At 38.6% G+C, this 144,179-nt stretch overlaps 2 protein-coding genes across 9 annotated transcripts; both read right to left on the bottom strand.

Moving 5' to 3' along the window:
- Nucleotides 1–2,042: 2,042 nt before the first annotated feature.
- On the bottom strand, nucleotides 2,043–100,847 carry BAZ1A (bromodomain adjacent to zinc finger domain 1A). 8 transcript variants are annotated; one of them, XM_059710334.1, is made up of 27 exons: nucleotides 100,628–100,847; nucleotides 99,998–100,176; nucleotides 83,485–83,763; nucleotides 65,865–66,008; nucleotides 62,112–62,213; nucleotides 60,622–60,709; nucleotides 53,763–53,897; nucleotides 51,997–52,096; nucleotides 51,134–51,300; nucleotides 49,115–49,210; nucleotides 47,712–47,850; nucleotides 46,300–46,446; nucleotides 41,338–41,433; nucleotides 40,993–41,217; nucleotides 39,395–39,584; nucleotides 39,031–39,144; nucleotides 32,962–33,086; nucleotides 29,634–30,227; nucleotides 27,564–27,727; nucleotides 26,694–26,848; nucleotides 22,073–22,221; nucleotides 13,527–13,774; nucleotides 13,209–13,435; nucleotides 10,771–11,237; nucleotides 9,220–9,362; nucleotides 3,456–3,543; nucleotides 2,043–3,028 (listed from the first exon to the last, which is right to left on the bottom strand). In XM_059710334.1, the coding sequence occupies exons 2-27, from the start codon at nucleotides 100,108–100,110 to the stop codon at nucleotides 2,832–2,834; spliced, it is 4,692 nt and encodes a 1,563-aa protein (XP_059566317.1). In that variant the 5' UTR covers nucleotides 100,111–100,176; nucleotides 100,628–100,847; the 3' UTR covers nucleotides 2,043–2,831. The 8 variants fall into 8 exon arrangements, with proteins under 8 accessions (XP_059566317.1, XP_059566338.1, XP_059566358.1 ...); XM_059710355.1 differs by having other exon boundaries at nucleotides 39,395–39,560; nucleotides 100,628–100,846; XM_059710375.1 differs by lacking the exon at nucleotides 83,485–83,763.
- On the bottom strand, nucleotides 63,319–63,728 carry LOC132241595 (small EDRK-rich factor 1-like). Its single transcript, XM_059710537.1, has one exon. It carries the CDS (start codon nucleotides 63,632–63,634, stop codon nucleotides 63,446–63,448), a length of 189 nt encoding a protein of 62 aa, XP_059566520.1. The 5' UTR covers nucleotides 63,635–63,728; the 3' UTR covers nucleotides 63,319–63,445.
- Nucleotides 100,848–144,179: the final 43,332 nt, after the last annotated feature.

The raw sequence follows: 144,179 nt of genomic DNA on the forward strand, positions 1-144,179 counted from the left end.
TTGGCCATGAGGACCAGCTGTGTCTACAATGGAAGAGCTGCTGTGCAGGCCACACCCTTATGGGGCAGGACTTGCTTCAGTGGGGCTTTGGTGCTCACTGAGTCTGCCCCTGGAGTGTGTCACTTATGGATATGAAGAGTTGTAGCCCGGTATGGTCTCACTCTGACCACTGGGTACACTGGCTCTTGGTCTCCAGGGAGGTGCAGTCAGCCACTGCCTGGGGCCACCCAGCAGGAGCTACAGAGAGATCTGCAGATTTCTCCTCTTTGTATTGGGTTTGGAAGTGTCCAGTTGAGGCCCAGCTCTGAAGCAAGGCAGGCTGGTTCTGGTGCTGGCTCTTGGGCCTTTTATTGATAGGTTTGAGGCTTCCTGATCCAGCTGCAGCTTGTTTGATAGATTTTAGCCTGAGAAAGGACATACCATTCATATGCAAAAGCTGCTGCACACAGCTTTGGTGGGGTTGTAAATTGGTTGGGGTGGGGGCTCAGGGAATCACCAGGGCGAAGCAATCAGAAATGGCTGCCAGTCAGTCTTGCACCAGGGAGGTCTCAGCACAGGAACAATGCTAGCACCTCCATCTGGAAGAAAGCCACCCTGGAGTTCCTACCCCAATGCCAGACAGTTCAGTTTCTGCCCTTATGTGTCTGTGTCCCCGAGAGCCTTGCCCAGCACTGGAACTCAGAGGGAGCAGGAGCTTGTAAATTCAGTTCATGGTGCCGGCCTTTTAAGAGGAGCAGCTAGGTCTCCAGCAGCCTCTGTGTCACTCAGCCCCAATCTGCAATGGTTTTTATAGTCTGTAGTTCTTACTGCCTGTAGGGACTTCTTTTCCCAGCTTTGGGACCCTGGGCTGGGTGTCTGATGTGGGGCTGGGACCCCTTGCTCCTCCTGGCAGCCTCCGCAGAGGTGATCTCCCTCCCGGTTAAAAAAGTGGCACATTCGGGTGCCGGACCAGCCTGTTCCGCGTCTCCACACCTCCTACCAGTCTCAGTGTGCTTTTTTCTTTACCTCCCTAGTTGTAGGACTTCCATTCAGCCAGCTTTCCGGAGGTTCTGGGTGATGGTTGTTCTATATTTTACTTGTAATTCTGATGTGGTTGTGGGAGGCAGTAAGTACAGCTGTTTACCTATGCTGCCATCTTGGTTCTCTAACTTTGTTTCATTTTAAAACAATTTCCACAGTGGTGTTTCTTTTCCTTAAAAAAATATGTTTTTATTGATTTCAGAGAGGAGAGATAGAAACATCAACCTGGGCATGTACCCTGAACAAGAATTGAACCATGACCTTTTGGTTCATAGGACAATGCTCAACCACTGAGCCACACCAGCCCAGCCAGAGTGGTATTTTTTTTTTTAAATATATTTTATTGATTTTTTACAGAGAGGAAGGGAGAGAAATAGAGAGTTAGAAACATCGATGAGAGAGAAACATCGATCAGCTGCCTCCTGCACATCTCCCACTGGGGATGTGTACGCAACCCAGGTACATGCCCTTGACCGGAATCGAACCCGGGACCTTTCAGTCTGCAGGCCGATGCTCTATCCACTGAGCCAAACCGGTTTCGGCCAGAGTGGTATTTTTTAACGAAGTGGGCACATTTGAAACTTACTTTCCTCCTTTTTTTTTTTTTTTTAAATATATTTTATTGATTTTTTTATAGAGAGGAAGGGAGAGGGATAGAGAGCTAGAAACATTGATGAGAGAGAAACATCGATCAGCTGCCTCCTGCACATCTCCCACTGGGGATATGCCCGCAACCCAGGTACATGCCCTTGACCGGAATCGAACCTGGGACCTTTCAGTCCACAGGCCGACGCTCTATCCACTGAGCCAAACCGGTTTCGGCTTACTTTCCTCCTTTTAATGACAACCCCTGCCATAGAATGTTCACTGTTACTGACTGGAGGTATCTTACTCCTAAAGGGCTTGGGTAGAAAACCACTGTTCTAAGATTCAGGTACAATAAAACATTGGCTCCTATGGTCTGTATGTATCATGTATAGAAGTCCAACTCTGATTTGTAAAAATTCCAGAAATTCAGAATATTTGAAAAAATGTATCACTTTATTTGTACACTTAAAAAGTTGTACACAGAAACTTATTCTGTAAAACTGGAAGAACTGTCAGGGAAAAGGAAGGGTGTTACCTTTTATTGAATGCTCATTAATGAAGTTAAGAGAAATAAAACAAAAACAATAAAACGTTTAAAAAATTAAAGAACATTTTCCAGGTACAAATTTTATAAATACAAAACAAATTCACAAATTAACTCTGAATGCTAAATAAATATCTAGTTAATAAACTCAGACTTAATACCTCTAGCCAGCACTGGTCCAGCACTTCAAGGATATAAAATTAGATTCATTCATGTGTAGTGTTGAAAGAATGTGCTCATTAAAGATTTTTAGACATTTACACTTTTTTTTTTCTGTGCTATAAACAGAAGATTTTATCTGTGTAGATAAATCTCTCTTAATAACACATGTCTAAGAAAAGTCATCCATGACAAAATAAATCACAGGTGAAAAAATATTTTCCAAGATATTGGGACACATGAATGATCTCAAAATGTACAAAAACCTCTGTAAACCAGTACTGTATCCAATACATCTGTCAAACTTATCAGGTACTGAACAAAACTGTAGCAAAGGAAATCTTTCCTACATTCTCCTGAGTGCTTAATATTAAAATTGAGAATATAGTGCAGGCCACACTTCAAAGTGGTCAATCAGTTGTTATTGCTTTATATATATATGTCTGCTTTGTAGCATGATTTAATGTTCCATTTCACGAATAATTTGTTTTCCTCAAATATATCCTTTAGAAGGACAAAATTAGATTCGTGACTTTTTTGTAGCTGGTGGAGTGCTAACTTGATCCACATTCCCAGGTGTGACGTGAAGTCCAAGTTTTTGAGCCTGAATATGGAAAAATGCTTGAAGCCTTGTTCCAGCTTTTGCTTCACTTGTGTTACGAGGGTTGTACTCAAAGCAGTTCGAAAACATTAATTCAATATCATCAATAAACTCAGCTGGAAAGAAAAACACAAATGAGATTAGAATGAAAGTTTATAACTTCTAACTAAAAGTTGTTTTTGTATCATATCTGGAAATGTCATCAAGGAACAGAAGCCCACCTTTTTCTTTAGAAATTGGAAACAAGGTAGTCGAACCGAAGCTTAAAACTCTAACTATAAATACTTTAAAACTGTTTTATTGAAACTATGCAATTAGGCATAACTGCATAGTTTCAGTAAGTAACTTCTGTTAAGATCAGAGTCTTTAAAATATCTTTAACTCACTTAATCCTCATCCGTCTTTCATTTCCATATACATGGACAAGCATTTGAGAGACCTCTTAGGATGGCATCTACACAATTACATTAATTTATCATAAAGGTAAAAAGAAAAATAGCCTCTACCTCTTTAAACAAAAAGATAAACATATAAATTACTTACATGCTAATTTATATTCACATTTGTTCACCTTTTCACGAATTATATTTAAGGCAATGGGTTTTTTGATGATGTCATAATAGTCTGGAACCTGTAAGATAATTCAAATATTATCTCTCCTATAAAAAGTTTATCAGAGATAAGTGGTCAAATAAATGAAGGTTTTGCACTGAAAAGCAACTGTGTTAACCACTGAATTCTATTATTTCATTAAAACCATATAATACATTTCAGTCATTTAATGCTGTAGAAGCCTATTTGATACTATAAAAAGTTTGTGTGAGAAAAACTGCTTTCACTGTCTCTCTTTATATATACTTACATATATGTATCTATAAAAATTTCTTTAGCCTGGCCAGTGTGGCTCAGTGGTTGAGCACTGACCCATGAACCAGGAGGTCCCCCGTTCCATTTCCAGTCAGAACACACGCCCAAGTTTGGGCTTTATTCCCAGTGAGGGGGGATGCAGGAGGCAGGTGATGGATGTTTCTCTCTCATTGATGTTTCTATCTCTCTATCCTTCTCTATTTCTCTCTAAACTATCAATAAAAACATATTAAAATATTTCTTTAATTATATGACTGCATTTGTAATAAAGAAAAACATGTATGCAACAAAACTTAAGTCAGCACAAGAACTACTCAGGAAAAATGAGTTAAGAGTCAAAATGAGCGCTGGCTGATATGGCCAGTTGGTTGGGTGTTGTCCCATGTGCCAAGAGGTTGCCAGTTGAATTCCCAGTCAGGGCACATGCCTGAGTTGCAGGCTTGATCACCAGCAGGGGGCATGCAAGAGGCAGCCAATCAATGTTTCCCTCTCAAATTGACGTTTCTCTCTCTCTCCCTTCTTCTCTCTCTAAAAATCAATTTAAAAAAATCTTAAAAAATAGTCAAACTGAGATTAAATTTTATAAGATGCTATTCATTGTTAATGAATACTTTATATTCTTTTTAAAAAATCTATGTAAATATTTATTACTGAGCCAAGTGGTGTTCTTGATGTCAGATATGTTATTGTTCACTTCTGTCTGGTTCTGGTTAATGGTTTCTATTTCCTTTTATACACTGCTATAATTCTCACTGAGTTCCTTGTAATTCGCATTAAGCTCCTTAAGCACCTTTATAACTATTACTTTGAACTCTATGTCTGATAGGTTGCTTTTGCGTCACTTGTGTTACGAGGGTTGTACTTAAAGCAGTTCTTTAGAAAAAATTCCCTCTTTTCTTTCATTTGGGGGTTGTTTCTTTGTCTCCCCATTTTAGCTGTCTCTGTGTATTTGCTTCTATGTATTAGATAGAACTGTTATGCCTCCCAGTCTTTGTGGGATGGCCTTCTGTATAAAGTGTCGAGGGGCCCAGTGGTGCAGTCTCTTTGTACACCCGAACTGGATACTCTAGGAATGCCCTTGTGTACGTTATCTGGGCTCTCCTGTTATAATTGGGACTTGATGGTTGATGTCCCATTTGTGGGAGGGGTCCCCTCTGACTTGCTGCCCATGAAGTTCAACCCCTACACCGTTGTGCCAGCTATTATATAGGTGCTAACAGAACAGAATAAGACACAAAAGGACCAAACCAAAAACACCACAAAAATTAAGCTACTCAATGCAATAACAGAAAGACTAAGAAGAAAAAAGAAGAGGAAGCAAAGCTAAGAAAAAATAAAAAGAATACTAAAAGACAGGTGACCAAAGACTTAGAGGGGATATTAAAAAAAAAGGGAGAAAGAAGACGATGAAAAAATGGCTATATGGAAGCAAGAAGGAAGCTAAAAGAACTAGTATAGGAGGAAAAAAGGAAACGGAAAATAAATGAAATGATAATGGTGATTTTAAAACCAAGTAATAATGGGTATGTTAAGATATAGATAAGTAAAAGTAAAATGGGAAAAAAATGAGAAAAAATAAAAACAAAATAAGAAAAATTAATGATAACAGTAAAAATAGACTGAAGTAGAACAGAATCAAAGGAAAGAGAGAAATTAGAGATATGCAAGAAAAATGAGAAGAAAATAAAAGGGGAAAAAACAAACACAAAAAAATCCACTCACCAAAAAACAAAACCACACACACTCACACACTCAAAAACCTTTGGGTCCGCTATTTGTGGATTTTCCTCTGATGTTGAATCTGGTCCCTTGCTGTGTTTATCCTGGGCCGTCTGGAAGCTGCTCTGGTGCAGGCCAATATGAGTCACTGTCTCTTTCTGGCCCTGGGCAACCTGATTGAGGTCTAAGAGGTTGAGGCTCCTAATAGTCCAGTGGGCGTGGACTCCTTAGCCCAGAGGCTGGGTCTGCCTTGAGTCTCATACCTGGATTGTACCTGTTCTGAGCTGTACTCCCTTCCCCCACAGAGCTGGTCCCGCAGGTATCAACTGCAGGCCTGCGAGGTCCCACTGGCTTCCCCTTAGCTGAGCAGTCTGGGTGGTATCTGTGGCAGGTGCACGGGGTCTGGGATGTGTCCTTGGCGGTGCCCGTGGGTTCAGGCATGGGGCATGGCTACTCTGGGTGGAGGCATGGCTAGGGCCCTAGCTGCAGCTGCTCCCTGCAGCCTCCTCCCAAGAAGGACCTTGCAAACCTTTAAGATGGTGTGGTTTCCAAGCACGAGCCCTGCCTGGGGAGTGTCTGTGTCAGTAGCAGGGGCTCTTTGGCCAGAAAAACCTGAACCACTGCCACTAAGACTCCTGTGTGATCGGTCTCTCTCTCCCCAATTCAGTCCTGCCGTCCACCATGTTGGAATCAATCCTTTACATTCTTGCTCTAGAAATCTCAAAGTAGAATTCTGATGATGTCACTTTTTCATTCAGAAACCATTACCTAACACTGACAAATGAGACGCTTTGTACTCTAATTGTGTCTAGCTAATCTGCTCCATTCAAACTACCCATCACCCCCCATTTCTGGGTCTTTAATTTATCATCCCTCTTCCTTTCTGAAATTCCCTTATTCCAGTTCTCACTGTTGAAATTCCATCTTATTTCAATGACCAGACTAAATATTTCTTCAAGTAGTTCTGCCATTCCCTCCCTCTGAAGTGCTCAAATCAATCTCCTTTTCTTCTGTATTTCTGAAAGACCATTATATAACCTTTATATGAGTCACTGTCTCTTTCTGGCCTAATATGCAAATTGACCAAATGGCAGAACGACTGGTGGAATGACAGGTTGCTATGCCGTGCACTGACCACCAGGGGGCAGACGCTCAATGCAGGAGCTGCCCCCAGCCCGCAGGTCTCAGGCCAGCCAAGTTGGGTGCAAGCATGCCCCCCCCCCCCCCCATCGCCCTGCTGGTCGCCACACAGAGGGAGGTGACCGGTGGCAGTGGGGCGTGGGGCTGGCGAACGGGTGGTGCCAGGCTGGCCAAGGCAGGTGCCAGTGGGGCCCCCCCCGATTGCCCTGCCAGTTGCCCCACAGATCAGCCCTGATCGCTGGCCAGGCCTAGGGACCCTACCCATGCACAAATTTCGAGCATCAGGCCTATAGTAATACTATAACACTGTCCTATCTCTACTACAGCATATCACATCACTAGCATATCACATCGTGTGCGCGCGTGCGCACACACACATACACAGTTGACCCTTAAACAATGTGAGGGTCAGGGGTGTCAAAAATCTGTATAACTTTTGACTTCCCCAAAACATAACAACTAATGACCTACTGCTGATCAGAAACCTTATCAATAACATAAACAGTCAATTAACACATATTTTACATGTTATAGGTATTATATATTGTATTTTTACAGTAAGGTAAGCTAGAGAAAAGAAAATGTTATAAAAATGTTATAAAAAATCATAAGGCTAATACATTTAGAGTACCATATATATTTATCAATACCATAATTTTACATTATCTATTTATGAAATGAGTCACCTGTCAGTATCTACATCAATATTGTTTTATATGATACAAAACACTGTAGATGTTACACATATTATGAACAAGAAATTCATCCGTTTACAAATATAATGATTCATTTATTGATAATGAAGAAGCAGCAATATGATTGCTTTATGATAGCCTAGTGCTGCGGTCGGCAAACTGAGGCTCGTGAGCCACATGCGGCTTTTTGGCCCCTTGAGTGTGGCTCTTCCACAAAATACCATGTGCGGGCGCACGTACAGTGTGATTGAAACTTCGTGGCCCATGCGCAGAAGTCGGTTTTCGGCCTGGGCAAGTCTATTTTGAAGAAGTACTGTTGGCATTTGGTTCTGTTGACTAATGAGTGCCGACCACTGGCCTAGTGCAGTGGTCGGCAAACTCATTAGTCAACAGAGCCAAATATCAACAGTACAATGACTGAAATTTCTTTTGAGAGCCCAATTTTTTAAACTTAAACTATATAGGTAGATACATTGTTATTAACTTAATTAGGGTATACTCTTAAGCTGGCCTTTGCTAAAAACGTCCTCAATCTGATTGAGGTACGATGGCTGAGGTCGACCCCTTCCAACTCTCCCACCCACACTCGTCTTGTATACTTGTTTCAGATAGACGAGTGTGGATGGGAGAGTTGGAAGGGGTCGACCTCAGCGAACATACCTCAAAACAATGTACCTCCCCCGCGCTGCGCTGCGTATCCCGCAGCCTGCCTGCCCGCCTGCGCAGTGTCTCCCGTCATTCGACCCAACCGACACCCCTCACTTCTTCCAACGCCACTTCTTCAAAATAGACTCGCCCAGGCCGAAAACCGACTTCTGCGCATGGGCCACGAAGTTTCAATTGCACTGTATGTGTGCACGTGGTATTTTGTGGAAGAGCCACACTTAAGGGGCCAAAGAGCCGCATGTGGCTCGCGAGCCGCAGTTTGCCGACCACTGACCTAGTGTAATCAATTATGATTGCTTCATGGCAGTAAGAAAGCCTCCAAAGAATTTTCTAATATATATATATATGAAAACCTCCAAAGAATTTTCTAATATATATATATATATATATATATATATATATATAGAAAACAATCCACATGTATGTGGACTCAGTTCAAACCTGTTACTGTTCAAGGGTCAATTGTATGAACAACTACAGCACCAACTCTAATCCCTTAGGTTAGGCAATCTCTGTTATTTAAGAGTACTTATTTTTAAAATCAGTGATTCTCAAACTGTGGTCTCTGGACCAGCACGATCAGCATCATCTGGGGATTTGTCAGTAATGCAAACGGTTTGGCATCAACCCAGAACTAGTGAATCAAGGACTTTGGGTAGGGCCCAGTAATCTGTGTTTTAACAAGTCCTCCAGGTGATTCTGGTGTGTGTTGAATTTTGAGAACCACAGTTTTACATAATAGAAATACCAACAATGGTACTCAGTTGAGTTAACTCTATTCATATTCAGTCATATTCATTATCTTGAATAAAAAACATTGAGGTTATTTCAACACAGTCATCATTTATTAGCATCAGTCACAGGGCCCTGGCCGAGTTGCTCAGTTGGTTAGAGCATTGTTCCGATACACCAAGGTTGTGGGTTTGATCCTGGTAAGGGCATATACAAGAATCAACCAACGAATACATAAATATATGCAACAAAAAATGATGTTTCTCTCTCTCTCTAAAAATCAATAAATAAAAATAAGGAAAAAAATCAGTCAGAGTTAGAAAGGACTGAGGAGACTATGCTAATTCCTTTTTTTTTTTAAATATAGAGACCAACTTTTCAAGTGTTTAAAAAAATGCAGTGACTAAAAGATGTTTGGACTATCTCAAAACTGTCATGCAGACTAAATAATGTACAGGAATACATTTTATAAAGTCTAAAAATACTACCTGGATTTTAGAAACGAGTTTCAAAAAAGGCCAGCTGTCATCATGCCGTACCAATTCTACAACAAGTTGTTCAAAAGCAGACAATTCATGAACTCCTCCCTGTCGGCCTGAACTTCTTCGATTCAGTGTCACAGGAGATGATTCTAAATAAATAATTAAATTAACTTTAGGTGATGACAAAGCAAAATATTTGATCACTACAAGCTAAACAGGGCCTATAAATACAAACTAAATTCAAACAAAATTGACATTATATACTGAGATGTTAAACTAACTTACATTTGGGATAAATTTCCAATTGCATTGAAAATTCATTGGGAACAGATTGAAAAATGAGTGTAATACAAAAGAAAATTCTAGAACACAAAGTTTGTGGATTTTTTACCATTTTATTAAAAATATATTTTCAACTACAGTAAAATAGCAGTAAGCAATTCTACAGTATTTCCTAAAACATATCAATTGGAAAGTTACCTCTTCAGATCTAGAAACTAGACCTCTTTAAATCTTAATTTTATATGGAGAATCTTCTTAAAGCAAGATGCTTTCTCATAAAATCTAAGTATATACCTAAATTGAAATCTAAAGTATATGAATTAGTAGAAAAGGGTATGAATTCAGGTGTTTAAATTCTCTACTTAAATGTAAATCCACATATTCCCCCTTTATTTGTCCTTAGAAACAGGATAGTGATTTCACAAATCAATAACAACACAAATTTTTTCAGCGGTGTTTTTGAATAAAAACAGTTCAGGTTTACTAGTTTGAAGTTCAGATTCAGGGAAAGGCAAAACAGATAAAGGGATAAGAAAAGCTAAATTACCTGATACTTCCTCCCTCCCCCCAAAACCTGACAACATGTAGACTAATTTTAACCAATTTTTTACCAATAAATTCTTTACTCCTGTCATTGTTCAAATAATGCAATACAACCTATCTACATAATTCTTCAAAGGATAATGGCATTTTTTGTTTCAATTCATTTTTTGGAAATAAAGTTTTATTACCACTGACATTAAAGAAAAAAGATAAGATTAAATAGATAAATGGATAGAGATTATATGGATAAAGATTACTATAAACAATTATTAGAATTAGATAGATTGTGATCACTCTAACAATAGTACTGCCCCCAATTCTCTACTGCCCCAAATTCAGTATTATCAGATAGGAACCTTAACAAATAACCTAATACAGCTTGTTTAGATGATGAGTATGAGTGTTTTAAGGAGAAAAAGGTGTAAGAGAATGAAATGTGTCATAATGTGATATACTGAGACTGTTCAAGTATTGGCCAAGTCTCTCCATTAGCAAATTTCTCACAACTACCCTGCTATACTAGTAGAAATACTAGTGATATAGTTTACCTTTTTTTCTCCAAATAGCTGCCCCTTCAATGAATATTATGCGTCAGGGAAGGTTGCTCCCTAAAAACTTTGCATATCTTAGTGACAGCCTTTAAAAAAATGACCCAAAATATCCCAACATTTAATCTTTCCAAATTATTCAATTTTCTTAGGTAAGAATAGTTTAAATCAGACTTCTTCATACCTGCAGATTGTCTTTTCCTGCCTCTTCTCTTGGATTCACTATCTTGGAGAGAAAGTTTTGAAGCAACATTTAGAGATCTTGACTGTCCACTTGACTTTGTGGCAATGACTCTGAAGTTAGGCAAGTTGGGACTATTTTCTGGTGTACTATTAGCACTTGTCCTGCCTCTGCGTTTTCTACGAGGACTAAGTAGTTCCACAAATACATCTGCTTGCAATGGACCATGACTCTGGCGAGTAGAACGACTGGCAATTCTTAAAGATTTAGTTTCTGTAGGAGGAGCAGACTTTATCTTCCTTAGGCTTCTACTAGTAGTTTTAGAAGAAACAGATGTTTTGGGTGTACTCTGCTGACTTCTTGAAGTATACCTTCTAGGATCTTGTTGGCCACGACTTGTAAAAGAAGAGTTAAGTCTCCCTCTTGTTTTAATTGGCAATCTAACTTGTGGTCTTCCTCGTTTTGGTGGGCTATAAATATTGTTAGAAAATACAATTATTATATAGAGCAATGATGAATGTACAATTACTTCTATTCCCCTGGTTCTAGTATTCAGCCAATAAGTTCTACATATTACTTTTCTATATTAATGAGACTTATCCTATGCTCAATTCTTTAAACTTGGAGTTAACAAATTTTTATGGAAATCTAAAATGTGCTTTCATATATTTCTTTGTAATGCAGAGAATATTTATTATTTTCTTAGTGATTTCAGGATATCATCATGAAAATCAAATTCTAAATTGTGATAAACTATAATAAAATCTACAGGAGGACCAATAAGCAGACTTAATCATGTTGATTATAGAGTGATAAACTAATCTTAAAATGCAAATCTTTTGTCTCTGTATTATCACTTTTCATTATCACAGTTTCGGCCAATAGCTGCCATTAAAGTAAGCCTTAAATCTGTTGTTCCTGAATACCAATCAAGAATTTCTTTGCCATCCTGATTCTACTGGAAAATATAAAACTAGATTCAATCTTTTAATTGCCTTTAAGTTGTAGACAAGGATAAAATAACTCCATTAATCCATCTTTCCATATACCCAGACTTCCAGTTTACCTAAAATATTTCCAAGAAGTTTCCAAATTCTTTATCATCTTTATGCTTAACACAATACTATCCTTGTAAGCTACAGGGAATATGGCTCCTGCTAGTTGGAACTATTTAAAAAACCATTTGTGCCTGGCTGGTGTGGCTTAGTTGAGAGCATCGACCTATGAATCAGGAGGTAACAGTTCAATTCTCGGTCAGGGCACATGCCTGGGTTGCCAGCTTGAGCCTCAGTGGGGGGCATGCAGGAGGATCGATAATTGTCTCTCATCATTGATGTTTCTGTCTCTCTCTCCCTCTCCCTTCCTCTCTGAAATCAATAAAAATATATTAAAAAACAACAACAACCCCCCTCCCCCCAAAAAAAACCCCAAACCAAAACAAAACAAAAAACTACTTGTTCCCTGGCTGGTGTGGCTCCCTTGGTTGGAGCATCATCCTGTACACCAATCAGTGGCGGATTCGATTCCCGGTCAGGGCATATACCCAGGTTGCAGATTTGATCCCCTGTGGGAGGGCATGCAGGAAGCAACCAATCAATGTGTTTCTCTCACATGGATGTTTCTCTCTCTCTCTCTCTTTTCCTTTTGCTCTAAAAAAATCAATAAAATCTTAAACAACAACTTGTCTGAAACTGATAGGGTAGTTCTCTCAACTTAATCTCCTTGGATGGTGGCCTTTTTGTACTTTGTTACTTCTAGGTTGCCCTTGTTTCACATTCACTTTCCTGATTCCACATGAATGGGATTCAAATATTAAAAAGAGGGCAAGGTTTTAGGGACAAATAAGGAGAGACTGCCCCATAGCTGGCATAGTAGGAATAACCCGGCCCTAAACCCACTGATTAGGTGTGGGTGGCATAATTTGCAAGTTGCAGAACACTTGGTTATGTGGTAGTATAGACTGTTTCTGTGTGCTGATGTGGTAGGAGTATAAACAAATACAATGTGCTTCTGGCATCTCTCTCTCTCAGTCTCACTCTCTCTGTAGACTGCTAAGATCAACCAAAATTTGTGTATAGAGGCATTGGGAAGCTGCATCTATCTTCATCTTACGAATATCCTCTGGATTGTTTGTTTGCTACTTTAAACATAAAATTAAGTAAAATCACCCTTGAGGTGGGTCTGATTGAAATCCTGTCCAACCTTGAACTCATACTTGATTTTATGACCTGGCAAAGTTCACAAAGCTACTATACTTCCTTGGGAAAAATTTGAATGTTTATAATACATAAAGCAAGGGTAACTTCACGCTACTATATTACTTTACATACTAGTTTTTTAAAAAAATGAACCCCAACCACTCCATTTATACTTGATTCAGTAAAGAGATTGTCCAGTTAAGACTCATGAATCCTCCATTTTTATTGCATGTTAGGACTTACCTGATTTCTTCCTCTCCTTGGGAGTCATCTTCATCTTGTTCTATCTCATACTCTTCCTCCTCACTTTGACCCTCTTCATAGTCACCATCAACTTCATCATCTTCACCTTCCATACTGTCTTCCATCTCTTCATCACTTTCCAAGGATGGTCTCTGTCTAGAGGAAAGTCTTCTAGAACGTTGCTTTGGCCGACACTCTGGACAAAACCAATCTCCTTCAGGCACAGTCTGAAAAGTCACATAATGTTCATTAATCATCGGTCATTCAAAATCTCAATGTTTCAATTACAATCTGAGAATTAGAAAAAGAAAAAAATACCTTGAGCTTTGGTCGAACACAGTAAGTATGATGACCCCGATCACAGCCATCACAAAGTACCATGTTTTCAGCATCACCTTTCTTTCGGCAGATCTTACAACGAGCATTCAGTATAGACTTAGACCATATCACACTTCGATCCAAGGTGGAGAGGTGAAGAAAGACTTGGGATAGACTAGCAGAAGAAAGAAGGGACTCTCTCCAACGGTCCAGGACTGTTTTATAAGAACGCCCACTGTCACTGGCATCTTAAATAAAAATGGAAAGTGATTAAAGTTTCTAGGCAAATTTTAGACATCTCATAGAACTATTTTCTTGGTAGTTTAAACAGGATAAATTTTACAATTCTTATAATACCTAATAAAAATACCATGGTAATATTAAAAACAAAAATATCAGTTAAAGAAAATATTTGTTGAATCACATCTTGTTTATGTTAAATCTGTACATCAAATGGTTGGGGATTTCAACAGTTAAAAAATAACTTAGGCAATGTGTTCTCAATCTAATCTTTGTAGTAAATCTTGATCTAATTTAGAAAATTAGCTAGCCTGGCCGATGTGGCTTAGCAGTTGAGTGTCGACCTATGAGCCAGGAGGTCAGTTTGGTTCTGGTCACGGCACATGCCCGGGTTGTGGGCTCAATCCCCAGGTGGAAGGCATGCAGGAGGAAGCTGATCAGTGATTCTCTTTCATCATTGATGTTTCTCTCTCTCTCACTCTCCCTTCCTCTCTGGAAAAAAAATAAACAGAATATAAAATAGCTGTATGTGTTTTAAGAAATAAACATTTGAAAACGTGAGTAAATAAGCAGTCTGAAAAAGAACCAGAACTTCTACAAGTAAGAGATTAATCACTCAATGGGAGAGGAAAAAAGTAGATGGTTCTAATGGCTCCTCAGACAAAGCTAAAGAGAAATATTAGTAAGGTGGGAAAAAATGCAGTATAGTTCATTTGACTTATTTCCACCCTCTCACTTTGTGCTTTCTTTTAAAAAAAGGTTTTAAATTTAATTTTTAGAGAGAGAAAAAGAGAGATAGAAACATCAATGATGAGAATCATCCATCCTATGCCTCATGAATGTCCCCCTGCTGGGGATTGAGCCTACAACCTGGGCATGTGCCCTAATGGGGAATTGAACCGGGACCTCCTGGTGCATGGGTCGAAACACAACAACTGAGCCACACAGGCCAGACTCATATTGTGCTTTCTATTTATCTTGGTTTTTTATAGAAGGCTTCATGAAAAGGCTAGCCTGAGTGGGACTTCCAAGGAAGGCAACAATAAGAACTGCTAATTCAAAGATCTTGAAGAAATCTTTCTGGATAAATCAGAGTGCATTGTTATTGGTAATGGCAAGAAATAAGCTTGCAGAGGACAATGTGGAAGAGTTGAAGAAAAAGACAAATTATGAAGATATTTTGAATCCTTGAAAATTAATTTGAATGGTTTTTATTATTAATTAATTAAAGGGTATTTTTAAAAAAGTAATCTTTATCGTTGAGATTAATACAGATGTCCCTTGTTTCCCCCCTCATTGCTCCACCCCATCTGGTTCCCACCGCATCCCAGGCCCTCGGCACCCTATTGTCTGTGTCCATGGGTAATGCATACATGCATATAGGATCTTTGTCTAATCTCTTCTCCCACGCCCCCCACACCCCTTTCCCTCTGAGAATCGTCAGCCTGTTCCATTTCCATGCCCCTGATTCTATTTCATTCACCATTTTATTCTGTTCATCAGATATTTTTATTCATTTGATTTTTAGATTCAATTGTTGATAGATATGTATTTGTTGTTACTTTGTTGTCATATTTTTTATCTTTACCGTTTTCTTCGTTTTCCTCTTCTTAAAGAATACACTCAGCATTTCATATAATACTGGTTTGGTGGTGAAGAACTCCTTTGGCTTTTCTCTGTCTGTAAAGCTCTTTATCTGACCTTCAATTCTAAATGATAGCTTTGCTGGATAGAGTAATCTTGGTTGTAGGTTCTTCTTATTCATCACTTTGAATATTTCTTGCCACTCCCTTCTGGCCTGCATAGTTTCTGTTGAGAAATCAGCTGACAGTTGTATGGGCATTCCCTTGTAGGCAACTAACTGTTTTTCTCTTGCTGCTTTTAAGATTCTCTCTTTGTCTTTTGTCCTTGGCATTTTAATTAGGATGTGTCTTGGAGGGGTCCACTTTGGATTCCTCTTGTTTGGGGTTCTCTGTGCTTCCTTGTAAGTCTATTTCTTTCATCAGGTAGGGGAAGTTTTCTGTCATTATTTTTTCAAATAGGTTTTCAATATCTTTTAAAAAAAATATATATTTTATTGATTTTTACAGAGAGGAAGGGAGAAGGATAGAGAGTTAGAAACATCAATGAGAGAGAAACACCAATCAGCTGCCTCCTGCACACAACCCACAATGGGGATGTGCCCGCACCCAAGGTACATGCCCTTGACTGGAATCGAACCTGGGAACTTTCAGTCCGCAGGCCAACACTCTATCCACTGAGCCAAACCAGTCAGGGTGGTTTTCAATATCTTGCTCTCTCTCTTCTTCTGGCACCCCCATAAAGTGGATGTTGGTATGCTTGAAGTTGTCTCAGAGGCTCCTTACACTATCTTCATATTTTTGGAAACATTTTTCTTTTTGCTCTTCTGGTTGGGTGTTTTTTGCTTCCTTATATTTCAAATCATTGATTTGATTCTTGGGATCCTCTAGTCTACTGCTGAATCCCTGTATATTATTCTTTATTTTAGTCAGTGTATGCTTAATTTCTGACTGGTTCTTTTCCATTTTTTTTTGAATTATCATTAAGATCCTTGAAGGTCTCACTAAGTCCCTTGGAGGTTTCTAGAAGATTCTTGAGTAACCTTATAACTGTGGTTTTGAGCTCTATATCCAGTAGTTTGCTTTCTTCTATTTCTTTCATTTGTGACACGTTTCTTTGTCTCCGCATTTTGGCTGCTTCCCTGTGTTTGTTTCAATGTATTGGGTAGCTGCTTAAGTCTCCTTGAGTTGACAGAGTGGCCTTGTGTCGTAGGTGTCCTATAGGGCCCAGTGGCTCAGCTTCCCCAATCACCTGAGGTGGTAGACACTCTTGGTGCACCCCTTTGTGGGCTGTGTGCACAGTCTTGCTGTAGTTAAACCTTGATTGTTGTTGGTATCACTGGGAGGAATTGACCTCCAGGCCAATTGGCCATGAGGACCAGCTGTGCCTACAATGGAAGAGCTGTTGTGCAGGCCACACCCTTATGGGGGAGGACTTGCTTCAGTAGGGCTTTGGTGCTCACTGAGTCTGCCCCTGGAGTGTGTCACTTATGGATGTGAAGAGTTGTAGCCCGGTATGGTCTCACTCTGACCACTGGGTACACTGGCTCTTGGTCTCCAGGGAGGTGCAAAGTCAGCCACTGCCTGGGGCCACCCAGCAGGAGCTACAGAGAGATCTGCAGATTTCTCCTCTTTGTATTGGGTTTGGAAGTGTCCAGTTGAGGCCCAGCTCTGAAGCAAGGCAGGCTGGTTCTGGTGCTGGCTCTTGGGCCTTTTATTGATAGGTTTGGGGCTTCCTGACCCAGCTGCAGCTTGTTTGACAGAGTTTTAGCCTGAGAAAGGACAGACCATTCATATGTAAAAGCTGCTGCGCTCAGCTTGGGTGGGGTTGTAAATTGGGTAGGGGGGGATCTGAGGGAATCACCAGGGGGAAGCAAACAGAAATGGCTGCCAGTCAGCCTTACACCTGGGAGGTCCCAGCACAGGAACGATGACCACTGTGAGCACCTCTATCTGGAAGAAAGCCCCCGAGTTCCTGCCCCAATGCCAGACCGTCCAGTTTCTCCCTGTACGTGTCTGGGTCCCCCAGAGCCTCGCCTGGCACGAGAGCACAGAGGAAGCGGGAGCTTGTAAGTTCAGTTCGGGGTACCAGCCTTTTAAGAGGAGCAGCTGGGTCTCTAGTAGCCTGTGTGTTACTCAGATCCAATCCACACTGATTTTTACAGTCCGTAGTTCTTACTGCCTATAGGGACTTCTTTCCCCAGCTCTGGAACCCTGGCTTGGTGGTCTGGGACCCCTCACTCTTCCGGGAGCCTCCACAGAGGCGAACTCCTTCCCGATTAAAAAAGTGGCACACCCAGGTGCCGGACCAGCCTCCGAGTTTCCGTCCCTTCTACCAGTCTCAGTGTGTTTTCTTCTTTACCTCTCTAGTTGTAGGACTTCCATTCAGCCAGCTTTTCGGCTGTTTTGGATGACAGTTGTTCTGTATTTTAGTTGTAAGTTTGATGTGGCTGTGGGATGCAGTAATAATAGGCATTTACCTATGCTGCCATCTTGGTTCTATCGAATGGCTTTGATTTTTAACTCAAATGTTGGTGAAACACTGGGTTTTGATCAAAGAGGTGCTTTAAGAAAATAAAACAAGCTCAAGGTCCAATTTTTATCCCACCGATTCCTACCTACTTTCAACTATTCTAAATATAAAATAAATATAAATGGTTGTCTATATTTTTCTATTTTTATATAGCATTCAAACAAGGGTAAACACAGTAATATACAATTGATTCAATTTTCCTCTTAATTGTTTATCTTCAGCCTTGCTTCTTCTTCAGATTATACAATGCTCACAGGCAGAAATGTCTTATTTTTCTTTTATCTTCCATTATGCTAGCACAGGTACATTCACATTCCTCAAGAAATTACTAAATGAAAGTATTTAACTAACATAAAATATTGTTAGAGTCATATGATCTACTATTACACTGAGAGATTTTATACTGTTAACTGCCACTCTAGGAAATCCAAACAACAAAAACTCCTAACCTGTAAATCTTGCAATCCATACCTCTTCAATCTTTTCACTAATATCTAAGTATGCTAAGATTCACCATTGTTAACTTTTTATAAACAAACTTAGAAGAGTTTGATTAGCCAAGGTGTGAAATGTAGAAAGGAAAATGTTAGGAAGATATTCCCTTCCAAAATATCAGAACCAAGGTTTTCCTTCAAAAGCTAAATAAGCAAACCAGTATTCAGCAATACAGGAAGTGAAGTCATAATTACTTAAAAAAGACAAAATTCTTTAAAAAGTTAAAGAACTAGATTGATCCTCTCTCTTTTTTTGGTTCTTTATTTTTCGATCACCCTTTTGATCCTTATCAATTTGTGTTACCTAATTTCAAATTGATAGTTTGAAGATTTTTCATAGCTTAAGGGTTTAACCATAAGCATAATTTTATAAATAATACAATTATTAACCTAAATGATTTTCACAAATCTTACATAAAATAATTGAAATATGATGATATTCCCAAGCATAGTTTTATCCATGTGATTAATCCCTAGAGTAAAAAGGACATATTAAGGAAGGTAGAACATAAGTAGAATTTTTATTTCTTATTTGCTTCCTTAAGAAACTGAACTAGCCAGGCTGGCATGGCTCAGTGGTTGAGCGTTGGTGGACCCATGAATCAGGAGGTCACGGTTCGATTCCTGGTCAGGGCACATGCCCGGGGCGCGGGGTCAATCTCTAGTGTAGGGCATGCAGGAGACAGTCAATCAATGATTCTTTCTCATCACTGATGTTTCTATCTCTCCTTTCCCCTTCCTCTCTGAAATCAATTAAAAAATATATATATACATATATCAAAAAACTGAAATAATATCTGAAGCTAAACTGGGAAAATTCCTACTATAGTTAATTTGCTATGTTGAAAAATTATCAAGAATGGAAAATTTTTATATTCTACTCAAACATTTATAAAGTGGAACCCCCTTTTCTCTCCTGAATGATAGTCTTTATTACCTTGCTCCAAATATTCAGGCTATCTTAAAACCCATTGCTGCCTCCATTTCCTGTTGTCCCATTCAAAACAAACCCCTCAAAGACAAACATAAAATAAAGAGCTATAGACATCAGTTTTACTATTAACTTTTTAGTGGGCAGCAATGGTAACATCCATATGATAAATGACCAATATCTGGCTTTGACCAACATATACCACCAAAATAAGTAAGGTAAGTTGACCTTTTTAATTTTACTTACCAGAGGCCCAGTGCATGAAATTCGTGCACTTGTAGGGTCCCTAGTGGCTGCCAGCTGCCGGCCTGGTACTTCCTCCCTTCCCCCAGCCGGCCCAGCCCCCTGGTCAAAATCCAGTTCGAGGGGACGATTTGCATACTATGCTTCTATTACATAGGATTTTAAAATTCCAAATTAAAATTGTTTTTAAAATATCTTTTGGGATGAAACGAATGTTCGAATACTCCCATATAAAAACCAGCATTTAAGAACTTCATAGCTCTAATATGGCTACCAGATATATGTTGCAACACCTTCTCATGTTAATTTTTTTCCTTTGTTTAAATAGTTAATAAGATGTACTGATGAAAATACAGATACACTAAATAATTAATTTGATTTTTTTCCTCTTGAACTTATAAAATTTAACTGATGGAAATTTCAGAAATATAAAAATCAGCAGAATTGTATTTTACCCCTTGCCCCTTTTTGAATCATAGGATTGATGAGTAGTAGTAGCATCTTACATTTATAAGAGCTACGTAGTTTACAAATAACTTTTAATTGAAATTTTAACTGAATTAATTACAGCTTCAATATGTGGTTATAAGAAATAATACAGAGAGACCCCTTGTACATGTAATTTGATTTAGACAGAAAATATTAAGAAATACTGAAAACTGGGAAATAACAGTAATATAGTAAATACAAACTCTGATATCTCTGTGAGCTGTGATCGTATGTATTTTATTTCTTACAAATGTTACTTTCAATGTGAAAAGTGTGTTATTAAGCTCATGGTAGAATTATCAATTTATAAAAAATATGAGTAAGTTCATCAGAACAATGAGATACTGGCCAGAAGCTCTTCAACTTAAAAATAGACACTTTACAAATATATTCACATTCTGAAATTGCTCTGATAGCACCATCTGTTTATAAAACTTTGTTCTTACTACTCAACAATAATCAACAACATTTTAAAAGATTTTAGTCTATTCAAGTTGTTCATTCAATAGGAGACCAAAAAGAGATGGTTTTAAAGAATTGTTTCTTCTAGTACAGATTATTGAGATATAAGCTATCTCGAGCCCTAGCTGGTTTGGATTAGTGGATAGAGTGTTGGGGACTGAAGGGTCCTGGGCTTGATTCTGGTCAAGGGCACATGCCGGGGTTGCAGGCTCGATCTCCAGTAAAGGGTGTCCAGGAGAGAGCCAATCAATGATTCTCTTTCATCACTGATGTTTCTCTCTCTCTCCCTCTCCCTTTATCTCTGAAATCAATAACAATATATTTTAAAAAAATCTATCTTGATATGATGAATTGTAAGTTAATTCAACATTTCAGGGAAGTAGAGTATGACAGAAAATTGATTTGAAACTTGAAACATGTTTTCCTAAAGACACAATGATTATGTTCCTTAATTACTAGCCCCTGAAAGCATATTAATTTCATAAATTGCTGATATATGATCCAGATATTATTATTTCTATAATTCTAATAATAAATTATAGAACATTTCCTCATCTATGTATCATTTAACACTTGGTCTTCCTTCTTTCCTCCCTCCCTCCCTCCCTCCTTCCCTCCCTCCCTCCCTCCCTCCCTTCCTTTTTTGTTTAAATAAGGCTTATTTTCTTCTTTTTAAAAAATATATTTTATTGATTTTTTACAGAGAGGCAGGGAGAGGGATAGAGAGCTAGAAACATCGATCAGCTGCCTCCTGCACACCCCCTACCGGGGATGTGCCGGCAACCAAGGTACATGCCCTTGACCGGGATCGAACCCGGGACTCTTCAGCCCACAGGCCGACACTCTAGCCACTGAGCCAAACTGGTCAAGGCTCTTTCTTTTTTTAAAAAAATATTTTTTTTGACTTTAGAGAGGAAGGAAGAGGGAGAGAGATAGAAACATCAATGATGAGAAAGAATCTTTGATTGGCTGCTCCTTCACACCCCCAACTGGGGATTGAGGCCACAACCTGGGTATGTGCCAAGACCGGGAATCAAACCGTGACCTCCTGGTTCATGGGTCGACTGATGCTCAACCACTGAGGCACAATGGCTGGGCAACATTTGGTATTTCTGATCTAGCACTTCTTATATAGTGTTCAGGTTAGTGATCCACATTATTAAACCATACCCTTAATGGTGGAAATTTAAGTAGCTTCTTTGGAGTTCTGTTTTTAAAAATTAACAAAAAATTTATGCACAATCTTTGATTCTTCAGAGTCTCGTTAATCATAGGTTGTGGTAATCTTACTTCTGATTAAGGTTTCACAAAAGAAGATATTGACAGAAATAGTTAAAAAGACATTTATTAAATACCTAGAATAAATTTTTAAAAATAGTATTTCATATATTTTTTTAAGATTTTAAAAATAAATCTCATCTGAAAGAACTCATGTATTAAAATGAAAATACAATCTCAAATTTTTCAAATAAATTAACTTCATTATGTTAGCCAATGAAGTTCTATTAATTAAAAGGCAATTTCAAAATCACTTAAAAGATAACTAGTATTTTGAATTAAAAACAGATACTTACCAAGTGGAGCTTTGAGAAAACGCCGCTCAATGCCTTGCTCTATTTGAAAGAGTGCCATTGCCAGATAATGAACCACGCTGCTCACTGACTGCGGTGTACTTGCATTTGTTGAGACGGTACTTGGAGTTTCTGTTTTTATGCCCAAAAGTCTACAATTAAAACAATGAAGAGTTTATGGTACTTAAAAACACTATTAACAAAAACAAAAACAAAACACTATTAGGTGAGACTTGAGTACTCTCATTCATCCAAATGCTTGCTTACACCTGTGTAAGAAATAGTTTTGCCCTAGCCAGTTGGGCTCAGTGGATAGTGTCGGCCTGCAGACTGAAGGGTTCCAGGTTCGATTGTGGCCAAGGGCACATGCCTGGGTTGCAGGCTTGATCCCCAGTAGGGGTGTGTGTGTGCAGGAGGCAGCAGATCAATGATTCTCTCATCATTGATGTCTCTATCTCTCCCTCTTCCTTTCTCTCTGAAATCATTAAAGAAATATATTAAAAAAACAAGTTTCCTCAATCTCAAGGAGCTCTAATAAAATAGTAGGAAAGGGAGATATATACATGAATCAAGAGCTAAAAGATATATCGTTATTGAAGGGGTTAGAGGGCAAATATTTGGAGGAGGGGAGGTGATGAGACAAGGCAAAGGGAAAAGGCTTTAGAGAGGTGACATTGTGTTGACCCTTAAAGTATAAGTATCTCAGGCAGCTTATCTCTATTTCTCTTGCTTCGTCTTTTACTGGGTAGGACTATATAGCTGTCTCCTAACTACTTAAGATTAGCCTCCAATCTTACTCCCTTTGCAATAAATCTCCACACTGCAGCTAAAATGGTCATTTTTTAAAAAAATTTTTAAAAATATATTTTTATTGATTTTTTACAGAAAGGAAGGGAGAGGGAGACAGAGTTAGAAACATCAATGGGAGAGAAACATCAATCAGCTGCCTCCTGCACACCCCCTAATGGGGATGTGCCTGCAACCAAGGTACATGCCCTTGAACCGAATTGAACCTGGGACCCTTGAGTCCACAGGCCAACGCTCTATCCACTAAGCCAAACTGGTCAGGGCTAAAATGGTCATTTAAAAGGACAAACCCATACACGCGAAGTCTTTGGTTTACTGTCTTCCCTCCTAGAATCACATCTTCCCCATATTTAAGTCTGAAGTTTGGATTTACTTCTTCTAGCATTTTCTTTGCTGCTTTCCATGTTTTATCAAGACAAAGAGCCCGCCTATGAACTATATTTGCACTGGGTATTTACTTCACCCTGTTCCAGAATTACTAGCTTAATGCCTTTCTACTATTTCCTTCTACACAATAAACTCCTTAAAGCAGGGACCAAAACCAAGATGGCGGCATAGGTAAACACTGGAAATTGCTGCCTCCCACAACAAATTCAAAAATACAACTAAAAGACAAAATGGACATCATCCAGAACCACAGGAAGGCTGCCTGAGGGGAAATTCTACAACTAGAAGGAAAGAGAAAAGCACACTGAGACTCAGAGGAGGTGTGGAAGTGCAGAGGTACGGAGGCACACGTGGAAAGGGCTGGCAACTGAGGACGCGGCTGTCTTTTTGAATCGGGAGGGAGTCACAAGCCTACGACTGCTCTGAACTCCAGTTCCGGGTGAGTCTCTGGGGACCTAGACTCATACGGGGAGAAACTGGATTGTCCGGCAGCGGGCAGAACTTGGAACTCGAGGGCAGCTTTCTCTCAAAGGTGCTTGCAGGGATTACTGGGACACTGAGATGCGGGGCCCCTTAGGGCAGGGCTGAAGATCAGCCATAGCTGCTTGCTTTGCCCTGTTGATTCCCTGAGACACCGCCCCACCCAAGCTGCAGCAGAGGCTTTTGCATATGAATGCCCTGGCCCTTTGCAATCTGAAAATTACCTAATCAACTGCAGCTGGGCCAGACAGACCCAGAACTTCCAAGAGAAGGCCCAAGGCCCCACAGCAGCTTGCATTGCTTCACAGCTGGGCCTCATCTGGGTACCTCCAAACCCCAAACAAGGAAGGGGAATCTGCAGATCTCCTCGTAGCTCCTGCTGGGTAGCCTCAGGCAGAGGCTAATTTAGTACCTCCTTAGATCCAAGAGCCAGTGTACCCAGTGGTCAGAGTGGGACCATCCAATTACAACTCCTCAGATCCATAAGGGACACACTCAGGGGGCAGACTCAGTGAGCACCAAAGCCCCACTGAAGCAAGTCTTGCCTCATAAGGGTGTCTTCAGCACAGAGGTTCTCCCACCATAGACACAGCTTATTCTCACAACCAATTGGCCTGGAGTCAATTCCTCCCAGTGATACCAATAGCAATCAAGGCTTAACTACAACAAGACTGGCACAAAGCCCACAAAGGGGTGCACCAAGAGTGTCCACCTCAGATAATTGGGGAGGCTGAGCCACTGGGCCCTATAGTACACCTAGCACAGAAAGCTACTCTATCAACAGAGGGAAGCATAAAAAAATGAGGAGACAAAGAAACAGGTCACAAATGACAGAAATGGAGGAAAGCAAATGACTGGATATAGAGTTCAAAACCACACTTTTCAAGAACTTTCTAGAAACCGCCAATAAATTTAGTAAGACCCTCAAAAAGACTGGTGAGACCACCGATAAATGTAGTGAGACCCTCAAGAAATCTAGTGAGACCCTCGAGGTTATGAAAAAGGACCAACTAGAAATTAAGCATACACTGACTGAAATAAAGGATATTATGCAGAGTTCCAACAGCAGACTAGAGGATCGCAAGAATCAAGTCAAAGATTTGAAATACGAAGAAGCAAAAAACACCCAACTGAAAAAGCAAAATGAAAAAAGAATCCAAAAATACGAAGATAGTGTAAGGAGCCTCTGGGACAGCTTCAAGCATACCAGCATCCGAATTATGGGGGTGCCAGAAGAAGAGAGAGAGCAAGATATTGAAAACCTCTTTGAAGAAATAATGACAGAAAACTTCCCCTACCTGGTGAAAGAAATAGACTTACAAGTCCAGGAAGCGCAGAGAACCCCAAACAAAAGGAATCCAAAGAGGACCACACCAAGACACATCATAATTAAAATGCCAAGAGCAAAAGACAAAGAGAGAATCTTAAAAGCAGCAAGAGAAAGAAAGTCAGTTACCTACAAGGGAGCACCCATACGACTGTCAGCTGATTTCTCAACAGAAACTTTGCAGGCCAGAAGGGAGTGGCAAGAAATATTCAAAGTGATGAATGCCAAGAACCTACAACCTAGATTACTTTATCCAGCAAGGCTATCATTCAGAATTGAAGGTCAGATAAAGAGCTTCACAGATAAGAAAAAGCTAAAGGAGTTCATCACCAAACCAGTATTATATGAAATGCTGAAAGGTATCCTTTAAGAAGAGGAAGAAGAAGAAAAATGTAAAGATACAAATTATGAACAACAAATACACATCTATCAACAAGTGAATCTAAAAATCAAGTGAATAAATAATCTGATGAACAGAATAAACTGGTGATTATAATAGAATCAGGGGCATAGAAAGGGAGTGGACTGTCTATTCTCGAGGGAGGGGGATGGGGTGCGGGGGGGTGTGGGAAGAGACTGAACAAAAATCGTACACCTATGGATGAGGATAGTGGGGGGGGGTCTGTAAGGGCAGATGGTGGGGTGGGAACTGGGTGGAGGGGAGTTATGGGGGGGGGGAAAAGAGGAACAACTGTAATAATCTGAACAATAAAGATTTAATTAAAAAAAGAAAAGAAACATAAGGACCTATTTAACAATGCACACCAAGTTATATATCTTCAGCCTCAACTAGGAATATATCAATACTTTAAGCAATAAAAAAAAAAAAAGGAATATATCATTGCATTTTTTACCTTCTTTATGAAGTAGCAACGAAAATAATTTTATGGTTGGGTCACAACATGAGGAACTTTATTTAAAGGGCCAGAAGGTTGAGAACCACTGCCTTAAAGGAAGATACTATAGAAAACAACTCCAAAAAAGTAAAAGTATCTATCTATTGATATAGAGGTACAGGTTCTGATTATTAGTTCAAATGATATTTAAGTCTACCACAATTTACTATATTTTCCTACAGAAAAAGAAATAGAAGTGTAGAATTACTTTCTGAAATTAATAAAAACATTTTTAGACTTTTAAAAACTTGGATAAATTATCTTTTTAAAAAAATAAACTTTAATGTGGGAATTTCCAGGGACCTTTTATTTTATCTACTTATTTAAAAATATATATTTGTATTGATTTTAGAGAGGAAGGAAGAGGGAGAGAGAGAAAAATCAATGATGAGAGAGAATCATTGATTGGCTGCCTCCTACACGCCCCCTTCTGGGGATCGAACTCGGCAACCCAGGTATGTGCCCTGACCAGGAATTGAACCTGGTTCATAGGTTGACACTCAACCACTGAGCCACTCTGGCTGAGCTAAGGTTGTCTTTTGGTTGCATCAGTACAAAGTAGAATAACAAGTGCCTGTGGTTTAAGCAAAATCATTTCAGTGGTTGTATTAAAGTCCTCATAATAAGGTTTTAAAACAATTTTTTTGAAGAAAAAGAAACATTTACATTAGAAAAAACATGAGTGGCAAGGAAAAGTGATGGTTACTTTAAAAAATTCTTTTTGTACCTGTCTTTTACTATGACCTTTGCTTGCTCATCAATTTCCACGTCTTCAACATTTTCATTCACAGTTTTAATTATCCCATTTTCCTTGTTTTCTTCAATTAACAGCTCATATCGTCCATTTTCTAATGCTGATCTCCAGATGTGTCGATCTGTAACCTGTAACAAAACTCAAATTACTAATCCTGAAAACTGGCATATGTTGTTCCTAAGGAGTATGAGTTTTAATGTACATATGAAAAACTCATGAATGTTCTAGAACATATTGTGAATCAAAAAGGGATAATAAAAATAAGATTACTAAGTGGTCAAAACGAAATTCATATCATTCACAGATGGAAGCTTTAGTACCTCACTTTCTATATAGAAAAATCATAAACAATTCTAAGATTGGTCACCTGATAGTAGCAAAAAAGTGACAGATGATAGCAAAGCAATGAATAGAACACACATATCAAACATGAATTACTTACAGATTTTAAAAAGGTAACAAAGAAACCAATAAACAAACCAGACTCAGCAGAGCAGGCAGGAGCTGGTCAAGGAAGAAGAAAATATCCTTACACATTTCAACATCTTGGATGAATATACCATATAACAGATATTTAAAAAATACTAAAAATTAATGTTAAAAAGGTCAGTTATGGTCAGTCACTAAGTTCGGTTTAATAAAGCTGATAGTCATATAGCATAATTAAGAAAGATTTATATCCACATATAAACATTTTGATACAGGGGAATAATAGGCTGTTTTTATAAAAAATATATCACTCTGGTATTCAAAACACACATGGGTTGCCTATAGCAAAGAAATAAACAAGTATGACCAAAATTCTGGTAATTTGATAAACTAAAAATGGGAATAGGTACAAACCTTTATTGCTCCTAATGTTCCTTGGTAGATTCTGTCTTCAATATCCAAAAGAAAATCTCTCAGCCTCAATTCAAGCTGCCTCTCTGCAGACATCTGAGATGGATCATATGCATTGGAAGCTCTTCCCCGAGTACATGTAGGTTTGCTATCAATTTGAGGTTTGTCTGAAATAGTTATCCAATACTTTATTATGATTTCCTTATTTAAAAATATAATCACCCCATGTAACTGTTATGATCATGAGATAATGGATATCAAAACCCTTAGTAAATCCTCAAGTGCAATAAAAAAAACGAGAGGGGGAGAAAATGTTTGCACATTGTATACCTGAAAAGGGACTTGAATATAGGATATACATAAAAAACTAATAATAAAAAGGCAATCCAATTAAAAATGGTAAAATGATCTGAATAGAATTTTCTTTAAGGAAGATATATAAATGGCCAATAAGACCATGATATAATGTTCTACATCATTACTCATTCAGGAAATGAATGTCGAAAATGAAATGAAGTATCACTTCACACCTCTAGAATGGCTAGAATAAAAAAGTCAGTTAATAACAAGTATTGGCAAAGATGTGGAGAAATGTTAACCACCACACTCTGTTGGCAGAAATATAAAACGGTGTAGCCACTTTGGGAAACAGTCTGGTACTTCCTCAAATGATTAAACAGAATTACCATATGGCCCAGTAACTTCACTCTTAGATATATACCCAAGAGAAATGAAAATATATGTCAACACAAAAAGTTGTATGCAAATGTTTATAGTAGCATTATTTAAAATAGCCAAAAGATGGAAATAGAAATGTCCATCAACTAACATATGGATTAAAAAAAAAAGTGGTATACAATGGAACATTATTTGGCCATAAAAAGGAATAAGATACTGATACATGCTACTACTTAGATGAATCTTGAAAACATTATGCTAAGTGAAAGAAGTAAGCCACAAAAGACCATATGTGACATAATGCCATTCATATAAAATGTTCAAACAGGGATATTTATAGAGACAGAAAATAAATTTGTAGTTGCTTAGGTCTATTAGGTGGGGGTAGGAGCTAAAGTGTATGGTGTTTCTTTATAAGGTGATGAAATGTTCTAAAATTAACCATGTGATGATGGTTGCGCATATTGGTGAATATACTATACAACCACTGAACTGAATATTTTTAATGAGTGAATTGTATGGTGTATGAATTAAATTTAATAAAGCTGTTAAAAAAAGAATCGTGAGTTACAGTTTTTAATCCTGAAGAGAACTAAAGTAGTGATGGTCACTCTGGATGGTTTTGCTCAGTGGTTAGAGTGTTGGCCTGTGGACCAAAGAGTCAAGGGTTCGATTCCCAGTCAAGGGCACATATTTCGGTTATGGGTTTACTCCCCATCCCTGGTCTTGGTGTATGCAGGAGGCAACCAATCAATGTGTCTCTCATGTCTATGTTTCTCTCTCTCTCCCTCCCCCACTTCTACTCCCTTCCACTCTGAAAATCAATGGAAAAAATATTCTCGGGTGAGGATTAAAAAAATAAAAATAAAGTAGTGATGGTAATATGCCCCCAAATTTAAGAGTACACTACCTAGAGAATCTCATTTAGAAATATAAAAAATTATACCTAGCCCTGGCCAGGTGGCTCAGTTGACTGGAGCATATTGCAGGTTTGATTCTCAGTCAGGGCACATACCTAGGTTTCAGGGTCGATCCCCAGTTGGGGCACATACAGGAGGCGGCCGATCAATGTTTTACTCTCACATCAATGTCTCTGTCTCTGTCTCTCTCTCTCTGACTCTCAAATCAATAAAAACATATCTTTGGGTGAGGATTAAAAAAACAAAACAAAAACAAAAACTTACATCTAAAAATGTTTTACTGCTTTTACAAGTGAAACCCAGTGGAATATTGAGAACCTTGTTTCCCTAACTTGCAAACACTCAAACATAGCATGGTCCAAATGAAATATAAGGTGTTTTAATATAGCTCTAATAATTTGAAAAATGTTTAATCCTGAACCAGAGTTTTATGGGGAAAGAAAAATAAAGGCAATAGTTTTTACTGAAAATTTACCTGAAAAATGGAATTTCTCTTCAGAAAAACGGGCTAGCTGTGCACATATTCTGCTTTTCTCTTGTAACAAAGTTTCTTTTAAGGCACTTTCTCTATGTCCTCTAGAATTCAGAGCTTCAATAAGCTGTTCTAGCTGTTCACAAGAACTGTAAAAGCACCACCGATTTGGCTTATGCACTGGTTTTGGCAGTTGCACAGAATCATCACATGCATCTTGGTCAATGTTGGAGGTAGATTCAGACATCAAAGACTCTCCAGTTTTAGTGGATACCTGAGCATTTTGAAACTGTACATTATTCTGAAATGATGGTCTAGGCAACAGCATGTCTTCAGTGAGACCAGAATAATCCTCTTCAATAAACAATCCAGGAATAGAAGGAAAAATCCAATATCGCCTATACATTCGGTCACGTCCCAAGGGAAAGATATTAGTGCATGCTATGGCACTTTGGATTTTTTCTAAGAGCTCTTTCTCTTTTCGTTGGTGTTCCTGTTTTAAAGCTTCTTCCTCATCAGCAGTAAGAGGCTCTCTTGTTAAACAGCTGATCTCTTCTTGTCTTGTAAATTCTTTAAATCCATTTTGTCCCCTTTTCCCTAGAGTTGAAGTAACATTTGATCACCATCATATTTTAAACTTTTCATTAGAAAAATAAGATCTAAGGCTACCCCAAATTACTATATGCTATGGACTGAAATATGTGCCCCAAAATCCATAGGTTGCAATCCTAAATCCCTATGCTACTGCTTCTGGAGACAGATCCTTTAAGGAAGTAATTAAGATGAAATGAGATCCTAAGGGTCGGAGCCTTATAGGAAGAGGAAGAGAGACCAGAGCATTCTTGCTCTTCACTGTGAGTATGGAGGAAAGGTTGTGTGAGGACACAGTAAGAAAGTGCTATCCGATAAGCTGGGGAGAGAAGCCTCACCAGAAATCAACCCTACTTGCACTTTGATCTTGTACATCCAGCCTCCAGGACTGTGAGAAAATAAATTCCTGTTGTTTAAGCCACCTGGTCTGTGGTATTTTGTTATGACAGCACTAATAGACTAATACACTATGTTAGTAAGAAATTGGTACAGTTAAATATAAAAAGACACACAAATATCTGTGATATCTGTAACCGGAAAGTCTGGCAGAATCTGTTATCCTGCGATATATTCAGTCCTTCCTCTAAGGCAGGAGTAAGCAAACTACTTTTAAAAAGGGCGAGCTAGTAAATATTTTAAACTTTATGGGTCATACTGTTTCTATCACAAGCTACTCAACTCTGCCATTGCAGCATGAAAGCAACCACAGTCATTAATGTAAATGAATGAGCATGGCTGTGTTCAATAAAACTTTATTTATGATCACTGAAATCTGAATTTCATATAAATTTCACATTTAAAAAATGTCCTTTTTTTAAATAGAGAGGGCAGGGCAGATCTGGCCGATGGGCTGTAATTTACTAACCACTGTTTTCAAATAAGGGAACCCTTAACTTTTAGTTGGGTACCCAGCAAGCCAAAAGAAGGACAACATTTCCCAGACCCCCTTTCTCCAGTAGGCATGACTACATGAGAAACTTCTGGTGAAATAAATGGGGAACAGAAGCATTACATGTAACTTCAGAGTCGTGCTTCTCTTTCTTCTTTCTCTCTTCCAACTAGCCAAAATGGAGACAAGATGATAAATGCTTTTTGAACATGAGGATAGAAGCACCAACAAGATAGAAAGAGCCTGAATTCCTGGTAACCTGCCTGGCATTAACAATGTATTGAAGAACTGAACTTATCTTCTATTCCAGTCACTGTCAAATTACTTAAATGGTTGGGGAGTGTGTTTTTTTTCTACTTTTTCCCCCCTTGAATGAGTTTGTATAAAGTTGAAATCATTTGCTTTAAAACTGGCAGAATTCCCCTATAAAATTGTCCAGGACTGATGTTTTCTTTGTTGGAAGACTTTTAATACTTATTCTAAATCTTTAATGGTTTAGAACCATTCACATAATCCATTAATCCATTTTTACAATTTACATTATTCAATTTATTGCCATAAAATTGGATATAGAAAATCAATTTCAAAAAAGGTTTGTCTAGCCCCGCTGGCGTGGCTCAGTGGTTGAGCATCACACCTATGAACCAGGAGGTCACTGGTTTGATTCCCAGTTAGGGCACATGCCTAGGTTGTGGGCTTAATCCCCAATGTGGGGCGTGCGGGAGGCAGCCCCTCAATGATTCTCTCTCATCACTGATGTTTCTATCTCTCTCTCCCTCTCCCTTCCTCTCTGAAATAAATTAAAATATATAAAAAAAGGTTTGTCTAGTTTGTGTCTTTTTCAAAGAACAAACTTTTGGCTTTGTTGTTCTTTTCTACTGTAGTCTTATTTTCTATTAATTTCTACTCATATCTGTTGTTTCCTTGTATTTGGGGGTATTATCCTATTTTCTACTTCTAACTTCTTAAATATGAATGCCTACCTCAATTTGCCTTTTTTTGATTCCTAATATGCATTAAAGCTATAAATGTTCCTCAAAGTAGAGGGACTACATCAAACAAATGTTAACATGCAGTATTGATTAGTTTAAAATATTTTCTAGTTTCCATTATGGTTTCTCCTTTGATACATTGCTTGGAAATAAGTTTTAAAACGCTCATCATATGAGGTTTTTGTTTTGAATTTCTAAATCAATTGGACTGCAATCAGAAAACATAACCTCCACAATACAGTAAATTTTCTGTAATAATAACCATTTAGAAAATAATGTAGAAAAAAATAGCATTCGAATTATAGGCACAGAATAAACTTAAGGATTAAGTTGTGAAATGAAGATGATTAAAGACCCTCAGAAGTAATTTCTATCAATAACTTTCAAAAAATGTATTTCCTTTGATCCAGGAATTTATGAAATTATGTTAAGGCAGCAGAGATTCCCATTCTCAGAAATATGACACCAATTACAAGCATTATTGATCTCTGTATCTCTAGTACCTAAGAGGCATTCAATGAATGTTGAATGGGTACATACATAACTCAACAAAACTCATTGACTAACCAAAAGTAGAAGTTAAGAGAAACTGACCTATTAAAGAGATAGGTATATTGTCTTTTTCCCCTAAAGAATAAATGACATATAAATAAAGATCTAATCATAAGTATACTAATGTAACTTCATAACCACTTTTATAACAAAATGGTTACAGCTATGAGTTGGGCACTTAAAAAACAAACACACCTTGGAATGACAAATGGAAGTAATCTAATACATATGTCAGAATAGCTGACTTAATAAAGTGCCTTATCAATTAAAAACAAGTAAGCATGTCCATAAGAAATTTCTGTATTACCCCTTCTGCTTCTTTTATGTGATCCTGGGTCATCTTCATCTTCGGTGACTGTATCTTGATCTAGTTCCTTTTGCTCTATTTCTTTGCTGTCAGTGCTAGTATCAAAATCTTCTCTTTCTTCCTCCCTTCAGGATAAAAACAAAGTTTATATTCATTAGTGATTATGTAATTCCATTCACAAAATACTTATTGCCTGCCTACAAAGTGTGCTTATGAAGTAGTAGACAAGATGACAGAGTTTATAGACTTGTAGAGAAAACATAAACCATTGTTAAAATATGTAATAAGTACTAAAAAAGGAGAGGTTCAAGGTGCTGTGGAAGCATTTAAAGGAGAACCAAACCTAGTCTCAGGGATCAAGAAAGACTTGCTTGAAGAAGTGACATTTAAACGGAGAGACTAAAACAAACAAACAAACAAACAAACAAACAAACAAAACAAAAAAAACCCGGAAAGACTACAGAGACTGAGGAGGAGTGAGGTGGCAGGAAAAAAATGTCCATTTCTAGTAGAGGTGATAGTATGTGCAAAGGCTGAAGGGACAGGAAAGAGCATATAATTTTAAGAACGTAAAACAAAAAGAAGTAATCCAAGATATGGGTAAGAAAAAGGCAGGATTAGATCATACTAGATCTTGTAGGCATTATTCAAAAATCAATGGTAAAAAACGAGAGAGGAAAAAGCAATGGTTAAAAGGTAGAAGAGTTTAGTAAAGGGAAATGATATGACTAGAAAGCACTTTGGTTGCTACGTGGAAAATTATCTGGCAGAATAGATGAGGGGAGACCAGTAAAGTGGCCACTATAATAGTCTAGGAAGTTGGCTGGGAGGTGATGGTGGCTCAGAGTAGAAAGTAGATAGACAAATAGTGGAGGAGGAAGGCAGACAAATTTCAGATATAAGTAGGCAGAATGAACACTATACGGATGCTTTATCTAATCCATTCTATTGTTCAAATTAAAACTAAAATTGTATGAACTTTGAAATAAATTCCATTTATGTTCTATATGCAAAACGAGGCTTGTAAACTCAAATGTATTCAGAAGCGAGAGAGATAATGTATGAGTGAGGCTAAATGAGTATAAAAAATGAAGTTGTGGGGTCTTATAACATGTTTATTTTCTTGAAAGACAAAAACCCATGATCATATCAATAGACAGGGAAAAAGCATTCAACAAAATCCAACACCCATTTTTGATAAAAACTCTCAACAAAGTGGGAATAGAGGGAGCATATCTCAACATGATAAAGGCCATATATGACAAACCTACAGTGAACATTATACTCAATGGGCAAAAACTAAAACCATTTCCCCTAAGAACAAGAACAAGCAGGGATGTCTGCTTTCATCACTCTTATTCAACATAGCACTGAAGTCCTAGCCACAGCGATCAGACAAGAAGAAATAAAAAGCATCTACATTGGAAAGGAGGTTACAAGTAAAACTGTCATTAATCGCAGATGACATGATATTGTACATAGAAAACCCTACAGACTCCATGAAAAACTACTAGATTTAATATATGAATTTAGCAATGTAGCAGGATACAAAACAACACCCAAAAATCGATGGCCTTTTTTATACACCAATAATAAATTATCAGAAAGATAAACTAAACAAGCAATCCCATTTGCCATTGCAACAACAAAAAATTAAAATACTTATGAATAAACTTAACCAAGGAGGCAAAAGACCTGCACTCGGAAAACTACAGGACGTTGGAAAAAAGAGATGAAAGATATAAACAAGTGGAAGAATATACTGTGTTCATGGATTGGTAGAATCAACATCATTAAAATGTCCATACTACCCAAGGCAATCTACAAACTGAATGCAATCCCTATTAAAGTACCGACAGCATATTTCACAGATCTAGAACAAATACTCCAAAAATTTATATGGAATAAAAAAAGAACCTCAATAGCTGCAGCAATCTTGAGAAAGAAGAACAAAGTTGGAGGAATCACAATACCAGATACCATGTTATACTACAAAAGTCACCATAATCAAAACAACCTGATACTGGCACAAGAACAGGCATAAAGATCAATGGAACAGAACAGAGAACCCAGAAATCAACAACCCAAGCCATTATGCTCAATTAATATTTGACAAAGGAGGCAAGAGCATACAATGGAGTCAAGATAGTCTCTTCAATAAATGGTGTTGGGAAAATTGGACAGATACATGTTTATATTCTTTAAAAAAAAAACCAACACCTGAGATATCACAAGGAAAAAAATTCGTAACTATGTGAGGTGGTTAATATTAACTAAACTTACTGTGGTAATCATGTCACAATATATGCATACATTTAATCATTTTGTTGTACACATTAAACTAATACAATGCTACATGTCAATTATATTTCAATATAACTGGAAAAAGTTTATAAAATGTGAAAACATTAAGATATAATTCACATACATAAAAATCACCTTTTTAAAGTGCAGGATTCACTGGTTTTAATATATTCACATGGTTGTACAGTCACTACCCTGATTTAATTCCAAAACATTTTCATCATCCCCAAAGACAAACCCTATAGTAATCACTTTCCATTTTCTCTTCCCCACTGCCCCTGGTAACCACTCATCAACTTTCTGCTATGAATTTGTCTCTTCTGGACTTTTCACATAAATACAATCATACACTATATGGCCTTTTAGGATTAGCTTCTTTCACCTGCATAACATTTCCAAATTTCATTAATATTGTAGCATATAACAGAGTTCTATTCCTTTTTATTGCTGACCTAGAGGCCTGGTGCATGAAATTCATGCACGGGTAGGGTCCCTAGGCCTGGCCAACGATCAGGGCCGATCAGGTGCCCCTGCCTCCTCCTTCCCTAGTCACCCGCACTGCCACTGCACAGTTCCCCCCACCTCCTCCTTCCCTCCCTCCCTTAGTGCCCTGCCGCTGCTGGTCGCCCGCCATGTTCTGTGCCACCCCCTGGTGGTCAGCGCATGTCATAGGAGTGACTGAACTCCCATTCTCCGGTGAACTCCCGAGGGGACACTTTGCATATTAGCCTTTTATATATATATATAGGTAACATTCTGCTGTATGGATATACCACAGAAAGGACATATCATTTTGTTTATGTATCATTTGTCATCAATTGATAGACATTTGGGTTGTAACCATTTTTTGGCTATTAATAATTATGTTGCTATGGCCCTGGCCAGTGTGGCTCAGTTGGTTGAGCATCGTCCCATGCACTGAGAGGTTGCTGGTTCAATTTCCAGTCAGGGCACATACCCTGTGCCAGAGGCAACCAATCAACGTGTCTCTCTCTTCCTCCCCCCTTCCTCTTTCTCTCTAAATGGGAGGAAGGGAGGGTGAGAGAGAAACATTGATGTGAGAGAGACACATTGATTGGCTGCCTCCCAAACATACACTGACTGGGGTGGGGATCAACATGCAAGCCAGGTACGTGCTCTTGACCAGGAATTGAACCCAAGACCCTTCCTTTGATGTGCAGGCCAACACTAAACACTGACCCATGCTGGCCAGGGCAAGAGTTCCAATTTTTTCCACTTTCTCACCAACACTTGTTATTGTCTCTCATTTGGATTATAGCCATCTTAGTCAGTGTCAAGTATATCTCATTGTGATTTTGATAAACATTTCCCTAATGACTAATGATGTTGAGTATCTTTTCATGGGCTTCTTATGTATTTTCTTTGGAGAAATGCCTATTCAAATCCTTTGCCAATTTTTTAATTAGGTTGTCTTTTTATTGTTGAGTTGTATAAGTATTTATCTATTCTTAATATTAGACCACTATCAAATATATGATTTGCAAATATTTTTTTCCCATTCACTGAACTGTCTGGCATTGGGGCAGGCACATGGGGGCAGCTTTCTCCCAGGAGATGCTCCCTGGGCTAATTGGCAGCCATTTCTGTCAGCTCCGCTCTGGTGATTCCCTGAGACCCTGACCCATCTAATTTACAACCCCAACAAAGCTGTGTGCAGTAACTTTTGCATATGAATGGCCTTTCCTTGCTCAGGCTAAAATCTGTCAAACAAGCTGCAGCTGGGTCGGAAGCCCCAAACCTATCAATAAAAGGCCTAAGACCCAGCACCAGAACCAGCCTGCCTTGCTTCAGAGCTGGGCCTCATCTGGGCACTTCCAAACCTGATACAAAGAGGAGAAATCTATAGATCTCTCTGTAGCTACTGCTGGGTGGCCCAGGCAGTGGCTGACTTTGCACCTCATTGGAGACCAAGAGCCACTGTACCCAGTGGTCAGTGTGAGACCATACCAGATTACAACTCTTCACATTCACAAGCGACATACTCAAGCAGCAGACTCAGTGAGCACCAAAGCCCCACTGAAGCAAGATCTTCTCCATAGGGGTGTCTCCTGCACAGTAGCTCTCCCACTGTAGTCGCAGCTGGTTCTCAGCCAATTAGCCTGGAGGTCAATTCCTCCCAGTGACACCAATAGCAATCAAGGCTCAACTACAACAAGACTGTGCTCATAGCCCACACAGGGGTGCACCTAGATTGCCTAGCTCAGGTAACTGTGGAGGCTGAGCAACTGGGCCCTACAGGACACCTACTACATAAGACCACCAACTTCAGGAGACATAGTAGCTCTAACCAATACATAGAAACAAACACAGGGAAGCAGCCATAATGTGGAGACAAAGAAGCATGTCATAAATGAAAGAAATGGAAGAAAGCAAACTACTAGATATAGTGTTCAAAACCACTGTTATAAGGTTACTCAATAATCTTCTAGAAACCTCCAAGGGACTTAGTGAGACCTTCAAGGATCTTAATGATAATGCAAAAAAAAAAAAAATGGAAAAGGACCAGTCAGAAATTAAGCATACACTGACTGAAATAAAGAATAATATACAGGGATTCAACAGTAGACTAGAGGATCCCGAGAATCAAATCAATGATTTGAAATATAAGGAAGCAAAAAACACCCAACCAGAAGAGCAAAAGGAAAAACGATTCCAAAAATATGAAGATAGTGTAAGGAGCCTCTGGGACAACTTCAAGCGTACCAACATCTGCTTTATGGGGGTGCCAGAGGAAGAGAGAAAGCAAGATATTGAAAACCTATTTGAAGAAACAATGACAGAAAACTTGCCCTACCTGGTGAAAGAAATAGACTTACAAGTTCAGGAAGCACAGAGAATCCCAAACAAGAGGAATTCAAAGTGGACCCCTCCAAGACACATCCTAATTAAAATGCCAAGGGCAAAAGACAAAGAGAGAATCTTAAAAGCAGCAAGAGAAAAGCAGTTAGTTACCTACAAGGGAATGCCCATACAACTGTCAGCTGATTTCTCAACAGAAACTATGCAGGCCAGAAGGGAGTGGCAAGAAATATTCAAAGTGATGAATAGCAAGAACCTACAGCCAAGATTACTCTACCCAGCAAAGCTATCATTTAGAGTTGAAGTTCAGATAAAGAGCTTCACAGATAAGAAAAAGCTAAAGGAGTTCATCACTATCAAACCAGTATTACAAGAAATGTTGAAGGGTATTCTTTAAGAAGAGGAAGAAGAAAATGATAAAAAAAAATATGAACAACAAAATAACAAATACATACCTATCAATAATTGAATCTAAAAATCAAAATAAACGAATAAGAAATGTAATGAACAGAATAAACTGGTGAATAAAATAGAATCAGAGGCACGGAAATGGAACAGATTGACGATTCTCCGAAGGAAGGGGGCGGGGAGGTGGGAAGAGATTAAACAAAGATCTTATATGCATATATGCATTACCTATGGACTCAGACAATTAGGGTGGCAAAGGCCTGGGGTGGGGCGGGAACGAGGTGGAGGTGGGCAATGGGGGGAAAAAAGAGGGACATCTGTAATAATCTCAACAATAAACATAAAACACTCACACACAAAAACCACATAACACATACTAAGGGCTGTCTATACTACGTAACTTTCATAGGCTCACAACACAGTTATTGTATCTATAGAATACTAGTTTTCTAAAAATTCTGAAAGCCTTTTAGAGTTCAAGGTGCTGATTTTTATTCTTTATGGATAACAAGATAAACAGTGTAATTCAAAGCATACCCAATTGACATATCTGCAGCTGAATTTCTTTGCTCATCTTCCTTCAGTTTTTCTTGTTTTTCTTTCATTTTTTGTTCTTGCTCCTTAAGTTTCTCTGCCTTCCTTTTACGAATTCTGAAAGTAAAATAAAATTATAGTCTATCAGATGTTTTTAACTTTTAGCATCTTGCCATTAATCATCAAATTAGTCATGCAAACGTTATCACAAAACCATAATGTAGCAATCCATTTATAACCTCTTAGTAAAGCCAGAAAACATCAGTGTGAGCCAATGTCATATTACAGCCCTATGTAAAATATGGTTCTAGATGCAAAAACTATTAAATAGCTTTCATTGGCACAACTGACAATAATTGTCTCTTACCTAGCAGCTGCTTCTTCCCGTTCTTTTCGGTGTTGTTCTGCTTTTAACTCCCGGAACTCCTGCTTGGCCTGTCGTAATATATCAACATAATCTTCAATAAAATCCCTAGTAGAAACTAGGGTCAGTAGTTTCCCACAGAGAGCATGAAGTATCTTCATTTTTTCTCCTGTCAAAAATTGGTAAATAACTTCTGTATTATCAATGACAAAAAATTATGTTTGAAAAATTTTAATTTGTGGCGCAATGTGAAAATGTTTAAGAATGAAGAAGGGAAAGTCTCTTAAGATCATACATGTAAATGGCATGCCTTCAGAAAAAAGCAACATTGAGTCAAATTTAACAGTTATGTGCTATATAAGGCATTTCAAATACTAATGACTACCTCATATACTAGTGAAATAGACATGACAAAAAATTTTTTTTAATCCTCACCTGACCTGAGGATATTTTTCCATTGATTTATTTTAGAGAGAGTGGAAGGGAGGGGGAGAGACAGAGAGAGAGAAACATTGATGTAAGAGAGACACATGATTGCCTCCCATACGGGGCCCCAGTTGGGACTGGGGATAGAGCCTGCAAGCTGAGGTATGTGACCTTGACCAGAATTGAATCCATGACCCTTTAGTCCATGGGTAGATGCTCTATCTACTGAGCCAAACTGGCTATGGCATGGGAAAACTTCTAACTACAAAGAATTATTTTTCAAGTTTTAATTTTTAGGCTCATATATAAAGTTCAAATCAAAACTAAATTATAATCACATGAATTTTCTTTAAAATGGCAATAGGCAAATTGCTACTCTGAAAAGACCGCTCAGAAACACTAGCATAAATTATAAAAACTATATGAATGGTAGGAATTAAAGTCCTCTATGTCCTGTTTTCTTAATCATATAAAATTAAACTCTATATATTTGTATATTACAATTTTTTTTATTTTAAAAGGCAGTGAAAAATAACTAATTTGTATACTGTTTCTCAAACCTCAAACACTTATTCAAGCAATCAAGTGTTGGAATTTAGTAGTTACAGCTTAAACTTCTAATATACTAATAAAAATGAAAGCTAATTCTCACTTATCCTTTTAAACTTAGTAGATTCAGTAGACAAATCAAAAAAATTTAAATAGAAAACCCAAATAAAAAAGAAAAGAAAATCCTAAATAATTAAAGATAATATGAACAATAGTAGTTTCAACATATGGCACTATTGGTATTCCAACACTTTTTTTTTTAACTATATATTTTATTGATTTTTTACAGAGAGGAAGGGAGAGGGCTAGAGCGTTAGAAACATCGATGAGAGAGAAACATCGATCAGCTGCCTCCTGCACACCTCCTACTGGGGATGTGCCCGAAACCAAGGTACATGCCCTTGACCGGAATCGAACCTGGGACCCTTCAGTCTGCAGGCCAACGCTCTGTCCACTAAGCCAAACCGGTCATGGCCCAACACTTTTTTTTAAAAGACTGTATTTTCTCTTTCTCTTTTAAAACTACTTATCATCTAAAATATCTCATTAGCTAGTTTTCTGGGTGTAAGAGACATAAGAGAGTAGAAAGTGGAAAGGTTATACAAATTCCAACTTGCAAAGTTTACCTGGTGTCAAATCATATACTGAAGTGCTTGACAGTTTCTTTACTAAACTGGGATTGCTTAAACGAAGCTCCATACAGGCATCATCTGTAGCATCAAATCCTCCTCGTTTTTGATATCTGTACTTTGCATTTGCTGATGTTACATCAGCACCTGAAGCTAAGATGTGCAGTCTGAGGATTTCAGAAAGGGTGCAGCTATCAAGATCCAAACTTTTCAAACTGCAGCCTATAGTTAAAAATGAAAATAGTCATTTAGAATGTAAACCATAAATTCTTAGCAATGTAAAATGTACCTTTATAAAATTAAAAATAAAAAGCCAATAAAAAAAAAAAAGCCCACACATACCCTGGTGCAACTGGGGCCAAGCAGCTGCCAAAGATGCAACTGCAGACAGTGCAGATTTTGTGGGGTCTGCATCTTCATCCAAAGCCTCTGTTAAATCTTTAAGGAAATAAATACTTTATTCTAGTGCAAATCAAAGCTGGAATATTTGGGAACAATGCCCTTTCACAATGATGAAACAGCAAACAGCTTAATATTCACAAACCTCAAAAGAACCAACACTAGATACAAGCATCATTTATATTCTGCCTACTCTCCACCTAAAACTCTAAATCCTGTGACATGCACTACATATTAATATTTTCCTTACTTAACATAGAGAAGACAACTTCCAAGTTACCAGCAACATGCACACACACCTTCCAAAAAAAGGTAAAATATACTTGAAAATGAAAAACAAATCATTCGCTCAATATAACTTTGGAAAATACTACTTTGAAAATCAAAATCCACTTGAAAATATCCAATCTTTAAAAAATATATATATTTTTACTGATTCAGAGAGGAAGGGAGAGGGAAAGTGAGATATAAACATCAATGATGAGAGAGAATCATTGATCAGCTGCTTCCTGCATGCCCCACACTGGAGATGGAGCCCACAACCTGGGCATGTGCTCTGACAGGAAATCGAACCATGATCTTCTGGTTCATAGGTTGATACTTTCAACCACTCTGCCACACCAGCTGACGAAGATATCCAATCTTTTTTAAATATCTTAAGGTTGAATCATAACAAAGTATAGGTTGTAATCATCACAAAACCAGCAAAGAAAAAGAGCTAAAAGAATTTAAAGACAGCACTGCTGTCACTTAACCATTGATTTATCCTATACATTTAAATTTTGCTTTGATTTTGAAAACTCTCCAATCTAAAGAACAATAGGGAGATTTTCCTGTATTTTCTAAATAAATTGCTTTAGCTTTGAAAACAGTGCTTAGCTTACAAATAGGACTAATGAGCAAATTAACAAGCACAAATGTATTTAGAGCATATATAATTATTTCTAATTGTAATACAGAGATGACAAAAAATTAAAGTGTCAACTATGAAAAACTTTAAGCTTACAAAACTTAAGCCTATGTATGTCACAGTACAGTGGACCCAGCTTCAGACTAAGAATCAGATCATGCATAGTCTAGTCTTAGGCTTCTGCAGTCAGTCTCTAGTTCCTTGTTATGTAGTCTTTAGAAAAGTCACTTAATTGGTTTCTTTTTTCTGGATGCGGTAAGTCTAGATCAGCAGTTTTCAAATTATTTCTTGGAATTCCATTATAAAAGAGATAAAATATGCCCTTGTTAAAGTAGGGTTATGGAGATGACAATCCTGCACATTCATCTTTCCAACTCTCCTGCAGTGGCACCAAGGAACCCCTGTACAACCTGAAGGATTCTATGGATTAGTTTGGAAAATCCCTAGGCTAAACTGGTTCTGTGATTCATTAACTTTCTACTATATGATTTCCTTCCCAAAGTTCACAAGCTCACAAAATAAACCTTAGAAAACAGAACTGCTGTCCTTTACTAAAGGAAAAAGGCAGCTCTGATATCCTGTCTGATTACAATAATTGATAATTTCATGGCAGTTAAGAATAAATACCACCACTCAGGAGAAATTACCTGACTAAATTTTACATATATGCAGAACTTCTTACCAAGCCACGAATCTAGTCCAAAAACAGACTTTATATTCTTCCTCACCAGGAAAATACTAGACCTAAAACGTTTTCAATTTCCATTCTACTTAAAGCCAAATAAACAAAATTAATAGGCACTGTAAAAGTAACAACAGTCCTAGTTGTGAGCTGTAAAAGTGTATTGGCTCTCTTCCTTTGCAGCAATCACACATGCAACCTACTATTTAAAGGCCTAGGAAATGGACAACCAATAAAATAACAACTTACTTTTAATTGTGTTATATTAACATGTAAAATATTACTTAACTCAATTTATTTACCAAATGGTACTCTCCAGAAACTTTAAATATCACTCTAGGACAGCGGTCACCAAACTTTCGGACCTCACGAACCACCAGAGGTCCACAGACCCCCGGTTGGTGACCGCTGCTCTAAGATTTGCCTAGAGCTGGTCATCTGGGCACATCATACCAAGAGAATCTACACTTGACCTTTATGTGTTATGGCTATCTAAAAGATACTCTTATATCATAGAAAACTAGAATTATGTACATAACATTCCAACACCAAACAACATACAAAACTATTCTATACTAGAGGCCCAGTGCATGAAAAGTCATGCACTGGAGTGGGGGGGGGTGGGTCCTCAGCCTGGCCTGCCCCCTCTCAGAGTCCGGGAGCCCTCAGGGGCGGAAGGTGACCTGGTGATCAGGGGAAGGTGACACCCCCATCATACCTCTGCTGCTGCCACTGCCGGCAGTGCAAGCCTTGGCCGGACCTGGTTACCTGAGCCTCAGGCAGCCCTGGGCAGCTGGGCAGCCAACATCTGAGGCTTGTCTGTGCCTCAGGCTGGCCTCTGGGCGGTTGGGGAACTGAGGGGACTGGGCACCGCCATCTTGTGGCTGTGGGGGCTGCCATCTTTGAGGGCGTGGCAGTCAATTAGCATATTCCCTCCTTATGGCTGTGGGCACTGCCATCTTTGTGATGGTGTGAGGGTCAATTAGCATATTCCCTCTTTGTTAGATAGGATAAGGAGGATGCTCTTATTCCTATGCTCTGAAGGGCTTTCAAGTTTATGATGTAATATTAAAGTGAGGAATAGATATTTTTAATATAAGATTTTAAAATTGCTGGTAAAAACTTCTAAGATTTGATATAACAGAGACCAGAGGTAAAGTAATTAGATCTTCTTGAATACAGATAAATTTATGGCCATGCTAGGGAAACAAATATTCAACATTTCAACTTCTTTGCCCTTATAGCATTGCCAGAGTTTGTATCCCATCACTTTCTTATTAGCTATGTGTCTTTAGGCAAAGTAGGGTTTAAGTCTAAGTTTCTTTATATGTAAAAGGCAGAAAACAATCATATTTACCTCATCAAGGGTGACAAGGAGGATTACATGAAATAATGCATATATAATATTTATATCACTTATTATCTATGTAATCTTCAGTAAATAATCTCAGTGAACCTGTTTTCTCATTACTAGGATAAATTCATATTTTTCTCTTCTGCCCAATTTCCCCCTTTCTGGAAATAGCAGGAAAATACCTTACTATTAAGACAAGCTAAAGAGGAAGCAAGAGAATATTCAATCCCATATGACTATTCCATTGCTTTAGGAAAACTGTGGAAAGGCTTTTTTGTTACTGAATGGGAGGACTAAATGAAAGATACCTGGGGGAACAATCTAGGGCTCTTATAGAAACTGAAATAACTATATAAAATGTGGTGAAAAATAATAAGGAAGCGAGAGAAAGGTGAAAAATTCCCAAGTGTGTTTTTTACCCTCCCTAGCATTTAAATAAATATTTTCAAAAGGAGCATTACAACCTTTATTTAATGGCCAATACTTATTCAGAGACCTTACATTTATATGTATAGACAGCTCTACAAAGGAGTAGAGCTATAGAAATTACAGATCAAACAAATCATGAAAACAAAATATAATGACAATACAAATACCAACAGTCACATATATTTTCCCTTTACACAGGGAATTTTCCAACAAAATTTTCTTGTCACCCACTTTTTGTCATTGGGATTTCATCTGCTTCAATTCCTGAATTAAATACTACAGTTTTATGTCCTGTATTAAGGTCAGAACTTGGTCAATAACCCTGTGATATTATTGGTTATTAAGGCAACTAATGGCTACAAGAATGAATATGTGCTACATTGTCTGTCTTAGATAATCCATCTTTAGTATTGGTGCATGTCATCTTACATAAACTTCAGATGTTTTAAAAATGGATTTACCCTTCTATCTTCCCTTTCGTAGAATCTCATTTAATTGACTAAGTTATCTGTGATGACAACAGGGACCACATTGCTAAAATGGCCTTGATAAGGGATCTATGGTGATTAGCACTCAAGCTATATAATATATTTTACTTTAACTCAGGCTATAAAACCCAAAAGCAGCCAACATTGTATGCATACTCATCATTATCCTGTTGCTCCAAGGACCAGCATAAAGGAAAATTAGCTCAAATTATCTAAGGCCAGAAATACTATTTGAATGAAGGAATTTCCTACCTTTTTGTACTAAGATTCTGCTATCAAGATGTCTCCCAAGTTATTTCTTATTGTGAATTTGTATGCAATACATTAGTGTTGTTTAATAAAGCTTTTGATCCTAAATCTCATAGGTGGCAAAGTTCACAGAGAGTATTATTTAGGAAGCCAAATCAATCTCTTAATATGGCTTAACAATTCCTCTGATTGAGGAAAATCCTGAACAAAATATTAAAAATAAAAAAGGGTTTATCCAAGAATTATCCCTACATTAATATGTGCCACACATTGACTCCAGATATTTAGGTACACAAAATTTAAAGATCAAGATTTTTAGTTTAAACTAAGTAGCGAAATTAAAAAAAATTAAATTTTACTTAACTCTGATCTTAAAACTGTCAGATCTGAAATGAAATCAGCAGTAGTATTTTCAATTTAAGGTATTAATAACAACAGTAAAAGTATTTCCTTAGGTGGGGCAAAACAGTGCAACTAGCAGAATCTCTTGGAATTACAGATACTAACTAGTCAATGAAATCTGTAATGATACTATATCATAGGAGAAATCTAATGGAATAAAAAGCAAGATAGATCAGGGAGAAAATATTTTCAAGGTCATCAGACACAGGATACATCAAAAGAAAGGTTTTATAAAACAACTGATATTGCATTCCTAGTATATGACTCAAGAATTTGGTAACTTGAACAACTATGTCTTATAAATGTAAAAGCCAAGATAATTTTAAAATAACCTTCAAAAATGAGTATCACTACAAAGCCACTACCAATCAACAAAAATATGAATTCTGACCTTTGGTGTCAGCATCAGTTATTTGCTCTTTGGCAACTTCCTCTTCTTCTTCAGCTATCGCCTGGAAGATGGCAGTCAGGAAGAAAAAAAGCAATTCACATAGTGGGCCTTCACTGTCATTTCCTACAAGAGCTTCCTCTAACACTTCTGTGAATAAAATGTTTAAAATCAATTTAAAGTTATGTTCATGTACTGAAAAAAATCAACTCCAATGGAATAATAAACATTTCAATCAACAATAGCCTATGTAATTATTTTTTAAATGCCCATTTATCAAAGTAGAGCCAAGCATTAGGTAAAATAAAGCCCCCCAATTATAATGATTATCATAAATTCTAATAAAATCATAAGCCCAAATCACCACATTCAAGAAAGCCAAATTAGACTCAGTAGGTCAATACAATATTTCACCTAAGTTTAAACTTGAGGTGTAAATTAAGGTACATCTTTAAAATTATGATTTTACTCTAATTTGAATAACAATGTAAAGATTTGTTATTGTTGCCCCACTGTTCTTAAGAGCTATGTGGGACATTACTTTTACCAAACAGTGCAAAGGAGAGGTAATCAAGATTAGGTGTAACCCTAATATCAAATCAAGTCATAAATGTCTCTCATCAAATTCATCTTACCTAAACCAGCATTATTCAGACCTGTAACAATGACTCATACCTAACCTAGCTCAGAAAGAGAAATGTAGGGAATGTAAAAGCCCTCGTGGAGAATACACTCTTATTGAAATAAGAGTGACATTATTATTCTGTCTTTGAGGTCTTTAGTTGGATCTTAAGACATTATTTTACCATTTCACAGGAGAAGATCCAAAATAGGAGCCAAAGCTCTAATCATACTAAGTTAGCTCTTAAAAATGAAGTTCATACAAATTAAAGTACGTAAGTACAGAGGCAAAGCAGAATCACAAATTAAAGGTAGGCATCAACTTGTTTTCAAATATGACTGATGTCAATTTCTTCCTTCCTTGCACTTACTTACCAGGCCACTCTCAAGAAGTGAAGTCTATACTTTCACCCCCTTTGAATACCAGCAGGCCTGACCAATGGAATAGGGCAGAAACAGGGCTTTCCAGTTCCAGGCCTCGCATTTAAGAAGGCTGGCAGTTTCTGTGTCCTGACTCTTGGAGCCCTCAGTTGACACATAAGGAGCGTAGGCTACTCTGATGGAGTGGGATGCATGTGGAGGAGCGCCAAGGCACCAAACATGCGTGTAAAGAAGCCATCGTGAACATGTAGCCAGGTAAGCCTTGAGACGATTCCATTTCCAGCCACTGTCTGACATTAACTAGAGAGGACTAGAGAAGTAGGTCCAGTGATTCCACAGAACTTGAGAGATAATAATTTGTTCTTTAAAGCCACTAATTTTAGGGTGAACTATAACACAACAAAAGCACTTGCCTAGGGTTACTCCCTCAGGAAATTCATCTTGAAGATCAAAAAGTTCCCCAAATGCATTAAGGAACTCTAAAACCATCAGAGCATCACCAAAGATTTCAGGAGGTAGTCTAGTTTTCACTGGAGTTGGTTCTGGAAGTTCCTGCAAGATTAAACAATTTATGTAACTATTTGAATCAAGTGTAGGAAGTTGTAAAAAGTAGATATGATATACTCTTTACCGAATAAGAATTATTTCATGTAACTAGTAGTTCTCAACTCTGAATGTTTTCAACAATCACTTTTAGAACTTTTAAAATTACAGATGTTCTGGCCTTATTCCAACTTTACTAAACCAGTTTCTAAGTATTTTTTCCTTCATCAAATTAAGAAAATAACTTTAGGTTGAAGTGTATTTCTAACTACATTTTCTAGTTAAGAGGAACTTTTAACCTAGATTCTGAGGTCAAGACAGTTCTATCAATATTATCTTCAATATGGGATCTCCTTAAGATATGGAACAGAATTAATCTGCCACCTACTGACTTAGAAATGTTATCTTATACACTGAGCTGAATGAGCTTGGTTTGAATATTGTGATCATTTCTGGAGACAGAAATAATTTTTTATTTTTAATCCTCCCCTGAGGATATACTTTCATCGATTTTAAAGAGAGAGGAATGGGGGTGGGGGAAGAGAGAAAAATCAAAATGAGAAACATCGATCAGATAGATCGATTGCCTCCCATAGGCACCGTGACTGGGGATCAAACTTGCAACCCTCTGGTGTACAGGATGATGCGCCAACCAACTGAGCCACCTGGCCAGGGCATGGAAGAATTCTTTATCTAGCAATAAAGCTAAAACTGCATGCCTGGCCCCACTGGTTATTAGAGTATCAAGGATCACATGATTGACCAATTATTCTGCAGGATAAAAATCATTATCGCCAGCCAGTGTGGCTCAGTGGTTGAGTGTCGACCTATGAACCAGGAGGTCACGGTTAGATTCCTGGTCAGGGCACATGCCCAGGTTGCAGGCTCAATCCCCAGAAGGGGGTGCGCAGGAGGCAGCCTATCAATGATTTTCTCTCATAATTGATGTTTCTCTCTCTCTCTCTCATTCCCTTCCTCTTTAAAATAAATAAAAATATATTTAAAAAAAATCATTATCAAAGCTTGTTAGGAAATGCTACCTTGAAACTCTAAATATAGCATTTGCTCAACTATTTCCTCTCAGTTAAATATAAAGAGGCCTAGGGTGGGGGGAAAAAATGGACACATATGTAATACCCTTTGTAATACTTTAAGCAATAAAAAAAATAAATATAAAGAGGCCATTATTAATAAGAAAGAAATATTTCATCAACAAAGCTACATAGAGCACAAAGAACATGGGTGTGTGAAACATCACATAACATACTTATACCTTAAGATCATCACATTCCATATCTTCTCTAGGTTTATTCCACTGTTTTAAGTGTTCTATATATTTTCGCTTTTCTTCACGTAACTTCTCTCTTTCCTAGAACAAAAGGTTAATAGAAATTCTTATAAGAAATTCATAAGGCAGCATCAGTATCATCTGGAAACTGGTAAAAAAACAAATACTTGGGCCCTACCCTAGATCTACTGAATCAGGAAGTCTGGGGTTGGGCCCCAACAATTAATGTTTTAAGAAGTCTTTCTAGTGATTTTTTATGCATGCTAAAGTGTTAGAACCACTGATCAAAACAATGCCTATCTGACATAACTGCTACAAAGATGGAAAATGTCCAACACAGTAGTGCTTAGGTAAGTATTAATTCAATCTGGCTCTGCCTATAGCAGTTCTCCCCATACTTCAAATCAATTAGATCCTGACAAAGTAGGTAACAAATTATTAGAGTACCTAAAATAAAACCTCCCCTTATATTTGCAATATATTTGTCATTTTCAAGATTCATTTAAACTTGACAGACTAGAGATACACAGAGGGAGCAGTAAGTAAAAGCAATATTAGAATACAGTTGGTAAATTTCTCTTTCTTTTTAATACAGGCCATTTCTCTTGCTCACTTGGGTCTTTTGAAACCCTTACTTCTTGGTTCTGATATTTGAAACTGCAAGATAAATACTGATACTAAAAAAGTCTCCAATAAAGCACAGTATATTTTATTATAATTTTTCCAATAAATGTTTAATATATGTTAACATTTTCCCTTTGAAATTTAGAAACACCAAAGGTAAACAGATGTGCACTTATCAAACTTTCAACATAAAACGACTAGATGGTTACAGAACTTAACTGTGCTTTGAGTAATCTGCTGAAATAAGTCATTGCCCCACTACAACATAATTCCTATAGGATGTAATAGGATGGGTAATCTCATCACTATTGCTGAGTGTAAATAACACAACATGTTTGCTAAACAAATACCCATGTACATGTATAGAAAGTTTTAAAAATATTCTTACCCTTTGACCCATTACTCTACTTCTCTAAATTTATCCAGGAACATAATCCATAAAAAGGAAATTTATTCACAAATTTGTACAGAATATCATTATTCATGGGCCAAAAATTATAATCCACTTAACTACATCTATCTGATTAACTATTAAGCAGTCACTAAGAATTCCACCTTACTTAATTTAGTAACATGAAGAAATGTTTATAATGTTAAATAAAAAAGTACACAAAATTATAAATGCTGGATCTCTTTTTTAAGGTCCAGAATAAAGATTAGAAATAAATTAATCAAAGTGTTAACAATGCTATCTCTATATGTTACCATTTAGATTACAAGTGTTTTTTGATCTCTGCCTTTTCGGAACGAACATGTATTAGGTACCCCTGCAATGGCCTATGGAAATAATCCATAGAACTTCAGGCAATTTAATAAGCACTGTGTGTGACATGATTATCCAAGGCTACCTGTGAGTATCTCAGAAAACCAGTGACTATTACTACCTTTGGAAAAACCAGCTATAGAATTCTCTAAGGAGTATCTACCACTAAAGATTATAATAAAGATTTACTGAAATGTTCTTATTATTCTTTAAGGAGAATAACAACTCAGTAATAATTCTTGTTGAGTCAGATTTTATTGTATTTTTCTAACTATGTATTTTACTAATTTTAAAGGTTTTACTCATGCCTGGCCGGTGTGGCTCAGTGGTTGAGTGACACCGTTCCTGGTCATGCCCGGGTTGTGAGCTCGATCCCGTGTGTGTGTGTGTGTGTGTGTGTGTGTGTGTGTGTGTGTACATATGTTGAACTTTAAATAATTCATTAAATTTTTCAAATCAAAAGGGAGATAAATCAATATTGTTTATCAGTGTTCTAAACACAACTATAAATGTGAATGAAAATGGTAAAGAAACTTGAAAATTAACCAGGAATTCAAATCTGTAAAGCACTATTAACTATATGTACAGGGGCATAGCTAATATATTTAAATGAATACCTTTTCTCTTTCTATTTTAAGCCTTTCTTTTTCTTCTTTTTTCTTCATTCTCTCTTCTTCAACAATTCTTTTCAACTCTTCCTTCTTTTTCTCTTTATCTTCCCTTTCTTTTTTCTTTGCTTCTAGGGCATCTGCTTTTTCTCTTTTTAATTTAGCCTTTTCAAAAGCTGTGGAGAAGGTCAAAGTTAGAACTGCACACAGACAAAAAACAACGTATTTTGTAATGTAACATAAAAATCCTGAAATAATTTAAGGTTAAATTAGATAAGCAGAGATACACAGGGGTTACAAATTCCTGAAGGGAGCCAGTAGGTGATTAAAACCAAAAAAGCAAGTTGGCTGGGCTTAAGATAAACTATTGCAGTGGGACAAACATTTACCTGCTTTTAAAAGCCCTGCTACTCAAAGTGTGGTCCTAAGAGCAACAGCCAGGTTATCACCTTCTTAGAAATGCAGAATCTCTTCTGTAACACAGAACTACTAATTTAGAATCTTTGTTTGTAATAGTGTTCCCAAGTGATTCATATGCACAGTCAAGTTTGGGAAGCCATGTTTTATAAGGCTGTGGGATTCAAACAAAATGGCCCAAAACAGTTTGTAACCTCTAGAAACTCCAAGTTGTGCTTAATTCAGCATTAGGTCAGTTTAACATGGGATACGCTACACCTTGAAATAGATTTAAGATAAGCAGAGTTCTCATTTATCATAAAAATCAATAGATACTTAGATTAAAAAAACAACAACCTGATTTATGCTTTTTAAAGACCCCAGAAATATGCATTTTTAGAAACATCCCCCACCGGGCACAGAAAAGTATTCTTTCCTATATCTAATCAGATTTTGGACAGAATGTTAAAACTCACCCAGTGATTTCATTTCTTCTTGTTTCAAAAGTTTGTCTCTTTCTTTAGTAGCTTTATTCCTATAATTTCCAATAGTCTGTTTATTAGCAAGACTGGCCTCCTAAAAAACAAACCAAGAAACTAAGGTTGTAGAACCACAACTTCTACAAACTGACAGTCTGCCTTGTTTTTACAGTAAGAAAAACAAAATATTGAATAGCCCTCCTCAATTATACTTTCTTTATATTAAAATGAGGTTTTACTAAAGCATAACTGAACTTTAAAAAATATGTTATTTAGTCCCTGGCCAGTTAGCTCAGTTGACTAGAAAGTCACCCCAATATGCCAAGGTTGTGGGCTCGATCCCCTGTCAGGACATATACAAGAATCAACTAATGAATGCACAAATAAGTGGCACAACAAATTGATGTTTCTCTCTCTCTTCCTAAAATCAATAAAAATATTTACATAAAAGTAAAAATATACTTATTAGGATACCATTAATCCCATATAATAAAAGTGTAATATGCAAATCGACCCAACAGCGGAACACCCAGTTGGCAGGGGGCGGGGCTGGCGAGCAGGTGGCGCCAGGCCAGCCAAGGTGCATGCCAGTGGGCAGAGGGAGGGAATGGCGATGGGTGGGGGGCGGCAACCAGTGGTGGCGGAGGGGCGATGTGGGGGTGGGGCAGCACTGTCCCCTGATCAGCCCATCCAGTTGCCTCCAGCAGAGGGAGGCCAGGTGATGGCCTCAGCGGGGTGATGGGGGCGGGGTGATGGGGGCAGCACCGTCCCCTGATCTGCCCAGAGGCAACAGCATAGTGGCAGAGTGATGGGGGTGGCACCTTCCGGACACCCCCTGAGGACTCCCGGACTGTGAGAGGGCACAGGCTGGATTGAGGGACACCCCCTCCAGTGCATGAATTTTCTTGTACTGGGCCTCTAGTAACATTATAATTCAATATTAGTATTCTCTATTGTGTGCTCACCACCCAAAGTCTAGCTTCCTTTGTTACCATATATTTGACACCCTTTACCTAATTCACTTCTGGTAACCACCATTCTATTGTCTATATCTATGATTTTCTTTTTGTTAGTTCATCTTACTTTTTGTTTTATAATCCACTTAATTCATAAGTTTTTGTCCTTTTCAGTCTGACTTATAACTGCATTTTTGATAACCCTAATCATAGTAACATAGTAACTTTTAATAACTTTAATCATAGAACTAATTCTATAGTCTACAAATTAGTTCAAAAATCTTCCAGAAAAAACAACTGGTAACCTATAAAGGGAGACTTAAAAAAATATGCACTAGATAAAAAAAAAAATCCTTATAAACTAGATGGTATAGACATCAACTATGTAAGAGGTAGAGAAAAGACATGTCAGAAACATTCCGTGGCTAATGTTAAAATGTGTCAAGTTTATTTCTACTTTATTTCTTGTGAAAATAATGTCTCTAGCCTGCTTTACTATCTCTTATATATTAAATACTCTTTATGTTTCAATACTATCATTTATTCCCTCTATTTCATCCTGGTTTACATTTTAATAATTGCTTATATGCTTGCTTCCACTGTATGAAATTCCTGTGGCATTAGAGCCATGTCTAAAATTCACACCTGAAGCTTCTACAAACCTCACTGCTGGGCAGTTATCACCATATAGTACACACATTTTCTGTGTGTGTGAAGGAATGTGTTCCTTCCTACAGGCTATGGAGGTGGGGGAGCTAAACAATACTTGATTTGAAATAGTTTTATTCAGATCTATTCTCTACTTACCTGACTAATAGATACTCGTTTGGGTGGTCTCCCTCTTCTCCTGTTAGCAGTACTGAAGAGAAAGGTGGGTGGATCATCAGGGAAAAAATAAGAAAAATCTTGGTCTGCTATTTTATATGTTGAAAGAGAGGATGCCTTCATAAAAAACAACATAGGATACAATAACACATTAGTGGATACAATACATTAGTGATACAATATCCACAAGTGGATATCCTCTAACATGTCATATGACTAACATATTAGGCCAGGCCCAAAACATTAAAACTTCTTGTGCTATTATGAAATAATATATATTTTAGTTAGTTTACTTGCTCCTTAAAAGAAACCCCTGCATAATTAATTAACTTTACTAGGAAGAAAACCAAAATTGAAACACAATGAATACTCAAGAAGAATGTTTCAACAGTTTCTTGAATTCTAAAACTATTTCAAAATTACATTTACATTTACACAATAATAATTTTTTATTTGCTTTGCTTTTGAATAATTTTGTATGAGGTTTCTTTTCTTTTTTTGTTGTTGTTAATCCTCACCTGAGGATTTTTTTCCATTGATTTTCTTAGAATGGGAGTGGAAGGGAGGATGGGGGGAGGGAAGGAGAGATAAATACTGATGTGAGAGAGATTGGTTGCCTCCTGCACATGCCTGACCAGGGCTGGGTGAAGGGGGGCGTCGAACCTACGACCCAGATAAGTGCTCTAAACCCTTTGGTGCATGGGCTGATGCTCTAACCACTGAGCACACCGGTTATGCTGTATGAGATTTTCTATGTAAATAAATCCATATATTTAACATTAAAATCCATCGTATTAACCAATAAATTTTTCTTAACCATTTCCTAACTGCTAAACATTTAGCTCCCCCCTACCCTGGGGTGATTTTATGTATCGAATTTTAAAGTTGACCTGGATAAAAGCAGAAATACTGACAAATTCCTATAAAGTTTCAACTCAGAATTTTAGTTCAGAGAAATCAATCTCATTTTTATCAGAAGTGGTGTGGTTCTAGAATAACTGATAAATCTAAGGGTTTCTCTCCTTTCACCTTGTATGCAGAACTTTTTCACCTTTTTTATCCATGTCCAACTCTAGATTTTTTATTAGCAATTTTGAAGATTATTTTCGTCTAATTGCCAAGATTATCATTCACCCTCCTCCCTCCATCTATAGACACACACACACACACACACACACACACACAATTGATTTTAGAGAGAGGAAGGGAGAGGGATAGAGAGATACAAACATCAATGAGAGAGAGACACAGATCTGCTGCCTCTTGAACACCCCCATGGGGGATCAAGCCCAAAACTGGGGCATGTGCTCTGAACAAGAATTGAACCAGCGAACTCTTGGTTCATAGGTCGATGCTAAACCACTGAACCACACCGGCCAGCCAAGAATTTTCTTTCTCTTGAAGAAAACATGTGCCACTTACAAAAATATCTTTCAGGAAATGTGTAAGAATATAATGATACACAACTTTAAATTATTAACAAAACACCACTTCTACTGGGAATTCAATTTTTTATACAGTTCCATTTTGGCTGGAACATAGCTTTTAACATCTAAAACTCAATTAGTTCTGGCCATCAGAAATCAAGAATCTATTAAGATTTTACACAGATTCCATTAAGATAGTTGTCTACTATCCCACTTAAATAACCCCTGAATATACAGAATTGCCCTGTAAGTATGAATATAAGGCACATAGTTTCTTTTCAAATATATATATTTAAAAAAGCCAAAATAGGCTTTAATTTATTAATTACTAAGGTTCCTCATTCACACATAAATACCAGTATCTTTGTGTATTTGCATATTTGCAGGCATTCCTAAAACAGTCTACATTTACCACACTGAATATCACTGTGCCTTGTCGAGGGTGTGTGTGTGTCTCTCTCTGTGTGTGTGTACATGCATATGCTTGCACCAGATATCCATTAATAATCTTTCATTATACTCTAAGAGAAAAATGTTTACTGTCACCTTAATTTTCATTTATTTATTAAGTAAAGTTGAACTTCTTTCCATGTTTATTGAATGCTTATTTTCCTTGGAGAATAACTGCTGATGTCCTTCACTACTTTTTCCAATCGGATTGTTTTTGTTCATTGATATATAAGAGATCTTTGTAAATTAGAGGAATTGGTCAACTGGCTATTTACAATACACATATACAGCTATTCACACATAATATTCACTGACTGCCTACCAAACGCCAGACACTGTTCTAGCCACTTAACACAAGTATCCAAATTGTTAACTTCTTGTAAGCATTATTTTATGTGGCTATCTGATATTCAATGCCATAGATAAAGCATAATTGGGGGGGGCAGGAGCAGAGTGGAGGGGGTCACTGGGGAGAAAAAGGGGACATCTATAGCACTTATTCAACAATAAGACTGGAGGCAGCCAATCAATGATTCTCTCTCATTACTGATGTTTCTATCTCCCTCTCCCTCTACTTTCCTCTCTGAAATCAATAAGAGAAAAATAAAAAAAAGAGAATGATAACATTAAGATTTGTTTCATTTCTTTCTTTTTTTTATTTTTAGTTAACCAAATGTCCCAGATTTATTTTATTTATTTTCCATTGATTTTTAGAAAGAGTGGAAGGAAGGGGAGACAGAAAGATAAATCATAAATGTGAGAGAGACACATTGACTGATTGTTTCCTACATGTGTGTGGGATCATACATGAAACACAGGTATGTGCCCTTGACTGGGAATCAAACCCAAGACCCTTTGGGGCACAAGTCGATGCTCTAACCACTAAGTCACACTGGCAGGGCCCAGTTTTATTTAATAAATACAGTAGGTCCTCGGGTTACATCGGAGATCGGGAACAACATTACGCGATTTTTGCCGTAAGTTGGAACTCACCTACATAAGCACCTATGTCACTCACATGGAACACATACACAGCAGTAATGAAGTGAAACAGTAAAAAAATTTTAAGAAAGATAACAATTCCTGACCTTTATTTGTGTTAAATAAATAATAAAAAACAAAGCAGATATGTACATATGTTGAAATGACGGAACTTGGACTGCCTGTAATCTATCTTGGTCTCTAGTGATTACTAATCGATTTTTTCATTTATTTTCTTTTAATGTAACATTTAGATATAATGAAATGAATCAATCTTAAGCATACAATAGCTGATTTATGGTGCATGTAATACATCTCCTTTACCCATCCTATTGCTTTTTTACTTAGATTTAGCATTTATCCCAATGTGTGTTAAATATTTCTCTCTTTTTATATGTGTGCTCCAAAAATACTTCATTTATAAAACCAGGCAGCTAGCAGGTATTGCCCACTGGTGCTTGTTTGCCAACCCTTGATCTAGTGACAAATATTACTACCATCACTTGAGGAAGACGGAGTGAAGCCCCAAAAGGTTATTTTACTTACTTACCCAAGGTATCACAGATAAATTACAGAATGTGAATTCAAATTAGTACTAGTCAAATTTATTTTAAAATATATCAACTAGTAAACTATCTCTATATATAAAAGGCTAAAGTGTTCGTCCATCTGACCAGGAGCTATGACATGCACTGACCATCAGGGGGAAGATGCTCTGTGCACCATGACGTGCACTGGCCATTTAAAAATAAACGGTACCAGACAAACCAATACTTGGCTTCCCCCAAGTGGGACACAGGCACCACCACCACCCCAGAGTGACAACCCACCAAATTGCAGCCAACACTGCCAAGACCCCATGGCACAAAATGTGGCCCACAACCCAACCCAGCCCAGCCCAGTCTGGAAAGGGTTGCGCCTCGTAATGATGTCATGTAGCAACACCCAGCCTCCTCTCCCTAGTGACTAGCCTCCTTGCAGTTTCTTCAGCCCAGGAACACAACTTGCTTTATAGCCAGGTGCAAACATTTTACAGTTTAACCATATGTTTGTGAAGCATTTTCCCATGCCTCATCTAATTTTATCCTAACAGAAGTCATGGAGTAGGTAGATTGGAGACTTGGTAGAATCCTATTTTCTTTTCATTAGCCGGAAAATGGAGATTTAGAAAGTTTAGAAACTTGATCCGACTGAAAAGTAAGAAATGGTGGACCTTGAAAATGACTTCAGGTTTTCTCACTGCACAGAATATAGTCAAACGCTGCTGCAGTTAAATATGTTACCCTTTGTTCTCCCTGCATGATCTATAATAATAATCTGCTTTGTATTGATATTTACTGCTGTGTTGCTGACAATTACCTGAAAGAGAAGTTGGGGTGCTTCACTGGGCTGGAAAAAGTTTAGCTACATCAGAAAGCAGGTCTAATTAAGCAAGCTTATTCTCTCTATATAAAAGGCTAAGTTGACTCATACATTTGTGATACATATAAAGTTCTCGCTGGCACCAATCGCACGTGTGTGTTTCGATCTGTCATTGTCGATCATGAATTTGATTGACACTTCTATTATAGAGAAAAGACAAATAGCAATATTAAAGTATTTCTTCTAATTGATTTCCTTTCAATATGCATGAATCCGTGCACCGGGACACTAGTAGTAATATAAAAAATAAAGTAATTTAATCATTCACTATCTTTTTTTAGTATTTTGATAAATGAATTTTATTTTTTAATTTTTATTAAATTTATTAGAGTGACATTGGTCAATATGATCATATAGGTATCAGGTGTGGGTCTCTATATTACAAAATCTGTATATTGTGCCATGTGCTCACCTCCCAAAGTTAAATCTTGTTTGGTCACCATATATTAGGACCCCCTTCTACCCCCCACTCCCTTCCCTCTGGCAACACCACACTGCTGCTTGTGTTTTTCTCATTCTAAAGAATTAGTTTTATCATTTAACTTTTTACTCAGTGTACAATGTGAGGTTTATAAAATTTATTTGTCCTCCTTTAACAGTTATGAATAAATTATAATCTTAGTATTGGTATCTGATGTTCTTTTTATTATATATACTAGGGGCCCGGTGCACGAAATTCGTGCACTGGGTGTGTGTGGGGGGGAGTGTCCCTCAGCCCAGCCTGCCCCCTCTCACATACTGGGAACCCTCAGGCGTTGACCCCCATCACCCTCCAATCGCAGGATCGGCCCCTTGCCCAGGCCTGACGCCTCTGGCCTTAGGCGTCCGGCCCGGGCAGCGGGGACCCGCAGTGGAAGCGGAGGGCGCCGCGATCACACGGGCTCCGCCCCTGCCCCTACAGGATGCCTCTGGCTGAGGCGTTCGGCCCGGGCAGCGGGGACCCACAGCTGCAGCGGCCCCGCGATCGTGGGCTCCGCTTTAGGCCCAGGCAAGGGGCCCCTAGCTCCTGGGACTGCCAGCTTCGACCGTGCCCAGCTCCCGTCGCTGGCTCCACCCCTACTTCCTGCTATCACTGGCCAGGGCGGCAAAAGCGCCCGATTCTCCGATCATGGCTGAGGGGCAGGGCAAAGGCGGCCCCAGGGCTGCCTTTGCCTTGCCCCCCAGTTCTTAGCTCCCCCCTGGGTTTCCGATCACTGTCACTGGCAGGGGGCTTCTTCCTGCTTTCCCTTTCGCCTCCCTGCATTGTGCCTACATATGCAAATTAACCGCCATCTTGTTGGGAGTTAACTGCCAATCTTAGTTGGCAGTTAATTTGCATATAGCCCTGATTAGCCAATGAAAAGGGTATCGTCGTACGCCAATTACCATTTTTCTCTTTTATTAGTGTAGATTGTTCTCCTATCTAGTAGGATCTATTTCAGCATTGTTCTTTGATCTATTTTTGTGAGCCATAACCACACTATTAGAAAATTATAGTTACCCCACCCCCACAACCATTCCCTTTCCAAGTTTTCCTTCCATTCTCACCTGGTTAATCATTTTTATCAGGAAAAAAAGTGGTAATACCTGTACCATCTAGCAATTCTAGAAATTGCAAAAGCAGTATTTAATCCAATCCTATATAATAAAAGGGTAACATGTAAATCGACCAAACGGCAGAACGACCAGTTACTATGATACACACTGACCACCAGGGGGCAGGCGCTCAATGCAGGAGCTATCCCCTGGTGGTCAGTGCACTCCCACAGGGGGAGCGCCGCTCAGCCATAAGCCAGGCTGATGGCTGGCGAGTGCAGCGGCGGAGCCTATCCCGTCTCCATGGCAGTGCCAAGGATGTCCAATTGTGGCTTAGTGGGGAGCAGGCCTAAGCCATCAGTTGGATATCCCCCAAGGACTCTCGAATTGCTAAAGGGCACAGGTCGGGCTGAGGGGACACACCCCCGCCCAAGTGCACTAATGTCATGCATCGGGCCTCTAGTATGTAAAGAAAAATACTAAAAATTGGCTCTAGGTAAAAAGAGCTATTTTTAACCAATTTTGAATGAACACTTCTGCAACATTATAACTTTACCAGTGGCCCGGTGCATGGATTTGTGCACACTGAAAGGAAATTAATTAGAAGGTGGACGGCTGGATGGGACTGGGCGAGATAGGCTGGACATGCCCTGGAGCCAACCTCCCGTGGTCTCTCCCCTTCTGGCCACACCTGAGGTGGTGCTGCGGCTCAAAGGGCATCTGCAGTCACCGCAGCTTGACAATAAACCAGATCAGGCCGACAGTACCCCAGCAACAACACAACCCATGGCCAAAGGTGGAATCACATGGCACCGCAAGGAATTGGGCTCCCTCCTCTCTGGTTCCCAGGTGTGCCTCCCGAGAACTGCTGCTGCCAAGTCACCGCAGCTTGGCAACTCCTGCATTGAGCATCTGCCCCCTGGTGGTCAGTGTGTGTCATACCTACGGGCCGGACGGATGGTTGCTTAGCCTATATATATAAAAATCACACTATCCATTTCTCCTTTTCTCTTCTTTCTAACAAATAATTACACTGTTCGAATTACCTTAATTTTAATGACTCCATCTTGTGTTTCACAGTGTTGCTTTAGAAAAAGCTTTAGTTTATCACGAGAAAATAGGTGTTTTCTCCGGCTAACGGGGAAAAAAGGAGAGGAAAGTGTTAGCATCAAAGAATTCAATCCGAACTTCATAATCTCTGTAAATCCATAATCTCAATTTCAAGCCTAGGAAAATGACATTTCATTTTCTAAGAGTATTTATGTAGAAGTAGCAAGAAACTTTATACAGAAGTACTTAGTAGAATGTTATAATATCTACTTGACTGGATCTATTATAAAAGTCCATTAAAATAGTATATGCATTTATTGCTTAGGAACCACTTAGAAAAAAACCGCAAGGAAAATATACTACGAAGAGAAAACCAAATCTTATAACATTAGATGATCATTCCTACAAGTTATTACCATTAAAATTCTTTAAAAAATTAAAATCAGTAGTCTTTATCAGTAACACTAGGTAAATCAACATTCAAATGGATATTGTGAATAGAATAGGACATGGGTTTTATCAAATTCTAAAATATTTTGTGTTTAAACTTCATATGGCAGCCAACATATTCATGGGATTGGAATTAAAGAGAATTAGAATTTTAAAAATTCTAATAATATACTATTTTTTATTCTCCCTTGCGCCCAAATTAAAAAAGAGTTACTACAACAGTAACAAAAACCACAACAAAACAAAACAAAAATGACACACAAGAATTTCTGGAAAGTTTCTGGAATAATGATTTAATTCAATTCAATGTCTTCCTTTCAAGAAAAAGCCACATTAAAAGCTTCTATGAGTAAATAAACTATTAAAAAGTTTTTAAGTTAAAGGCCCTCCCAAAAATATTATTATCACTTTTCTTCAAACACACGAGTATATATGGGACAAAAGGGATGAGAAAATAAGTAAAAGCATTTTACATCAAACAAAATGCAAGATGGACTCCTATGTGGCAAGTTGATAGTAGGCCGATAATATCAACTTATTCAGATGACTAAGAGCCTAACCTCAGCAGGCAAAAATAGGAATTTTCCCTATGTGCAGTGCTGATTCTTTTGTTAACCACTCATTACCTCTCTTTTTTTTAATTAGGTCTCAAAAAGGAATTTTTAAAGATACTCAATTTTTATTATTTAACTTTCTTAAGAAATGAGAAAAGACTGATCAGATGCTTGTATCTAATGAATAAATTATTACAAATGTGACTGACATATTTGTAAGCACCATCAAATTTCTCAGCTTTGAGAAGTGCTTCATAAATAGCATCCTTCATAATTTCTTAGATGTGAAGACTATTTACAAATCTAAATAAAGGGCTCCTGGAGTCCAGTAAGATTCATGTTATCAGCCTATGAGCATATAAATGTACATTTATTTTTTTAAAAAAAGAAGCAACCACTTCCAAGTTGTTTTACATCAAATCTTCTTAACCTAACATAATTATACTACTTTAAAGCAGCACAGAAAAGATACTGAATTTTACCTGATTTGTGTGGCTTTAACAATAGCACACTCAAATAATTCTTTTTTAGTGGCTTGCACCTTGTACTTGAATAATAAGGGATCAATTGCATCTCGTTTCTTCCTAGAAAGAGTAGAGATATAAATTGGTTAATAATTTATTTGGAAAGGTGAGGTTTTAAATAGAAATCTAGTTCCTAAGAACATACTATAACAGAACCTCAAATATTTTTTAAAAATATATTTTATTGATTTTTTACAGAGAGGAAGGGAGAGGGACAGAGAGTCAGAAACATCGAGAGAGAAACATCGATCAGCTGCCTCCTGCACACCTCCTACTGGGGATGTGCCCGCAACCCAGGTACATGCCCTTGACCGGAATCGAACCTGGGACCGTTCAGTCCACAGGCTGATGCTCTATTCACTGAACCAAACCAGTTAGGGCCTAAAATATTTTTATATTTTCTTTTATTTTAATCCTCACCCAAAGATTTTTTCCATTGATCTTCAGAGAGAGCTTGAAGGGAGGGAGAAAGGGAGAGAAGGAGGGAAGGAGGAATAAAGGAATGATGGGAAGAAGAGATATGTGAGAGAGATACATCGATTGGTTGTCTCCTGCACTCTCCCAGACTGGGACAGGGATCGAACCTGCTACTGAGGTACATGTCCTTGACCGGGAATGGAACCCCTGAGATGCTTTGGTCCCTGGGCCAATGCTCTAACCACTGAGAAAAAACTGGCCAGGGCTGTGTATTTTAATTTTAACTAAAATTTTAAATGTTACTGATATTCCTTACCATTCTATTAGCCAGAATAGTACAAAACACTATTTTGTTAGGTAGATACTCTAATTTCTCATTCGATAAAATTTTCCTTGGGTGAAGAAAATAGTTAGAGATGACTTAGCACAAAGTACCCAGTTTAGTTTAAATTAATAAACAAACAAATAGCTCTTATATTTGCTTTTAAACTTTCTTCTTCATAGCTTTGTAATTCAAGAACAAAAGTAGAGATAATGTAGTTTATCCTATTTTAAGAATTGGCAAAGAAGTACACATTTAAAACCTCCACTCCCATCAACTTATCTTTTCTTCCCTTTGAGGGTGCATTCATTCATTCATTCATTCATTCAGTTATAAGTTTCTTTCTTTCTTTTTTTTTTTTGCATGGTTAGTGTTTTATTCTTTGAAGAAAGGTTCTGTAACATTACACTCAGACTGAAAGGTAAAGTTTAAAATAGTTTTTATAAAGATACGTTGTAACATGTAATGACTGTTCACTCTACAAAATCTTGATCGTAGAGTTTATAATACACCTAGTTGGCAGTAGTACCCAGGTTTTCCAAATTGTCAGTCATCATTTTTCTCTTGTCTGAATAGATTTCTTCTCATTCGCTGCTTTCTGCTTTTGTTGCATGATCTCAGAGTCTCTCTGTTTTCTCTGAGAGGCAGTCAAGCTATCATCTTTTCTTTTTCCCTTGCTAATTTCCTGGGATTTCTTCATGTTTTTCTGGCGGGCAATTTCTCGTTGATTTCCACGGGCCATGCCGACCAGCGGACGGAGCTCGGAAGAGCGACTCGAAAAGCACAGGCTGCTTCACGCGCTCAGCGGACGTCCCCGCCAGCGGGTCGCCCGCCGCTGGGCCACGCCTCTGTCAAGTTATAAGTTTCAACATGCTACAATATCGATGTACTTTAAAAAATAATACTAAGTGAAATAAGCCAGACACAAAAGAACAAATATTGTATGATCCCACTTATACGAAAATATGTAATTAATGCCACTAAATTATACAGTTAAAATGGTTAAAATAGCAAGTGATTATGTTATACATGTTCTCTCTCTTTCTCTCCATCTGCCTCACCCTTTCTCCCACAAAATGCTGGTGATCATTTTGAGCACCTAGGCTTATTTCCAATATCCTGCTTTAGTATATCTTGCAGGTATTATGAACTATGTGATACTTTTCTAACTCAACTTCTATTTCTCTTCAATGATATAAGAATATGACTACCTACCCTTATAGAATGGGTCTGAGAAATAAATAAGACAACATATGTGGGTGCTGTTACATAGTTTAACTCATGGAAAATGCCACCTACTAAAACATAAGAAAATCCAGATTACATTTTGTTTGGAGGGAACAACCAAGAAGTAAATCACTTAAGTTAGGGAATTAATAGAAATAACTCAACAGATGCTCTGGCTGGTGACGCTCAGTGGTCAGGAATCGGCCCAAGCACCAAAGGATTTCAGTTCGATTCTGGTCAAGGGCGAGTACCTGGGCTGCAGGCTCAATTCCAGGCCCCATCTGGGCATGTGTGGGAGGCAACCAACCAATGTGTCTCTCTCACATTGATGTTTCTTTCTCTTCTTTTTTCTCTCTTCCTCCCTCCCTTCCACTCTCTCTAAAAATCAATGGAAAAATATCCTTGGGTGAGGATTAACAACAACAACAACAACAAGAAATAGCTCAACAGAGTAAAGGTGCACAGATGTCTGTGTTTCACCCTTCCTGATATCTCAGGATATAGCAGTAACAATCTATAAACAACCTGGCATTTTATGATGTTGATGTATAATGAAAGCCCAGATTCTTTGAGAATCACAAACTGGTTAAAAATATCTATGACTAAATAATAGACCAGCTTACTCATTTTTCCTATATCAAGTGTTTATTCCTATGGCTAAATGCAGTTACACTTTGTAATGAGCTTGTTATAAGTGGCACAAGTGAGATTGACCAATAGAAATACTCCTCTAAATGCTACATATAACAGGCAAAATATTCACTTACTAATTGGGATTCTGAATTAATTTGCTTTGTACTCAAGGTAAGAAATTAGCCACAAAATATGTAGGTAGCTCTTATTCAAATCTAAAAAGAAGGGAAAGGACATTAATGCACCGAATAAGAGAGTGCCAAACCTAAGAAGCTAGACATTCCTCATCTCAAAGCACGTAAAAGAATTAGAAGAGTATATTAAAAGTTACTATAAAATAATCTTAAATAAATTATTTTAAAAAGAAAAAATAGATAAACAAATGCTTACCATATTTAAACATCAATTTAAAAAATATCTTTTACATACAAAATCTGTATTTAACTGTTCAAGACTTATCTAATATATAACTAAATCTAAGGGTTACAATCTTTGCTATAGTAAAAAGAAAAAAAAATCACATGAACTACTTTCATTGTTGCTAAAGAACATACATTAACTACCACAATATCCACTAATGTTGCACGCCAAACTATGTATTCAATAAGACACACAGACAAATGATCTATTAATTTCTTTTTCTGCTTAACAGCAACTCAAAAAAAAAAATGAGATGTATCAAAAGACTTATATAGGACCATATCCTGTTTCACTCACTCACCCCAAAATCATTTTTTTCTGTCAGGCACTGTATTAGTTAGATGACCTCGTGCAAAGCCAATTAATCTTTCTAAGGCTCAGATTCTTGTTAAGTAAAAATAACAATACTCTTTCAGAACCGACAAACATGCAAATCAAGCACTTTGCACAGTGCCAGGACACAGTAAATGCTCAAATTCTAGCTATGGATATAATAGTTCGAGTCAGACAAAACGAGAACTTGAATTACAAGGTTTTGAGGGATAGAACCTGTCACTAGCATTTTCAGGAGCAAAGGAGTATACCACAATATGACTAGAAAAGAAGAAGGGAGGGATTAAAGAAAAAATTGTTTCAATGGTATGTCATTAGCCAATCTGATATACATTTTAAAATGAATAAAAATCACTTACCCATTTTGAAAAGAACTGCTTTGTGTTTCTGAATCATCACTATCACTAATAATAATAGTTTCTCCATCTACACTACTGACATGTCCATTAGAAAAACCATTCTGATGTGACGGAGGCAGGACTTCCAAAATCCTACACTGTAACCTGAAAGAAAATGATACATTTAAAAATGCAAATAATTTGACATGTTAAAATCAAACATTTCAAATGATGTAATTATTGTGAACTGAAAAGTTATTTTGTTTTATGGAAACTATGACTGATTGATGTAACCAATTTTACAAAAAAGAACATCTGTAACATTCAATTTAAGCAAAGGTTGGCTATAATCCTATATAATAAAAGGCTAATATGAAAATTGACCCAACGGCAGAACGACTTGTCACTATGATGCGCACTGACCACCAGGGGGCAGACGCTCAATGCAGCTGCCCCCTGGTGGTCAGTGTGCCAGAAGCCGGACTCACAGGCCTAAGCTGTCAGCTGGGCATCCCCCGAGGGCTCCCAGACTGCGAGAGGGTGCAGGCCGGGCTGAGGGATCCCCCAGTGCACGAATTTCATGCACTGGGCCTCTAGTTTAAAATAATACAAAATTATTTCAAAGGTCAATTTATCAAGATTCTTGGCAATTTTATTTTTAACTAAAGTAACTATTTAGAAAATCAAATTCATAATATCTCATTGTACAGATTGGGCCTTAAAAGTTTTTCAAAGCCTCCAATATTTTAAATTCTGAAAATTTCCTGATCACAATCTTTTTCATTCTCACTGGAACATTATTTTAAACATTTTGATTTTTAGAGAGAGAATAAAGGAAGAGAAAGGAAGGGAGGGGGAGAGAGAAAGATCTGTTGGTCCACTTACTTATATGCATCCATTGGTTGATTCTTTTTTTTTGGCTAATCCTCACTGGAGGATATTTTTTAGAGAGAGTGGAAGGGAGGGAGGGGGGAGAAAATGAGAGAGAGAAACACATCTATCAGTTGCCTCCTGCACACTGCCCAGGTCAGGCAGGGATTGGGTCTGCTACCCAGGTACCCTTGACTGGGAATCGAACCTGGACCCTTGGATCCAAGGGCTGATGCTCTAACCATTGAGCAACTGGCCAGAGTGATTGGTCAATTGTGCCCTGACTGGGGATTAAACCCACAACCTTGGCAAATCCCGATGATGCTCTAACCAAAAGCTATGCCGCCAGGGCCTTATTGAAACTTTTGTTGTGATTTCTGATTTCTAGAAAGCTTCCTATTCACTAACTTTATTACCCCTATTTTGGCTTCCCTTACCTTTGCCCACTCTATCTGGGTTTTATGCACTGCAGTTTCAGACCCATTCATCACAATAAAAATATTCCTCAATCCTATTTTACTGTGCCAATTTCAACTGAAATAATTACAATGTGGAATATCCATACAATGGAAAAAATATAGAAATGAAGTACTGATAAATGCTACAGTATGGATAAAGCTTGAAAGCAGTATGATAAATGAAAGAAAACAGATGTAAAAGGCCACACATAGTACATGATCCCATTTATATGAAAAATCAAACAAAATAAAACCAGAATAGGAAAATCCACTGAGACAGGAAGTAGAGGAGTGGTTGCCAGGAACTTGGGGGAATAAAGGGAAGAGTAAGAGATGAGAGCAAAGGGCAGTGGCTGCTAATGGGCCTGGGTTTTCCTTTTGGGATGTAGAAAATATTCTAAAATTAGTTTCTAGTGATGGCTGTGCAATTCTATGAATACGATAAAAACTACTGAACTATACATTTTAAATGCGTAAATTTTATGGTATGTGGAATACATCTCAACTTGTTAAATAAATACCGTCACAAGTAAAAGCAGGTTATAATAAGGAGAGAGAGAAAACGCATGCATTGCTGGAATTGTATCTATGGCACTTCTACAACTCTTAGGCCATCCAGAGGTTTTATTAATATCTTAAGCACATATACTAGTATATTACCAATGGGTAAATTTCTATTTTCTAGAGAAAAAAGTAGCTCAAGAATAGAAAATTTGCTCACTGTATCATTCATTTGGTCATCTCCTGCCATAAAAAAGTTTTAATATACTAATATTGTGGGCTTTCCCCAGCCCCATTCTCCTGAGAACTTCATTTTTCCCATGCCCCACCTTCTTTCATATAATAGCTACTAGTAGAGCTGTCATATTCCCACAAGACCCTGGTCATAGTTAGTTGCTACTGGGTGGGCACCTTGACCTAAGCCAGTAGATCTTTTCTAAGATTTTAAAATCTGGAAACTAGAAAGTAAAAATCAGTTTCCCTGCTATCATGGAATCTATAAATTTCTGGTCCTGTTGGCACCCAGAGTCCCTGCTGCATGGAGTGGGCCAGTATGCAGTGAGAGAAAAGAAAGCCTACAAAGGAGAAGAGAGGAGAGATGGCGAAGGTACTACTAGAGATAATCAGTTCTTATTCTTGTTCTTCGTTAGATGTAGCTGCACCTTACCACGACAGGATTAGCTGGTTAATCTTTCCTTTGATTCAATAAACTGATAATTTACCCTTTTGCATGTTTTTTCAAAATGAATTTTTGTCACAGCCCAAATAAACAGAATCATACAATTCCAGAAAGACAGAGTTGGTTTGTTAGAGTTGGTTCATTTTGGGAAGCTGGTGGATTTTAATAAGGTAATAGCACTTTTCATTTCTGTACATTGTAGAATACGCTTCTATTCTCCTTCAGGAGAACAACCTTTAGTATCCTCTACAACATCTAATATTGCTGTCAGGTACAGAGAGAATCAGGACTACGGATTTCCTATTAGGAACTCTGCACTACACCCAAACAGAAGAAAGCAACTGGTTCTACAGCACCCAAGTTTAAGAATCAACAAAATGTTGACATGTGGAATTCAAAGCACTCAAAACATCTTATCTTCGCCCTTCATTCATTTCCTCTCACTCTGAGACTTATACAGGTTAAATTAAAAGTATCATATATGGCTCCTTTATAATTTGCTCTTAAAAAAGAATTTCGAAGAAAGAGAGACTCATATTATTAACAGCAGTAGTGAAAGTGGGGACACTCCTATTGATTTTACAGAAATAAAAACGATTACAAGAAAATACTATGAACCATTATATGCTGATAAATTGGATAACCTAGGTGAAATGGACAAATTCTTAGAAACACACAAACTATCATAATTGACTCAAAAAGAAATAGATAATCTAAAGAGATCTATAACTAGCAAGTATATTGAATCAGTAATCTAAAACCTCCCAATAAAATGTTTTTAAAAAGCTTAGGCTCTGCCTGATGTAGCTCAGTGGGTTGGAGTGTCAACCCATACACCGAAAGGTTGTGGGTTTGGTCCCTAGTCAGGACACATACCTAGACTGCGTGTTCAACCCCTGGTCAAGGCGCTTACAAGAGGTAGCAGATGAATGTTTCGCTCTTACTTGCTCGCTCTCTTTGTCTCCCTCCTTCCCTCCCTTCCCTTAACCTCTCTCTTAAAAAAAAAAAAAAAAAGTGCAGGACCAGGACCATATGGCTTTACTGGTAAAATTACCAAGTATTTAGACAATCAATACCAATTCTTCCCAAAATCTTCCAAAATACTGAAGAGGAGAGAACCCTTCTTAACTCATTCTTAAAGACTAACATTACCCTGATTCACAAATAAGACAAAGACATGGCAGAACATGTAGAGAACTCTTATAACTCTACAGAAAACACACAATCCAACTCAAAAATGGGCAAAGAACCCGAACAAACATTTATTTTCTTTTTTAAAAATGTTTTTGATTTTTAGAGAGAGAGGAAGGGACAGGGAGAGAGAGAGAAACATCAATGATGAGAATCATTGATCAGCTTGCCTCCTACTTGCTCCCGACTGGGGATCGAGCCGGCAACCCAAGCAGGTGCCCTGACCAGGAACTGAATTAGTGACCTCTTGGTGCATGGGTTGACGCTCAACCACTGAGCTACACTGGCTGGGCCTGAACAGACATTTCTCCCAAAAGATACAAAGGGCAATAAGTACATTAAAAGATGTTCAGGATCTTAGTCATACTGGGAATACAAAATCAAAACTGCAGTGAGATACTATCATGGCTATTAAAAAAAAAGAAAAGGAAAAAACAAAGTAAATAAGCCTACTCTGGGTGCAGACATGGTTGATGTGATGCCTAAAATGGTTTAAATGAAAAATGATTAAGTGTGGGTAAGGATGTAGAGAAACTGTAATCCTTGTGCACTATTCATGGGGATGTAAAATGGTGCAGCACTGTGGAAAACAATGTGGCGGTTCCTATAAAGATTAAACATAGAATTATCATATGACCTGGCTATTCCACTTCTAGGTATATGACCATAAGAACTGAAAAGGGGAACTCAACAGATACTTGTACACCAATGTTCGTAACAGCATTATTCACAACTAGAGGCCTTGTGCACAAAATTTGTGCACTTGTGGGTGTCCCTCAGCCTAGCCTGTGCCCTCTCGCAGTCCGGGAGCCTTGGGGGATGTCTGACTGCTGGCTTAGGCCCGCTCCTCCCAGGGAGCAGTCAGACAGCCTTAGCACTGCTGCAGAGGCAGGAGAGGCTCCTGCCACTGCTGCTGCACTTGACAGCTGTGAGCCCAACTCAGGGCTTCTGGCTGAGTGGAACTCCCCCTGTGGGAGCGCACTGACCACCAGGGGCAGCTCCTGCATTGAGCATCTTCCCCCTGGTGGTCAGTGTGCGTCATAGCGACTGGTTGTTCCACTGTTTGGTTGATTTGCATATTAGCCTTTTATTATATAGGAGGATAGCCAAAAAGTTGGAAACAACTCAAGTGCCCATCAACAGATAAATAAAATGTGGTATGTATACATACCATGGAATATTATTCAGCCATAAAAGGCTAATAATACATGCTACAACATGGATGAACATTATGCTCATTGAAATAAGCCAAACACAAAAGAACATATGTTGTATGAATCCACTTATCTGAAGTATCTAGAATAGACAAATTCATAGAAACAGAAAGTAGAATAAAAGTTAACAGGTGCTAGAATGAGGGAAAAATGGTAAGTTACTGCTTAATGGGTACAGAGTTTCTGCTTGGGATGATAAAGAAGTTCTGGAAATAGTAATGATGGTCACAGAACACTGTGAATGTACTTAATGCCACTGAATTATACACTTAAAATGGTCACAATGGTAAATTTCACATTATGTTATTTAAAAAAAGAGAAATTTTTTTGTCCTTAAAGTGGAGCTTAATCAGGCTTAGTTACCAAGTCTATATTGGTAGCAAATGGAAATAGTGTCAAAAGAACTGGAGGCTGACTTTCACTACTGGCTGATAGAACTAAACCAGTGTTTCTAAAGAGGAACAATTACAGGAAATTATACCAAAACTTGTTAGGTAATTATGTATTCTAATGATAAAAAGAATCTGTAATTAGTGATATGAACTTCACAAACATATGCAAGGAATCAAATAGACCCACTTTTGAAGTGCCTGGGTATCACTTCCAAGGACGGTATTGCTCAGGGTTCTACGAGGAAGCTTTTCAGTGAACCTTTGACAAGGTTCTTCAAGTTAGAAAAAGAGATGGTTTTCCTTGTCAGGGCCTAGGTGAGTCCCCTAAGTTGTAATGATGGTCACAAGGAAAAAACAAAGTAAATAAGCCTACTCTGGGTGCAGACATGGTTGATGTGATGCCTAAAATGGTTTGACAGTCCATTGAAGGGAATAGTCTATGACCCTAGTGAGGCTCATAGAGCTACAGTAACTTAAGAACTAACTTATTTCATATCATGGGAAAAATCAATACATGAGGAAAATAAAGTATTCTATATGTATTACTAAAAAGCTACAGTAAATAATGACACTGTAGTATTGGCAAAAAGATAGCCATACAAATAAATGGAAGAGAACAGAGTCCAGAAATAGACCCAAGATTCCATTTATATTTATATTTTGTAAAGGATAAAATTATAAGGACAGAAAACAGATCAGTGGTTGCTAGAGGATAGGAGGTAGGGGCAAGGGTGGACTACAAAAGGGAACAAAGCAATTTTGGGGGGTAATAAAAATGTTCTTCTATGTCTTATTGTGATGGGTTATGTGACTGTAGGTGTAAATGTCAAGAACTATACACATTATAAAGGGTCACTTTTATCATAAAGTAATGTACTTTAATAAAGATTTATTAGTTTAGACTATTTAGAATAAAGGCCTACAGAATGTAAGTTATTTAAATGATTGTTTAACCTAAAAGAAAAACATTTATTGCTTTTCTGAAGACATTAACACATATGAGATGGCAAATTGAAGTAGGTCCACTTGTTGGATCTCACTGAAGTATAGATTGGTCTTCTACCCTTACCTGAACAATAGCCAGAGTTCTGTGTAATGCAAAATCTACGTAAAGGGAGTTCTATTCTCCAGTTTTTTTCATCTCAAATATATACATTACAAAAAATCATCTTAAAATACCAATTTTTCATTAAGGGAGTTCAATAGACAGGTATTCTCTCTCTTACAACCTGAGTTGGTCAAGCCAAATAAAGTGAGATGATTTCTATACATCAGAAGAAATTATTATATATACAACTAACAAATCAAGATTTTTATGGTATAAAAAAGGTTTCCCAAGATGGCTTCCCAATTTATATTATTATGCAAGTAAATATTGATTCTAAATTGTAACTGTTAAACTTGCAATGGCAATCCAGGAGTCAATTAGGTGGTAAGTATGGGTCTTGGTACATACAACAAATCTAATATCAATCTAAAAAAGATGGGTATCACTCTAACTTAGAATTCCAAAAACAAAAGAAAACAAAAAACTCTAGCTGTCCCCAAAGCCTCCTTTTTGTATCTAGTAAAAATCGTATCATTGACATATTAGGGTCATTGGGAACGAAAGATTAAAAACAACAATTTCGGGATTTTCTTAGCACACTCCTTGGCTGAGAACAGAAATTTTGACCTTAAAAGGTCAGTAGTGTAAGCTGACCAACAGAAAGCCTTCTTTCTGAAATAGAGCTATAATAAATTTATGTTGATAAAAATTATGATCTTTGCACCTAAATAAGAAGCCTTCTGCCTTTAATCCTTTCTACTAATTTATATTTTTCTCTGCCTTCAAATTCTAGTCAAATAGCTCTTCCAAAAATTTTTCTTTGATTAATTCCCTGCACCCAGTCATTGGCACCCAAGCATGTATGTTTAAGTAAAAATAACTATTTCTTCTTCACATATCTTTTGTCCCTACTATCTTCTCAATATATTTAGTATTTCTCTTTGTCCTAAATATGAATGCATTTTCATTAATTATGTTTCACTAATACCATTTAGGTTAGTAATATAAAAAGAGCCTAAAGATAAAAAGTCCATTTTCTCATTTCCAATTCTAATATATATTAAATGCCTACTCTCTGTATGATAGGCTATGCTAATTTTCTCTTACTTCATTAGACTAAAGTGCTTGAAGCAATCCCCCAATGCAACATAGCCACAGGAAATATACTTTAATTGTTCAATAGTTAAGAGCGCTGATTAGTCATTATTTGAAGCCAAAACTGGTATCAGTCTGTAAGATTAAAAAGTATCTACAATCTTTATTTTACAAGGCAGTTCTAAAAACAATATTGAACAGTGATCTTTTAACCTTTTCTTGACTAGATAACATTTCATAAATTTTAAATATAAATAGTATTGGGATAATATTTGGGAAAACCTAGCTACAAATGAAGCTCTTTGATATAAATCCAATTCTGCTATTTTACTGATTTAACCCACACTGGAAAAAGTGCCTTCACCTTTTATACTTTTCTCTGATACATATGAATCTTTATAGGAAAAAAAGCAGATTTAAAAAACATATAAACTACAGTCTTAATAAGCAGAGCACACTTTATTTTTATTTAAAGACTTTAGTTTTATAGAGCAGTTTTAGGCTCACAGCAAATCTGAAAGGAAGACATATATTCTCTGCCCCCACACATGCATAGCCTCTCTGATTATCAATATCCCCCACTAGGGTGGAACATTTGTTATAACTGATGAACCTACATTAATACATCATCATTACTAAAATCCATAGTTTACATAAGGTTCACTCTTGGTGTACACTCTATGGGTTTGGACAAATGTATTAACATGTATCCATCATTATAGTACCATACAGAGTATTTTCATTGCCTTAAACATCTCTGTGCTCCACTAATTCATCTCTATCAACCCTGGCAACCACAGATCTTTTTAATGTCTCCACAGTTTTGCCTTTTTTAGAATGTCATAGCTAGAATCATACCATATATACCTTTTCGGATTGGCTTCTTTCATTTAATAATATCCATTTAAGGTTCCTCTATGTCTTTTCATGGCTTGATAGCTCATTTCTTTTCTAAACAAATCTTTGTCTAGACCAGGGGTGGGGAACGTCTGGCCTGCGAGCCGTATAAGGCCCAAGAAATTATTTGGTCTGGCCATGCCAAGGCATTAGGGGTGAGTTAATTAAATGTCCGATCAAATATAGCAGGCTAATTTTTAAGATGATAATTTTGTATGGCTCTCGAAGGATGTTATAAATATCCAAATGGCCATAGGCAGAAAAAATGTTCCCTGCCCCTGGTCTAGATGTACCACAGTTTATTTATTCATTCACTTACTAAAGGACTTCTGGTTGCTTCTGTTTTGGCAATTATTAATACAGCAGCTATAAACATTTGTATTCAGGTTTTGTGCAGTCATAAGTTTCCAACTCCTTTAGGTAAATACCAAGGAGTATATAACTTTTTAAAAATTTTGGGTCAGCTATTAATATCTGAGAATTAAAATAAAATTGTAATTTAAAAGCATAGTTTCAATTCTGCAACATCTCCTAATGCTACCAAATTATATACTGAGCCAGGCCAGTATACTTCTTAGTAAATGTTTATTCCACCTCCTGCTTTGCTATTAGGTGCCACTTCTTGCTGCTGCCAGTATACCAACTTTTAGAAGTATCTTCTCACACCTGTTGTTTCAAATCCTCATAAATTCTTTCAGCTCCCAGAATATCTTGACTGTGCTTGTAAAATGTCTGAAAGCAAGTTGCCCAAAATTCTTTAATTTTTTAAAAAATTTACTAAATACAAAATTATATTTTGACTCAGTTTTTCAGGTTCTCTCAAACTCTACTCCTATCTTGAGAATGAATAACTCAACAGTCCAAAATATTTACTTGTGCAATTTCTACCTCCTTTTCTTCTAATTTAACTCTCCAATTCCACAGTAGGTGACAGAAGATGGGCTTATTATCATGCAAACATCTGAGTTCTCTAGCTCATCAACCTCCCAATCCTTCACTAAACAATGATATGTCAGGCTTGTTAAAAAGAAATGATAGCCCAGCCGGCCTGGCTCATTGGTTGAGCAACTACCTAAGAACTGGGAGGTCACAGTTCAACTCCCTGTCAGGACACATGCCCAGCGTGGGGCAAGCAAGAGGCAGTTGATCAATGACTCTCATCACTGATGTTTCTATCTCTCTCTCCTTCTCCATTCCTCTCTGAAATCAATAAAAATATTTTTTAAAAATTATAAAGTGAAATGAAACTTAGATGCCTTAAAATCTGCTTGTGTAGTGTTTTTCAGAAGATCATATACAAATGTGGGATGAATGTCTTCAAAAACAATTGTATCTTTCAAAGACACTGAAATTGTTAACTGTGGGTTTCCTTTCAGAGTTTCAAACAGGGAAATTTGATTCCAAGCAACAGTGGCTTAGGTAACTATTACAGCCCCACATCACTACTGGCATCTCTCAAAACAAAAACCAAACCAAACAAACAAAAAAAACCCCTAATGCATGGCCCTCAATAAACACACTCAAATACTTACAATATACATCAAATGACAATATTTGGCTTTTAAAAATTCACAATCATTATTTCATTTCATCCCACGAGGCAATTTAACAGGTGAAAAAGACTAAAGCTTAAAAGAGTTTAAATTTCTTGTTCAGAGCCACACAGCTAATCATAAAGGGTAGAATCCAAAACCAAGGAGACTGATAAATTGAAAGAAATGATTTTGTAAGTCAGCCATACCTGAATTTAAATCCTACCACTGACTACTTGTAAAAAGCTGGAATAGAAGCTCCATGACTTTTTGTTCACTGCTATATCTCCAGTGTCTAGAACAGTGCAAGTAAATAGCAGATCAGTACATATAGATTGAACAATTACAAAAAAATATATTTAACGTCTTTAGATCTCTGTTTCCTCATCTGTAAATGAAATAGTAAACTTTTGCCTTATCTCTTGCTAATACAATGTGTACACAAAGCATCTGGTAGCTATTTAAGAATTAATAGACCTGACTCCAAGTTTAATATTCTTTTCACAAGACCACCACCCATCTTCTCACTTCTCCTGTAGGCTCTAAGGAAGTAGCAGAGAACTAATGTCAGCATGATTGGCAGGTATGCTGGGTGTTTATTAGGATGGGGAGGGTAAAGAACTAAACTGCTGACTCAGTCAAGTAGTCAGTTGTTCTCTTTACTACCTCTGTCATAGCAATGACAAAGGATCTTCTAGAAGAATCTGTTAACTGATTGCTTACTTTAAATCATTAAGTCTTGGTGGGGACGGAAGCACCTAATCTATACTTGTGAGATGAAAAAGAAAATGGGGAGGAATACCTAAAGGTAATGAGACAATAAGAAAAGAATACTGAGAGAAAAAGATCCAGAGAACCTATACTAATTCAACCACTATTCCATTTCTTTGTAACTTAACATGTTCTTTCCTGTAACTCTCATGGTAATGAATGAAGCAGTCCTTTAGGACCACTGATAAGTACTACCAAAGAGATAGAAACAAAAGGTAGATGCTAGTGACAAGGAGAAACGAAAGTTAAAAGCAAAGGGAGATGGCGCTACAAATGGTACTATCAAGAAAGTGAAAAGGCAATTCCAAAGAATGGAATAAATCATATATCTGCTTCTTAGTATCAAAAAACAAGAAACACTTACAACTATGTAATAAAAATATAAATAACCCATTTTAAAAGGGGAAAGGGCCAGACCAGCATGACTCAGTGGTTGAGCATCGACCTATGAACCAGAAGGTCACAATTCGATTCCCAGTCAGGGCACATGTCTGGGTTGTAGACTTGATCCCCAGTAGGAGGCATGCAGGAGGCAGCTGATCCATGATTCTCTGTCATCATTGATGTTTCTATCTCTCTCTCCCTCTCCCTTCCTCTCTGAAAGCAATAAAAAGATATATTTTTTTTTAACGGGCAAAGGACCAGAATAGGCATTTCTCCAAAGAAGATATACAAACGATCAATAAGCACATGAAATGATACTCAACATAATTAGTCATTAGGGAAATGTAAATCAAAACTACAGTGAGATACCACTTCACACCCACTAGGATGGCAAAATAAAAAAGACGGACAATACTAAATTGTCCATACATATATGACTTGGTGAGGAAATGGAGAAACTAGAACTCTCATACATTGCAAGTGGGAATATAAAGTGACACAGCTGCTTTAGAAAACATCTTGGATATTCCTCCATCCAACACAGTTACCATATGACTTAGCAGTTACTAGAATACTAGACCCAAGAGAACTGAAAACATAAGTTCAAACAAAAACTTGTACATGAATGTTCTTTATAGCATCCTATATAATAAAAGCGTAATATGCTAATTAGACCGGAGGTCCTTCCAGACGACCTTGCCGATGAAGCCGGGCTGCAAGGGAAGCCTGGGTCCTGGGTGCCAGAGGGAAGACAGTGCCAGCAGCCAGAGAAAGGAAGGCCTACTTTTGCATGATTTTCATGCATCAGGCCTCTAGTTATTTATAATAGCTCAAAAGTGAAAACAACCGAAGTGTCCATGAACTGATAAACAGATAAAAAAATGTAATAGATCCATATAGCAGAATCTATACTAATAAAAGGGTAATATGCTAATTAGACCAGATAGACCAGACGTCTTCCAGACATCCTTCTGGACAAAGCTCAGAGCAGAGGCCGAGGCAGAGGCGGTTAGGGCGATCAGGTTGGCAGGGAAGAGCGATTAGGGGCGATCAGGCCTGCAGGGGAGCAGTTAGGGGCATCAGGCAAGCAGGCAGATGCTGTTAGGGGCAATCAGGCAGGCAGGCAGGCAGAGTGGTTAGGGGCAATCAGGCAGGCAGGCAGGTGAGCAGTTAGGAGCCAGTGGTCCCAGATTGCGAGAGGGATCCCGAATTAAAGAGGGTGCAGGCTGGGCTGAGGGACACCCCCCATGCATGAATTCCATGCACCAGGCCTCTAGTTTATCAATAAAAAGAAATAAGACACTGATAGATCTACAATGTGGATGAACCTTGAAAACATTACAGTAAATGAAAGAAACCACACAGAAGGATACATATTATGATTCTATTTATATGAGACTAGAGGCCCGGTGCACAAAATTCATGCATGGGAGGGGGGGTCCCCTTAGCCCAGCCTGCACCCTCTCCAATCCAGGACCCCTTGTGGGATGTCTGACTGCCGGTTTAGGCCCGATTCTAGGGATCGAGCCTAAACCGGCAGCTGGACATCCCTCTTACTATCCTGGACCACTGGCTCCTAATCGCTCACCTGCCTGCCTGCCTGGTCACCTCTTACTGCCACCCCCTGTCGGCCTGGTCGCTTCTAACTGCCCCCTCCCTGCCGGCCTGGTCGCCCCCAACTGCCCCCTGCACCGGCCTGGTCACCCCTCATGGCCCTCCTGCCGGCTTGGTTGCTCCACGCAGCCTGCTTGTTCAGTCATTTGGTTGTCCCTCACTAACCCCCCTGCCGGCCTGGTTGCCCCATGCAGCCTGCTGTTCAGTCGTTTGGTCGTCCCTCACTAACCCCCCTGCTGGCCTGGTCATAGGCAGCCATCTTTTGAGGGCATGAGGGTTAATAAGCATATTACCTCTTTATTATATAGGATGTCCAGTATAAGCAAATCCAGAGACAGAAAATATAGATTAGTGGGTGCCATGGGCTGAGGGGAGAGGGTAGTTGGTAGTGTCTGCTAACACAGGACTTCTTAGGGTGATGAAAATATTCCGTAATTAGGTAGTGGTGATAGCCTCATAACTTTGTGAATATACAAAAACCCACTGAATTGCACTTTTAAATGGGCAAGTTTTATGGTGTATGAATTATATCTCAATAACGCTCATTTAACAACAACAACAAAAAGCAGAGAGTGATGAAAATGTGTGCACCATGTAAGCAAATTCTTGCAACTTCACATTCTGTGGAGAAAGGATGAAGAATGAAAGGTGGGAGTGGGAGCACAGACACCTTATACTAATGGACCTCATGTAAATGCCTGCTATTTCTCAGTTACTGGTAGAAATTCATTTATTTCTCTAAATAAGCCCCCTACCAATAAACCTCATGCCACAGCAAGGAAGAAAGGCCAAAGAAGTCTACAAATACAAATCAACAGGAATGCCTTGGGCGGGGGGGGGGGGGGGGGGGGGAGGGAAGGGGAGGCTCAGTTGGTTGGAGAGTGGTTTCATACAGCAAAAGGCTGTGGGTTCAATTCTAAATCAGGGCAAATACCTGGGTTGCAGGTTCAATCCCCGGTAGAGACATAAATAGGAGGCAACTAATCGATGTTTCTCTCGCTCTCTAAAATCAATAAATGTATCCTCAGGTGAGGATGAAAAAACAACAACAGAATACTTAGGAAAGTCAACCTGGATTTTCTCATCACAGAAGCTGGACTTATCCTAGCCCCTCTTTGAGGATGCCAGGATTTTACCACTTCCATCATCCCAAAATTGAATTCAATACCAAAAGTTACACAAGTAGATGTGACGCCAGAAGGGACATGTATTCTTGGGGGTCTAGAACACAGTCCAAATGAAAAACATCATGCCAACTCATTTGCTCATATTAACGTAATAGGAGTTTTTTTTTTCCTTTTCTAATATTAATTTACAAAGATCTTTATTTTACTGGGTTGCAGCAGCTTGGAGATTTAAGATGGCCTGTACCTAATATATTATCCCTTAAAACATCTCCATGGAAAACAGCAAGGAAAGTCACTAATCCTCTTCTATATAATAAAACCCTAATATGCAAATAGATGGAACAGCGGAACGACCGCTGGAACAACCGGTCGCTATGACGCGCACTGACCACCAGGGGGCAGATGCTAACACAGTAGCTGCCCCCTGGTGGTCAGTGCGCTCCCACAGGGGGAGCACCAGCTCATGGCTGGTGAACGCAGTGGCGGTGGCAGGAGCCTCTCCTGCCTCCACCACAGGCCGGCAGTAAGGAGCGAGGGGTCCCGGACTGCAAGAGTGCGCAGGCCGGTCTAAGGGACCCTCCCACCCCCACAGTGCACAAATTTCGTGCACTGGGCCTCTAGTATAATAATGAAATCAGGACTATTGACTATGGTTTATTAAAGGGGACAGACACTCTCACCACTACACGCGGAAGCAAGAGATCACATTACAAGAGTCATCTTAAAAGCTGTCCCCATAGGACAGAACAGCACTATTTAAAGGTGCCAGAAACATAGGAATGGTCACTGACTTGATAAGGCCCTTGGCTATCTAAACAGCTTAGACCACCACCCTACAACCCAATTTATAAAAATAAAAACCCAAATAGAAATCCCAGAAAATACAATTAGAATAAGAGTTTATAAGCATGACAGAGAACTCAAAAATCAAAATGGAAAAAGATTAACTTTTTAACTTATTTATTGAGCACTTGCTATGTGCCTGGCACTTCACATACAGCATCTCAGTTTATCTTCACAATAATTCTACTAAGTATGCAAAAGAGAGATGAGTGATGTTAAATATTTTCCCAAAAGTTATGCAGGTGGTAAGTAGGTGGTGGAGGCACCATTCCAACCAAAAGGAAACCTATCATTAGGCAAGTTTACATATTAAAATTATTTTAACTGAGATTTAAGTGAAAAGGGTAAAAAGAAAGGGTGTACTCAGAAACTCAAGATCTAAAGTAGCAGAAATCTTAAGTCAGGCTTGAAGCTTAATTATAACAAAATTTAAATTTTAATAGAAAAGCTAATGAGTAATAGAAGAAAAATATTAACTTCCATATAAGCCTATTTGGCCAATTGCAGCCTTATCATCCCACCCCACCCCCATGGTAAAATGCTACTACTATATTCTATTTATGTAGCAATTCAAAATGTATACCCCCCAACACAGTCTCATAATAACCTGAAAGGATGTCAATTGTTCAAAAAGGCAGTCTGACTCCAAAGCCTAGATCCTTCACTATCACACTATTCTGCCTCCCATAAAATTAGAAATTTATAATTTTCCCAAACTATAAACAAAAATCAAAGATTGATTACACTTTTATTCTTTATTTCTTAATTATATTATATTATTCATACACATTTTAAAAAATTTGTACTAACTGCATCGTTAAGAAAAAACAAAAAGTGAGCCAAAACCGGTTTGGCTCAGTGGCTAGAGCGTTGGCCTGCGGACTGAAAGGTCCCAGGTTCGATTCCGGTCAAGGGCATGTACCTGGGTTGCGGGCACATCCCCCGTGGAGGGTGTGCAGGAGGCAGCTGATCGATGTTTCTAACTATCTCTCTCCCTTCCTCTCTGTAAAAAAACCAATAAGATATATTAAAAAAAAAAAGTGAAATGGCAAAATATTTGCAACAGTAAGACAGAAGTATAATATGCCTAGTATTTAATAAATAGCTCTCACAAATCTACTGAAGACAATCAAGCCAAAAGAAAAATGGGCAAAGAACCTGAACAAACAGACACTGAGATATCATCAGATCTGGCAAAGACTAAAAAACTAAAATATCTAGTGTTAGCATGAGAGCAGGGAACCCAGACCTAGCCTTTGTGGCATTCTGAACCTGGATGCTCCTGAATTACTTCATTCATACATTAATTTTAATACTTGGCAAGTTGAAATGGTTGTCTCTTTCTTAATTGAATCTTAAAGGGCATTTTAATCCTTTTTGTATCCCCAGTACCAAACCAGTGTCTAGCCTATAAGTGATACTTACAATCACTAAGCAACATGTGAAACACAATATCAGAGCAATCAGAACTACCTAGGCCTGAGCTGAGAGCAAAGATGGCTAGACTCATAATATTACTTCCTGAGGCTCCTGATAAAGGCAAAAAGTAAGGAGTCTTCCACAATGTCTCCTTTCCTGCATAGAGATTAAGAATGGTCAATGTGTATTATGAAAATTAAGCCTTAAAAGTTTGCAGAAAAATACTAATTTCTCATACTTTATCATTTAAAGCCTTCTTAAGCAAGAAGAGGTATGTTTCCTGATGAATAATTGTGACTCCCAAATTTCCCATTTCTGCAATATAACCTAGTATACTACTGTTAACAGCTACAAATACCTGAAATCCATTTTTAAAGTATTATAAAAAACAATAACAACAACAAAAAACAGGCCTAACTGGTTTGGCTCAATGAACAGAGCATCGGCCTGTGGACTCAAAGGGTCCCAGGTTCGATTCCGATCAAGGGCATGTACCTTGGTTGCGGGCACATACCCAGTAGGGAGTATGCAGGAGGCAGCTGATCGATGTTTCTCTCTCATCGATGTTTCTAACTCTCTATCCCTCTCCTTTCCTCTCTGTAAAAAATCAATAAAGTATATTTTAAAAAAAAACCTATATAAAACACAATGAACCAATACATTTTTAGATGTAAGCTATATTCCTAATGTTAAAGTTTAATGCATCTCAATGATTTGTAATTCAGAAAACATTTCTGGCATAAGTCAAATAAAAATAGTGACTATAAGAAGAAAAAAACTGTCCTCCCCAGAAATGATCCTATTATTTCTTTTGGTGATATAGATCGAACACAAAAATCTGTTTGCTAAGTATATCACCAAAAACCATAAAACATACTCCAAAACAGTATTTATAATTTGATTTGTTTTTAAAAGGGTATGTTCTTGGTGAGATTACTGGTGACATGTTAATCTCTCCCCCCAAAATAAAGATATAACATTTATTTATTTATTTATTTATTTATTTATTTATTTATTTATTTCAGAGAGGAAGGGAGAGGGAGAGATAAAAACATCAGTGATGAAAGAGAATCACTGATCAGCTGCCCCCTGCATACCCCCTACTGGGGATCGAGCCTTTAACCCGGGCATGTGCCCTTGACTGGAATCAAACCTGGCACCCTTCAGTCCACAGGCCAACACGATATCCACTGAGCCAAACCAGCTGGGGCTAAAGATATAGCTTTTTCTAGACATGAAAAATTCTTCAATTTTTACCATTTGTTGCTTCTACAATTAATTTAAAAAAGTATCCAATTATTCATCAAAATCAAGATGAAAGATACAGTATAGTGTGTTACCTTTTGTATTAAAGTGGGCAGGAGATTGTGTGTGTGTGTGTGTGTGTGTGTGTGTGCACGCCTTCCTGTGCGTGTTTTTGGTGGTCTACATAAATATTAGCTTTAGAAAAATACATAAGAAACTAACACTAGAGCTCTGTGGGAAGGGTAACAGGGTAGCTGGAGGATAGTAAAAGGGAAGCTTTCTTCATTTCAGCCTTTTGTGTATCTTGGATTTTAAGCAATGGGGGTATCTGCAGATCAAAAAAAAATTAAAAGTACTTTACCTTGCACCATTGTTCCTAATGACTTCCACAGTTTCTTCGACAAAATATCGATCCTTGACATATGCAAAAATATCATCACAAATTTCATGTAAGCGTGAACGATGGGTAAGGTTGGTCAAGTATAAAACTGGAATAATTAGTGGTTCTGGAAAACTCTGAAGATTCTGTCTTGCTCTTTTTTCTGACTCAAGTGCTTCCTGATAGGTCAGTCCAGGTCTGCCCGTCACAGCACAACTCCACACAAGACTGTTGCACAGAATGGTTCGTTCAAAAAAGTCACTGATTAAAAAACAAAAATAAAATCTATTACCTATCATTTCACAAATTTTACATTAAATGCTGATAAATAATTGTGCTTCTATTGCAAAAATTTACATAGAATCATAGAACTCAAACAAGGGTTTAGTAACTGGACAGCTTACACATTAATATAAACCTGAGCAAAAGTGTAATAAACTAGATATTTATATTTTGCAATTTAAAAGTACATTCAGCCAAAATTGGACTTTGATTTCCATTAGTTTTTGAAACTCAAAGTGCAACTGAAAATAAATTCAACCTTTCCTTTTCATTCTTCTAATTTTCAGCTTTTTCTCCAAAGCAATACAAACACTGGAGTGAATTCAAGCACTTAACTACGAATTTTATTTTTAACTATGAATTTTTTAATATACTTTTATTGATTTCAGAGAGGAAGGGAGAGGAAGAGAGAGACAGAAACATCAATGATGAGAGAGAATTATTGATTGGCTTACTCCTGCACGCCCCTTACTGGGGATCAAGCCACAACCCGAGCATATGCCCTTGACCGGAATCGAACATGGGACCTTTCAGTACGCAGGCTGATGCTCTATCCACTGAGCCAAACTCGCTAGGGCTTAACCATGAATTTAAAAGGCTTTAACATAATAGTGAAAAACTGAAATGTAAGCATCTAATAATCAGAGAAAGGTTAAGTAAATTATAGTACATATGATGAAAAATCATAGTCATTACACAGTATAAGAACAGTTCTTAAATAATATGTTAATAGGGAAAAATGTTCAGGTTTTTCTATATATGACAATATGATCCCATTTGCGTTAAAAATAAAAGAAAAAGGAAAGAAAGGAAGAAAAAGAAAGAGAACCTAAAAAAGCATAAAATATTTCTGAAACAATATACAAAAATTAAGGTAATAGGCATGGGACTGGATGACCATTCTACTCAATCCTTTTCTACACTATTGGAATTTTTTAATATGGGCATTTCTTTAAAAAAATTCTATCCTGTCACTTTTAAAATGCAAGAGGTCTACAATTTGGAAAGATTTTTCGTATATTCTAAGTAGAAAAAAAATCAAATTAGTGAATAACACAATCCCATATACACTGATTATAATAACAAGAGGGTTTGTATTTATACAAATACTATAAACAAATGTTTCCTATGGAGAAAGGGCGGAACTGAGAAAGAAGAAAAAGAAAAAATTGTTAATTCTAAATATTTCTACACTGTTTGAATTTTTATAAGGAGTATGTACTTATATTATTTTAATAATAAAGATATTTCCTTTTTAAAAAATTTTTATTGATTTTTTTTAAGAGGAAGGGAGGAGAGAGAGAGAAACATCTATGTGAAAGTGCCCTCTATGAGGGATTGAGCCTGTAACCCGGGCATGTGCCTTGATCAGGAATCAAACGGCAACCTTTCAGTGCATAGGAGGACGTCCAGCTAACTGAGCCACATCAGCCAGGGCTATAACAAACATATTTTCAAATAGAAAAGGTCAGACATATGCAATAGGGTTAACAGTGGTTGCCTCTAAATGGTAAGACATTCATATTCTGCGCCCTCCCCCCATACTCTGGTCTTCTTTGCAATAATTACATGTAGCTGATATAATTCACTATTCTTTAACTTTTTCTCCTTCTTGAAATCCCTCTTTCCTCCTCCCATCATTCTAAAAAGTATATGTTTACTTCCTAGTGAGTAAATCTATTTAGGTTATCCCTGTAGTAGTCTGATCTCCAAAGATTTGGGGTAATTCCATTAAGGTACTTTCATTTGTGTATTTGTCTGTAGAACAACAACAACAAAAATGAAGTATATGGAAATAAAGAGAAACTACTCATACTTTAACATAAATGAGATCTAAAGAGATAGCATACATAAGCCAAGTGACATGACTTGGCTTTAGTAGAGGAGATAATGGATGTATATCATTAAAATACAAAGTACAGAATGCCTACCTTTATAATACAGAGACAGATATCCTTTGGGAATTCAGAGGAAGGAAAGGAGGAGAGGCAGGCAAAAAAGATCAAGAAAAACTAGAAGGAAGTGGCATTAAAGAGTTAGGGTTGTAAAGGAAACAAGAGTTGAGGTAAGAAATGTCAAAGAGAAAAAAGGAATATAATCTGGTTCTTATAAGCAAGAAAATCTATGTCAGATAAGTAATATCAGCTTAGAGAGAGGTAACAGACACATCCAATAGATGGGTATCAATGGTATAGAACAGTGGTCGGCAAACCGCAGCTCGCGAGCCACATGCGGCTCTTTGGCCCCTTGAGTGTGGCTCTTCCACAAAATACCACGTGCAGGCGCGCATGTACAGTGCGATTGAAACTTCGTGGCCCATGCGCAGAAGTCGGTTTTCAGCCTGGGTGAGTCTAGTACAGCCGTGGGCAAACTACGGCCCGCAGGCCGGATCCGGCCTGTTTGAAATGAATAAAACTAAAAAAAAAAAAAAGACCGTACCCTTTTATGTAATGATGTTTACTTTGAATTTATATTAGTTCACACAAACACTCCATCCATGCTTTTGTTCCGGCCGGCCCTCCGGTCCAGTTTAAGAACCCATTGTGGCCCTCGAGTCAAAAAGTTTGCCCACCCCTGGAGTTTGAAGAAGTGGTTTGGAAGTGGGGGGTGTTGGTCGGTTGGGCTGGGCGACGGGAGATAGGGAGATACGGCGGAGGCGAGCCTCGGGATACGCAGCAAGAGGAAGGCGCACGTGATTCATGCAGGAGTTGCGATTCATGCAGGAGTTGCGTGAGCCAGTCAGTCAGCAGTCTCATGTGCAGTGGTTAGTGCTAGTAGTGCCCGCAAATCGCGTGTGGGTAACAAAAGTACCTACTCGAAGCATAAAGTTACCTGTATTTTTCCAACCAGCTGCAAATCCTACAGGTATTTTGTTCATCAATTTAAGAATTGTAATTATTTTGTGTTGGTGGCTTTATTATTATAAAATGAAACTTTTTTTAGGTGCCCTGTTTGACATGGCTACAAAGAAGCAAAGAAAACCGGAAGACGAAAACCGTGAATTTAAAGTTGAATGGACCGAGACTTTAGTGTTTATTCAAAACTTAAATGGCCTTCTGACCTGTCTTATTTGTCAGGAAAAATTGGCGCATAACAAGAAATCAAATTTGGAGAGACACTTTACAACTAAACACGTGTCATTTAGTACTAAATATCCTGTCGGTGATGCAAGGAAGAAAGCAGTTGAGGAACTTCAGAAGAGTCAAGAAAATTCAAGTTCTGTATTTAATTACTGGATGCAATCTTCCAACAATGTTAATATTGCAAGTTTTGTGGTTAGTCAAGAGACTGCTAAGAGAGGAAAACCATATACAGACAGCGAATACATAAAAAGTTGTTTTATAAATGCATCCGAAGAGCTATTTCGGGATTTTAAGAACAAAGCAGATATTCTAAAAAAAATTAAAGAGTTACCATTGTCTGCTAAAACAGTGAAAGATACAACAGTCAAAATGTCTTTGAATATAACCAACCAGCAAGTCGAAGATCTTAACACATTTCATACCATATAGAAATCTCTAAGACGCCAGGGACCGCACGTTTTTGGGCAAACTGCACGTTATTTAAATCATCATAACTACAGATCATAATGCACTTCAGGTGTTGTTTTTCAATAATTATAATATTTTTATTTACAAAAACAATTAAACAATTAAAGTTCCTAGTACTTTTTTAACGTATGGTACTGTGTAAAACATTTTCTAAAAGCGCCAGGAACTTGAAGATGAAGACTATTCGAATGACCAAAATACAATGTAACTGTAATGCTTTATGGGTTCATGCAATTATATAGTTTTTCGTAGATTGACCTGCATGGTTTCCACCAATGAGATCGCTTCATTCGATGTGGACAAGACAGTGTGTGACATCTAAGGTCCATAACAGATGGAGCGCGAAACATGAGAAAACTCGTGAGCGGTACGAAAGGTGTTAAATTGGTTGACGAGTTTTGTGACATAAATGATACAGCGCAAGTTTCACTTTTTGTACGATTTATTTCATCTACAGGTCCTAAAGAAGAACTTTTAGGATTATTGCCACTCAAAGGTCAAACACGTGGAGAGGATATAGCAAATGCTGTAATTGAGTGCATTGAAAAACATCATATTCCACTCGATAAAATTGTCTCAATTTCAACAGATGGGTCGAAAAGTATGACCAGCGCAAGGAATGGGTTTGTTGCTATTTTGAAAGAAAACATTAATCACGAGATACTTACCTACCATTGCATCATTCATCAAGAAGTGCTTTGTGCGCAGACATTTCCAGAAGAATTTTGCAAAGTTATGGAATTGGTGATTTAAGATTATCAACTCCATTATAGCTAAAGCTCTTAATCATTGCCAATTTAAAGAATTTTTAGTTGAAATGGAGAGTGAGTATGCAGATCTTCTGCTGCATAACAAGGTACGTTGATTATCAAGAGGAAACGTTTTGAAACGTTTCGCTTCCTTATTAACAGAAATTAAAGCATTTCTCCTTGAGAAGGGTGTTCACTATCCAGGACTAATGAACGATTAGTGGATCCAAAAATTTTATTTCATGGTAGACATTACATCTCATCTAAATCAGCTTAATCGTAAACTACAGGGGAAAGGAAACACAGTTTTTTCGATGTTAGAAGTTATTTCATTCAAAAACAAATTATCTCTTTTTGTTCAAGATTTTGAAAGAGAAACTTTGATTCACTTTCCAAGCCTGTTGAAACATCGCCAAGAAAATAATTCTGATACTGACATTTGCTATTTCAAAACAACACTTTTAAATATGAGGGAAGCTTTTCTCAACAGGTTTCAGGAATTCAGAAAGAGCAAAGCGACGTTAGCCTTTGTTAAATAACCTCTCAATGCTACTGTAACAGAATTAAATTTTTCTCCCTTTAATATTGACATTGGCAACTTTGAAATGCAATTGCTGGATTTAAAAAACAAAGAACTCGAAATTTGAACGTCTTTGTGCTGATATAGAAATACTGGAGAAAAACAAATGTGAACTTAGTTCATAGCACAAGTGGTCTGCTTTGAAAGACCTGGAGAAGGAAGATATGTTGATTTTTAACACCTGGAATAGTATTCCTGACTCATATAAGCAACTGGAAAAACTAGCGTTTGCTGTTCTTTCCTTATGCAGGTCTACATATTTATGTGAACAATCATTTTCAAGCATGAACCTTATCAAGAGTAAATTGAGAAGTCGTCTTATTGATGAGAACCTGGAATTGTGCCTAAAATTAAAAACAACACACAAACCTGACTTACCCAAACTTTCCAAGGAGATGCAAGGCCATTGTTCACATTAGTGTTTGTTAGTCATTGTCATGATTTAATTTTATGGATATTGTAAGGTAAATTGTAAGGAATTTAATTTTATCAATAAATAATATCACTGTTAAGTATGATATCAAGTTTTATTCAATGTACCTATAGTTTAACTAAGACTTAAAACTTTAAGTAAAGTTTATTAAGTTAATTTTAGGGAATGTTGTGGAGTGAAAGATGTAGTATTGAGGACTGAGAAAGGTATGTTGACATGGTTTGGACATAGAGGATGAACTAAAGGAGATAGACAAAACAAGTATACAAGACGAGTGTGGATAGGAGAGTTGGAAGGGGTCGGCCTCAGCAAACGTACCTCAATCAGATTGAGGACGTTTTTAGCAAAGGCCAGTTTAGGAGTACCCTAATTAAGTTAATAACAATGTATCTACCTATATAGTTTAAGTTTAAAAAATTGGGCTCTCAAAAGAAACTTCAATCGTTGTACTATTGATATTTGGCTCTGTTGACTAATGAGTTTGCCGACCACTGGTGTAGAATAAAAGGAATGAATGGATCTTGAAAGAGGTCTTATTTGTTTTACTGCCTAAAACTGTAATGTACTTAGACAACTTTATAGGTTTAATTTCTTTTTTCTATAGAAACAAACATATCTGTAAGACTTAGCTTCCCGAGCCATCACATGGTTAGCACATATATATTACGTGAGGTATACTTCTAATAATTTAAACTATTATTTAAACTATGGTACTATTTAAGAAAAACAAACTTTAAATCTAGGTACCTTGCATATTAACTAGTCTCTAAAACAGTGCTAACAGAAATAGAACACCAGCCACGCATATAACTTAAAATTTTCTAGTGGCTACATTAAAATTTTTTTAAAGAAACACTAATGAAATTAATTTTCTATTTTATTTAACGCAATATATCCCAAAATACTTTCATTTCAATATGTAATCAATATTGAATTATTTTTATATTTTGGGGGTACTAGGTCTTCAAAATCTAGTATGTATCGTACACTTATTACACTTCTTTATTTTGACACATTTCAAATTCTTACTAACCAAGTACTGGCTCCTATATAGGACAGCAATAGCAGGTCAGTATTTGGTGCCATTGCAGAGGGACAGACTTTACACTGAGCTGCAATAAATACTATTTACATTTGTTAACACTGTTCAAAATAATAAGGAGAGCGATGGCACAAGTGCCAGAAATCTCTACTATATGTGTCACCAAGCAGAAAAATTGGGTAGTCAGTAACCAGTGATGTACAGTTGTCCTACACCAGATTTCCACCACCTCCTGCAAAGTGTTTGTACTATTTGCCTCCTTTGTGTCTACCTACAAAGTTGTTGTTACATTACAATACTGCTGTGCACAAAGATCTACCCTCAGGAGGAGGGAGGCAGGGCACATTACCACCACAGTAGCAATTTTAATGCAAGGGGTAAAAAGCCCAAGGGCTATTTTTCCTATTAATCACCCCTTACCAGCAAGGTCCCATCTCTAACATTACGTACCTTCACTTTCTCCCACTTCTGCAATTCTGCTCTTCACCCATTTATCATATACATTCAAATCTGTAAGATTTTGTTAATAGTACTAAACTCTGCAGTGGTTCTCAACCTGTGGGTCGCAACTCCTTTGGCGGTCAAACGACCCTTTCACAAGGGTCGCCTAAGACCATCCTGCATATCAGATATTTACATTACGATTCATAACAGTAGCAACATTACAGTTATGAAGTAGCAACGAAAATAATTTTATGGTTGGGTCACAACATGAGGAACTGTATTTAAAGGGCCAGAAGGTTGAGAACCACTGCTCTAGGGTGTAGGTTATAGTGCCTATTCAATTTCTATATTATAAAATGAAAGTTTTACAAGAAGCACATTTTGCTATTATGATCAAAAATTTATAAAATACAAAGTACAGTTTGACACAATGTATCTTTAGGCTAGTGCAGATTATTATGTCTCTAATTTATTACTATATTCCTTCAACAATCTTCTTTACCAGAAACTGGCATATCACTGGCCAAGAGACCAAATCTAGCTTTCCACCTGTTTTTGCATTTTTACTGGATCACAACCACACCCACACCTTCAGGTATTGTCTGACTGCTTTCTCACATATAATATGAGAGTTGAGTTAGGTGCAACAGACACCCTGTGGCCTGCAAACCCTAAAATATTGATTATCTGGCCCTTTAAGAAAAAATTTGATGACCTGTGCTCTTTACCATTTTTTCTTAACAAAAAATTGTTTTTGAGTTACCAGGTCCATTACTGGCAAGAACACATCTCTAATATAAAATCAACCAACTCTCTGGTGAACAAACTAAGGAACAAAGAGCAACATACTGTTAAATTACTAGGTATCTGGACAATAACGCAGAAAAGATCCAAGGGACATAAACTCCCCTATCCACAAAGTAATCAGTATAACTGAGAAATGCAGCCATAGGATAAAAATTAACATAATTCCTGACTTAAACAGCATATGGTACAGCCAGACAAGAAAGTATGGCTTCTAAACTTAGAAAAATAGTAATTGCTAGAAGACAGCATATATTGTTCTAACAATTTCCTTTACTGACTGAGTTACAAAAACAGATCAAACAATCCTGGGGATGGTAGATTTCACATGCCTTATGTTATACAACTAGTGGCCCGGTGCATGAAATTTGTGCATGGGGGTGGGGGGCAGGGGGTTGTCCCTCAGCCCAGCCTGCACCCTCTGTAACCTGGGACCCCTTGGGGTATGTCCGACTGCCAGTTTAGGCCCAATCCCTCTCGCAATCTGGGACCGCTGGCTCCTAACTGCTCGCCTGCCTGCCTGATCGACCCTAACCACTCAGCATGCCAGTCTGCTCATCCCCAACTGCGCCCCCCCCACGGGCCTTCTTGCCTCCAACTGCCCCCCCTGCTGGCCTGATCACCCCCAATTGCCCCCCGCCAGCCTGCTTGCCCCCAACTGCCCCCCAGCTAGCCTGATTGCCCCCAACTACCCCCCCTTGCTGGCCTGATCACCCCCAACTGCCCCCCGCCAGCCTGTTCGCCCCCAACTGCCCCCCCCTCACTGGCGTAATTGCCCCCAACTGCCCCCCATCAGCCTGATCGCCAACTGCCCCCCCCACCAGCCTGCTCACCCCAAACTGCCCCTCCTGCCAGCCTGCTCGCCCCCAACTGCCCCCCACCCCGTCAGCCTGCTAGCCCCAACTGACCCCCACCCGGCCAGCCTGATCACCCCCAACTGCCCTCCCCTCCTGGCCTGATCTCCCCTAACCGCCTCTGCCTCGGCCCCGCCACCATGGCTTTGTCTGGAAGGATATCCAGGAAGATCTCCCGGAAGGTCTCCCATTCTAATTAGTATATTACCCTTTCATTAGTATAGATACAGAGAAATTCCAGCTTAGATGAAAATTACATTTACTTTATAAAATATATTTTTATTGATTTCAGAGAGGAATGGAGAGGGAGAGAGATAGAAACATCAATGATGAGAGAGAATCATTGATTGGCTGCCTCCTACACACCCGCCCCCAACTGGGGACCAAGCCCATGCTCTGACCAGGAATCGAACCGTGACCTCTTGGTTCACAGGTCCACAAGTCCACACTCAACCACTGAGTCATGAACGCTGGGCTGAAAATTATATTTATTACATTTACTATGAATGGTCAGGGGGAAAGTATGACTAATTAAAAATATAAAGCTTAGTTTTAAAAAAAACTTTAATGAAAGATTACTTTTGCACTTAGTGTTATCAGACAGACCTAGTTAATGACGACATACAAGGCAGGCTCCTAAAATCTACAGATGGACACCAAGGTGAGGATTAGCAATGCAGATTTTTAAAATCTAGAGACTAAAAACTTACATAAAAATCAACAAGTGGAACTTTATAAAAGCTTAATAAATTTCCTAGCTTAACAATAATGAATATGAAAAAGGCAAATTTCAACCAAACTACAAATTCACATTTCTGTGCCTTATATCATTTTCTCTGCTTAAAAAGTATTTTTAGAGCATTCTCTGCCTAGAATGCCCTTTTCCTCATTCTGTGTCTTGAAAGCTTCATCTCTCAGGACCCAACTGGGATATCTCCAATTTGGGGGGGTCTCCTCAACTTCACAGCAGTTATCAGCTCAATTTTCTATACTACCATTACTGACTCCCATAGCACATATGTGATTTATGCTGTGTTGTAGACATACATTAATTTCTCATTGCAGGGAAAAATCATCTCAGCATCTCCAAAAACTCATCAAAGTATAGTGTCAAGAATAAACAAATGGCCCTAGCTGGTTTGGCTCAGTGGGTAGAGCGTCGGCCTGAGGACTGAAGGGTCCCGGGTTCGATTCCGATCAAGGGCACATTCCAGGTTGCAGGCTCGATCCTCAGTAGGAAGTGTGCAGAAGGCAGCAGATCAATGATTCTCTCTCATCATTGCTGTTTCTCTCTCTCTCTCCCTTCCCTTTCCTCTCTGAAATCAATAAAAAAAATTTTTTTTAAAAGAATAAAAAAATGCAGAGAAAGATAAGTATCATATGGTTTCACTCATATATGGAATTTAATGAACAAACTGAACTACCAAACAGAATAGAGACAGACTCATAGATAGAAAGCAGGCAGACAGCTCTGGTGTGGGGTGGTGGTGTTCAGGGGAGGGTAGATAGATTGAACAAAAAAGAAAAAAAAAAGAGAGAGAACTCATGGACATGGACAAGTGTGGTGACTGTGGAGGTGGGAAGGGGGTGGGTGGAAGTGGAAGAAGACATAGAGGGGGTAAATGGCAGTAGAAAAAGTAAAATTAAATTTAAAAAGAATAAATAAATGTATTCTTACTGGCAGTCATTTGTTTTTGTGTATTTAGACAGAGAAAGTACACATGAATGGGAAGAAGAGAGGACAGTATCTGAATCTCAGCTTTACCACTTGTAGAATGTGAATTTGGGTAAGTTATACAACTTACTAAACCTGGTTCCCCTTCTGTAAAATGAGGATAATATCTTTCATGAACAGTCAATATGAAAATTAAATAATATACAATACTATATGTACTACATGCATATTATATGCACACTCAGTAATAGTATCAATTTCTTATTGTTCAGGTACTGTATTTGCAGAGAGGTCCCAGAAGAATACATAGGAAAATCTCTCTCTATATAAAACCCTAATATGCAAATAGACCCAACAGTGGAACAACTGAACAACCAGTTGCTATGACATGTGCTGACCAGCAGGGGGCACGTGCAGAACATGGTGGGCGTTGGCCGTGGTGGGATGGTGGAGCAGGTGAGGGGGGCTCCAGGCCAAGGCGGGGCGCTGGTCACTGTCATCGGGGCGAGCCTTTGGTGGTTACTGAAAATTCTTTGCTCCCATGCGCCATGGTCCTGCTGGGTGCTTGCACCTTCTGCCTTGGGCTTCTCCACCTCCCCTTGCTCCTGAGGGGTGATCAGGGCCAACAGCTGCCTCTTGCACCCATTGCCAGCAATGGCACCACTCACACCTGCACCTGCCACCGGAGCCACTGTTTGCACCCACTGCCGGTGCCAGTCCTGATAGCTCGGCACCATCAGCAGGTGTGAGCAGCAGCTGCCAGTCCTGATCACCCAAGGGCTTCTCCACCTCCCCCTGCTCCTGAGGGGCAATCCGGGCAGCAGCCACTGCTCGCACCCTCTGCTCACACCTGACAGCCTCAGCCCCAATTGCTCTGCGCTGTCAGCGGGTGTGAGTGGGGCAGATGCCGTCAGCGCATGGGAGCAGCGGCGGCAGGAGTGGGGCTACTGGCAGATAAGCGACTGGGGGCCACGGCGGGAGGGCCCAGGCTGGGGTGCAGAGGATGGGCCAAGACCCACCCCTGTGCCCACTGCAGCCTCGCGGCCCACAGTTCCTTTCAAGGTGCACAAATTTGTACACTAGGCCCCTAGTCCTATATAATAAAAGCCTAATATGCAAATTGCCCCCTCAACCAGGAGTTCGACTGGGAGTTCAACCGCTCACTATGACACGCGCTGACCACCAGGAGGCAGTGCGGAACATGGTGGGCATTGGCGATGCAGCAGTGGGTGGCAGTGGAGGGGCTGCTGGCCCCAATGAGAGCAGGACTGTGGCGGGATGATGGAGGTGAGCGGGTGCCGCCAGGTCAAGGAGAGTGTGAGTGGGCCTGATCGCCCCACAGATGGCGACCAATGGCGGTGGCAGGGGGCGGGGTTGCCGCCCGGCTCCCAGACACTGAGAGAGCCAGGTGGGAGCCTGATGACTCAGACGGAGGGGGGAGCAAGGGAGCCCAGGTGCTACCCAGGGCCCAGAGGTCAGCTGGGACCTACCCTTCCACACCAGACACTGGCACTTCGATTGCCAGCCAGGCCTAGGGACTGCACCTGTGCACGAATTTCCTGCACCGGGCCTCTAGTAACTAGTATAACAGAGGAACAACATCAGAGGAACACCTAAGACTTGAAAATCTTTGAAGAGAAAGTTTGGCCCTGGGAAGGGGCATAGGAAGAAGAACTATCAGGAAATACCCCAAAATCTGATCAGGATGACCCAAGCATAAAATCCTATCAACTGCTTACACTGTTTGTAAAGAGGTTTGAAGGTGTGTGGGCTCCTTAGAAATATGACTTAGACATTCTTTTTATAAGAGATAGAGTCTATTTTACCAACCCTTAAATCTGAGCTGGCCTTGATATTGACTTTGACCAACACAAAAAGAGATGACATTGAGAGACTTCTGCTCTCACTCTCTTGGAACCCTGAGACCAGCAAGTGAAGAAGCCCAGATTAGCCTTCTGAGGATGAAAGATCACCTGGTGAGAAAAGCTATCCCAGTATATCATCAATGGACAGTTAGGTTGTTTGCATATCCAGGTTATTGTAAATACTTCAATGGACATGAGGAAGCTTATTTTTTCAAATTAATGTTTTCATTTTCTTTGCATAAATACTCAGAAATGGAATTGCTGGACCATATGGTACTGTTTTCCATAGTGGCTGCACCAACTGACATTCTCCCCAAGAGTGCACAAGGGCTCCCTTTTCTCTACAAACTCAACAACAGTTGTTATTCTAGTCTTTTTGATAATAGGTATTCTAACAGGTGTTAGGTGATAATCATTAAGGTTCTGATTTGTATTTCCCTGATTATTTATGATGTAGAGCACCTCTTCATTACTTGTTGCTCACTGGTTTGTCTTCTTTGCAAAAATATCTATTCAGATCTTATGCCCATTTTTAAATCAGGTTGTATGGTTTTTTGGTATTGTGTTGTATGAGTTCTTTATATATTTTGGATATTAACTACTATCAGATATATGATTTGCAAATACTTTCTCCCATTCAGTAGGTTGCCTTTTCATTTTGTTGATGGTTACCTTTGCTGTGCAGATGCTTTTTAGTTTGATGTAGTTCCACTTTTTATTTTTCCTTTTGTTATTTGTGCTTTTGATGTCAGATTTAAAAAATTATCCTTAAGACTGATGTCAAGGAACTTACCAACTATGTTTTCTTCTAGCAGTTTTATGGCTTCAGTTCTTATGTTTGTCTTTAATCCATTTTGAGTTAATTTTTCTGTATATTGCAAAATAGTAGTTCAATTTCATTCTTTTGCACTTTAGCTTATGCATTTACCTATGGTTAATGTGCTACTTTTTTTTGGTTCATCCTTACCGGGGATATTTTTTCCATTGATTTTTAGAGAGAATGGAAAGGAGGAGGAGAGGCAGAGAGGGGGAACATCAATGTGAGAGTGACACATCAGTTAGCTGCCTCCTGCATGTGCCCCAACTGGGGATTGAGCCTGCAGCTGAGGTACATGAATTGAACCCAAGACCCTTTAGCCTTCGGGCTAATGCTCTAACCACTGAGCAACTGGCCAAGACAATGTGCTATTTTTAACAAGTCTTCTTTACTTATGGAAAGCTAGTCAAACAAGGATTAGCAATTAGTTAGAGAATATGTAGTTCAAATAAACAACATAAAGCAGTTTGCATTGTATAACCATTAAATATCTATCCTGGTCATAGTCTCTTTCTCAAAGAATTCAGGGACTAGGTAAAGAGAAAATGTGAGGCAACAAATACATTATATTACAGTACAATAATAGGCATCACACTAGATAAAAATGAAGGGGTTGGCCACAGCTGCCTAGAAGGTCAAAGGAGGAAGTATTAGACTATAATATCAAGTAAGATAAAGACAGAAAACTATTTGGCAATCAAAAAGTCACTAGCAACCTCTACTAACCAGAGTTAGAGGAAAAAGTTATTTTGCATTATGTTGAGGAATGAACAAGGTGGGACAGTACAGAAGATCTCTTTGAGACTGATTGAAACAGAGAAAGTTATATTCAAGAAATCCAAAACCTGAGCAAATAGGTGAGCATACTGGACAAATATAAAATAAATTCAAGAGAATGCACTTAAGGAATCTTCAAACAAATTCACATAAACCAATTGGTGATTTAATGAATGAGTGAAACAGAGGTTTCCTTCATAGTTTCTCCAGCCAAGGGTCACATTACTATATACCATCCACTGTGAATATATTTTTGAAAAGATTTCTTTGTAATCATCTAAGAAAAAGATAAAATAGTCCAAAATTTAACACAATTAAATTATTCCAGTTTTGCCAATTCAAAGTTCTAAAGATGAATACCTAAGAACAGCAGTAGCTCTGCTTTGTTCAGGGTAAATGATTTAATATCTTTGCTCCCAAGCCAATTGCATCTCCTGATCTGCTTGTAATTTCCCAAAACCCAAACATAATCAGCACAGAGGAAACAACAAAAAACTAGTGTGTTTTTTTTTTTTAAATTTAATGTCATAAGGCTACAAAGGACACAATTCTTTATTAATGGAAAGTAGTACATTTGGAATAACAAAAGTCTCTTCCTTTATTTTGGTATTTCAAATTTCTCCATGAATAGTAAATGATCAAGAACCAAAGTATAGCCGGAACCGGTTTGGCTCAGTGGATAGAGCGTGGGCCTGTGAACTGAAGGGTCCCAGGTTCGATTCCGGTCAAGGGCATGTACCTTGGTTGCGGGCACATCCCCAGTTGGGAGTGTGCAGGAGGCAGCTGATCCATGTTTCTCATCGATGTTTCTAACTCTCTATCCCTCTCCCTTCCTCTCTGTAAAAAAATCAATAAAATGTATTTTAAAAAAAGAACCAAAGTATATGAAAAGTGTTTGATTTAAAAAGATAACATCCATGTGCAGTCTCCCTGATAAAGTGAGACCTTCTTAAAAAGTTAAGATCGCTTATATCAAAGGAGAGAACAGTTTGAAATCTAAGCCCCTTTCCTATTTTGTTGTCATTCTTAAGTACAATTTTTAAAAAAATATTGGAATTATTACCAAGGATTTTAACTTAAAACTTTGAAAAATGAGGCATCATCCTTGTCAAGTTACCTAATCCAAGTTCACTTAAAATAGTTACAAGTAACAAAACAAGTCTGTACAGGAGCAGAGTAAGATGTGCACTCCTATTAAAAAGTACTGTCTGCTGAAAAACTTCTCTAGATCTAACATACTTATGTGTAATTCTTTCTGTGGAGCTGAAGAAAAAGGCTCAAAGGAAATGCCTTTCCTAACTTCACTCCGCACTCATTTCTCAGACAGGTGCAATTTGACTCAAGTCCTCCCTGGATCAAGCCCTCTACTCAGAAAAGGTGCGTCTTACACACCATTTATTTGGTTGCTGGAACCCTTGGTTTCTAAGCCACAAAGGATTCCTTCTGAGCGGAGAGGATAGAGCATAAGAAAAGGGAGAATTAGGCTGTTTTCGTGATTGATCAATTCAGAGTCTCACTTGGTGATTCTGTGTTTAAACAAAGATCTGTAAAGCACTTCGCTGCTGTTTGGTGTAACAAGATCAAGGGATCTCTTGGGATAAATGAACCAGGAGAAGGACTGAAAACGTAGGGGATGAAGCTACACAGGCAGCAGCTCCGGATTCTTATCAAAACAATAGCGAGTGGCACATGTCAGGCAGCCACATGCGCGGGGGGCCAGAGAGGCCGGCGGCGGCTGCTGTTGAACTTGTCCTGCCCTCCTCCCTCCCCTGACGCTCCGGCGGCCCCGGGGCTGTGCGAAAGTGAAAACTGGGGCGCCCAGGGCCTGGCGCCCTCCCCCTCCTCTTCCCCCTCCCAGCCCCGACTTCTTCCTCACCCGTCTCCCGGGGGCGGAGACGCTGAGTTCCCCGGGGCCCGGAGTTAGTCACCAAGAAGAGGCGGTGACAGCGCACGGCTCGCGGCGCCCACTCCGAGGCCTAGCCGCCCCGATCCCGAGGCCCCGGGGGACCGTCCAGTCCCGGCCCCGCGGCCCCCGGCGAGCCCGCTCCTTCCCGGACTCCCGCCCCGCTCCCTCCCGCCCCTACCCCGGGCGGCTCAATGTCAGGCTCCGCTCGGGTCGCAGAAAACGACGCCCAGCGCGGCCGTTTCCGGCCCCCAGGGGCGGGGATTCCCTCTCCGGGCCCGGGAACCGCGCGGCCCCGTGCCACTGACCCGAGCGGGGATCCCCTCGCTGCCGGGCGGGGATCCCGGAACTGGCCCCGGAGTGCGCGTGTGGCCGCGGCGGGGAGGGGAGGGGCTAGGCGGGGAGTTTCCGCCGCCCGGCCGGGGAGCAGCCCCGGAGAAGCAGCCGCCCGTACGACCGGCCGCGGACCCCGGCCTTCCCGGCTCCGCCCGCTGCCCCCGGACCCGCCGCCCGCCGCCCGCCGCGGGTCGGGCCCCCCGGGGCCCCGCGACGTCACCGGGTCGGGCTCGGGGAGCCGAGAAACGCGGCCCGGGCCACCTGGCACTTTCACGTCTCCCCGCCTGGAGTCCAGGGCGAGGAAAGGGAGACAAAAGGACGCTGGGGAGGGCACCCCCCCCCCCGACTCCCGCACCCGCGCCCCGCGCCGGCTCGGTCCTTACTCGTAGTGGCGGAAGATTTCGTTGGTGACTCTACAGTAGAAAACTTCCTCGTCGGGCCGCAGGTCCGCGGGCGGCTTCTGTCTCACAAACGGCTTTCGGTGGAGCAGCGGCATCTCCGTCCGCCCGCGGGCTCACCGCGGGTTTCGGCCGCCCGCGTCGGCCCCGCTTCCCGATCGGCACTGGGGGGAAAGGAGAGCCCGTCAGCCGGGGCGCGCTCGGCGGCGGCATGGGCCGGTCCACGCGCCGCGGAGCCCGACCGCCTTTTGTGCGAATGACGCGCCGCGGCTGCCAGCGGAGACGAGGTCGCTGCTGTCGCCGCCCCGGCGTGGAGCCAGCAGAGCCGCCGCCGCCGCTGCCCTCCCGGCGCGCCCCACCTCCGCACGCCGGTTTGCCGGCTCACAATGGGGCCGGCCGCCCGGGCGGGCGGTGCGGGAGCGGCGGCGGCCCCCTCCCCCCGCGCGGCTCCCCGCCCGCCGCCGGCTCCCAACGTGCTCGGCGCGCAGCCGGCCCGACGCCGCAGGGGAGCTCGCCGCGGGCGGCCCCGGCCCCCGCCGCTTTGTTCCCGCGCCCCCCGCCCTCCCCGCCCGCGCCGGCCGGCCGGCTCCCGAGCGAGCGCACCGAGCCCCTCACCTGCGAGCGCGCCGGCTGACACTTCACCTTCGCCGCGACCCAGGCCGCGAGCGGGGGGCTCCGACCTCCCGGGGGGGCGCCTCCCGCCGGCCCGCCGCGCCGCCGGCCGCCGAGGCTTCAGCTGCCACGGCCTGGCCCCGCGCGGGATCGCGTCCCGCCGCCACTTCCCCGCCTCGCGGAGCTCCCGGGAAGTTTCTGAGCGACTTTCGGCTCCGAAGGAGGAAGAGCTGTTGGGAGGAGCCTTGCACTTCTCGCTGCTACCTTTTTATTGGCTGCTCGGTGACTTTTGCAGCTTGTCACTGATACAGGAAGAGACGGCGGAAAGCCTGGGAGAGCCACATTATTAATTAATGGAACAGCCCCTCGCGAAGAATCAGAAGCATCCTCCATGTTGGAGACTATCGGCGCGGAGATCTGGGGAGAGCGCCGGGGGTTCACGCGCACGTCGCTCCCCGAGTAAAGCCTTCGCCCTCAAGTCTGGCCCCATCGCTCGGTTGCACGATGGGCGAAGATTACAATTAAGATTTAATTTGTATTTTTTGAACGCGAGACGAGGAATCAGGAATAAAAAGTGTTTGGATAGTTTCTTCTTCAAAATTAGAATTCTCCTGTCTAAAACAATATTTTGCTTGGGTGAACCGTCCATCTTGAAAAGGAAATACCTTTCTTGACAGCAGTTCTCTTTAATACTTAGAGAGGGCAATTCCAAGACTTAGCAGAGGAAAAGACCAAAAAAGTGTATGCTAGAAAACGTCATCATTCCCCTGGACCCCCAAATATTTAAAACTGCAAAAACACACCTTTAGAAAGTAATACCTAGGATACGCCGTGAAGATAGTTTGCAAATGGTCAATATTTAATTCACTCACTCAGAGTTTTAAAGATCGTGTATTGACTAGTGAAATTTCCCCCAAAGCAACTTTTCCCCATATCTGTGAAATTCATTTCTGAAATGAATTTTAATGCACATAACACGTGACTTTTGAATTAAACAGAATTGTCCAAACTCCAGATAACTCCAAATGTTTGCCAGCTTTGTTTTAAAAGGCCTTTTTCGCTACTGCCCTTGATAGTTGCTTATTTGTAGGCTACCATGAAAGAACTAATTTAATTTAAAAGACAGTAAGTTTGGAGAACAGTTATTCAACAAAGGATGCAACTAATTACCAATACTATGAAATGATCATAGTTCTAGAAACTCTTTGGGATCATCTTTTAAGTACACGTGAACATTGGAGCTGAAAATGTGTATATCCAAATCTCAAGAGTTACCATTTTTAAACTTCTCTCAAGAGCCCACAAAGTTAGATTCAAAAGGGGAACGAAGAGGGTAGATAATTTTCAACCACTATTGAAACATTCTCACAATTTGAAATCCCAGCTTAACTATTAAGCTAAAAACATGAAATTTTCTCTGAACAAATAGTATTTATATTTCTTGTATCTCACTATTTGATAAGCTGTTAATTTTGTTAAATCCATGATCAAATATAATAATGATGATTTTATTGTATTAAATACAGATTTTTAAACAATTGGATTTTTTATACTAATTAATATTAACATTTTATTCAACTTCATCAAAATACTATCATACTCAATTTCCCTACTGCTATACTCAAATTTCAATATCTCAATTCTGAGTTACATACATAGGATTTATTGTAATGGTATGTGATACTTAATGTTATATGCATAGATATTCATTGTTAACTCAGAATAATGTAAGTTTAGTAACTTACAATTAACATATTAAAAAGTTTAGTTTTGATGTGTTTATAATATTTAACCAAATTGATAGCATACCTAAGCTACCTCAAAATAACACTCTAAGTTATCCTACATATTTACTATTAAAAGCTTACCTGATATGTTATTTTTTTATTTTGGTATCATGATTACTTCCTTGCTTTATTAATAACTACTTCTAGGCTTTTGAGAGTGAAAAGTTCATTGCTGTATTCAGAAAGGGCACTGTTGTGAAATAAGACTTTGTGTAATAGCACAGGGTAAAAATTTTTGAAATATTATAACGCAAATTATGAAAGGTACGTTATCACACAAAAAGATAAGAGAAAAAATGAAATTGAAATAATTTTTAACAACTTAATTCAATTAAACATTTGTCAGACTCCTTTTATGTGCCAAGACACTGTACTAGCTCATGTAAGGAATATAATATAAATGTATCCTCGCCTCAAAAAATGTACACTCTTGTGGGGAAGAGATAATGTAAAGACAACCAATACAAGAATTTTGTGAATCCCAACGATCACAAGTACTGTAATACAAAAAGAGAAGTAGAAAGGATTAGAAGAAAATGTAGAAGGGGGACTGGGAAGTCATCCACAGGGCATGCATTGGAGGGCAACAGAAAGCTCAGGTTCCAACGTATCCTGGCAAGTCTCAGGATGCACACCCGCCCACCCCCCAACCCTCCATTAGTCACCCCTCTGGATGAAGACACCAATGGCCCCTGATTAAATGTAAAATGTAAATATACTGGTTAGGTAGGACGTGTATTAATCCAGTATCATCAAGACATAGTTTAATATTTGAGAAGGTATACTGCCTTACACAGCTAAGACAAAACAAGACTATGAAATACAAATTTTAAAATCTTGGGCCAGAATAAATTCCCTGTATTCTATTGACTGATTAAGAAAGGCTTTACTTAGGTAACTTGGTGAGACAGCTGAAAGAAACCTTAGGGAACTCTTCTCATTTTGCAGCTGAGGTAACCAGCTGAAGCTCGGGAACTTGAATCTTGGCCTCCTCATTCCTTGTCCAGTCTCTCCACCATGCTGCTCTTTCTTTGCATTCAGTAACATCTAACTTTCTTCTCTGTCCTACTCTGTATCTGTAAATGAGCTAAAACGCCATTTTAAATCTTCTTAAACTGCTAAAATGTGCAAAGGGATAAGATATATTACTCATGATTAGAAATAATTTATTTTTAAGAATTATCCGGGAAAGCAATAGGGGTAGTAAGAATCTTAAATTCTTCAGTTAACACATTTAACAAATATAAACACTTTATGTTCCTTACCTCTAAGTAGTAGTTATTAAAGTATTTAAAGCTGCCCTAAGTTCTTCCAAGAAAAATACCTTCAACTTTGAAACTCTCTTCCTCCACATCTCTGATACCTGTCTCTTCTATGTTCTCTTTTTAATGTCTTCCTAACTAATTCATGGCATTTTACTATAAAAGATTTCTTTTCTTTTTTTTAAAATATATTTTATTGATTTTTTTACAGAGAGGAAGGGAGAGAGAGAGTTAGAAACATCGATGAGAGAGAAACATCGATCAGCCGCCTCCTGCACACCCCCTACTGGGGATGTGCCCGCAACCCAGGCACATGCCCTTTGACCGGAATCAAACCTGGGACCTTTCAGTCCGCAGGCCGACGCTCTATCCACTGAGCCAAACCGGTTTCGGCACTATAAAAGATTTCTATATATTATTTTTTAGAAGCAATGAATATGTTTCATTTCATATCTGAAATCACTAGCCTAGTGTTAGGATAGTGATTCTAGAACTTAGATGACCATTGAAATCACCAAAGGGGTTTTTGAAAAATACTAATGTTTGGGCCACACCCTAGACCAATTAAAACAGTCTCTGGGATAAGGACCTAAGTGTTTGGAGTTTAAAATTCTATGCACGCAATTCTAATGTACTGCCATGGTTGAGAACTACATGCTTAGAAGAGACTGAGTTATTAATGCAGAAGTGGTCATGTTAGCAGATTTGCCTTTTTTAAATTCAACCCCTTGTGACTAAAGTAATGAATTATGGGATGGTAAGGGTTGAAAGAAGAGTCTGTGGGCATCATCATTATCACAGTAATAGTTTACATTTAATGAATGCTTTCAGCTTGTCAAGCATTATGCTAAGGGCTTTAAATGAATCATCTCATGCAATTCTCACAACAAACTAAGTACTGTTTATAATATCCATTTTACAGATGAAGCCATTGAGGCTCAGAGAGGTTAATTAGGTAGCATGCCCAAGGTCATACAGCCCAGAAGCAGAAAAACTCCAATTATCAACTCCAGAGTCCAAGCTCCTTATTACTACCAGTATTCTATATTTCCATGGGATGATTTGCTAATCTAGCTTAGATATAAATTGAAACAGGGAACTTGATCCAGTGCACTAAAAAATTTAAAACTTGTGATGATCAAGAATATTTGTTAATCAGAAAAGTACTACAGAAAATCAAGAAGACTTTTTAAAAATTATCTCAAGAGTCGGGAAAGCCTAAATGTAGCACAAAGTCCAAAATTCATAAATTAATTCTATACAATAAAATTATTTCTGCATCACAAAAGCTACCACAAACGTGAAAGACAAATGTCAAGCTGGAAGAAAATTATTTGCAACTCACTGATAGAGGGCTAATTTCCCTAATATATAATTTCCTATTTCTCTATCATATAAGCAATAATAAATTATAGTAACCCAAGAGAAAAAAGGAAATACAAATAGTTTTTAAAACATATAAACATTCATAACCTCACTCATAATAAGAGAAATACAAATTAAAACTACACTGAGATGATATTTTTCATCCTTCAGATTTGCAAAGATCACCATCATATGTTGCCAAAGTCTGGGGAAGCAGGCATAACCTCCATAAGGGGCAAATTGGCAATATTTAGCCAAAATTACAAATGCACACAGAAATTCAATCTTTAGAAAGATATCCCGCAAATATGACTGAACATAAGACTCTTTACTTTGGAACAGCATAATATTAAAATTAATGGAAATGTCCATAATTAAAAAATTATAATATGTCCATTCAGTGGAATAGTCTGAAGACATAAAAAAAAATGAGGACATTTAAAGAAAAAAGCAAAATGCAGAAAAATATGTATAAGACAATATATACATATTTGCTTGATACATAAAATGCATTTGAAAGGTTACACAGGAAAATAACACTGGTTGCCTCTGGGAAAAGAATTGTCAGGGGACAGGGATAATAGGGGACATTGTGGAAAGATGAATAAAAAATTTTAAGATACAGAGATCAGACGGTAAAGAGGCCGGTCAGGACAGATAGCTGACGTAATAAAGTCTTTCACATCACAACTGGGAATAAGTTTAGACTTGCAAATAAAAAGTAAAAAAAAAATGTCTGTATTAAACATTTTATGGGACCTAGCATAGTGCCTTTCCCATGACAGGAGTCCAATACATATTTGTTGGATAGATGAATGGCTAGATAGATATATAAAATACAAATTTAATTTGATTACAGTAAAATAAATAGAGTCAGATGGTTGCTTTTATCTTAACATGGAAATGGAATTTAGATTACACCTTTCTGAAAAACTATCTAAATTGTTTATGGTAATGATTAGTTATATATCAATTTACAGAACAAATCCTACTAATGATCAGCCAAATTGATTTATTATTGTTTTTAAATTAAGACACAGAAAATAAAACAAGTAGAAGGTTTTAAAATGTAAATTACAGGATTTTTTCTTATTTTTATCAACTGCCAAACTAATTTTTAAGTTTTAGTTTATGTTTAGTAAAATAGCTATCAGATAAAAGTTGCACTAATACTTTCCATCTCATTTACTGACTAAATTCTGTTAATACTGGAGTATAAAATGGACTATACTTTGTTTGCCTTTTACTTTGCCTTTTGGGTTCAGGCTATAACCTACTATCAGGTATCATTTTAAATAGTACTATACAATTTTAAAAGTATTTTTTAAATATTTACTATAATGCCTAAAACATAGTAGGCACTCAAATCCTATTATAAAAAGTACAATGTCATTTCATTTTCTTATAACATTTAAATAATTAATATTTATAATATTCAATTAATAACATTATAATTAGGACCATATCTTTTTTTCTACCAGTTAGCTCTTGTGGTTGTAGCATGGTATTACCAAGTTTAACACCAATGACTAGCCCCATATTATAATGCATGCATCTATAAACTACCTGGCAATTATAGATGAAGAGAGAGAATTAACACAGTTGAAATTCAGAACCCATATCTGAATATATTGTTACTAAATTCTAATCTAAGAGCTCCTAGTGAGATATATTCTAATACTACGGGTGCCTGTAAAATAAAATATTTAGGGTTTTCTCTCTTTTATTTTTGTTGCTATCACCATACCTAGAAATCAGGAGTAATGCTACTATCCTATTTTCTCTAGTCCAAATATTTAGGTCAAAACACCCATCTCTTATTTTCTGAGCCTAACTGAAAAATAGATTAACTTCTCTCTAAGCTACTAGTAAACTGTTTCTCAAAAACTTCTTAGAATCTAAGAACCAGTTTGCTTACCAGAACTAGCATCTTGCCTATTTTAAGTGCAAAAAGCAAATGCCTGCCTTAGCTGGTTTGGTTCTGTGGATAGAGTGTCTGCCTGAGGAATGAAGGGCCCCAGGTTTGATTCTGGTCAATGTCTCCCCCCCCCCCCCCCCCCCCCCCCCCCCGCTACTCCCTCTCTGCCCCGCCTCCCCCCAATCGACGTGTCTCTCTTTTCCCCCTCCCCCAATCGATGTGTATCTCTCCCTCTCGTCCCCCAGGGAACTAAACACATTTCTTTTTCCCATTTCAAACCCCTATCTTAAAATAAAGACCTCACCCTCAGTTCCCATGTGGTAGGTAGAATATTAGCCCCCAAAGATGTCCACAGCTTAATTCCCAGAACCTGAGAATATGTTATTTTAAGGGCCAAAGAAACTTGCAGATGTGATTAAGGTTAAGGACCTTGAGACGGGGAGATTTGCCTGGATTATCCCGGTGGGCCCAATCTAATCACTTGTATCCTTAAAAGTGACGACACTTTCCTGGGTGTAGTCAGAGATAGATGTGATGACTGAAGAAAAGTTAGCGAGAGATGAGGGGCTGCTGGGTTGGGATGGAGAAACCAAGGAATGTGTGGTCTCTAGAAAGAAGCTGGAAGATGCAAGGGAAAGGATTCTCCCCTAGAGGCCTCCAGAAAAGAGCATAGTCTTGCCTACACCTTTATTTTTGCCCAGGGAGACCTGTTGGACTTCTGACCTACCACTACATTTCTGGTAATTTGTTAGAGCAGCAGCAGAAAGTGAATGCATCCAGTTCCCAATCAGAAGATATTCTTCATCCTCAGCTGGTTTTCATGGTGATACTGAAAGATATCTTTGAACCTTAAGAGTGATTTCGCTCTTTCAAACTAAGGTTATTAGCAACTTCTACTTCTAGAATTTTTTGTAATGCTTTATCCAGCTGCCAAATTACATAAATTCATCTAGTCCTTCAATAACCACATACAACCATAACATATCTAGCCAAAATTAGTATGTAAGTAATAAGATGATTATAAATGGACAATGACTTTTCCCCCTCAGTAGAGTCTATTTTCTCTGATGTCCTTAGGATCTTGCTCCATCAGTCCACTGCCCTCTATCTAATGTCAAGCTCTCCTTCGCCACTGAGATCTCTGCCCTTGGGCGGTAATCTAGTGCAAGTCTCCATCATTGTAGGGGTAAAAATGAGGTATATCTCTATTTTCAGCGCTGTTTCTTTTCTGTTCTCAGCCAAGATTTAAAAAGGAATATTATGTTCCTTGTTTCTACTTCTTTATTTCTGAACCTTCCATAGCCTCCCCATACACTCCTCTAAAACTACTCTTCACTCTGTCCTCCTAATGCCAAATCCAATAGACTCTCACCAGGGAAGAGGCCACCTTATTGACTCTGCTCCTTGACATCCTCTCCTACCTTAGCCTCTGGGGCACACTGTCCCCTGGTTCTCCGGCCCCTCTGAACTGTCCCGAGTCTCCTTGGCATCACCTCTTTCTCCACAACCTATTCCCTAACCATTCTCTTCTCTCCTCACTCCTCCAGGAAGCCTTCTCTAATCAGGGTCGCCTCCTGTGTAGTTACTGGTAATTGCACCCATTCTTACTGGAATGTAAACTCCTCTAGGGTCTTCTTGTTTCCTTAGGGACTCCACCTCAGCTCCTTCAAGATTTTTGAGATGGAGAATGACTCATCAAACTGACATGTTATAAAGACTAATTTGGGTGTGGTATGTAAGACTGAATGTATTGGGTAGAGCCTGGGGGCAGGGAAACCAGCTGCAAAGGCAGAGGAGTACAAGTATGAAATAACAACAGCCTGCACTGCCTTGGCAATAGAAAGAAAGAAAAGCCAGGGAAGTATTTCAGTATAAGTAAGTACAGGCATACCTCATTGGATTGCTCCTCACTTTATTGAGCTTCACAGGTGTTGCATTTTTTACAAACTGAAGGCAAGATACTCCACCAGCTAAAAGGTTACAACTCATGCCCAGCTGGTGCTGCTCAGTGGTTGAGAATTGCCTTAGGAACCAAGAGATCAAGGTTTGATTCCTGGTTAGGGCACATGCCTGGGTTGCCTGCTCGACCCCTAGAAGGGGCCATACAGGAGGCAGCCGATCAATGATGTTTCTCTCTCATTGATGCTTTTATCTCTCTATCCCTCTCCCTTCCTCTCTCTCTAAAAACATATATATAAAAGAAAACAATAAAAAATATTTCAAGATAAAAGCATTCTTAAAAAAAAGATTACAACTTGCTTTATTGTGATACTCTATTACTGTGGTCTGGAACGGAATCCACAATATCTCCAAGATATACCTATATTTAGTGACAGAACTTGATGACGCATTAAGGAAGGGAGAGGAAATGCCAGAGATGACTCAAAAGTTTCAGACATGAAAGACTAGAAAGATAATGCCATCATTAACAGAAATGGGGTGATTAGGTATAGGAGATAGGTTTGGGAGAAAGATGAAGCATTCAGTTTTAGATATGGAACATCAAAGGAGAGATGCCCCACAGGCAGGTGGAAGACTGGACTCTGAAATCAAAAGAGAAATCAGGATTGAGGCTATAAAGTAGGGAACTGTTTCCAGAAATAAGATAACAAAAGCTACTCAGGTTTCTGGGTACACAGTAGGTAATTAACATTTACTAAATAAATAAGTCCCTTGACATTTTTTCCTCTATTCAAGTACCAGTGCAAGCAATAGGATGCCCAAGATACTCACCAACACTTCACAATACCTCTCTCTTCTACTGTAAGTAACTCCCAGCATTTGTTTTTTCTATTGCTTCTTCCTGGTTGATCATTGCAAGATACTACAAAAACATGCTCTCTAATCTTAGGGCCTTCGCAGACATGCTAAACTCCTTTCTAGGTCATCTCATGTTGATGTTCTATTGAACACCCTTACAACAGGTTTTCTAAACCTCTTCATTTTCCCCAAGCTTCCAACCTAAGGGTTTGCTTTCTAGCGCCACATTTGATGCCTGTGGTTCCCTTGAAAGCAGAGCTTTAGACAAAGATAGTTTATTGGAGAATATGAGTTTAGGGAATAGAATAAGGGGCTCAGGGTAGACAACATAGACAAGAAAGAAAAGTCAATACAAGAATGCATTATTCAGTTGACTGATGCCATGGGCAACTGTTTGGTTGATCCTGAGGTACCTTGTGAGAGGACATATGAAATATATCTCACGATTCTGTACTGGAGTGAAGAAGAAGAGAGAGGAAAGAATTTATCCATCAATTCTTGTCTACCATTGCTCAAGGTTGTACCACATGCTTCTAGTTGCACATGTGTGTGGAAAGCTGGTTTCTGCAGGTATCCCTTTATGACACAGGGAGTGAGAGAGGCAAGGTGACATTATGTTGCTCCTGAGAGAAGGTGGTTGATGCCTGCATAGAGTTGATCATTGGGCAGCATTGGATTAAGAAGGAAGGCTGGAAGGATATAACAGGATGCACAAAAGATTTTTAAACACTGCCTCTCTCTGAGTTTCCTCTATTTGAGTTAATGGTATCTCTCTCTTCAGCTGCTCAAGGCCAGTCCTGGACTCCTTTCTTTCTCTCACATTTCACATCTAATCTTTCCAGAAATCTTGTTGGCTCTACCTTCAAAGTATGTCCAGAATCTGACCACTCACCATCTCCATTGCTACTCTTTGATTATTGCCAAAATGTCTCTTTCTTAGCCTTATCTTGCTCTCAACACTCACTCTGCCTCCTAATTTATTTACAAAATCTGGGCCATTCAATATGACTTCTGTTCTCAATCCAAATGTTCTTTTATTCTCACCCCACTCTTTTTTCCTTCCCTATTGTCTTTTCCTTTCCAGGGGTCTATCTGTGCATTTGATCACATTTCTCTCAACCTGCAGGACCTTATTATATGATTCCTTCTCTAATATCTCCCCACTTCAGTTATTCTTTTCATTTGGTCTACTAAAGCATGCAAGTCCACCTTATCCTTAAAAAACAATTTTCCCAACACTTTGACCCCCTTAGAGCTAGCATCTTATCACTCTTTTTCTGTGTTACTAATTAATAGAAATTTTACAACTATATAGAATCTTTTTGTTGTTGTCAATCCTCACCTGAGGATATTTTTTCCATTGATGTATATAGAGAGTAAGAGAGAGAGGAGGAGGGAGAGAAAGAAACATCAATGTGAGAGAGACACACTGATTGGTTGCCTCCTGCACATGCCCCCTCTGAGGCAGGGATTGAACCTGCAACTGAAGTACATGCCCTTGACTGGGAATCCAACCTGAGACCCTCAGGTCTGAGGGCCGACACTAACCACTGGGCACCCAGCCAGGGCAAGAATGTTGATAGTGGTTTGAATTCTTGGTAGAGCGCTTTTGTGTTATATGTCCTATTTGTTTGTGTCAGAGTCTCCAAAAGTTTCTGTAGAACAGACATAATATAACTCAATCATAAAATTTTTTCAGCTATGACTAATCAAGAAATAGTTGTGAGATTTAGGATGTTGACTTCTGAGAAAAAATAAATAATATAATACTACTTTGCCTTTATCTGCTTCCAAGTAGTTAAAAGTGTAAATGCACTTAGAGTTGTCATGTGATGGTTATCTCTTAATCATAGGCAGGATTTTTCTGATGTCTATAACAATTGCAATTATACTCATTTTAGGCTGTAAGCAAGAGTCTTGGGCAACCCCTACAGCAACAAATGTAGATGTTAGCGTGAGAAGTGAGCAGTTAAGTTTTAAACTTGTAAAGCACTCTGAGAACACTAATTTTGTTCATTATTAATTTAGGTAAAATCAATTTGACTTTATAAAAGTTATTTACTTGAAAGTTGATATTGACTTCTCCTCTGTATTCTACATATACACCTACATTTCTCCTTCTATCCCCAAAAGCTACCTTTTAGCCCTGTTTCACAATAGCTGCCTTCCTGAATTGTTGACAAAGTTAAAGAAAATGCCAGAATGTGCTGCAAAGTATTTGAGCTAAGTGCTTAAGAATAAAATATTTGAAAACAAATTAATTTTTATAACTAACTTTTAGAAAAAGGTATTTTTATAAATTTATAAAAATAAAATATGTATTTTATGTTATTCTAACAAAATTAAATCTCCACAACTAGAAAGCTTCTGAAAAATATTTAAGAATATTGTGATTTATAATAACACAAGTTTATTTTTTATAGCGAAATATAAAAATTGAATTAAAAATCATTTCGAGAGCAACTGCTGGATATAAAACACTTTGCCAAGTACTGAGCTTAATATTTAAATATAAGAAAGTCATAGTGGCTCATATTAAAGGTCTATGTTACAAACATATATAGAAGTACATTCTATATTATTATTCTCATTTTAGAGATAATAAGGCTGAAGTTTAGCAGGGTAAAGAAATCGTCCACATTCCCACAGTATGTAAATGGAAGAGGTGAAATTTAAATTCAGATTGATTAGATGTCAAAGTCTATTCATTCAACAAGTATTTCGGAGTGCCTTATATGCCAGACACTGTTATAGAGACTTGGACTACATCAGGGAAGAAAACAGAAGATCCTTGCACTCTTGGTGCTTATATTTATTAGCTGACAACTCCTTTGCCCGTCCCCTGCCTCCTATCTACACAAATAAAGAAAAATTTACTTTCCCAAGCTTAACCCTTCTACCTAGATTGTCTTTATCACAAGTCTCCTTTGAAATCTGGCTTAATCAATTATTGCCTCTTCTACTTCCATGTAAAAATATTAATATACAAAAGTCTTATCTTGAAAAATGCCTCTACTTGTCCCTGTTTCCATTCTTTTTTCTTGTTCCACACCACACTCCCAATTCCACAGCACCCATTCTCTCTAACCCTTTGATACCTTGTTTTCCTTCCAAAGCTTGTTTACAGTCCTCATGCCTCTCCATTTCTCTACCACATTAACCATGCTAAGCACTCCTGGGAACTCCTGCTTGACGGATGAGAAAACTCCTTAGCCTAGCTTTAAAAGAATAGTGTGTCTACAGTATACCCATGAGTATCTTTAAGAAGAAGGAATAGGGACCTTCTCCTGTGAATACTGTCATCACAGAGAGATGTTGAGTAAGTCAGAACATTGGCTACCTTTTCCTGAAATCATCTAGGATCTTTCTTTTCACATTTCTAAGATCTTTCTAATACAGACAAGATGATATATTCATATTTATTGTGTCATATATTTTACTGGAAATAGAGGTAACTATAAGCTAGTACAGAAATCAGACATAATTTCTACCACTCATCAGGTGACTCAGAACTGCTTCTGACTCAAGATACATACTCAGAAGCAGATACAAGAATTTTAAAAGCATAAATTTAGAGTAACTTAATGTTAGGACAAAAAGTCCCACATAAATCAAGTGTGTTCCAGCCCAGTAATAACAGTGTTTATTATAGTGCTTCTAAATCATTAAGAAAAGATAAAATTAAAAAAAGAAAGAAAAAGAAACAATAAAAAGAAATTTAAAAAAGATAAAATTATGTTCAATATACTATTCAGGAGTCTGAGAATGTGTGTACTGTACACACACACACACACACACACACACACACACACACACACAACAACAACAACAACAACAACAACTACCCAGGTAAAGAAAGAAAACATAGCCCGGCTGGTGTGGCCCAGTGGTTGAGCATCAACGTATGAACCAGGTGGTCACAGTTCAATTCATGCCCGGGTTGCGGGCTCCATCCCAGTAGGGGGTATGCAGGATTGATGATTCTCTCTCATCACTGATATTTTTTTTAACTTTTTAAAAAACTTTTCTTTTTATTGCTTAAAGTATTACAAAGAGTAGTACATTTGTCTCCCCCCTTTTCCCCCTTGACCTTCCCCCAGCCTCCCCTACCCCCCAGTGTCTTGTGTCCATTGGTTATGCTTATATGCATGCATACAAGTCCTTTGGTTGATCTCTTACCACCCCCCAATCCTCCCCAGCCTTCCTGCTGTAGTTTGACTATCTGTTTAATGCTGCTCTGCCTCTTTATCTATTTTTGTTCATCAGTTTATAATCATCATTGATATTTTATCTCTCTCCCTTCCTCTCTGAAATCAATAAAAATATTTTTTAAAGAAAGAAAACATAGCCTGAACCCCAATATTTATGGGATTCGTCCAACTTGTTACACATAGCTGTAGTTTATTCATTTTTGTTACTATGTGGTATTCTATCATATACATTCACCAAATTTATCCATTCTTTTATTGATGAACACTGGGTTGCTTGTAGTTTTATCTATGAATATTCTTGTACATTTCTGATGAATATGTAGATAGGAGTGAAATTGTCAGGTCACAGAATATGCTTATTTTTAGCATTAATGGAAACAAATTGTCTTCCAAAGTGGTTATGTAAATTGGCACTCCCACCAGCATCATTACATAAGTTCCAGTGGCTGCATATCCTCACTAATACTTGGTATTGCCTTTCTTTTCAGCCATTCTCGTATGTACGTAATAACATCACACTGTAAATTTGCCTTTTTCTGATTGTTAATGAGGTAGATTATCTTTTTGCATGCTTGTCATTTACATTTTTCTTTGGTGATATCCTCTTTACATCTGAAAAGATTTTTATATTAAGTGGTTCAAATAGACACAATAAATTTTGTTAGGTAGAACAGGGGCAAAGAACAGCCATCACAGCTCTTTAATTTGCTACTTATTGGGCTTCGTGAGCAAAGCAAGAAAAGACCAAAAGTTGCTCTGCCTTACAACATAGAGTCATTGTTTCTATGTACTGAGCTTGAGGCCTGAAAATACAGGGAAGTTATTATTTTCTCAATAGGCTTTAGAGAAAGTTATCTGTTTCAAAGTGTAATGTGTAAATTTTGTGGTGTCTACAAGAACAGGGAGGCCAGAGGAACTCTGCCCCTTACATTCCCTCCAGGCCTCAGGAGAGAGAAGACATTAACTCAAAGATGAACTCCAATCAGGTTCTAGTGGCTTTTGGTAGCAGAAAAGAGTCTCATAATCAGAAAACATTTTAAAGAGAGACTGTAAGCCTGACTGGTCCTCCCTCATAGGCTAAAAGTGAAGTTGCAATGGGGGCTGGATGGGAGGGACAGCTAACCACTGGGTGATCATATATGGGAAATTCACAAATACAGAACAGTTTCACTTCCCCTCCTGTCAGATTATTGAAGCTTTTGGTAAATTCTCTTCTTTCAAATAAGAGAAGAATGCATCCCTTATTTGCCAGACATCCGTACAATAGTTAAGGATAATTAATCATGCTAGAGAAACAATAGGCTGTTGCAGAAAGCAAATGCCTTTGTAAGACTGGGTTTTTAAATTTCCCATTTGGCACATAAAACCTTGGGAAACAAAGTTTTCTCATCTATAAAGAGTAAAGATAGATTCTAGACTTATATATGTTTCTATGTGAATTCTATCTAAACTTTAAGGCATATATACATTATAATCCATACTATCTAGTCTATTCTAGAAATACAATGCCATGGAAAGTTTTATTACTTATTTTATAAAGTTAGCGTAATCCTGAGAACAAAATCTGAAACACATAGCACACACAGAAAAAGAAAACCACAGAGCAATATTATTAATGAAAACTGATGCCAAAAAAAGTCCAAACATAGTATTAGTCATAAAATCCAGTAATATATTAACAAAATAACACACCCTAACCAAGAAGGTTATTTTGAGACTGTACAAATGGTTCAACATTAGATCAACAAATACATTTCAATACATTAATAGATCAAAAGAGTAAAAATCCAAGATTGCTTTGAGAGGGAACAAAAAAGAACTTGATAAAATTCACTGTCTGATCTTCACTGTAATAAAAAAAAAAAAACAACAACAAAAGTATAAATGAAGACATAATGAAGTATGAATAGCAAATTTGAAACTAACATTAAAACCTTAATTACATTTCTATCAAAATTTGAAATAATAAAAAATCCTCACTATTGTTGCTATTATTCATATCTATTCAGGAAGCTGGCTAATAAAACAAGAAAAATAAATAAGAAGTATGATATTAAAATCTTAGAGAATTTCATAATTATGTGTAGATGATCTAATTGGAAAACCAAGAGTCACCTAAAAAAAAATTACCACTAATAAGAGAGGTTCAGAAAGATGTTTGGTTACAAGATAACTTTCCTGTACAGTAGCAGTAACCATTTGGAAAATATAGGGGAAGCAAGATCCCATTCAAAAAGAGCCCAGAATTCTCACTTGATATTCATTCTGCTTGAAACACTTTCTCTGCATCTCTGTATGTCTACTGCTCTCATCATTCCCTTCTCATCTTAATTTCCTAGTCTTTAGAAAGACTTCTCCCCTTTCTAGGCCCTAACACTATTAAGCATTTTTCCAGGCAGAAATTGCTGCTATGTGTGTTTGCATGTGCTTACCTTTCCCCCTGGGTACACAGAACACATTTCCAAGCCTCCTTTGTGGTTAGTTGGACCCATGTGACTGAATTCTGGCCAATGTAATATGAGAGAAAATGCCACTTGTAAAGCAGGGGGCGGAAAATTCTCAAGCATTTCTCTACTCCCCCTTCTCTTCTCCTGTCAACTAAGTGAAAATATTCCAAAGACCTAGAGATGGTGGAGACACAAGTTGGAAGTAAGATGGAACCACAGTGTAGAAGAGAATTGCTCCAGGGAGCTGCCCACTCAGGAACAACCACGCTGGCCTGTTGCACGAGCAGGAAGTACGTTTATTTCTTACCAGTAAAAAAATTTGGGTTGTTTATGACAATATTAGAATAAATACATTTACTCTATGTCAGATATTATAGCACTGAAAGTAGTTTAGGGCTCACAACTTCATTTTCAGATGAGAAAATACCAATTTAATGATTTTCGTTTGTTTGCCCACGGTCACATAGCTACTGGAGTGGAGGAGCCACTTGTTTTTGGCGCCTATGCTCTTTACAGCAGGCTGCACTGGCTCACAAAAGCAAGTACGCTTTTGGTAAAAAGTAATGAGAGGACCTTATATTACCAGAAACAAAAACTTATTGTAAATCTATAAAAATAAAAAGGAATAAACAAGAGAGGTAGACACACAAATCAAGGGAACAGAGCCACAGATACTCCCCAGCAGGATGCTAAAGCAAGTAATGGTGCTGGAGTAATTGGATAGCTATAGGCAAAATAAATAAATAAACTTCAATTTAAAACTCACACCTTTTACAAAAATTAACTCAAAATGGATCATAGTCTTAATTAAATACGAAACATAAAACCTGTAAATTTTTAGAAGAAGAAAATCTTTGGGACCTCGGGCTAGGCAAAGAGTTCTTAGTCTTGACACCTAAAAATCACGATCCATAACACCCAACACCCTTGTAAGAGGAACACTTTTTCTACACCTTTGTATGTGTGCTGCTCTCATCATTCCTTTCTCATCTCCATTTCCTATTCTTCAGAAAGACTTCTCCCCTTTCTAGAATGAAAAGACAAGCTATGACTTGGGAGAAAATATTTGCAAACTAATACCCATCACCAAAGGGATTATGTAAATTTAGTGTAACATATAAAGAATTTTCAAAATTCAACAGTTAAAAAACAACCCTATTAGAAAATGGACAAAAGACATGAACAGACATTTCACTGAAGAGGATATGTGGATGGCAGATAATAAGCATATGTAAAGATGTTCAACATCATTAGCCATCAGGGAAATGCAAATCAAAACCACATGAGATATTAGTACACACCTATTAGAATGGTTAAAATTATAAATAATGACAACAATGCTGGCAAGAAAGCAGAGAAACTGAATCACTCATTGCTGGTGGGATTGTAAAAGGTTTAGTTGCTCTGGAAAATAATCTCCTTTAGTGAGTCAGTGAACTAATTTTTTTTTTTTTTTTTACTGGTTTGTGTTGTCTTGCCCTCGAAGTAAATAAACTTTGTTTCGCTTTAAGAAAAGGGAAGGGAGAATAGACAGATCAATCAATGGAACAAAAGAGAAAGTCCAGAAATAGCCCCAGTATAGCTAAGAATTTAGAATACAAAAAGGTAGAATTTTGAATCAGTGGGGTAAGATGGATCAAAATGTATTGGGTCAACTGTGCAAACTATTTGGGAAAAAAGATCAATAATATCTCTATCATATGTCTTATTTCAAAATAAGTTTCATATGGAATATATATACTATATGGAAAAGAAACATGAAAGTGTAAGCCATATTATTCTGACTTAAAATTTTACTCTTAGGAGAAAATGTTTGTATTATTTAACCTTACTGTAGAGAAAGCCTGCCTGAGCATGATACAATAGATAACAATAAAATGGAAAAGACTGATAAAATTAACTATCTATCTATATATAAAAGGCTAATATGCTAAGTGTCCCTCCAACCGTCTGACCAGTCGCTATGATACACACTGACCACCAGGGGGCAGGTACTCAATGCAGGAGCTGCCATGACAGTCACTGGCCATTTACTAGTACAAAGAAATAGCACCACAGATCTGGTGCCAACAAAGCAACACTGGGCTTCCCCCAAGTGGGACACAGGCCCTGCCACCACCCCAGAGAGACATCCCACCAAATCGCAGCCAATTCTGCCAAGACTCCTATGGTTCAAAATGCAGCCCACAGCCCAGCCCGGAAACAGTTGCTGTGGGTGCTGGGTAATGACGTCACATAGCAACACCTGGCTTCCTCTCCCTAGTGACTAGCCTCCTTGGAGTTTCTTCAGCCCAGGAACACGACTTGCTTTGCAGTGGTTCTCAGCCTGTGGGTCATGACCATCAGAAAACAGATATAGCATATCAGATATTTACATTACGATTCATAACAGTAGCAAAATTACAGTTATGAAGTAGCAACAAAAATAATTTTATGGTTGGGGTCACCACAACATGAGGAACTGTATTAAAGGGTCACGGCATTAGGAAGGTTGAGAACCACTGCTTTATAGCCAGGTGCAAACATTTTACACTTTAACCAAATGTCTATGAAGTGTTTTCCCATGCCTCATCTCATTTGATCCTCACAGAAGTCCTGGAGTAGGTAGATAGGAGACTCGGTGGAATTCTATTTTCTTTTCATTAGCTGGAAAATGGAGATTTAGAAAGCTTAGAAACTTGACCTGACTGAAAAGAAGTAAGAAATGGTGGACCTTGAAAATGACTTCAGGTTTTCTCACTGCACAGAATATAGTCAAACACTGCTGCAGTTACACATTTTACCCTTTGTTCTCCCTGCATGATCTACAATAATAATTTGCTTCGTGTTGATATTTACTGCTATGTTGCTGACAATTTCCTGCAAGAGAAGTTGGGGTGCTTCACTGGGCTGGAAAAAGTTTAGCTAAATCAGAAAACAGGTCTAATTAAGCAAGTTTATTCTATATTATAAAAGGCTAAATTGACTCTCGCATGTGTGATATATATAAAGCTCTCGCTGATGCCAATCACACGTGTGTGTTTTGATCTGTTATTGTCAATTGTGAATTTGGTTGACACTTCTATTATAAAGAAAGGGCGAATAGTGATACTAAAATATTTCTTCTAACTAATTTCCTTTCAATGTGCGTGAATCCGTGCACCAGGCCACTAGTATAAAAATGAAATCTTTTGTTTACCTAAAAATAAAATTTAAAAGCATGGAAAACACAGTGATATTTGTACTAATTATGACAGGTAAATGTTTACCAGTAGTATCCTTAATAAATAAAGAGGCCTTATAAACAAAAAGAAAGAACCCAATAGAAAAATTGACAAAGCACATAAAGCCCCTTACAAAAGAAAAAATACAAATGACCAACATTTGGAGAAAGATGATGTCTCCTTAGAAATTAGAGCTATAGACACCTATTTGTATTTATTAATCTTCAGGTGCAAAATTTGCCCACTTTTTAAACTTTTACTATATCCCCCAGAAGTTTTGGGTACTGTGGGCAAAAATTTACCTGTAAGAATGTTCATCAAAATTTTATTCATATTAGCAAATAAAATAAAATAAAAACAATTCAAATGTTTAGTAAAAAGGGATGAAATAAATTACTGTATATCCAAACAACTGAACACTGTACTGCCATTAGAAATGATCTTATAAAAGTGTATTTTATTCCCATGGAAAAATATTTTAAATATATGGTTCAAGTGAAAAATAATGTTACAAAACGATATACATATGTTTCAAAAATATATCAAAATTTTAACACTGGCCAGTATTTATTTCTGGATTGCTGGGTAATTGGTGTTTTTTATTTTCACTTTAAATTTTTGTTTTTTGCTGTTTTGAGTTTTCTGTAATGAGCATATATTGTTTTTATAATAAGAATAAAAACAAGATTAGCTGGCTTTTGTCTTTAACTGCTGCACCTCAGTAATTTTTATGACAACTGGAAGATAATACGTCATTGTAAACTTTATGGTAGGTCTGGGGAAAAGTGTTGTTTACAATACATGATAAAATAGATTTTCTTTGGCAATATAATTAAATAATAAGAATACAAAATGCAAGTATGGATGTCCCCAAAGCAACCCGGCCCAGTCCCTAAAGTTTGGGTCATTGCACCTGCCCCGCACTGCTTTTGTTTCAGGTAATGCAGCCACAACTGAACATCACTGACTTTCTCCTTTACAATTCTCTCTTTCTGTTAATGACACTGTTAATGGAAAAATACATGAAAAATGGCTTTTGAAAAATTATTGTTTTAGTAAATTAATTTGATCATTAAATCTATTGGCTAGATCAGATAACCCGAAGCATTGGTAATAAATTTCTAAATCTTCTCATTGCTTTTTTTGATGGTTGTTGTTAATCCTCACCCTCCTGTATGCACCTTGACTAGGGATCGAATCCACAACCCAGGTATGTGCCCTGCCTGGGAATTGAACCCACAACCCTTTGGTGTACCCTTCGGTGTGTGGGAGGACACTCCAACCAACTGAGCCACACCAACCAGGGCTCTAATGGCTTTTCTTTCATGAAAAAGTTAATTGTTACCTTTCAGAGAAGTGCTAAGCACAATGTTCGTTTATAACAGGCACTTAATATTGTTCTCCCTTCCCCTTAAACAGTATTCATATTTATAACAACAGTCTTTCTACCTAGTAGCAAAATCAAAGTGGCCAATGTTATTCTTCACCCTCCCACCAAGAGTGGGACTGATCATGCCTTATCTCTACAACCTGAAAGACCTCTTTTCTACTTTTAGGCTTTGATGTTCATTTTAACTTCAGTTTACCTTTTAAAAAATGCTGGGTGGGCACCCAGTGTAACAGGATCTGAGCCCAAACTCTATAAATTGTCAAAGCCACAGCGCCCCCCCCCCCCCCCCCCCGCCGCCACACACACACACATTTCAACTCTATTCTTATGCTGTTTCTGTTCTTCCCCAGAGTTCATGTAGGCCTCGTGACCTAACTCACTAAAAACACTTGAGACTTGTAAGCTACAGCAATAGCAACAGAAACACTGGGACAACACTTCTCTTTTCTAGGAAAGTCTTTGGGTCATTTGGTAGTTCGATCTCTCACTTCAAAAGTAAGATTCTCTGGGACTTGCTCTTTTTTTAAATATTTTTTGTTGAAAATATTACATATGTCCCCTTTTTCCTGCATGGATCCCTTGTAGCCCACCCCACCGCCCTGCCCCAGGCCTTCACCACCCTATTGTCTGTGTCCATGGCTTATGCATATATGCATACCAGTGTTTTGGTTGATCTCCTCCCATCCAACCACCCTCCCCTACTTTTCCTCTGAGGTTCCCTAGTCTGTTCTATGCTTCTATGTCTCCGGATCTATTTTGTTCATCAGTTTATTTTGTTCATTAGATTCCATATATGAGTGAGATCATGTGATATTTGTCTTTCTCTGACTGGCTTATTTTCCTTAGCATAATACTCTCCAGGTCCATCCATGCTCTCTCAAAGGGTAAGAGGCCCTTCTTTTTTTTACTGCTGCATAGTATTCCATGATATAAGTGTACCACAGCTTTTTTATCCACTCATCTACTGACGGACACTTGGGCTGTTTCCAGATCTTAGCTATTATAAATTGTGCTGCTATGAACATAGGGGCGTATGCATTCTTTCTGATTGGTGTTTCGGGTTTCTTAGGATGTATTCCTAGAAGTGGGATCACTGGGTCAAATGGGAGTTTCATTTTTAAGTTTTTGAGGAAACTCCATACTATTTTCCATAATGGCTGCACCAGTCTGCATTCCCACCAGCAGTGTACTAAGATTCCCTTTTCTCCACATCTTTGCCAGCACTTGTCATTTGTTGATTTGTTGATGGTAGCCATCCTGACAGGTGTGAGGTGATACCTCATTGTCGTTTTAATTTGCATCTCTCTGATAATCAGTGACTTCGAGCATTTTTTCATATGTCTCTTAGCCATCTGTATGTCTGCTTTGGAGAAATGTCTATTTAGGTCCTTTGCCTATTTTTTAATTGGATTGTTTGTCTTCCTTTTTTAAGTTGTATGAGTTTCTTATATATTTTGGATATTAACCCTTTATCAGATATGTCCTTGCCAAATATGTTCTCCCATACAGTGGGCTCCCTTTTCGTCTTGTTGATGGTCTCCTTTGCTGTGCAGAAGGTTTTTATTTTGATGTATTGCCATCTATTTATTTTCTCCTTAGTTTCCTTTGCCCTAGGAGATGTTTCCATAAATAAACATATTGCTACCAGAGATATCTGAGATATTGCTGCCTATGATTTCTTCTAGAATTTTTATGGTTTCATAATTTACATTTAAGTCTTTTATCCATATTGAGTTTATTCTTGTGTATGGTGAAGGTTGGTGGTCTATTTTCATGTTTTGCATGTATCTGTCCAATTTTCCCAACACCATTTATTGAAGAGTCTGTCTTGACTCCATGTTATGCTCTTGCCTCCTTTGTCAAATATTAATTGAACATAATGCCTTGGGTTGGTTTTGGGGGGGGGGTCTCTGTTCTATATGCCTGTTCTTGTGCCAGTACCAGGCTGTTTTGATTACGGTGGCTTTGTAGTATAATCTGATATTTGGTATAGTAATTCTCCAACTTTGTTCTTCTTTCTCAAGATTGCTGCAGCTATTCGGGGTCTTTTTTTTTGTTCTATATATAAATTTTTGGAGTATTTGTTCTAGATCTGTAAAATATACCATTGGTATTTTAATAGGGATTGTATTGAATCTATAGATTACCTTGGGTAGTAAGGATATTTTAATGATGTTAATTTTACCAATTCATGAACTCAGTATGTTCTTCCACTTGTTTATAGTGTCCTCTATCTCTTTTTTCAAACTTCTGTAGTTTTCCAAGCACCGGTCCTTTACCTCCTTGGTTAAGTTTATTCCTAAGTATTTAATTTTTTTTTTTTGTTGCAATGATAAATGGGATTTTTTTTTTTTAGTTTTTCTTTCTGAGGATTCATTATTGGTGTATAAAAATGACATGGATTTTTGGATGTTGGTTTTCTATCCTGCTACATTGCCTAATTCATTAATTAAATCTAATTGTTTTTTGGTGGAGTCTGTAGGGTTTTCTATGTACAATGTCATGTCATCTGCGAATGAGAGTTTTACTTCCTCCTTTCCAATGTGGATGCCTTTTATTTCTTCCTCTTGTCTGATTGCTGTGGCTAGGACTTCCAGTACAATGTTGAACAAGAGTGGTGAAAGTGGATATCTCTGTCTTGTTCCTGTTTTTAGGAGAATTGGTTTTAGTTTTTGCCCATTGAATAGGATGTTCCCTATAGGTTTGTCATGTATGGCCTTTATTATGTTGAGATATGTTCCCTCTATTCCATCTTTGCTGAGAGTTTTTATTAAAAATGGGTGTTGGATTTTGTCGAATGCTTTTCTGCATCTATTGATATAATCTTGTGATTTTTGTCTTTCAATTTGTTTGTGATGTATCATGTTAATTGATTTGCAAATATTGTAACAGCCTTGCATCCCTGGAATAAATCTCACTTGTTCATAGTTTCTGATATTTTTAATATATTGATGATCTGATTTGCTAATATTTTGTTGAGGATTTTACCATCTGTGTTCATCAAGGACATTGGCCTATAATTCTCTTCTTTTGTGGAGTCTTTATCTGTTTTTGGAATTAGGATAATGCTGGCCTCATAAAAAGAGATTGGAAGTGTCCTTCCTCTTGGATTTTTGGGGATAATTTGAGGAGCACAGGTGTTAGTTCTTCTTGGAATGATTGGTAATACTCCTCTGTGAAGCCATCCAGACCAGAGGTTTTGTTTGCTGGGCGTTTTTTGTTTGTTTTGTTTTGTTTTTTATTACTGCTTCTATTTCCTCAGTTGTTAATGGCCTATTCAGGTTTTTGATTCTTCCTAATAGAGTTCTGGGAGATTTCATTTATCTAAGAGTTTGTACATTTCATCCACATCGTCCAGCTTGTTTGCATATCATTGTTCATAGTATTTTCTTATAATCCTTTGTATTTCTGTGGTGTCAGTTGTTACTTCACTGCTTTTGTTTCTGATTTTATTTATTTGGGTCCTCTCTCTTTTTTTCTTGATAAGTTTGGCTAAGGGTTCATCAATCTTGTTCATCTTTTCAAAGAACCAGCTGTTGGTTTCATTGTTGTTGTTGTTTTGTTTTTTTTTGGGGGGGGGGGTTGTATTTTTTATTTTTTTTAGTCTCTATGTCATTTATTTCTGCTCTAATCTTTATTATTTCTTTCCTTCTACTTACTCTGGGATTTTCTTGTTCTTCTCTTTCTAATTCTTTAAGTTGTAGGGTTAAATAGTTTATTATGAATTTTTCTTGTTTTTTGAGGTATGTCTGTAGTACAATGAACTTCCCTCTCAGGACTGCTTTTGCTGTGTCCCAGAGATTTTGAATTGTTGTGTGTTCATTTTCATTTGTTTTCAGAAAGTTTTTTTATTTCTTTCTTGATCTTGATGGTAACCCATTCATTATTTAATGACATGCTGTTTAGCCTCCAGGTGTTTGAGTTTTTGGGTGTTTTTGCTGTAGTTGATTTCTAATTTCATTCCACTGTGATCTGAGAAGATGCTTGATATGATTTCAATCTTCTTGAACTTGTAGAGACTTGTTTTGTGTCCTAACATATGGTCTATCTTTATGAATGATCCAGGTACACTTGAGAAGAATGTATAGTCTACAGCTTTGGGGTGAAATGTTCTATAAATGTCAATTAAATCCATCTGATCCAGTGTGTCCTTTAGAGTCACGATTTCTTTGTTAATTTTTTGTCTGGAAGATCTATCCAGTGAAGTCAGCATGGTGTTAAAGTCTCTCCTACTATGACTGTATTGTTGTCTATCTCTCCTATAAAGTCCTCTAGAAGTTTTTAATATATTTAGGTGCTCCTAGATTGGGTGCATATATGTTAACCAGGGTTATATCCTCTTGTTGGATATTCCTTCAGCATTAAGTAGTGACCTTTGTTGTCTCTTGTGATGGCCTTCATTTTGAAGTTTATTTTGTCAGATATGAGAATTGTTACCTCAGCTTTTTTTTTTTCTTTTCCATTTGTATGGAAAATTTTTTTCCGTTCCTTCCCTCTCATCCCGTGTGTGTCTTTTGTTCTGAGGTGGGTCTCTTGTAGGCAGCATATAGTTAGGTCATGTTTTCTTATCCATTCAGCTACCTTATGTCTTTTGTTTGGAGCATTTTATCCATTTATATTTAAGGTTGTTATTGATAGGTACTTACTTATTGTCATTTAAATTCTGTATACCTAGGTTTCTCTCTCTCTCTCTCTCTCTCTCTCTCTCTCTCTCTCTCTCTCTCTCTATTTCTTCTTCTCATTATAGCAGTCCCTTTAGCATTTCTTGTAGTGCTGATTTGGTGGTGGTAAACTCCTTAGTCTTCTTTGTATCAGAAGCTCTTTATTTCACCATTTATTTTGAATGATAGCCTTGCTGAATACAGTAATCTTTGGTTTTCATTAACTTGAGTACTTCATGCCACCCTCTTCTGGCCTGTAAAGTTTCTCATGAGAAAGCAGCTGATAGCTTTATCGGAGCTCCTTTGTAGATAACAAACTGCTTTCTCTTGCAGCCTTTAAGATTCTCTCTTTGTCTTTTATTTTTTGCATTTTAATTATGATGTATCTGGGCATGGGCCTGTTTGGGTTCTTCTTGCTTGGAGTTTTCTGTGCCTCCTGGATTTGTGTGACTTTTTCCTTCACCAGGTTAGGGAAGTTTTCTGCCATTATTTCTTCAAACACATTTTCTATCCCTTTCTGCCTCTTCTGGCACACTAAATACGCAAATATTATTACATTTCATGTTGTCCCACAGCTCCCTTAGGCTGTCCTCCTGTTTTTAACTGCTTTTTCTTTTGGTCCTTTGACTGAGTGATTTTTTTCAACTCTGTCTTCTAATTCACTAATTCAATCCTCAGCTTTCCTAATCTGCAATGTATTCCTTCAATTGTGTTCTTTATTAATGCTATGTCATTCTTAATAGTTACTATAACTTTTCTCATGCTGTTGAGCCCCTTTGCCATCATTATTCTGAACTCTATGTCTGATAAATTTCTTATCTTCAACTCATTTAGCTCTTCTGGAGAATTCTCTTGTTCTTTCATTTAGGGATTGTTTTTTTGTCTCCCCATTTTGGCTGCCTGTTTGTGTTTGTGACTATCTATTAGGTAGATCTGGTATGTCTCCCAATCTCTAGTGCAGGACAGTGTGAAACGTTATTTTTGACTAAAAGACTCAAAGCCTCCAGAGACCTGCCTCCGCCTGCAGACTGATTGGATTCAGCCTTGAGAAGCCTCAGGCAATTGTCCACAGGTGGGGTGAGAGTTTCTCCAATAGGGTAGGGCAAGCATGTCAAACTCATGGACTGCGGGCCACATGCAGCCCACAATGAATACTTTTGCGGCCCAGCCAATATAACAGTATGTAAGAAATGTTTTAATAAAAATTTTGTAACTTAAGTTTTACAATATCCTGTTATGCATAATTATTAATAACAAACTACACCGTTCACTAATGACTGATTACTATAATCCTGTTGCATTCATTTCCCTTACGCACCTTACGCACAGGCGCACCATTTCTCTCCACTAATACTAGCAGCGAATATTTTAGCAGCTGATTGCCATGTCATTAGTCTTGGACTGACTTGTTTCGTTTGCACAACAGGAAACATTTCGTTTTCGGAGAACAAGAAAAATAGATTTATTTGTGTTATGCTTATTAATTTGTGCAGTTATTCAGTGTCTGGTAAGTTAATGTTCAAGAAAAAATATTAATTTTTATTGAAATGTTCTATTATTTTATGTTAATGATTACTTATTTACTTCAGCCCTTTGTTTTCAGCATGTCTCTATTGAAATCAAGTGGTAGTAAAAATAAACAAAAAATTGCTGATGAACATCGAAATTTCTAAGAAAAGTGGGAATTGGAGTATTATTGCTGTGATGTAAAAAATAAAATAATCTGCCTGATATGTAATAATGCTATTAGTGTACCAAAGTTATACATTGAAAATTGAAGCTTTCATTTTTTTGCAGCCTACATAAATTTAAACCTTGTTTATTTGGCCTGTGTTAGCCTTTGAGTTTGACATGCTTGGGGTAGGGCAGTTACTTCTGCCTGGAAGCTAATTGTTATTCTCAGTCTCTTAATGGGCCTCAGAAATGCCACACAAGGGGGCAAGGGGTTTTCCAATAGGGTGGGTCAACCATCCTCCCCCCCTTCCCCCCACTCTCCCTTGGCAAAAACCACCTGGACAGCACAGGTCTGCCTGAGAAAGATGTTCTCTGCAGTGTGAGGGAATGACTCAGCACAGGAACTGGGGTGCCTGACCCATGAGCTCTAACACCAGAGCCCCTAACCCTGGCTTCTGCTCACAGCTCCAGTCCACCCTGCTCACCTTCTGTCAGAGCTCAAGGTGAGTGGCTGCACTTGAAGTGTTGTGCCTTGGCCCTTTAAGAGGGTACCTGCATTTCTAGCCACCTCTCCTTGGCAGACAGCAACCCTGCTGCTTTTCACAGCCAGATGTTATGTGGGCACCTTTCTCAGTTCTGGTGCTCTCAGATATGGGGTTAGACCCTAGAGTTCTCCGTGGCAAACCCTCACAGCTGAGATATCTCTCTGGAACTTCAGCTGCTGTCTGTGGGTGCCCAGCCAGCCCTTTGGTGCCTCCACCCTTCCTACAAGTCTCTGTGCAGTCTCCACTTTCCATCCTTGGTTCTTTATCAGGGTTCTCTCCAGCTAGTCTTCAGTTGATTATTCAGGGTGGTTTCTTTGTACTGTAGTTGTAATTCTAGTTTGTTCCTGGGAGTGCACCGTTTTTAATCTCCCCTGGGGCTTGCTCTTTATGGAGTACTTAGTCTCTGTCTTTCCTAGGATCTAGTCTCACCCCACCCAAAACCATAATCTCTTTTCTAACAAAGTAGCAAATTTTGTTTTGGCTTGAATATTGCTTTTATGGCTTTTGAATGGCTTCAGTCTTATAAATTGTCTACTAGTAACATATGACTTTCTATGCATGTCTTCAAGGATAGCCTAAAGTTTAATTTTGCTATAACTTGTTCTTTGTAATAATGGGGTTCACAACTAGGTATGCTCCTGTAACCTAGGTTTTCTGTAATTTGCACTTATCTGTGTACAGTTTAAAGTTTCAAGTAAAGTAGCAGATCTAATAAGAAGCAAATTTTGAAGTGTACCATTTTGTGGTTTTGTTTATCTCTTAATTTTATAAACACATTCCAAAGCAGTTGCAACCAGTCTGTTCAAGAACAAAAGATCATCAGTGTGTCTCAAGAGTCAGAGAAAACAAATTTCAATAAGAGAGTTAAAATTTCCAAATTAAGTAGAACCCAGGAAAACTGTGAGGAATCCAAAATAAACTATTATTGCCCCCAAATTATATTTTGAACAAGTCAAATATAATTATATAGGCCAAGCCATTGTTTTGCAAGTACAGATTAAGAATACATATTAGACTAAGCACATATCTTAAGGAAGCACTTCCTGTACCACCATCTCCCTAGCACCCATAACACTAAATACTTTTTTCTTGGTGCCTTCTCCCCTCCACCCCCCCCGCCCCCCGGAACACATTGTATTCGTTTGTTTATTTGTTAATAATCCTGGGAGTGGTGGGCAGGAACAGTGCCTTCCTCCTCTAAAACAATACCTGACACATTATCATCCCTTATTTAATATAGCCCGGATGAATGAATGAGTATGAATACTATGAAGAATCTGGATTTAATTTTTTGCATCTCCAGTGTATACATTTATAGAAATTTGAAATAGAGTTTATTTTTTCTAGAATCACGAACAAGGTGGAAATAAATACACTTTAAAAGTGGGATGGAAAGAACACCAATAGAAGCCGGGAGATTTGGTCTCTGCCATTAACTCTACTCACTGAACTTCTGGTGGTGGAGGGGACTCAGTTTTCTTAGTGGTGGCTTAACATACTTATAAAATAAGAGGTTTAAATTAGATGCTTGTTATCCTATATAATAAAAGGCTAATATGAAAATTTTCCCCTCCGGAGTTCAACCGACACGGAGTTCAACCACTCACTATGATGTGCACTGAGCACCAGGGGGTGGCATGGAACAAAGGAAGGCCCTGGCCAGCAGCTGGCAGCCGCGGGAAGGAAGGCTCTAATTGGCCCTGGTTGTCAGCCAGGCCTAGGGACCCTATCTGTGCACAAATTTTGTGCACTGGGCCTCTAGTAGAAACGTATTATTCATAGATTTCTGTGAGGCTCCTCATTATTCTATAGCACAGAATGTATCTTTGTGCTTCAGAAAAATTGGTAATGTTAACATAGTTTTTGAAGTGATTGTTATTATCTATATATATAAAAAGCCAGCAACCAAACACCGTAATGACCAGAATGACCGGTCTCTATGATGCCCACTGCGGCCAGCGAACTGGCCTGATTGAGGGTGGGGTGGCTGGCCAACCCCCCCATGGCCCTTCCCCCTGCTGGCCACGCCCCTGACCACCCCCCCTACCCCAATAGAGGGCAGGACTGGCCAGCCAACCTCCTGAAGCCCCTCCCCCTGGATGGCCCCACCCCTGGTGGGCCCCCAACACCCCAATCGGCCCCCCCTACTCTGATCAGGGGCAGAGCCAGCCGGTCAACCACGCATGGGCCCCTCCCCCAGGCTGTTGGCCCCTGATCAGCCCCCCACCCTATTCGGGGATGGGGCCGGCTGGCCCACCACCCACAGCCCCTCCCCATGGCCAGACCCATCCCCAATTAGCCCCTACTACTCTGATCTGCCTGTGGCCCCTCCCCGCATCCAGCTCTGCCCCTGATCGGCCCCCCCCACACCAATTGGGTGTGGGGCTGGCTGGCCAACTTCCCACGGCCCCACCCCCAGCCCCATTCTGGGGTGCGGCTGGCTGGCCCACTGCCCACAGCCCTTCCCTACGTCTGGCCCCACCCCCAATCGGCCCCCGCCACCCCAATTGGGGGTGGGGCCCACTGGCCAATCACCCATGGCCCCTCCCCCCAGCTGGTCTGGCCCTGATCAGGCCCCATTCAGGGCAGGCCTGCTGGTCAACCTCCCGCCATCTCCTTCTCCTGACAGGCCCGGCCCCTATCCACCGATTGTGGCCAGGCCAGTGGGACCCCACCTGTGCATGAATTCATGCACTGGGCCTCTGGTAGTAATATATTTTGCCTTTTAACATGCCATTGTTCTTGTGCATTAATAGAATAGCACTTTTATAATACCTGCCTTACAGCACCATGACCTCTTAGTTCCTGGGTCAACTTTTATAAACACCTGCTTTATAGCACTTGTTACTTTGCATTACAATTATTTGCTTCCTTGATGGTTTCTCTCACTAGACAGCTCGCTCCTCAAGGACAGGTGCCCACCCTGCCATGTAGGCCTCCTGACCTAACTTCAGCATATGTCTGATGCACATTGGTCATCCAAAAATATTTTTTTTTTGGTGAAAATGACTTAATTGTAAATATTTTTATATTCACCTTGAACTAGTTCAAGCATAAAGTTTTACATGTTTCCAAAGGAGCTCTATTTTTAAATTTAGGAGTTTTCATGATTATTTTAAACTCCTTTGTATTTCTCTATGGCTTGTGCCATTATTGTTATTTAAATTTTTAAATTTTATTTTAAATATGTAAGATAGCATGTTTACTAGGAACTGATCTATATATCAAATGGGTAGATCACAGAATTTAATTGCCTATAGACTGTCAGAGGCATGAATTTTAATATTATAAAGACTTTTACCATGCTGGGATGAAAGACATTCAAAAGTAATGCATCATTATCAACAGTGCAACCACAATATGCACATACAAATTTAAAAATACATCTAAAATACCATTTCACATTTTGTAAGAGGACATGCAAATGTGCCATATCATGGCTACCACCAAAATTAGAAATAATTTAGAGTTTTCTTATGCTTTTTATAGTCAACTAGAGGCCCGATGCATGAAATTCATGCAAGAGTAGGCCTTCCTTCCCTCAGCTGCTGGCACTGGCTTCCCTCTGGCACCTGGGATCCAGGCTTCCCTCACAGCCCCGGCTTCGTCTGGAAGGTCACCTGGAAGGATATCTGGTTTAATGAGTGTATTATGCTTTTATCATTATAGACTAGAGGCCCGGTACATGAATTCGTGCATGGGTGGGGTCCGGCCGGCCTGCCCTGATGGGGGCTGATTTGGGGCCAGGCCGGCCAGGGGGAGGGACCGCAGGAGGTTGGCTGGCTGGCCCCGCCCCTGATCAGGTCTGGGCCCGTCAGGTGGAGGGGCCACTCCCCCATCAGTCTGGTTGGCCGGCCACAGTGCAAATCATAGCAACTGGTCATTCGGGTCATTCTGGTGTTCCGGTCGCTTGGCTTTCATATATATAGACTAGAGGCCGGGTGCACAAAAATTTGTGCACTCAGGGGGGTCCCTCAGCCCGGCCTGTGCCCTCTTGCAGTCTGGGACCCCTCGGGGGATGTCCACCTGTTGGCTTACACCCTCTCCCTGGGGGATCAGGCCTTTGCTGGCAGTCAGACATCACTCTGGCAGCCCGAGAGCCCTCGGGAGATGTCCACTTGCCAGCGGGGAGCAGGCCTAAGCTGCAGTTGGACATCCTTAGCGCTGCTGAGGAGGCGGGAGAGGCTCCCACCACCACCACCGCTGTGCTGGCAGCCGTCAGCCTGGCTTGTGGCTGAGCAGAGCTCTCCCTTTGGGAGTGCACTGACCACCAGGGGGTAGCTCCTGCATTGAGTGTCTGCCCCCTGGTGGTCAGTGTGTGTCATAGTGACCAGTCATTCCCAGTCCTTCTGCTGTTAGGGTCAATTTGCATATTACCCTTTTACTATATAGGATAGAGGCCTGGTGCACAAATGGAGGCCAGCTGGTTTGTCCTGAAGGGTGTCCCGGATCAGGGTGGGGGTACACACTGGGGTGCCTGGCCAGCCTGGGTGAGTGGCTGATGGTTGTTTGCAGGCTGGCCAAGTCTCCCAGTGGGGACCCTCACCCCATGGGGGTGTGGCCTGCTGGGTGAGGGGCTGATGGCCGTTTTCAGGCTGGCCATGCCCCCCTGCTACCCAAGCTCCCAGCCTCTCCTTTTTTTTCCCCAGGTTGGCCTGGAAGCAGGTATCTGGGATTTATTTATCTTCTATAATTGAAACTTTGTACCCTTGAGCGGAGCCCAGGGCAAGCGGGAAGCTTGGTTTCCTCCATCGCTGGGGGCAACCCAAGCCTCCTGCTCACTCCAGCTCCATGCTGCTGCCATCTTAGTTGGGTTAATTGCATACTGGCTCCTGATTGGCTGGTGGGCATGGCTTATGGGTGTAGTGGAGTGATGGTTAATTTGCATCTTTCTCTTTTATTAGTGTAGATTATTTTTAGCTAAAGTATTTCATCTTTGTTAATAGAACCTAATCTTCAGCTATATTTTAACAGGGTTTTGTTTTGTTTTATTGTTGTGGTGGTTATTAATATAATTAGCTCCCAAATCACTTTATCTCTAAAGTATGACTATTATTTCATGGTAAAACCACTTCATTCTCTCTTAATTTCCATTATCTACTCCATAAAAAGTCTTCTTTTCCTTTTAGACATTACTTACAATGGATCAGAAGAATAAGCAGAGTTCACAAGTTACCTCTGAGTTTTATCTTCTATTTATTAAATCCTGAATATATAGGTTCAATTTGACTTTTACAGTTTATGCAATATTGAAAGAACAACACCATTCATACAAGCAAAATAAACGAGTAAATATGTTTGTTAAAATAATGTGTAATATTTAATCATGCTCATGTGAAAATTCAACATTTTAAAAATTTTAATTGAAAGAAATACATATAATGCAAACTGTCCACAAAAGTATTTAAAATTAAACTGCCTGGATGATGGTAAACATATGCAAGAACTTTTGAACATAATTACTGAAAATAATTTTGCTTTCACAGCTATGCCAATCCTCTTCCCCACCCCAAGCCAATTCTAAAACCTCAGGAAGAAACCCAGATTAGGTACTTTAGTTTAAACATAGAACCCATGAGGCCTGCAACCAAAACAATACTTGGGTTATATGCATGAAATAAAAAATGATAACTCAGTTTATATCAATCAGCAGTATTGACTTAAAACCTATAATTAGCACTGAGGTAAAGTGCCAATAGTTTTCTTATTTTATTCTGACTTGCTAATTAGGGAAAATTTTCACACACACACAAAACAAATTCTACAGCAAATTTATTCTGAGTGTTTAACACTTCAAAAGTTTTATCCATCCTGATTTAATATTTATATGAATGAACATTTCACATACTTTTTAAATTATAAATTTAGAATGCTGTATTTATTCTTGTGTATTTTATAAATGGTACCATTGTAGAAAATCACAGATTATGACTTTAAGTATCATAACTATTACTTATTTTATATTTATAACTAGAGGCCAGATGCACAAAATTCGTGCATGGGGGTGGGGGGGTCCCTCAGCCCAGCCTGCACCCTCTTGCAATCCGGGACTGCTGGCTCCTAACCGCTCACCTGCCTGCCTGCCTGATTGCTCCTAACCACTTGCCTGCCTCGCTGATTGCCCCTAACCACTCGCCCGCCTGCCTGATCATCCCTAACTGCTTGCCTGCCTGCCTGCCTGTCTGCCTGATTGCCCCTAACTGCTTGCTTGCTTGCCTGATTGCCCCTGACCACCTCTATTTCAGTCTCTGCTGTAGTGGCTTTGTCCAGAAGGTCATTCAGCTATCTGGTCTAATTAGCATATTATGCTCTTATTATTATAGATTAGCTCCCAAATCACTGATTATTAGTGTTTAATTCTTAATAATTATTAATTTCCATGACATTTCTATGAAATATTACCACATGGTGTTCCTCTTTTACAAATGATTAATTTAAGAATGCATCAAGGATATTCATTAGCAACAAAGTTAGGAAAGGATGAGTTTCTGGTATGTGATTTTGGAATTAGTCTCCTAATTCTCACTTCAATTCTGGGTATTAAAAAAAAATTCCCACCTTGGAGACACAATTAAATCTAAGCAATAGCCCCCTTAATAAAGAACTATTTTATATTTAAACAATATAGTCTTTTCAAATGTACAGTACGTGTCAACTTATGTGATTATGAACAAGACCGCTTTTGAAAATAAGCTAATAAATCTGTTGCCCAGGTGGTATTTGATAGCCACAGGGGGAGAGGCCTATCCTCAACCCGTCCCCAATTCCCATGGCAGCTGTAAGCCATTAACATGTTAGTTTGGATTAGTTGTCACCAACCTGTTGAAGACTTGTAGGAAACAGGAGCTCACAGCAGAAAGGGAAGGAAAGGACCACTCCCAGCTGTTGAATCTGCAGTGGAGACAGCAGGCAGTTTGGGGAGCAGCAGAAGGATACAGCACCCTAGAACAGCTATTTTCAGCTGGTGTGCTGTGAGAATTTTTAAAACGTGCAATACCTAACTCTTTTTCAGAGGCACTGACCTTTTCCCTTTAAATTGTCAAATAAAAAAAACAATAGCTGTCCAGTATGAATGAATCAACATTATATCTATTCTTTTTGTCAGATTAGCAAAAAATATATTTTTTAGTGTGCCACAGAATTTTAGTAATTAGTAATTAATTTATGTGTGCCATTGAGCTGGAAAAGGTTGAAAATCACTGTCCTAGAAGAATGGAGAATGCTGAACGATACCATAGAAAAGGAGATACAGGATTCATTTAAAATACTTATCCTACTTCACAATTTAAAAAATAATCTGGGGTATTTCATTTATACAGTTGATTCCAAACAGATTTAAAAAAATGGATCTTAAATACTAAATGCAGTTACAGATAATAAAAGTTCTAAACAGTTAAGAAATAATTACCTTTTTTGGTGTTGAAAAAAATTATAGGCTGAATTTCATATCCCTGTGACTGTATTCTATTTATTCTACTGGTTTTTTCCTTCCAGCAGTTAAAAACCAGTAACCTACAGGAAAACAGTAGTATAATCTCAACATTCTATTAAAGTTAATTATAATCAGTAGCTGAGCCAATATTGAAGTGGTAAGGTCACTTATTATAATTTATACTGAAATAAAGATATGTGTGTTTTCTTTAAATTTTTATTAGAAAAAATGAGATTATTGAATTTACAGGTTACTGTAAATTATTAGAGAAAAACATATTCTCCTTTCTCAGTTATTCCTCTTACAGTATTCTGATATATGGCTATGATCAGGTGTTGAGTTCATAATCTGAAAAAGTAATATAAAATAAAATACTTGGAAAAAGATATACGTCCATATTTCTGCCTGTTTCAGATTTGTGCAGTGGTGCCAAAGGCAGAAAGAAAGCATATAATCAAATAGGCCATATGGGCACCACTGAGTCCATGAACCTCTCCTCAAAGAGTGGAGCAGAGGGGCTTCAGAAGGACTCCCCTCCCCAACACACACACACACACACACACACACACACACACACACACACACACTTTTAGTTTGTTTTGATATGGGGCAGAAGGAAAGCAGGGTGTTTTAGGAAAAAACACACACACCAAAAACAAAACCAAAAACAAACCACTACCGCAGATACATAGCAGGGGTGGAATTAAAAAAAGATGAAATTGCTTACTCAACAGCTTCGAGGCATCATTTCAAGTCTGTCTTCAGTATCCCACCAGCGACTTGAAGGAAAGCAGGAAAGCAAGCTTTACCCAATAGTGCAGGAGTGAACAACAATGGAAAAGAGAGCAGGTTGTATGGTGGTTCCTCACTTATGCTCTGAAGTCAGGCAGGCTCCGGTTTGAATCCTGTCTCTGGCACTTGCTAACTACAGCTAAACAACGTGTGTGTCTATTTTCTGATCCTGTGCCCATTTCCTGATTGGTAAAGGGAGTTAATAAAATAGGTGCCAGGCATGAAGTAAATACTGGCTATACAGTCATCATTATTGATTCTCTTCCCTACTACTGTTCTGAAATTGGAAAAGACCAATTTGGGGGCAGATCATAAAATGATTGACTTGTTTTGTGTGTTTTTAAATTTTAATTTAATTTTTCCATCACCATTTATCCCCTCTATGTCCTCTTCCCCCTCCACCCATTCCCCTCTACCCCCACAAATGAGTGACTTGTTGATAAATATTTGTTGAGCTATCTGCCTTTAGCACTCTGACTGTTTCCCCCACATTTTTAAATCTCTATTTTGATATAATTTTTTCTTGATCTTTCATCCCCTTTAGGAGTTTGTGAGAGGAAATACTTCAAAAAAGAAATAGGCCTATTGATTGAGGAAATGGTATGACTTTAGTAGCTGGAAAAAGGAGAGTTGGACTACTGTATTGCTTCCATCTTCCAAGCAAAAAGAAATATTTTCAAGCTGGAAGAAAATCAAAATACTACTTGGAAACTACTCTTCAGCCCCTCCAAGATAAAACTGAATATTATCTGAACTCCAGGAACAAGCTTTAAAATGTGAAAATCCATTGATATTTGTATTAGAAATTAAGAAATTAAGAAAATTAGAAATTAAGGCTAGCTACTTTCACACACAGAATTTCATCTACCTTATCCAATCCATTTCATTAACACAAGAATGTGAATTGGTTGGGGACATACATATCACCAGCTCCAATGGAGAGTAAATTCCTTGATTTTTCAACTTTGTTCAGGTTCAGTACATCATGGTGCTTCATTCACATATGTTAAATGAACAAACCTAAAGTTGGACTAGAGGCCCACAACATGTGAAGAAATAAGGATAAGTCATCCACTTCAACAGCATTCAAGATTCCAAGACTCTTGAGAATTTTATCTTTAGACTAGAGGCCTGGTGCACAACATTCGTGCACTTGGGGGGGGTGTCTCTCAGCCTGGCCTGAGTCCTCTAGCAGTCCTGGAGCCCTCGAGGGATGTCCAACTGACAGCTTAGGCCCACTCCTCTGGAGAGCGGGCCTAAGCCGTCAGTCAGACATCCTTAGCATTACGGCAGAGGTGGGAGAGGCTACTGCCATCGCCGCTGTGCTCACCGGGGGAGTGCACTGACTACCAGGGGGCAGCATCTGCATTGAGTGTCTGCCCCCTGGTGGTCAGTGCACATCATAGCGACTGGTCATTCCGCCATTCAGTTGATTTGCGTATTACCCTTTTATTATATAGGATGTAAAAAGAGTTTGCCTATTGATTGCAGAGTCAGTGTTGGTAATATCTAAGAAATAATGTATTTCTGAGAAATAAGGGGTAGAGTTGAGCACGTTTCTGGAAAACTGTGAACTGATAACTTAATGAATTTTCAATAATATATATTCCAATAATTACATAGTAGAAAGTTGATTCTGATATCAAGCAACATTCTACATATAACACAGTGATGGCGAACCTTTTGAGCTCAGCATGTCAGCATTTTGAAAAACCCTAACTTAACTCTGGTGCTGTGTCACATATAGACATTTTTTGATATTTGCAACCATATTTAAACAAAGACTTATATTTTTGATATTTATTTTATATATTTAAATGCCATTTAACAAAGAAAAATCAGCCAAAAAAATGAGTTTGTGTGTCACCTCTGACACACGTGTCATAGGTTCGCCATCAATGATAACAGTTCATTAAACATGGGCACATGAACATTTGTGGAAGTTCATAGTGATTGTTAGAAGCCGACATGTGTTCTTTCAGAATGTCATTCAAAACAAATCCCCTTTCCTCTTTTGCTAAGGTTACTGGGTTGGTGTATCAGGAGAGATCTACAGCCTATCTTCACTAATTACCATGGCTGAACAAGGAGACGAGCTGACCATTGTGATAGCTATTTATGAGCATGGGATTTTAACTGTATACGGAACTAAAATCTCTTAAACCAAAGCTGGAATAAGTAGGTAGGAATCAAATTATATTAGGTTCATGAATTAGGAATAAGGCAGTAGGACAGAAATACAGGCAGGAACCAATCTGTGGCTCCTTATTGGGGTGAGCAGCAAGCCAGAAACCTTTATTGGTTGTTAGAGCAGAAAGATAAAGAGGTGCTTAAGTTATCAGGAAGCAAGAGCCATTGATCTAGGAAACCAAAGTCATGGTCAGGGAAAAAGCCAAGCCAGGCAGGTGCAACAACTAAGTTCTGGGGGTGCTTCTGGATCATGGGTGTTTTCTAGTGACACCCATCAAATAGATGATAAAGGCACCCTTCCAGGTTTTTAAGGAACCATGATCCTAACAATCCAATCGTGAGCTGTAATTCTAGAACACTGCTTCTCAATTCTGGCTGCAATTAGGGGTTTTTAAAAATACCAGCGGCAAGGGTCCCAACCCTAGGCCAATTAACTCAGTCTCAAGGGGTGCAGCCCCGTCAGCAGTATTTTTTAAAAGGCCTCCCAGGCGACTTTAATGTGCAGTGAAGACTGTGGATTACTACCCTAGAGGGAAATCTCTATTATATACTGTTCTCAAACTCTTAATGCGCATACAAGTAACTTGGGGGATCTAGTTAAAATGAAGATTTTGAATGATTAAGTCTGGTTTAGGACCTGAGATTCAGAATTTATAACAAGCTCCATCTATAATTGGTTCATACACCATACTTAGAATAATAAGGCTCTAGGACAGTGATGGCGAACCTTTTGAGCTCGGCGTGTCAGCATTTTGAAAAACCCTAACTTAACTCTGGTGCCATGTCACATATAGAAATTTTTTGATATTTGCAACCATAGTAAAATAAAGATTTGTATTTTTGATATTTATTTTATATATTTAAATGCCATTTAACAAAGAAAAATCAACCAAAAAAATGAGTTTGCGTGTCATCTCTGACACGCGTGTCATAGGTTCGCCATCACTGCTCTAGGACAATGCTATAAGAATTTATTTCTAGCCCTTTTTTGTTGAAAATTTTATATTAGATTAATATTTATAGGCATGGTAATTAAAATTTATAACTATATAAAAAGAGAGATAACAGTTTATTTAGAATTAAGGTTCAAAAATATTTTCACAGGCTGAAATAAATAATGAAATTTATTCATTAACATTCTATTATCTAAGTTAAATCTGGAAAACATAAGATTAAAATATATTATAAAGCAATAATAATTTCATGTTATGGTAATGGCTTATGAATAGATAAATTAATTAAATTGAATAGTTAGTAGATAAATACATTTTAAAACAAAAGAATCTGGATATGATAAAATGGTTATTTAAAATGGGGAAGGGTTATTTAACTAATCAAATTGAAACAAAAGAAAAATAGCCATCCAGAAAAAAAAGATGCATATTTCAGACCTTGCCCTAGGATAAATTGCACATAGATCACAGATTTAAATATAAAAAACAAAACCATGAAACTGTTTTTGTTTTTGCTAATGTCTGAGTGGGGGAACCCTTTCTTAACATGATACAAAGCCAAAAGACACACAAAACTGATAAGTTGACTAGAAAAAAACCTTTATATGTAAAGTCAAAAGACTAAGAACAAGTTGTAGAAGAACATTTGTCACTCATATAGAATAGACAAATAATTAATTTTTCTAAATTAAAGAGTTCCTATAAAAGAATAACAACAATAATAAAAAGACCCATACTCCTCAAGAAAGATGGGGAAAATTTATGATCAAATTGTTAAAAGAAAATTAATTTTCTCTCTTTTTCATGGTTTATAACTTCAGCCCTCTATTGAGAATATTTCTAACTTTCTCAAATTCAACTACTTCAAAATATAGGGTGTCCCAAAAAATGTATACACATTTTAACAGCTGATAGCTCAATTTTAAAAATAAAATATATGTTAATAAACATCGCCGTATTATTCAAAGTATGTGTATACATTTTTTGGGACACCCTATATATACAATTTTATTCCCCCCTCCCCTGAGTGCACAAATTTCATGCACTGGGTCTCTAGTTCTATATAATAAAGAGGTAATATGCAAATTGACTGCCACACCCTCACACAAGATGACTGCCCCCCTGTGGTTACAAGATGACCACCACAAGATGGCCTGCAGGGGAGGGCAGGTGGGGGTGACCAGGCCAGAAGGGGAGGGCAGTTAGGGATGACTGGGCCGGCAAGGGAGGGCAGTTGGGGGCAATTGGGCCGGCAGGGGAGCAGTTAGGCATTGGTCAGGCTGGCAGGGGAGTGGTTAGGGGGTGCTCAGGCTGGCAGGGGAGTGGTTAGGGGGTGATCAGGCTGGCAGGCAGGCAAGCGGATGGGAGCCAGCAGTCCTGGATTGTTAGAGGGATGTTCATCTGCTGGTTTAGGCCTGATCCCACAGGGATCGGGGGATTGGGCCTAAACTGGCAGTTGGACATCCCCAAAGGGGTCCCAGATTGGACAGGGTTCAGGCTGTGCTGAGGGACACCCCCCTCTCCCCCCAGTGCATGAATTTCGTGCACTGGGGAGGGGGTACACGAAATTCATGCACTGGGAGGGGGGGTCCCTCTAGTAGTAGCATGAATAGCATAGTACAGTGATTAAGTGTATGGACACTGGAATCACACAGCCTGGGTTTAAATTTCAGGTGTGTAACTTTATATAAATTATTTAGTCTATCTGATCCTTAATTTCCTCAAATGTGTTTACCAGTAAGTAAATATAAAACACTAAAGACAGGGGGAAAGTCTATATAGTAAATCCTCACTTGATGTTGTCAGTAGGTTCTGTGACTTGAAGTGAAATGGCGCATAACAAAACCAATTTTCCCATAGGCTAATTGACATAAACAAGAGTTAAGTTCCTATGGCAACTTATCAACATTATAATGAAATGGCATTACTTGAGGACCTTATGTATTTGAATCTGATAATAGTACTAGAAATATCAGTCATAACCAGAAACTAATAGTGTTGGCAAAAGCTGTAACTCAATCTATAGCCCCTAATAATTTGTGAGGCTTGGGGCATTTGACTTGGTCAGTTGCCACTCTCATGTGTCATTGGGGTGGTCCTTAAATTCCGGACAATCCCCAGGATAGATTAATTCTAGTGACTCCAAACACCTCAGTGTGGTCCTGTTACTCCCCATGTTTATGCTAATTGGAATCCTCTGGTAGCATACACTTTCTGAAACTGATCAGAACTCCTCCAAGACAATGCCTCTGTCCTTTTGGCATAAGGAGCCCCTACTTCTGCTCTCTTGAGTTAGATCCCAGACCTATCTTAATCCTACTCTACGCCCCTGGAACAGCCCAGGACCCTGAAAAGATGCCTTGAAGCTTCTCATTGGTTTAGTGAAACTGAGTTGAGCTACATATGTCAACTACTTTCTACTAATGTCTGAGTGGGACTAAGCCACAGGAAACGATTCTTGTTAAAATTCCTTGATCATTTCTCATGCCTCCATCTTGTGTTAGGCATATACACATATATTTCACTATGTCTTTTTCCCCTTCTTACCATGTTTTGTTTGTTTGTTTAAAAATATCTCTGTAACAATAATTGCAAGTATAGCATCTATGATTTTATTGTATAAAACCTTCCATCTTAGCTAGAGTGGAGAAACATTTTTTACCTTCAGGATGTTAATGAAGAAGCAATGATTAAGAATAATTAGTGACTTATTCAAGATCATATAACTTGTTGATAGATGAGTTATCTTTTTTAAATTTGGATATATCTTGATACTTCTTACCATATTCTTTCCATTCATTATAAGCACAGTGAGACTTTTGAGAAGGCCCTTTTAGTATTACTATCCTCAATGTGGTTTTTTTGTTGATGTTGTGTGCTAGAAAAATGATGAACAGAGATTATGCAAGCCACAGAAGAGAAGGAAGCCTCAGAAAAATGTGAGACGCCATTAAGAACACTAACATGCACATAATGGGACCGCCAGAAGGAAAGGACATAGCGGGGGAGGGGGGGAGGGGGAGGGACCTGGAAGAAATCATGGCTGCAAAATCCCCAGATTTAGAAAAATTATAACCTATACATCTAAGAAACTCGACAAATCCCACATAGGATAAATATAAAGAAACCCACTACTAGATATAGCATAGAAAAAAATGCTGAAAGTCAAAGAGAAAATTTTGAAAACATTATAAATAATTTCTTCACAAAACTCTTTTTGCCTTCAAAACATCACAGGGCTAAGAGTCAAAAGTTCTGAATTCAATTTTGTATCTTCCTCTTGATAACTAAAAGAGCTTTAGCAATTACCATTCCTGAATTCCAATTTCATCACCTACAAAATAAAATTAGTATTTCCAACAAACAAAATAGTTCTTAAAAAAAGAAGAGTCTTGGCCCAGCCAGTGTAGCTCAATGGTTGAGCATTGACCCATGAACTAGGAGGTCACGGTTTGATTCCTGATCAGGGCACATGCCCAGGTTGTGGGCTCAATACCCAGTGTGCAGCGTGCAGGAGGCAGCCAAGCAATGATTTTCTCTCAGAGATAGGAACATCTTATTGATGTTTCTATCGCTCTCTCCCTTTCCCTTCTCTCTCTGAAATCAATAAAAAACATACTTAATAAAATAATCTTAAAGTGTGACCTATCTAATTACTAATGGCATATGTTGGACATCATATTCAATAAGATTTAAAGAAGCACTAACACCTATATACAAAGCCCCTCCCTCATTCAATTTCAACTTTTTAATAACAACGTGCCCAAACCACCAAAGGTTTTCTTTTGGAGCTAAGGCAGAGCTGGAGTGTTGCACCTACTAGAATGGGTGAAAGGTGAAGGCAATCAGGGTTACTGGAGTGGTGCATTCCTGCAAACCCTGAAGAACAGGTGGGTCAGGTTGCCAACTAGAGCAGGTAGGAGTTATCAGAAAGGAGTGGTATGCTTAGAATTAGTCATTGGGATGTCAGGAAGGTTGATGACATCAAGTCAGGACTAAAAGGAGCCAGGATTTAGGAGCTTAAATTAAATGCCTTACCAGGGCAGGAATTAGGGACCAAGATAAGCCAGGCTGCCATGGGGAAAAACACACTGTACCCTTGCATTAAATCTTGTATGCAAACAACTGCCATTTGGAAACTAGAATCTCCTTCTCTGTTGATGGTCAAGAGCTTTCCATGGTTATGTTCTTTTCTAAAATATGGAATTTACTGAGCACTTGCTATATGCCATCACTGTTCTAAGCACTTTACTTGTATTATTTATCTCTTTTAATTCTGTCAACAGCCCTAGAAGAAGGTAATCTATTTATCTGCATTTTATAGAAGAAACTGAAGCAAAGGGGGTTAACCAGCTTGTCCAGGGTTACTCATTCAATCAATAGTAGAGCTCTAGCTCTAATCCTGGCAGCCTGACTCCAGAGCCTGAACTCTAAACTGCTATATGACATGGCTCCCTGCAGCTTTAACTCATATTTATCATCTATAATTTCACTGGGTAGCCTAGTCTTGAGAGTGATGGCTGAAGACATGTACAACAGGTCTAGATATTATCTAGTGTAATTTTTCTTGTTAAGAACATAATATTTGTGAAAACTTTGAAGAAGTACAACTACAACTTAAGAAAAAAAAACACTTTAACTCTATCCTCTTTGAGGTTAAAAAGCCTCTCTGTAGTTTGCTATACAAAAACACTGAGAAATTTTGTCACCAGAATTTTTCATGGCCGATTTTGCTTCATTTTGGATCTGTTCATTTACAGAAGAAAAATTAGCTTTATTTTTCTCCTTCAAGGAAGGGCCACACTTACTTCTCTGCAGGTCTAAACTCTCAATCCCTGCATCTTTTCTCACTGGAATCATACTGAATTTAAAGATATTTCAGGATATCCAAATGAAAGTGTCAGCTAATGAGATATGTGGAATTAAAAATTAGAGCAAGAGCCCTAGCCGACTTAGCTCAGTGGC

This window comes from Myotis daubentonii, chromosome 1, assembly GCF_963259705.1.
Source record: "Myotis daubentonii chromosome 1, mMyoDau2.1, whole genome shotgun sequence".
Lineage (NCBI taxonomy): Eukaryota > Metazoa > Chordata > Mammalia > Chiroptera > Vespertilionidae > Myotis > Myotis daubentonii.

Excerpts from the sequence above, each read along its gene's own strand:
- LOC132241595 (XM_059710537.1), bottom strand. The coding sequence starts at position 63,634 with ATGGCCCGTGGAAATCAACGAGAAATTGCCCGCCAGAAAAACATGAAG.
- BAZ1A (XM_059710334.1), bottom strand. The coding sequence starts at position 100,110 with ATGCCGCTGCTCCACCGAAAGCCGTTTGTGAGACAGAAGCCGCCCGCG. Across the intron at positions 60,710-62,111 it reads GTTAAAGCCACACAAATCAG|CCGGAGAAAACACCTATTTT; the intron begins GTAAAATTCAGT and ends TTTCCCCGTTAG. Across the intron at positions 52,097-53,762 it reads AACGAGTATCTATTAGTCAG|GAGGCCAGTCTTGCTAATAA; the intron begins GTAAGTAGAGAA and ends TTTGTTTTTTAG.